A 144,179-nucleotide genomic window follows, 5' to 3' on the forward strand; every position below is an offset into this window, starting at 1 on the left:
TCTACATATATCGTAACAAGTATGGGAATTATCATTGGAAACATAAAAACATTTATTCGATCATATTACGGATATTTAGCCGCTGAATTTATAGAATCCATTATAGCAGGTGGCGCGTTTGCAGCTGGTATGGTTCTAAGTAAGTTTTAAAGGAAATATTATATTATTAATGTTAGTTGATTTTTGGCAATAAATAAGCCAGACTAAAGACCCCAGTTACGTTAGCTACAGTCGAAAGGTCGAAAAAAAACCAAAAACTAATTTAAACTTATTTAATTAAAAGAAATTACAATAAAACTTATTTCCTAATTAGCATGTCTAACCTACTCGATGTAAGTAATTGGAATGAAATAAAATAATAATTAAATTATAAAATCACATTTGCAATGTTACACTTAGTTTGGTTCTCACGATGAAGGAATCGCTGCATCATCAGTCCTCTTGATGTGTGTGTACGTAACTCCCCTTCATATACTCCATTCGAGCATAGACGTCCTTTTCTTATGAGGAGAAGGTTTAGTTCTTAGTCTACAATACCTTTATATTATTGGTAGCCACTAAAGTAGCAAATTTTCATCTGACACATTCAGGTTTTTGACGAAGTATTCCCTCATCGTCGAGTCATAAACACAAATTAAGTTCATAAAGACTCGGAGATACTAATCTGTGTGTTTAGCCCTCAAAATCATCAATCGTTTTTTATATACTCTTATGTATCTAATTCAATATATGTTCTTATAAAAGTATGTTTATTTTCAGTAATCGAAATAAGCGGAATAAAACAAAGAATACTTTCAGGTGTATTATACTCTTATGCAATTTATGTAGGCGAAGCATTAATCTCTGGCATAGCAATGATTGTACCTGCTTGGCATTGGATTATTTACATTGTCTGTACTCCTCCGATATTATTTATATTTTATATCAAACTTTTAGAGGAGAGTCCACGTTGGCTTGTCTTGAATAATAAATTAGACAATGTGAGACGTTTACTGAAATTGATATCGAAATCTAATAACATTAATATAAATCTTAATGATTTGGATGAACTGGAGGAAGCGAAACTTAGACAAATCTGTAACGTACAGAAAGAATCAAAGAAAGAGGGATATCGGGAAGCGTTAGCGTCGATGGATATATTAAAGAGAGTGTTAATCGTGACCGTGGCAAGATTTACAGTGGCATTTATTTACTACGGTCTAGTTGCGAATTCGGTTTGGTTACCGGGAAATAAGTATCTGAATTACGCTCTTACGGCGTTAATGTCGTTTCCCGGTGACATATTAGCATTGTACTTTATGAACAAATTTGGAAGGAGGTGGCCGTTATTTTATGGATATTTTATTTGCGGAATGGCTTGTGTTTCTTCTGTTTTTGTACCAGAATGTATGTATAAAAATCTCTATTAATATTATAAACAAGAAAGTAATTCCGTCTTTCGGTCTGTTGTTTTCTCGGCTGAACCAATAATTTAATTTTGTTGAAAATTTAAGGACCTAAGGACGGAAATAGGAAAAGAGCTGTATACACGTTCTCTAAACATTTCCATCACTTTACAAAATGTTTTATTTGTAGCGTATCTATGGCTGAAAATATTTCTTTTCTTGATCGGAAAACTAATGGTTTCTGCATGTTTCACGGGAATTTGGACTTTTACAATGGAGTTATTTCCAACAAGTGTTCGGGGTTCGATGTTTGGTTTGTGCTCACTTACGGCCAGCGCTGGTTGCATGCTTGCTCCTTTAACACCAGCGATGGTAAGATTGTTTTATATATGTTGAGATTATCCATCGATACTAGGTGTCACTTATCACATCTTCTAGCTTCTATATAAATATGACCACGTATATTAGTTCTGCTTATATATTTTTCTGCAACTATTTGAATTTCTCAATTGCAGGATACAATTTCTCCAATATTCGCTCCAATGATCTTCGCTTGCTCCGCTGTCGCTTCCAGCGTTTGTATATTATTTGCTCCCGAAACGAAAGATCAGCCATTACCTGGAACAATACAGGATATCACGAAAAGTGCTGTAACTGTTAAGCAAGTTAAAAATAATTCAGGCGAAGACAACCTTGGTTACGAATAAAAGATCGTGTATAGTTTTCGTTTATAAATATATGTGAGAGTACGTAATAGAAATGACAAAATGAATCGTAAAACCAGTCTGTAAGTAAAAATAGAGTAAGTAGAAAATTATTGTTACTACTTCTTACTTTTCTAAGCAATTAATTTATTTTGACAAAATCTAATAAATAAAAAATAAAATAGTTATATTTAAGAAATAAATTATTTTATGAAAGCAAATTTGATGTGTTTTTATTTAACTTCATCAATAAGTTCGTCTGGATGAAATCTTACAATTAAATTTTAAGCCAGTCGACCTAATCGTTTGAGCCTTTCTTAATTTATTTATGTAATTATTATAACTTTTATTTTATAGATGTTTTCGAACGTAATATATCATTTTACAAGACAATACTAACTCAATACATTTTCTTTTTACCGTCTTCCTATTTTCAATAAGTAATAACTACTTACAACAAAAATCCTGTCTCCACCATTATGACGCGCAGTTGATACGTATTCGTAAATGACAACTTATATATAATATCTAAAAAGAGAAAATACCTAATAAGTATATATTAAATAATTTTTAAGACGAAAGTTGAGGCTCGGCTTATTAATTTTATGTTATAATATTTTAATGCGTGATTTTTTTTGTAAAAGTTACGTTACAACATAAGTAATATTCGTAGCGCGTTTTAGTCACGTAATGTTTCGTAATATACGCTAAATTTGGCTCAGTTAAAGGTTAATAATATTTTTTTTTAAATGGCATCGTTTTTCAAATTTTTATGGTTATATACGTGTACATTGTTGAAGATAAAAAAAAATATATTACTTAAAGCTTTTTTTTTTCAATGAAATTTGATGAGTAGAGATAACATTATGGTGATGTACTGTAGACCGATTTCACAGACAACAATATTGGTGATATTGTAGCGTATCAGTGTGTGCACTAATTGAAATCTATATATAGGAAAGATATAATATGGGAAAGAAATCCCGAACGACAGGACGTTCAGGAGCAGTGTTTTCCGAGGCATAGGACTGCAAACACTGCCAACCTCCAAACATAGGGCTACTGCTGAGAATTTCGGGACTGAAAATCACAATGACAATATCCCAAAATACTCAGTAAAATCCCGTTGTCGGTAAGTTGGAAGTGAGTAGATTCCCGAGCCTCGAAAAGTACGTAAAGCTGTTGGTCCTGCGCCGGAACTCAATCCGGTGTTAGATTAGCCGTCCTATAGGATTATTAAAGTGAGGGAATAGAGAGTATGCCTGTGTTTGCGCAGACACTCGAGCACTACAATAAGTCCTGCTTAGTTGGCTGGTCTCCCATGAGATTGAGTGCCTCGACTGAAATCGATTAGGACGAGAGCGTAACTTTATTAATTTAGTAAAAAATTCACATAACGGAAGACTTCGTTTCGTGACCCCTCAGTGGAAAATTTTAAGTAAGCTGTATTTTTTGATACTATGTTATATTTTTAGCAACCCTATATCTATCTTTCTTTAATGCGTAGTCGTAAAACGAATGACGATTAAACAATATTATAAAAAGGTATTATGGTCATTTAAATAACAATGGAAGTTTAGATAACTATCAAAATGTTTGGATAAATATCAAAATCATTCTACTACTCTTATAATTAAATTTCAATTGATTAGTATATTTTGCCGACACGGGTCGTCTGGCAGACGTGGATTAAAGGAAGTCAACAAGTAACTAATTATGTTGACAAATAAATTAAAAAAAAACAACCTTACAGTAGGCGTATATGATAATGTGTAATATCTCAGGTCTCACCTTGTTAATAAGCAACAATAACATTATAACGTCTCGTAAAATGGAATGGTAAAATCTGACAGCCAAATCTATCAACGTGCGCGCTCATTAATATCCTTACCGTTACACACTTTCTTCCCTTTTAACAAAATCTCTCCCATTGATTGCAGGAAAGCGAAAGGAAAGATGTGACACCTAAAAAAATAAAGTATAAAAAACATTTTTTTTTCTTATTATAATAATATTCAGCAACATAATCACTGCGTAGTAAACGTACACGAACACAAGGGCGTACTCTTCTTACGGCCGCGGAAGCATGACGCTGTAAGGAATGACGATTTTTCAGTGAGATAAAAGCGCAGCGAACGTACAGCCCGATCTACACCCCACTTCAGCTAAAAATACCAGCGTAGGTGGACAAAAATACCAGAAGATTTGAATATTGATACAATGGACATAGAGCTATTTATAATGGTCAAAATCATTACCTATTTCGGATCAAACAAGGAGACAATTATAGTGAAACTTATTACTGTAAAACTACTTTTACTATTATTGTAAAACTGGGAAAATGTGTTTTTGTTTCGCTAGTGTAATAACAGCCTAAGATACATTAGCCCAATTAACTGATGTTTCACAAAAATCAACACGAATTATCATTATTTTAATCTGGGTTGTAACCTAAACACTTTATTTCAAGAATAATAAGAATCACATGGTTCAATTAAGGCGTTAACCAAGATGATTGTAATATGAATACAATCATATTTTATTACGATCGCAAATTTTAAGCTTTTGTAAATAATTCTAATCAAAGATTTACTACAGACAACAAGATAATTAACTAATTATATAAGATACTGTGAAACGTCGAGAAATACGAGACCATTTTAATTTAGAAGTAAAACAGAACACAGTCGTTTTCCTAAAACGCTTTTTAGTGAATATAAATAAATAAAATTTAAATAAATAGTGTTTGGTGAAGATTAATTAAAAAATAGATATATTTAAAAATGACTAAGGACATTAACACGTGTGAGGATAATTCTGAAACTGTGCGCGTGTCTGATATATTGGAGATCTCCGGTAAATATCAAATTCTTCAATATTTATATCTATGTCTCCCAGCGATTTTCGTTTCGATGATCAACGTTAACTACATATTCGTCGCAGACGAAGTTAATTATAGGTAGGTTTTATATTTTAATAAAATTATGTTTACAGAATATCGACTTACACTTAATAAAATTATTAATATAAACTTACATCTATTCTTTTTGTCCCTTTTACCTGTTTTTACATTGGATCACTTCCCATATTATTTTTAAAGTCATAAATATTTATTCGATATGTTGAAGAAGTGTTACACTTGCTTATTGTTAGTCAAAAAACTACCATCGGAAATCTACCGGAACACAAAAATAGTGGCGGTAAAATATCTGCCCATTGGGTGGTACCTACCAGACGGGCTTACACAAAGCTTACCACCATAAAAATTAATTAAGTCCTGTATTTTTATTTGCAATGAACTTTTATTATCATAAACATAATAGTTCAGATTTTAATAAAAATCGTTAATTCACAAAACTATGCTTAAGAATTGTATGATCAATAATTTTGTCTAATTTTTTTATAGCAAATCGGTGTCTTCCATTAGTCTAGTATATCTGTATATAGATGACTATCTATAAAAATAAAATAAGGTAGATAGACTAACAAATAAGCCATCTGATGGTAAGACGTCACATCCGCTCATTGGCACTGTAAGAAATATTAACCATCCCTTATATCGCCAATGGGCCACCAATCCGAGTCTACAACCACACTGGCAATACATAATATATTAAAAACGCGGACTGCAGTAGCTATTCTAGAGATAATATTAAATGGTCAAATCGACTCGACTTGTTCGACTTATTTTATAAAAAATAATTCATTTTAAACGGTTTTACAATAAATCTGTCTGATGATGTAAGCATTGCAAGTAGTTTTTGTCACAAATAACCACGTGGACGAAGTCATGGATGCAAACTAGTTAATCCATAGAAGTTTGTATAACCACTAAGTTTTAATCCTTGTTTTAGATGTAAAATACCAGAATGTGAGACCAATTTCACATATACAGCGCCATGGTGGCCGAACAGCCATTTCGATGAGTGCACCAAACCGATATCAAATACAACGGATTACGGGTGTACTAATGATAGTTTCACATCCGCAACCGAGGAATGTACCGATTGGATTTACGAAAATCACGACACAGTCATTTCACAGGTTAAATTTTTTTGTTAATTATTAAATAGAATAATCTAAGCAACTATGACGATGTCATCCTGACCTATTCCGCCCGCGGCGCATGATCTCAAAGGCGACCAATTATAGGCTTATATTTCCTCAATCTCAGTATCTGATGAAGGCAAATCCGACAAGACTGGAAAGAGTTCAGCCGCTATACCAACTTTACTTACTTTCTGAGGCATGGGAGTGTACACTTCCAATTTCTAACGGCTGTTAAAGGCTCCTATTGAAGATTTTTTGATTGAACTCAAAAACGGTTTTATCGGACTTGGGGTTCGAAACCAGGGCCCCGTGATCTGTAAACCATTATTATTTAATTAAATATGTTTTAATTATGTAAAATAGAGACGGTTAGACAGTTTCCCACCAGATGTCAAAAGATTCAAGATGGCCTCTAGTGTTTGTCATTATCCTTGAAGCCGACACATGTAACATATTGAGCATCTAAGCGGCCTTATCAGTTCCTACCAGTAATTTGTTGCAATAGCAAGTGCGACACTTGCATATTTATCTTAGATAGTACTAAGCTTGTATTAGATGATACGGACTACCTCAAGTGAGATATTTAATTACGAACACAAACAATATGGATGCAAATGTCTAGAAATTACGTAACGATTAGTTTACCTATGTAATACATTACATACTATAAAAATATACTTACATTACAATAAAAAAATATACTTTATTCAAGTAGGCCTTTACAAGCACTTTTAAATAGTCATTTAACAAACTATATTAAGTGAAGCTACCATATGTAACCATACGAGACAGGCGTATTATGGGTAAAATGTATACGTATTACGTATGTTAATTATATCCTCCTGAGTGATGTGAGTAACAGCGTCCATTCACAATTTAGACTAGTATTTACGCAGAACGTAATATTATAATGCTTAATTGCGTGCGCAAACATATTTGCACACTCTATTGTAATACTCTTATAATCGGGACATGAGCAAATTCGAAACGACTGGAAATAATTCAAGCATAGGACCAATGACTAGCTTTCCGAGATGAATTTCCAAAATACGAGCTATTAAGTAGGTATTTGTGATAGAAAAATTCAAAATCATCTATCCGGTATTTGGAACCAGATCCTCCGAATCTTTAACTAGGCAATCAGTATTTAGTTACTAGACAAAGAAAAAATATATAACATGAGATAAAATGTCAACTTATGCAAGAAACAGAAATCATTCTAAAACTAAATTTTAAAAGTTTTTTTTTTTAAATGATGTGATTACAAAATCTAAGCAGCAGAGTTTTTTTTTCATTTCATAATAACTGACAAGCGTTAAAGGTGTTCTTAGAGAATCGATCTGCTGACACACAGAAACGTATGACCTACTTATGCAATCGATATACTCCCTAAATATTTTAGTAACTTAACGATGACTTCAATAATTGATTAATATCGTTGAGTTATTGTTTCAATTTGAATGTTATTGATCAGCTTGAAAACAGTTTCAGTTTCGGCGTGTAACAAACGTTGTACTTCAGAAGTTTCGTTTAATAAATTAGGCAAAATATTTGAGTGTAACTTATTCGGGCGCGATAACTCGAATCGAACGTAATATTTCCATAGTACGTAAGGATTGCATGAAAATTATTTGACTTAGAAAAGCTTCAATCCAAGTTCTGATATGCTTATTGATAATTATTATCTTATAAATATAAAAATGATCTCATAGACAATTATTACGATTATTAACAAATTGAGCATATGTTTAACGATATTAAAAACGAATTAGTATTTGAATCTGATATTATTAACTCAGACCTGATACGGTCGATCTATTTAGTGATTATTATATACATCATACATTTTACTTTTAAGTCACCATTGTCAGTTTATAAAATTAGAGTCATGTATGTCCTCACGAGGAAACTGGCATGTGAGTTCATTATAAACTCGTACTGTAACATAGCGGCGGTTAAACCCTCTCGTTAAGGAGAAGGTCTTTAGCTATCAGTGCGATATTTAGGGGCATATATCCTATTCAACATCATAATCCACATCATTCGATTAGTCTTTCGGTCGCAATCATAAGTATAAGCATTTATAATATATTAGTAAGATTGCGAGGTTGTTAGGAAATGGAAAATACGATTTGATTTCTTTTTTATTAAAATAATAACCCTTCTTCAACAGCTTGACCTTGCATGTCAACCGTGGAAACGTAGCTCGATTGGAGCAGTTCACAGCATTGGCATGGCTGTTGCGATGCTCGTTTCGGGGTGGATGTCTGATGTGTAAGAAACTATATTTAGAAATATTATTTTAAGGCTGTACATGTCCGGTTCGTGCTTAGTTATCCGGCTATCTATCTATGCAATGCCAATTCAGATAAGTTTGCTAATAATATATTGATGAAAGATTGTGTACTTCAATTACTCATTTTAGTAATTTCCTTCCTTAGCATCGGTCGAAAGCCAGCCCTCATTATCAGCTCCGTGGGATGTTTCATAGGAAACTTGAAGCCTCTTGCAACGTCTTATACGATGTACATATTCCTCGAATTTCTAGAAGCAGCGATTTCTGGAGGAGCGTATGCAGCTGGAGGTGTTTTAAGTTAGTATAATAATATAAAAAAAACTATTATCAAAATATTTTTGACACTTCTAGTCTGAATTTATTTATTTTTTTCAGTGATTGAAATCGGTAACAAAAACAACCGTATGCTAGCAGGAGTATTATTCGCGTATGCTATTTATATGGGTGAAGCGCTATTCGCCATTATTGCAATGTTCGTACCATATTGGAAATCGCTCATTCACATAATTTGCTCTCCCACAATATTGTTTCTCGTATATATAATAATTGTAAGAGAAAGTCCACGGTGGCTTATTTTAAATGGAAAATTGGCTGAAGCGAAGTACACACTTAAGGAAATGATAAAAATGAACAAAATTAAAGTCAACGCTGAAGAATTGGATGCTATGGATGAGGACGAGCTAAAGAGGGCGTATAATATTGGAACTGACAAGAAAAAAGAGGGTTTTAAAGAGGTATATAAGTGTAAAGAAATCCTGAAGAGATTTCTCGTCGCATTTGAATGTAGATTTACAGTTTCTTTCATTTACTATGGTCTCATAGTGAACTCCGTTGGGTTACCAGGCGATAAATATGTCAACTTCCTGCTGGGAGCGATAATGTCGTTTCCAGGAGAATTAATATCTATGTACGTGATGAACAAATTTGGAAGACGATTACCATTGATATATGGCTATTTATTTTGTGGGATAGCTTGTGTGGCGTACGGATATGTGCCTCAATGTAAGCTTAACAACTATTTACATATTACTAATTTAAAATTTAGTCCCTCTTAATAAACGTGGGTTAACATCCGTGATTCATTAATCAAAAATATGTGTAACGGATTACATTTTAAAATAAATTAACAACACATAGACGCTGATTAAATTTCATTTAATTCAACTTCCGTTCATTGAATGATAGATTTAATGATATTTTATGTTTACTTTCTGTTTTCAGCATATACAGGGTTAAAGATTTCATTTTTCCTCCTCGGAAAGCTGTTAGCCTCCGCTTGTTACACGGGTATCGTAACATACACGATGGAACTCTTCCCAACAAGTGTACGGGGTTCGTTGCTCGGTTTGTGTACTCTTGCCTCTTGCTCGGGTAACATGCTTGGCCTTTTGACACCGATGCTGGTAAATGCAATTATATTTTACAATCACATAAAAACCCTATACCTAACATACCAAATTTAGTACATCTACAAAATCTTTACACCATAAGAGCCGAGATATCCCAGTTGCTAGAAAACGTCACAGTTAACTCATGATAGCGTGTTCAAACTCAACTCATCCCTATTGTCTTTTTATGTGTTTATTATTCATCTCGCGTTCAGCTGTGAAGGACAAAACTGCGAATTAGAGCAGCTTGATAAGATAAGCTCCAAATCCAAATTGGATAAATTATAAATTGATTAATTTATATCTTTGTAACGGAATACGTTCACGTAAAAAACTAGTTATGCCTCGCAATTTCACCCTATTTAAATCGACCATCTACTTCTAGAAATGAAAGCGTCGAAAGTATATACTTTATAGTACTTTATAGAATATAATCAAAATTAAAAAACAAACACATTACACCATTTTATCGATAATTGCCGATCAAAAAATTATAGTAGGCCTAACTAATGAATAAATAACATCGAATAAGCTTATATTAAATTATATAAGAAAATATAATCAAATCCACCAAATTGCATTTGAGCAGTGTGGTGAAATACGTTCAAAGCCTTGGAGATGAGGCCTTAGCCCAGCAATGGGACATTTATTTTACTTTCAAAGAAATTATTTGTTGTTTACAGGCTTCAATTTCATCAGTATTAGCAGCTATTTGCTTCGGCTTTACAGCGATAACAGCGAGCGCTCTCTTAATCCTAACTCCTGAAACAAGAGACCTGCCATTAGCAGATACGATAGAACAAATAGCTACAAGCGCAACAAATGTTAGAAATAAAAAAAAGGGTGAAGAAAATCTTGCTTATGACAATCAGAAATAAAAAGTTCATCATCCCATTTTTGAATAAATAATCGACTGCAATGGTTAACTATTATTATAGATATATTAAAACAGTATTTTTAAATGAAATATTACTACAAAATGATTTATTTTATTACTATAAGTTTTTGAAACTCGAAATTTACCATGTTTTTTTGTCGATTTTACGAGTCTTGTTCATTCGTAGATAATGTCGAAATATCGAGCTCAACCAAATAAAAACAAAAAACATTACATACAACGAAATGTACTGACACAAATTATTGCTAAGGACATAAATATTTAATACGTAACAAATAACTAAATGCATTTAAATTAGTTATTTGTAAGTAAATAAGTAGTGATAATGGATAAAAACTCCTATGTAGGTTATTAAATTTGTAGCAATTTAAGTATACAATAATTATAAATAATATATGACAAAAAACTTTAATAAAACTATACAGATAAAGAATAATATAAAATGTACTTCTGTAACAAATGTACTAGTAGTATGTTTCTATTAAATAAATATTTTTTTACCAAAAATGTGTACCCGTCTACTTATTTCATTTTATATAACATTCGACATTACAAGAGTACACTTGTAACACAAACAATATTAAGATTTATTGATATATTTAAATTGAGCATTATTGCAAAATTATTTTTTCCGTACACTTGAATTGCGGAAAATAAACATGTCTTTTATCTAAATATTTTGTCAAACTTAGAATAACATGACTAAACAAGAAACCCAGCTAAATCAAACTATTGATTACATAATACGATTTTAATAAGTACAATAGTAATGTTGGGATTTCCATTTTTTGTTTCACAAATGTTCAAATATAGTTTTCTTACATGAAGCGCTCGTATAGACTCCCATCGATTGGTCAGGGGTGGCGTGGCGCGCCTTGTCCGATCATTAACCCAGTTGTGTGTCGGCGGCGCGGCCGGGCACGCGACCGCCGCCGATCCAGTCCACCGCCATGCAACTGCCCGAGCCGCCGCCACCACCGCTCGCTCCTCTCTGGGACCGCGTGCTCCGAGCTCGTACTTTACCACCCGATCTTGACGTGCAGCTCCTTTACATAGCTATCAAAGACCGCCTTTCTCACCCCGAGTGGGAAGTACGGTTGCACGCTCTTAGAGTTCTCGCCGACTTACTCCCAATATCCGGTAACGCGCTGTCCTTTCCATTTGATCAAGTCATCGACAATCTCGGACATAACTCGCCAAATGTTCGTAAAGCAGCATTGGACGCTCTGAAGGTCTTCTGTACTCACTGCGAGGATCCCGATTGTGCAGCTCGAGCGATTATAGACAAGTTTTCTTACAATAACATTAGAGCACATACGAGTGATGTGGATATTAAAATAAATATTTTAACGGGATTAATACTTTCCATACCGTCTTTGATAAGTATTTTGAAACGTAGAAATTCTAACCTGGATATGTTCCCCGTTTTCCAAATATTAGGTGAGAAACTTTTTGATAATATGCACAAGGATGTCGCACTCAGATCTCTAATGAAATTACGTAGATTGTGTGGTCCAAGACAATATATGATATATTTTTCGCGTTTGGATTCAAGAACTCAAGATAAATTTCGTGTTTTATGCGAAATGTACGATGAAGACTCGCAGGATGTTTTTTACGCTCCGAGGAAATCACGCCCACCTGTAGTGCATATAAACCGCGTTTATAATAACCCTTCGATGAGTCCTATATATTTATCAACAGATTCCTCTTCGGATGACTCTTATAGGGTGCCGTTTCATAATACTAATTACGCTAAAGTTATAATAGAAACTGAAATTAAATTCGATTCTGATACAGCTATAACGATGACTGTGTTGGAACAAAACGACACAGAATCGGACAAAAATACAGCAAGCGATGATGAATGCGATAGTTCGGACCGATTTATGTTAAAGTACAGTGACGTCGAATCAGAAGAAGACACTGATGTTGTTGTAAAGAAAGTTCGGTTCGGTGGTGAAAGTGTAAAAATTCGGACACCAGATAGTGATAATTTAATAACAAGTGAAGAAGACACAAACCAAAATCATCCAGCATTATTAGATAAACCTGAAAATGAAAACAAATTAACAGAAACGCCGTCCATCATGAATAAAGTGCAAGAATTAAAACGAGAGAACCATGAAAGAGAAAGTAATTATATATCGAAGAAAAGCGGTATTCCGCTTCCTATAATATCAAATAAAGGACTGAAAGGGGTTCTCAAACCTAATAAAGTGAAAATGAAATCAAAGTCTCTAAGCGAATTGTATGACTACTTTAACAAAAAAAGTGATGTGATGGAAGGTAAATCGAAAGAAAATTCAGGATTTGCTTTGACCCTTACAGAAATGACATCTCCTGATAAAGTGCCTAGCCCAGTGGAACTACATAGAGAAGTTGAAGTTTTGCATAACCTGCAAAGAAGCCCTACCCTGTCTCCTCGAAGACAGCAAACACGATTAAGTCTAGATAACGACAGGTGTGTATTTTTTGTTTTAAAAATATATCTTAATCTGTATTACGAAATATTTAATTACAGCTTTAATGGGTGTATACTTAGTTTGAATAAGTTATCTTAAGCAAACATCCTCATGATATAAAGTAGTAAAAATAATAGTAAATAGAATATTATCTGTGGTTTTCCCCGTGACAGCGTTACGTTCAATAAACAACCTAAAGTAAATATACATAGTGACTAAAATATATAATTAATTGGACAATAATTTGGGATACTAAAATAATACATATTAAGAGTGAATAAAAGGAAATTACTTCAATCAAAATTTATGTTAACTTTGCAAATGAGATATTTACTAAAAATATCATGAAATTTTAATCCTCAATTTATAGCACGGTAAGACAGGACATTATATCATAAATATTTTATTGCTGTATGTTGATACCACTAATATAATTACCAGTAATATCTTATAACCCTTCTGAATTTAAAACTTATACAAAACCTATACAAAAACGTTTCTTAAAGTAATACAATTATCATTTTAATATACAAATTAATGATATTTACAAATAAAAAGTAATCGAGAAGTAATGAAAAATATTCATTATAACAATATACTGAGAGATCGACCTCCGTGGTCGAGTAGTGTGTACACCGGTTTTCTTGGGTACGCCTACTCCGAGGTCCCGGGTTCGATTCCCGGCCGAGTCGATGTAGAAAAAGTTCATTAGCTTTCTATGTTGTCTTGGGTCTGGATGTTTGTGGTACCGTCGTTACTTCTGATATCCATAACACAAGTGCTTTAGCTACTTACATTGGGATCAGAGTAATGTATGTGATGTTGTCCAATTTTTTTAAAAAAAAGATCAGTACTTAAAACATTTTTGTTAAAATTACTGACAATAAAGAGACCAAATAAACAAAATTTCACATCAATTTGTATTTCACCATACGCATCAGGTGGTCTTAAAAAGCCAAATAATAGATTTTAATGAATCCAAAATACTGGCCCAATAATCAAATTTAAAATAACAAAATATAAGTACCTATACTAGTTGTTGCACGCGGATTCATTGATATGTTAGGGGTCGATTGCACGTGTTGGATATAAAAAAGGAACCTAGGTAATTTCTTTGGAGTTGAAGCTTGCTTCATAACAAATTTAATTTAAATCGGTTGATTGGGTTGGCTGTGAAACAGTAACAGACAGACAGACAGACAAAGTTACTTTTGCATTTATAATATTAGTTTAGATGTTTTTTTTTTTTATAATAGAAGGGCAGACTGGTAAATGGGCCACCTGATGGTGATGCGAATATACCTTACCAGCTACTGTGTACCAATTTTGGGACCTTGATGCTATATCCCTTGCCCCTGTAATTTGACTTGCTCACTCATTCTTCAAATCGGGTATATAAAGACAACACAATTTTTTTGTTTAGATTCATCTTGAATCTGGTGGCGTCATCTCGTCATGACAACAATCTTCTGTCTCCCAGACCGCCCTCGCCGCTGCGAGGTCATTACGATTGGGAGGAACTGAACATCGTACCGCAGCACGTGGCTATACAGTTGCATAACACGGTAATTAGTAATTAGACAAATTACTATGAATAAAGGCTTGCATATATAGAACGAGGGTAAAGAAAATTAAATGGCGCACTGTGTACCTACACATAGTTTAGTAATTATTATAATTATATTGGGTGAACAAATGTTTGACAGGATAATTTAGAACCATTATCTACTAAGTGTTATGTTGATCTTAATGTAAAATAAGTTTCAAGTACTTGATAAATAAAAATAGTAATCCTTAAATTTAGATAGCGATGTTGTCTGGAAATAAAAACAACTTGTGACATTCAAAATAAAAATAAAAAAACATATTTAGTTTTTGAAAACAGAATCATAGGTATTTATTCGCCTTTATATAAAAAAAAAATCTATCAGTTAGTATCTTGTTAAAACAAATGCATAGAATTGTATATTCTGTAATGTAATATACATTTTATTTATTTTATATAGGTACTTCGCATGTACCTATATAAAATATTGTTGAAAAAAAAAACAAAAACGTGGACGCAAATGAAAGGCGAATTTAGGTCGCTAAGAAAGCGTCAAATTAAATTTATTTGACTTCTTTCTTAATTACTGTTTTACCTTGGGCACCTCAATAAAATGAATAACTCTTACACGACGTCTTAATATATGCGTCCTTGGCCGAATGTATTTTTGTTAATATATTTAGTTCACAAGGACAATAGTTGACACTGTCTGGCGTTCTAATTACTAATTAAAAGTTAATCGTTTTTATTCCACTTTATTTCGTGTACAATTGTTTGTGAAGAAGTCGAATGTAATCGTTTATAAAATCCATGCTAGGCAATCATAATTACTTACTTTTTTCAATTAAATATATGGACCATAACAATAATAACGAACTTTATTCACCAACTTCATTCCACCAACCCGCATTGGAGCAGCATGGTGGAATATGCTCCAAACCTCCTACTAAAAGGAAGAGGAGGCCTTAGCCTAGCAGGGAAATTTACAGGCTGTTAATGTTATTTACTAAAAATACACCAAATAAATACAGATAATTAGATAAAATCCAGAAGCTTAACAATTTAGTGAAAAGGTCATAGACTCAGTTTAAGCTGTTTTTCAGTGTACTTGTACGTTTAAAAAAATCAATATATTATTTATTCAAGTAGGCCCATAGTCTTGTTTCAATGTTCAATTAAATTTTAAACTACAACCGATTTGGAAAGTAGATTCTACCGAAAAAAACCGGCAAAACTACTACAATAGTTACTGTTTTCATCAGTTTGATGACAGAATATGTCAATAAACGAAGGAAGGAAGAAAGGAAGGAATACTATTTAATTTCAATAAATATTACTCATAAGGTGTAAATGATATGTAAATTTTGAATCAATCCAAATAAATTAATCAGAAGGGTAAATCCCTTCTGATACTTTAGTCCATACGCAATCAGATTTTGGCAATGTTAGAAGCCATTTTCTGCCCAGGGATTTAAATTATTCAGTATTTTTTACAATAAGGTTTATATTTGTAACGCAGGAAAATTGGATAGCAGCTGTGAAGGCCGCAGACCACCTCCATAGTAAACTTTTAGATCCCGACAATGTGAAGAAACTCGAACCAGCTGTTCTGTCCTTCGTGCAGCACATGTGGGCAATCAGCGATGCGGTACAATACACCATTTTTATATGCATTTATAGTCCGAGTGATTTGGCAGAACCAGAATCATTCACAGAATCAAAATAATATTTATTAACTCGCTTTGAATAAGATCGCCGGTATCACCTCATAATTATCTGCACCAGTTTTAGGTCAATGCAAAGATTAGTAGTTTAATGCTAATACAGTAAACATTCTTAAGGAGGATACATATATACGTTTTAATATTTTCTGTTAACATGTAGGTTATTTCTATTCTGCTATATAAATTGTTTGTATTTTAAATGAAAATTATTAAATTATTGTTTTAAAATAATTTAATAAAATTATACATTAATATACACAGGTATCGGCCGCCAGGGCACCGGCGGAAGGCGCGGTGTGCGCGGTAGTGCGCAGCGGTAGTTCTACCTGTGTGAGACAACTGCTACCCTTATTGATAGCAAGAATAGCAAGAGATCCGCCGCCTGCGGCGTTACCGCACGCCCTGCTACAACGAATGGCTTTACACCATCTCGTTGAACTCATATTTGAACCTGACATGATAAGGGTATGTGCCTTATTATTAAATACATTAATATACTGTGATATATATAACAACTCCTTGGTCCAATATATGCGTATAGATTTCTCTACTTTCTACATCATTTTCGTAACTTCCGTAAATTCGAAGCGGTAAATTTAGTTTCTGACAAAAATGCATCAAGAGCCCTCTACCTCAATATTACCCCTTCAAAGAGCAAAAAAGCCTATATCCATCCTTGGAGTTCAAGCAGAGCCATCTCCAACTATGTTGAGGCCCTTGGGCACACATGTATTTGGGGCCCTTTTGCTAGATATTTACTAAAATTAAATATCTAACAAAATAACAATTTATTTTTAATTTCAAAAATTCGTGTACCATGTAGAAATAATTTTCTTATAGGGCATAATGATTCGGTAATATTCGTAAATTCTTATTAATCTGATTGGTTGTACAATCTTATGACCATAGCATTTATATTTCTATCATGAAGAGCACGTCTATAGCTTTCAACTTTGAATATCGACTATCGCCACTACCCTTGTGATAAATGTTAGTTATTTCTTACAAATATGGCGACTTCGGAAATGTACATAGCATTCAACGAGTGCATAAGCGTGTGAGAGAAATTATTGGGCCCGTGTGCCCTTATGGTAAAGACAATAAAGAGTTCAAGCTTGCTTCGTACCAATGTTCTTCGAAATCGATTCAGCTTCCGCCTAACCGATTGAGTTAAAATATTAATCACACTTTTGGTGCTAGTCATAACACATCTATGTTCTAGTGTGTAAATACTAAATATTCTAATTTGTTAAAAAGGTCCTCAATTAAAATATATATATATATATATATATATATATATAGTTATATATATATATATATATATATATATATATATATAACTTATTTATTAATAATCTTCAATATGGTGTATATTTAATAAAAATGAACAAAGAATTTGCCTAGTAAAATTAACCTTGTAATTTTAACCTTGAGATAGATTAACTTTGGAATACAATGATAACAACAAAACCTTTCATTGTTAAATTATAATGGTACGAAGACTACTAGGAAAAGCCAACCAATTCAATTGAAAGATTATTTTTTTAATATCGACGGTTTTTTTTTTTTAATTGCCTTAATCAAATCGCATTGTTTTGGTATTTTAATGAACCTTTTTATAATGAGATTTTCTATCATCTTGATATTAAAAATAAATATCTAACAATTCTCTACCAAATTTTATAAGATAGAAAGTATTTGATGATAAATTATGTGATAAACACAGACCGATTTTCTAAAATTTATATTTTGGGCTTTTCTTAAAAACTCTATATTCTCATACTGCCACAGGATTCTGAAAACGGCCAACTCCGAGCGGCTCTTTGCTTAGCTCGAGCGGCAGGCCCCGCCGCTGTGCTGTCGGCTGTTCGAAGAAGATTGTCCGGAACCCCACGCGCGGACACTTTTTGTAGCGAGGTTAAACAAATTTTTAAAACTTACGAGAGATTATATCAATATTTAGTTTACACAATTTTTACAAGCCACTTTTATTTAAGCTTTAGTATCTCTTTGTTAATCAATTTTAAGCAAGATTTGAACTGTTTTTTTTTTTTTAAGTTACACTATTAATTTTTTTAACAATATTTATTAAATTAAGAATGTTTGTTTTAGTATTCTATTCTACAGTTTTCTATAATCTCTTTATTCAAGTAGGTAATTCAAGAAATTTTCCTCCGACGTGTATCCACTTATCGCATTAAAGTGGAGAAATGGATTAGGCCTGAGCCCACCAGTGGGACACACAGGCATTTACTTTACTATGAAAATGTAGCAATATAGCAAATCTTAACTAATGCAATATTACAGCTTCGAGAACGTCTTAACCGGCCTGTCGACAACATGAAGCCAAGCCATATCGCCAGGTACTATTGTCTACGAATTTGCATATTTCGTTCATAATTTATTTTAATCAAAAATTACAAATTTAACGAATAATATACTAACTCGCCAAACTGCTTAGTTTTTATTTTGTTGTTAGCCCTCATACGATTTTATATTTAAATGCATGTGCTCTATGATACATAATATATCGTTACTAAATTAAATTACAATAATATACACTATATTTTCCTTATTTTACACATACAAAAAATCCTTCTGTCTAATTAAACGAAAAGAAAATTATTCTTATATCAATTATATTATTTTTCTTAACTAGACCTAGATATATTCCTAACACATATAATTGTTCTTATTTATTTACAGCATTAATACATTCGGTAGAATATCTCAGTTGCCAGTACCTGCACGTCGACGAGCAAGATCCACTCCTCCAGCTGCGCCACCTCCGCGCCCTCGGAGGTTAAGGCCTCTACCGGACTCGGCACCTTTACCCGGTAGGAACTAACGTTTAACGTTTTCTTTAATTAATAAACTTTTCGTAGAATCTACATTGCTTTGCATTTAAATAAATACAATTTCAAATAAAAAATAAAATAGATTTTTATTAAATTTAAATGTAATATTTTTAAACCATTAGCTTCTGCTCGTAACAATATATATAAGTTTTTATTATACTTAATTTTAGTGTCTGTTTATTTTCACAGGTATATCGCCACCCGGCCGACCTGACTTATTCTTAAAACCTATATCATCAGTGATTCTACTTAACGGGTGAGTTGAGTTTTTCTTTATTTTATTAATTTAAATTTAAGGCAACAATTCTTAAGCCGTGATCGCTCAGAACACGTTAATTTTAAGCGAATATCACGTGGTCGCCGAGCACTAATCGACGAATTGATGAATTTTCAAGGACATACTTTGTGTTTGTAATTCATCTCGTGCTCTTTATTGAACAAAATATCGTTAGGAAACCGGTATTTGCTAGACGAAAATGTTTTACATATCTATAAACTAATCCGTATTGGAGCAGAGTTGTGGAATTAGCTCTCCAACCTTCTCCGTAATTGATTAATATGGCTTTATTCATACTAACTAGACACTATTCCACATAACTACTTACAACTACTTTAATTTCACTTCTAAAGTTTCGATAACGACTTCGCTGACATTCAAAGCGTCATTTGGAATACCATAGATTATTCAGGATTCACCAAACGACCAATGATATCATGGCGATTCAATGTCAGCCTTATTTATTTATCTTTACTGTTAAAAACGATATGCCGTACCGTTTTTAACCGTAGTATATGTTGTCTTATCTGTCATTCTATTTATATTTCGTTTTTATATAATTTTCTCCAGTTTTTTCCGTAATATACTCAAATTGTGTGAGAGTAAAATACTAATATATGAAGTAGTAATCTATAATTTATGATAACTAGTTTAGACAATAATTTACATATTGTATTATTAATTAACTTAGTTTTGCTTGCGTGGAACTTCCAATTTCATAGACAAGATCACATAGTTTTAATATAGAACAAGCTGTATATTTTTCTTCTTTGGTCTAGTAAATTATAAATAGAGCTTTTACGAGTAAGACGATAGAGTTTCTCCTCCAGTCTGAGAAAATAAGGGTCAAAAATAAATTGGATAAAAAAGATTTTTTTTTTTTATAACTAAAATTTTGTATGTGTATTTGTACAAAGAATATATGATTGGATTTTTTTATGTCTACAGTAAAGTTTGCGACTGATTTGGAAATACTTCTCCTATAACAAAGGTTATTAGTAATTTAAAAAAGAGTAAAATTTATTAACGTCTAACAACGTAAAAGATAATAATCAATAATAGATATTATTTGCTCATAAGGGTATTTGACATAGCTCATATCATATTTAGGTTTGGTGATAAATGTAGAGCAAACCTTTGAGTTAGCTGATGATCTAACTGGACTAATGTGCAATCTGTGTTAAGGGGAAAGAGTTTGCCTCCCTAGTTTATAAACATAATTATGAATTTTATCTATGCTGCGTGTTTTCTAGATAAATTATCTTGACAATCATATTGCATTCTACAATACCACGAACTATCAATTAAAGATTAACAATCAATCTCTTTAAGCTCTTAAATATAGATATTTAAAAAACTAGTTGAACCGGCGGCTTTGCTAGCTCGAAATTTATAAAACTCTTTAACAGACAGTTTACTTTCGCATTTATAATATTATTATAGATGAATCTCTATTTCCTTTGGTCACGCCATTACTTGAGGAAAACTTTACCAGATCCATTTTTTTTATTTTTTGATACTTTGTAGTTGGTTCTTACGGAAGAAAAATTTAAGAAAAGCAGCAGTGCCTTGTGTATTTTCTATATATAAAGGAAATAAATCTTGAGATAAAATTAAACTTTGAACTCCATGAAATAGTTGAGATTTGATAAATAATATTCAAGGTAATATTTTAAATTGCAAGTAAAAGAAAAAAGTTAAAACTTCAAAACATAGACATTTTTACTTTTTGTAAACTTTTAATAAGTAATTAAGTCAATCAAAATTTTCACGCCAGTGGTAATGAGGTTAAAAGTATTATCGATTTCATAAAAATGCGACAAATCTCACATTACTGGAATAAAACAATTACAAAACAATTATTTATTACAAAGAAATTGCGTAACCAAATTTCGGCCGCTCATTTATCATATAAAATGTTTGTTCTCGACACGTCAGTACTTATTTCAAGGGGATCGTAAAATAAGGCTCCATTTTATAAAGTAAACGTTTATAAAGCCGTTACTAGGCAACGGATAGAACAACGGATGTTAGTCAGCTAGGGAATAATACACGATTAAAGAAAATAATGCCTTAGTACAATAGTGTATTCACATGTTTCATAATTAGGTCAATGGGTCGATTAGAAGGCGTTCACGTTCCTACAACGTCGATAGAAATTGGCCTGATATTCGATCAATTGCCTATTCAAAATACAGTAGACTCGAAATGTTCGTAGCGGCCAACGTGCGTTGCTAGCTGCCCAAATTCATACACATATAGTTGCGTGCCATTTGTAACCTACATTTTAAAACAATTATCCATTCGAAGTCCATTCAAGGCACTAATAGGCGACCCATTTATGCTATCTTAAAATCGCTCCACTTTACTTATTACGTTCTAATTACTTTTGATTGCATATTTTCCATACTCTTCTAGAATATTTGCGTAATGGTGCTGTATAGGTAATTTGATTATACAGCTGCGCTCATTTTTCAGAAACACACTGTATAGTTTCTAATTTACCGCATTATTACAATAAGTAGCGATTTCGTGAGTGTTTTACATAATATGCAGATAGGGGTGAGTTCATCAACACGAACGTGCGTGGGAATTGATTGCTGACGGTAGGTAATAGTCGAGGGTGTCGAGTAGCGAGGCGCCAGTCGCGGTAGCGCGGCGGCGATAGGCGCTGGCATGCGGCGTTTGTGTTGCTGCGGGAGTGTGAGCGCTGTGCGGCCCACGCTCGCGCGAGCCCCAGATCTCGTTGCTGATTTGCCCCCGCATACGCGGTAACTTATTTCTACCGGGTAACTCGGCTTATAAATTCATTGTTTGCATTACGAATTTTTTTATTTTTGTTATTTGCAGAGATTCGAGCGCCGTTACTGCTTCCACAGAAGAAACTGAAGAAAATAAATCGATTAAAAACGAAAAGAATGTCGAGGATTATGTTACTGTCAACGGTTCCACGGACATTGAAAATAACACGGAACAGACCCACCATGTTTCTGTGTCACGCACTCCATCTATCCATGTCGAAGATCTCTCCGAAAAATCATATCCATCCTTAGGCAGTTCTGAAACGGTCGGAGATCATTGTTCAGTTAAAAGTGATAACATTCAAGAAGAAATAACTCAAGTGACAAGAGAGGATGAATTAATACCACCGCCAACGACAGATGATGTCTTGGAAGCGTCAACAACAAACGATGTCAAGGAACCTTCTACGTCTCCGGAAAACATCGAAGTTTCAGAAGATAAACAACCTAGTGAAAAATCTTCCCCTTTGATATGCCGTTCAAAAAGTGCTAGCAAGTCATTCGTTTCTGTGAGAAGTGAAAATACTTCACCTGAACCTACGAGTGAACCTCTCGAGACTCGATGTGAACGTGACGTCCGTACTGCTCTTGCAGAATGTATGGTTCCTTCCCGAAACGAGGACTGGGAGGCTATTGTCAATAGGTTAATAGAAACTGAACGCCTTGCCAAAGATCAAGCAGCTCGAGCACCTGCAGCTAGCTGGCGGGCAGCAACGCGATCTGTCTCTGTCCACGTGCGTTCGCTTCGGTCTCGAGTCGCCAGAACTGCTTGCTCCACACTTGGAACTTTATTTGAGCACAGAGGACGTGCTCTTGATCCTGAATTAGAAGAAGCTATAAGTGCGCTGTTAGAACGATGTGCGGACGTGAACCGTTTTCTACGTGCGGATGCTACTACAGCATTGGGACGTGTAGCTTGTGGTGGCGGCTGTGCACGGGTTGGAGTAGCACTTGCCCGTCGTGGGGCAACACATCGTGCGGGTCCCGTCCGTGCTGCCGCAGCGCAAACGTTGGCACGATTAGTACGTCAGCACGGCGCAGCACGAGTACTCGAACTCCCTAGTGAACCACGCACAGTAATGCTGCGTGCGTCCGGTGAATTATTAGCAGATGCAAGTCCAGAAGCCCGAATGCACGCTCGTCACCTTTTCTTTGCACTGTCCGAAGATTCGCGCTTTAGACAGATGCTTAAAGAAGCTATGCCTCCTAGTCGATATCGTGCTATTGAGAAATACGTAGATAAATTGCGATGCCGATAGAAATACAAAGTTATTTTGTTGACAGTTAAGAATTGCATTGTTAAGGGTGTAGGTTATCGATTTTGTACAAATCCTTGAAGGGTTTTTAAAAATAGCTTGATGACTCAGAAACGGAAATATTACTTATCAATACGACATCAGAAGATTGACTTGACAATTACATTAACAGTATTAGGTGCCTACTCTAATGAATTGTACGTATATTTTCAATTTCGTTTGCAATCGAATTGAATGACATTGTGATGTGACTGATTTGAACAAAGGATATTTTTGTAAGTAGATAAATTGTATGAGAACTGAATTTTGTATAACTATAACCTTGGATAAATCCTTTCTACGAAAAATATATATGTATAGTTCCTTATATGTAAGTTATCTTCGATTTGTTTTTGTCTCTGCAGGCGAGAATCTAATGGAAGTTAAGGAAGGCTTAATTAAGATTATTTTTTTTAATGATATTTCGAAAATCAAAATATTGTTTTACGTTGTTTTGATAAATAAGTATGTATATATTATATATTTAGTAAAATCTCTTTAAAATGAATGTTATGTATGCTCGGTAATTTGACGTTCTTTAAAATAATGTTAATTGTTATCCTCTATATACGGAGTGACTCATTATATTTTGTTATTGTTAAAATTATTGTAGGTATTGTTTGTACTTTATTATTTTACTATAAATAAACGTGTATATAATTATTCTGCTTTTTTTAATAAATGTAATAAATAAAATAAAATAAAATAGGCATGAGCTAGCACTTGTTATCTGGATTAAAACAGTATTATTATTTATATTTAAAGTAAATTCAAAATTAAAAATCAGACATAATCATCTGTGCTTATAATTCATCTAATGGTCGGTGGTGAAGATAAACATCGGAAAAAATCTGCACCTAACGGAAGTTAATATACCACATGTGCATCCACTAACTGCATTGAAGCAGCGTGGTGGAATAATCTCAAAAACATCTAAGGAGATAACCCAGCAGTGGGACATTTCCAGGCTGTTACTTTACTTTGTATAATCATAATAAATTATTGTAATAAAAATATTACATAAAACTACAAAACGTGCAGAGTGAAACCTACTTAATTATTTTGTAAAAAAAAAAACATAAAGTGACATTGCCATTATTTTGACAACACTTTTAACAAATATAACAAAAAATATATACAATGGCACCTAATTTAACAATATGAATAAATACAACCCATATTTTTCTTACAAATAACTGCATGGCGTTACAAAATGAACTCTCAACCCCATCGTTGCTGAAGCTATGTTCTTTCATCTTTTGGGGTTGGACATATATATGGTGCACGGAAAAAGCGCCAGACCACAGCCCAGAATGGCATTCGAGGGTAGTTACGTTGCTGCATGGTAGTGTCGCAACAGTTGCTGGTCTGTGGCAATGTGGAGTGACCAATATCGACCGATGTAGACTCAATGGTAAGCCTTGAATTATTTTTATCAATAAACCTCTCTAATTATTTAATAGTCAGTAATTTACTTACGGTGATATGATAACAACATAATAATGATAGATAATATCGAATCTATTTGTAGTTACAGATCCGGCATTTCATTAAAATTTTCTTTTTAATTTGTAGCAAAAATAACACCGGCGAATTATGCTTTAATGTTATGGTCCTGGGGCTACTTCGCTTTCGATTTAATATGGTGCATTATATATTGGAGTAATAGCTACGTCATACTTTGGCACCATGTAAGTGCGCTGATAGCTGTAGGTATTTACATGAACAAAACCTACTCTGGATGCACCTTCGCTTGTACTCTTGCACTTATGGAAATCACAAACCCTTTTCTTCAAACTAGATGGTATATGTTCGTTTTTTATTTAATAGTTTTTAAGATTATTTTTTTGTGTCGTATGCTAAATGTGGATCTTGACAGATAAATTAAAATAAATATATATTAAAGACGAATAATGTAGGTGAATATGGAGTTGTTATTGAAACATATTTGTCCAATCTTGTCTTTGAGTACTAAGAATACCGGAGACATTGGTTGCGTACCCATGGTATCTCCGGTATTCAGTTACACTTAGTTACATTAAAAAAAAAATGATAAGTGGCACATACTAAGTGTGGACTGCGGAACACCTCACAGCCCCGAAAGTGCACACTTTCGTCTCATACAGACGTATTCAGAACAACGTCTCGTCCTACAATAAATTATTGGGCGACTGAGGGGTAACTAAAAGGATTTGCAATTTGCGCGTATGAATTACGTAATTAATCTTTAATAAATACCTATTAAAAAATATATTCTGCAAATTCAGCCGAATTTACTCTTAGTATTGTGTTACTTATTATTCCAATAACAAATTCATACTTGCATATTATTTCTAAGTTTATTTTTTAATTTTTATGGAGAAGAGGAAACATATACAGAGCCAAACGAATAAATAATTTCAATGTTCAAGTTCTAATGACGTCGACACGCAGGCATCCATAAAAATCGCAAACGCAGATTCACACCCATAAAAGATCACAATTACACCCTATTTATACGGTTTCCACAACTGTTTTTTTTTTATTTATTATTAAGCTGTTAATATGGCAATACTACAAAGTTGCTTCATATGCATATGTATGAAAATTACACTCGGTAAAATATATATTCTATGAATATAATAGAAACTTTTTAGGTAAAGTTAAAAAAAGATCTCGTGCAAATTGTTGATGTATGATGTATATACATGAAACGCATTTAGGGAAAGATACACGATCGCTTATGCACATGTCTAATTTTAAATATATAAAATCAGTGTTCTGTTAATTTCTGAACCATTACCTCTGTCAATTTGATAATATTAAACTTTGCAATTATCCGATAAATTCAAGTATCTAGGTACCTTTGGTAAGAGAGGTAGACTTCATAATGCCGCCTCCGATTCGTTTAATACCTACTAAAATAAAAAAAACCGTTATTGAACCTTTTTTTTTTTTAGAGTAGTTATTATATTAATTTTGTCAGAAAAATAATAAGGTAGAGATTACAGGTTGCTTCGCGATTCCGGCTATGGGCAAACAAAACTTTACTTTCTAGTGGAATTAACATATCTTATTATGTTTTTGTCGCTACGAGGACCCTTATGTACATATTTGATTTACAAAATTCTTCCATCTGATATCCTTGATATGGATGAGAAAATTATATCTCTAGCACTGTATGCGGTATCCATTGTTTTCATATATGAAATACTTGGTTATGTTATATACAAGTATAAGAATAAAATTGTGAGTCCTTTGATTATTTTTATTAAGATCTATGTAGAAAAAAAAAATATATTTATATTAGATATAAAAAAGTATTCATTTTTGCCAATGTAGTTTAGGACGTTTCTAGAATAAGTATTCTATTCGATTTTTGAATAAGAATTGAAATGTAGCTGGTATACTATTTAAAAAAAGTTTATATGGTACCGAATTGTAAACTTAGATTATGAAGATAGGTTTTGTACCATAACAATTTAAAGCGGATGATAACGATAGGTATTATTCTAAAAAATAAATTAAAAAATAGTTTACTGACCGGTTTGTTTGAGCGCCATTTTTAAAAACTACACAAGTGTTTTTAAAAATAAATACAATTATTTACAACGCAGAAATATAGTTACTTCTGGAAAGTTTTTAGTACTTTATAAAATAGAAAAGTTTTACATAGACCTATAGATATTATATTAAGTGTCTTCATCACTAAATTTATAAAAAAAGAAGAAATAAGTATAATTGTATAACTTTATATTGTAATTTGTAATATACTTTAATTTATGTAATTTAAGTTAACAATTATAATAGTCGCCAAAAAATAGAACTTATTTAATATTTATTCCAATGATTACAAAACATGTATCTCATAAAATGTTATTTTATTTTCAGAAAGAGTTCAAAGGATTCGCTAATGAAATTACTGTAGCCCTGGTGGAAAATTAATTTTTTAATAAAATAATTGCCATAATATACAAGTTTTTTTAAAATACCCTAATGTCTATCTATCTTATCTCCTGATTTTTGCTTGCAATGAAAGAATGACTACATGGACAGGGTATGGATAGATGAGTTTGTTAACTTTAATAAATAAAATATGCAACTAACTACCACCTTAAATAATAATATGGTTTCATGGTCTATAGTATTGTGAAACTGCGAAACGTCAAGTTTGTGGAACTTCAGGGCTTTAACTGCCTCATACTGCTATACTTGTAGGTTAGGTCACCCCCATCTGCTCCAATTATTATGACAAAAATGTTTTTGCTACAGAAAACAATGTTAGTTTCTTTAGTGTCTTTATTCTTTTCACTACATGCTTGTAGGTCATCTAAACTAGTCATATTAGCTTATAAGGAAAATGAATGAATTTTCAATAAAGTATTGATGTTAAAAAGTATCTATTTACTTAAGTTTTCCTTACAATATATAACTTTAGACAAATGAAAATGTCATATGAATGTTATTTAATTATAGTCTGGTTCTTAGTAAAACTGTCATCATTCTTATATATTTGATGGTTGGGCTTTGAGCAAGCCCACTATCCACCATCCAATTATGGTAAAGTCATCTTAGTTTCCAATAGGCAGAGCCGTTATCCGAATTTTGTGATGTAGATTGTAAAACAGATTTGGGTTAAGTATCTATGTTGATATCTAATTTCAGATGTTGCCCTGTCTTTGTTTAACAAATGTCATATCGAAAATAGTTTCACATTCGCTTCATCTTTTTCTCTAAGACGGGTTGCTGTAAAGTTAAAGAGAGACAACAAATGTTTCATGCATTTAATGTCATCATACTTTAAATGCATTGACGTACCAGAATGATATGCACAGTTTTTTTAGATATGGTGGAAATGGTTACCCATCAACATCAAATGAATGACATTTGATATTCTAATGACCTTCGATTTTAGATTAGTTTCAATATATAGGACACATGCCTAATTTCCAAAGTTAGTGGCACATTCTGTAAGGAATGTTTAATATTTCCTACAGCTCTAATATCTTTGGACAGTAGTAGCCACCTACCACCTAATCTATATATACATTAAAAAAAAATATACATATAATTAGATATTTTGAAATCAGAAAGAAATAGATAATAAAACTTGAGTTAATATGTATTTAAAAAGTTTTTATGCTAACAATAAATGCCACCACATGTGAATATATAGTAATATTTTCATATATAAATTGTCATCTGGATAAAAGCCTAGTTTTATTGAAGTCTCATTTTCTTCTTCTGGATCGAGTATCTCGTCGAGATCTCCAGTTGTTAGAGTTACTCTGACCTTTATAAATATCATCTCGATGCCTATAATCATCACGATTATGCATCTTATCTTTTGACCTATAAGGGTGGTGTCGGTGAGACCAATTGCCCTGTAAGCTTGCCATAACAAGCTTTTCATTTGTGTTTTGTCTCTGTGTGGGTTGATGAACTGGATTCGGATTTTCCTCTTTAAGTCTATCAGTCATATCGGAAAATTGTTTAACAACATTTCCTTGTCCAATGAGATCCATCGAGGTATCAGGTCCGTAATATCGTATTGGTGGTGGAAGGAGTGTCATTCTACCTCTAACTTGTAATGTCAATGTTCTATGAAAAAGAGCTGTTCCTCTAAATAAGCTTATAGCATAAGGCACTGATACTTCATGACAATACGTAATAAAAGCGAAAGATCTATGGCGTCCGTCTCTATCTCGAGGCATTTTTACTTTTTCTAGCGGACCTGCCTGTAAGAAATAACAAACATTAGAAATTTGAAGATTTCGAAAAAGACAACATCGTATTTGATATACAAACCTGTAAGAAGAGTTCGTAAAGAATCTCCTCAGTGACTTGCTCAGCTAAATTACCACACCAAATTGTTTTATTTTCTTCTTCAATCATTTTAGCAATATTAATAAAAACTTTAGTTCTTTTAGTTAAGCTTAGAAATGAATATAATAATTATTATAATAGTATAATAATTTGGATGTTATGATCACGAATCACGAACAGTTGACACTTTGGCAGCATTTGTCAGAATAAAACAACAGTAATAAAGTTGTTATAATTTATAATCTGTGGTTACAAACTATACGGACAACAGAAAATTAACATTATCAACTGATAATTGGTATTACAGACAGTTCAATCGTTTTTAAAAAAATATTCAATATATTCCTATATATAATAATTATTAAAAAAAAAAGCGTTTTGAAAATTAAATTAAAAAATTATTGCAGATTCAGCACTTTAATATAATTTATACATTGCTGTGTTGTATTACAAGTAACTGAAAAGTTATAAATAAGAAATATATTGAACAATTGAGATTTTTGAACAAAATTAGAGAATGAGGAAATATAATCTTAGCGCTATCAAAATGTTTTTCTTATCTCCCAAAGATGAATTATTTAAAGAATGTAAATTGATTTCTCTGCTGTGAATGAGTCTAGTTTTTTTTATTTATTATTTATTTAAAACTTGTGTATCGAGTACCACTTTATGCAAAATTTCGATAATGGGGTGGCACTAAGATTGAATTCGGCTCTAATTATATCCTTAATATGCCTTTACTTCTCCGATAACTATTTAGCAATATTTTTATTGTTGCTCAAGTTTACCTATGGTATTGCCATGGTCCATGGCCGTGACTACATCTACGACTACGTTAGTGCTACAAATTTTTTTTAAATACTAAGGAATTATTTGGCATTAAAAGAGAATCCAAGTCAAAGTCAAATAAAAGTTAATTTTTTTATTAAATGAAGAAGTGATAATTATTATTTTTTTTGCTTTTTTATCTATTCTTAACTGGTCTTGATTTTTTTTATACTAAATAAAGTATACCCAATAATCAAGTTATCTATACATTTTATAATATTTGTTTAGTATTTTATATTTTCTGTTTAATTTTTCAATGTTTTTTTTGTCCAGCAATACCCTTTTTACTAAATATTAAATGATTTTGTTTTGAAATAGTAGGGAATAACTTACATATTAATAACGTACGACATTTTTTGTCCCCGTGATAATATGAGACAATAGCTGCACATATAAATTCGGTAATGGTCTTATTTTAAAGATCTCCAGCCGTGGATGTGCAGAAAAATAAAGAGGATTCTTGATTGGAAATTACATAATAGTTACAATTTAAAAATAATAATTAGAGAGCGAAAAAAGTTACTGGCCGGTTAGAGTACAAGAAAAAAAAAACGAAAAGCGTAAACAAAATTAAAGTAAATTGTTATCGACAGACTACATTTCTAACTTAACTAATGTCTGTATACTATTTGACATTAAAAATTTAATTAAAATATTTTAGTTTCATCGTTTTGGCGCCAAACTTAGATGAGTGACTTGCAGTTTACAATGAAATGAAATTAAAACAAAACCTATCATAGGTTATGAAATTCTTAAAAATTAAAAAAAAAAAAAATATTACAATTCGACGAGATGATTTATTTTTGTCATTCATACATCTATAGAATTGAGTTTGTTATATTAAATATAAATTGTATGAGCTTAATTATGCGATCGTATTATTAACGATCCAGTTTGTGTAGGATGACACACGAGCGTTAACTCCAGGGTAGAATGGATCAGCACAACGGTATCCCCAGGAAGTGATGCCTACAACAATATCTTTGTCGTGGATAACTGGACCACCAGAGTCTCCTTGGCACGCATCCTTGCCTCCTACATCAAGAATACCAACGCACAACATCTCGGGAGTTACATCGGGCCAGTTCTCGAAACCGGGCTGGGTCTTGAGATGGGCATAACGTACTGTACACAACCGGTGGTTGATGATATTAACGTCAACATGCAGCAATTGTGATGATGATGGGCCTCCGACCTGGAATAATTTTTATTTTATAGAAACAGTATCAGATTCCGTTATCCAGAAAAATCTACTTCTTTTTTTTAAACAAAGTCATTAGAATTTGTTCAGTCGTTCAAGTTTGATTTAAAAACTTCCATTTGTCACTATATAGTATAAAACAAAGTCGCTTCCCGCTGTCTATCTGTCCATATGTATGCTTAGATCTTTAAACGCATGTATAATAAATGCATAATATAGTAGAGAAACAATGTCAATTTTAGAGATATATATCAACAAATTTTTTGCGCTTACATTGCACTGAACCCTAAGAGATAGATCAGAATAATGTACACCTTAAAATTGTGTACAGAAAAGTACGCGTACATCATTAATCCTTATCCAATTAAGTACCTTCAATACATTGTGCATTTATTATAGATCAATATGGTCCTGAACTGACTGAATAAGCACTATAGTATATTTAGTTAATAAAGCTGATAGCGTTGCACCCGTGCGAAGCCGGGCGGGACGCTAGTTAAATTAATAAATTATTTATAATATTTTTTACTCCAACATGAGGAATAAATATCACGGGATTGATAAATACGTCGGGATTGATAAATACCACTTTAGGATTTGGTATATCATAATTAATACATTATCTATATTTTATAAATAAATAATAAATATTAGATAACATCACATACATTACTCTGATCCCAATGTAAGTAGCTAAAGCACTTGTGTTATGGAAAATCATAAGTAACGACGGTACAACAAACACTCAGACCCAAGACAACATAGAAAATTAATGTACTTTTTTTACATCGTGGCGTACCCATGAAAACCCGTGTACACACTACTCGACCACGGTGTTTATAAGATAAATACCACAGAAAAGACATGTTAGTTAAGTAAAAATTAAATAAATACCCTAATGTGGCCCCATCCAGCGGCGTAGACGCGGGTATCATCGGGCAGTTGGTAGGTTGTTCCAGCAAGGCGAGCAAGACCAATTGCTGAGGATAAAGTGGCCGCAACACGGAGTCTGATAAGCGCAACATCATTGACTAATAACCGGTGGATATAGTTCTCATGAAGGATTATGCGAGACACCTCATGTACGGTTCCGCCAGAAGAGGAGTTTGTCGATCCCAAACGTACGACCCATTGAGCAGGACTATCACCACTATGAAAAGAAATATTAGGATAAATAAATTAAACAAGTTTGTAATTGTTTTGTAGTTTGTAGTGTAATTAATATAAAAAATTAACAGATGAACATCGGTTGTGCTTGTGCAAATTTAGGTAAAACAACTGTCTTTGTAAAAATCCATGTGACTAATTTTGCAACCATTACACCATATTGTCTCTCTGTGAGAAAATACAGAAAAAAGGTATGATACATTACCCATGTTAAGATTTTAAATTAACATGTTTATTTTTATTGCTAAGAGTATTTAAAACGGGATATTTACCATGTGTTTTTATTTTTATTTGGTGGAGATCGATATTTCGTTTTAAATACTGTTAGGTTAATATCATATTTGTAGAAGCGACTGATTTAATTTATTAATATCATAAAGAAATAAAATAAATCAATGAAATCAGAATATAAACCGTCATTCGCTTGCTCTAATTACGTTTATTGATGCGAGACAGGGGCCAGCAACCATGACGCCAATCCTCTTTGGTAATGAATAGAACATTTCCCATCACCATACAAGTGCTTAAGGTCTTAATATGAAAGATACCGTAAAATTTCCTCGAAGGAATTTCTGTTAACCGTTTCGCGACTTTACAGTGGCAAAGCTAGGTGTGCAAGGGACCCGGTGCATAGGAAAACAATGAGGCCCTCACCTCCTCATTCCATCCTCTCTTTAACTTGTATTGGCCTTCAAAGTTGTAGATAGGAAAAAAAACTTGTGACCAGGGTCGAAGTTTTCTAGCTTAAGGAGCTGGCGAGTTGGTTCACCCGCTCTTTTCAAAGTTTAGGTCAGAGGGACCCCTTAAGCTCCGGGACCCTGGTGCACTGCACCACCTGGCCCTTCGATAGCTACGCCACTGCTTATATCCCACTGCTGAACGAAACGGTGACGCAGTGTATCTTACTTATATGTTAAACTAGCCTCCGCCTTGGTATCACCCATGTGTGTGGGGCTTACGTGTTAAGTAGAATCCATCCAGACGTTTTTGAGTAACAAACATCAAGACACATAAAGAATTAAACATGCGCATTTATGATATTATCAGGATAAGTAAATTTTTTCCTCAAAGAGATAAAAACATACTAGTAACAGTGAGCTGCTGAAAGCACTGTTGTTGATGTTATTAGTGAACCACCACAAGCTGAAGTATGGAAAACTCCAATCAATCCGAACTGCATATTAGCCATGAACGGGTACTCCTCAATAGTGGTGGGCGAGCCACCCACAATGCGGTTGGCATTCTTTGGTACCGCTAAAAAAATATTTAGAATTATTATTTACATATAATAGGTAATATATAAAGGAAATATATTCTATTGTGTGTCTATTTGGTAGTGCGGGCTACTTGCCCCGTGAACAATTTCAGAGCGTACCAAATTTAGCTTTACAACTAATAAAATAGCCTAACTAAACTAATAGAGAGGAATAAGATCACAAAAAATCTGACTCGATCGTTATTTGTTTTATGTTTTTTTATTTTTAATATCTAATTTTATACAAATTCCGAGAACGGGACTGCCAAAGTAATATCTTTGCCAAGGCTTAGAAATTTTCTTGAAACTGTCCATCCATAGATCCAGTCCATCAAATGGACTATTCATAATTATAAGAATTAAAATTGTCTATGTCTAAACCAAATTGTATCTTGTTAGACTAAGGTCTAAGCCGGGGGACTGTAATAGTGTCAATAGACAGTACCAAGAAATCAAGTCATAATAATAATACACATTATTAATAAAATAAAATTAACATACCCAAAGCGGCACCGATAACAGCCAATAAAATGAGCACTCGCATTTTGTTAACTTACTAACATTAATCTGTTTATTTCATAATAAAACGCTTGGTTTTATATTCCTCTTTATCGTAATCCTTTTGATTAAATGCTAAACCATATCTTTTTATATACTCTTATTCTAGTTAACGTTTCTTTAGAGGCTTTTGATCCAGATTATTTCGATTTTTGGTTATGATTGATTATTTAGGAAGTCAGAAACATTTAAAACATTTAAATTTAATGGAACAACTTTTGACGTAAAATCTATTAGATATACCCATTTGAAATTTGTATGAATTATATTGGAGAATTCTATTTGAACATTTAACTTATTTTTTAAATTATATTTAATGAAAGGCAACGAAAAACAGGAATCTGTGGCTTAAAACAGTAAAATAAAAAATATACATTCATATTTCTTAGCTTTGGTATAAAACGTCTTGTACTATACTAGGACCAAAGTATATTATCACTTTTGAAATTGTTACTATTAAAATTTCCTTAATATTTATTGTAATTTCTTCTGCTAATTTCTGAGTCATCTAAACTTTTTTAAGATTACGTGCGTCAAATCTCTATCAGGAAAATTTGGCCATGGTACACATTCCACATTTTTTAACAAAAGTAGGTACATATTAAGAAATAAAAAATATAACGAGGCGTGTTTTCACATTTGCTCAATATAATATTTAAAGCTTCAGTTTCTAGGCGTATATTATAAAGAATTCTCTATCATTCTTTCTTCAGGTTTTTCTTCAAATTCATGTACATTATATGCATACATTGACATCAAAATCAACGGCCTAATTAATTCTGAAGTATTTGAAGATGACTGAAATAATAGCACAATTATCTATGTACTCCATTTCTAAAAAAATATTAATGATGTTTTTATACGTTCAAAGTACTTTTTGCGAATGAGCCAAGTACCATACAATTGTTTTAGTTTTTACTTTTATTTTCCTTTATAGTACGATAGGTATAATCTTTATATATTTGTAAAATATCCGAAAAATGTTGACATATTATAATGTTAACATTCGTTGTTTATTTATTGATAAAATATATTTCGGAGTTTAAGTTTTCTTCGCACAGTAAGGATCATAAAGGGATTATATCAGTAACAATAATTATACTTGGGATTAGTACCCGTCGAACACAAGAGACAAGACATATCCTGATATTCGCGTGACATATTAGGACCCTCTGAATTGTGCCGGTTATATTGACCTGACAATATATATACCCCCTGGCACAATTCAGATTCACGCGAAAGCACGCGAAAGCGATGGCGCCCGCAATGTTTGCCGAAGAGACGAAAAGAATACCGCTGGTATTTTCAATGGGTATTCCGGTGTACTGGGGCGCACTCATCACCGGCGAGTCCCACATACCGCCACCACCTCACTTCCACGTGGGGTAAACGCGTAACGCGTATTTCCAGCGGGATAAAAAAGGGGTCATAACATATATATCAAACTGTACAACCTTATTATCAATTAAGACCGTTTTAAGGGACTTGGAGCTCTAGATGCTGTTAATTTACAGGTATATTATTTTCATTTTGGTAATAATGGTATTGATTGTATGCATCAGTGAGTTTTTGTTAGTTAAGCTCATTTTATTAGTCGTTTTTATCATCTGTAAATAAAGCAATAAACAGATAAAACTTGATAGATGTGATAAAAAGATAATCCTCCCATTGACCTCCTAAACGTTAAAACTTCCAAAAATAACTATCCTACTAGTACTAACTTCCATAAATAACTATGAAAATAGAGCTATGTTCCAATTATAACTTTAAAATTTTTGCTGCGCGTCGAAGCTATTAGGGCAAGATTTTATCAGTACAAATTGGTTAGGAAAGGTTATAAAAATAACACGATTCTTTGGTATATACTTTAATAAACTGGAATGTCCTAAAATAATCGTATAAAATATAAACATATGTTATATACTACCTTAAATAGATCGAAATATTAGGTGACAATGAAAAAAAAAAGTTCAAATCTATGGCGGTAAACAGTAACGCTTTGGTTGTAAAATTACTAATTCTTAAACAACGTTTTCGATTAATTTCTTTTCTATATCTACGAAAGGTGGGTACAATAGCAATTGATATTAGTACAATAATTGAATTGACATACACGAGTGGCAATTTACACAAATTGAAATCTTAAAACTACGTATAAGGCCATTTTTTTTTCTACTATAATATAATAAATAATTATATGTGTCGACAATCAACGGAAGCATAATGTTAATAAATACTTATAATGAGTCAACGAATACGATTAACAGATAAACGACAGCCTTACAGATCTGTTCACAAACGAAGGCGCGCCCCTCCACTTTGAAATTCGTATTTTAACGTCTCACGCACACCACCATATCTTACAAGCACGAGCTATACTCATCACACTAAATTAAACTCGAATGTGAGTGTGGTTTATCTTACATAGGCCAAACAAAGAGAAGTATCGGTACTAGGGTCAAAGAACATATAGGAGATGTCAAAAATAGGCGTTCTTCAAAGTCTGCAGTCTGTGAACATGCTCTGGATAAACCTAACCATTTTATTCGATTTGATAAACCACAGATCCTCGCTAGAGAACACAGATTCATTCCTAGAATGATACGCGAGGCTATTGAAATTCAAAAACATCCGAACTTCAATAGAGAAGATGGTTGGAGACTTTCTAACACTTGGGATCCACTTATTAAAAATTTAAAATCCCAAATCCACCAGACTGCAAGACCTAAAGATACAGTTAGTGCCTTCTGCGTGCAACCGGAACGCTACTCAAGATACCAATTAAGAAATCGTTGGCGGTAGTTGTAAATAATATTTCTTTTTAATTCAAACAGACAAATGTCACCTTAGTCTGCCCGTGACCACGAACACTGCAAAGTGCTCGAAACGTCGGGATGTTAAAATAATTAATATACGCGATTAAATCCGTTAAAAACTAGTTTTATTTCAATATTTTAAAGTGGAGTGACTTTTGTCACTTAGGGATGACGACCTCGAGTTGTTAATTACAAGTCATAAGATTGTTGATTGCACATCTGAACGATGCTTGTTATATTAAGACATAAATAAAAATGTATAAATATATATACCTGTGCTTTATTTACTTGAGATAGTAAAACAAAACGTGGAATGATTTTTCAAAATTAGAAAATACGATTTTTTTTTGTTGTGACAACCCTAGTTTTCGACATCTAGTCGGCTGTTTGAATTTTGATTGCCACAAATGAGTTCACTCACTATGAGTATTTATAACACTATGCCAATACGGGAAAAAATGTTTTATTATAATACAAAAGTGTAACAATGCAAAAATGTGTTCATTCTTAGTATTGCTAAAAATTAAAAAAAAAATTGAGCATTAAAGATAAAATAATAATAATTTATCAGAATTTAAGACCTAGATTAAAACTGTATTAATTAACAAATGAAAGGTAATAAGTTTCTTATGTTTTATACGGGTTGTTTACAACAATAAAAATTTATTCATAGATTATTAGCTGCACTGCGATTTCACTCGCCTTGAATTTGGATTATGCAAACAATACAAAGTGTAAATACCGGTCGCTGAGACCCGAGACGTTTAACAGTTACATCTGACAACGGATAACATAAGCAATTGACATAAACTTGTAATAGCACAGAACTGTTCAAATAGAATACTTTTTTATTTAAAATTAGCACAAAATTATATAATTTAATTTGACAGTAATATTATTATCGCAACTTCTCGCCACTCCAAAGTTATAAGTTATTCCATCACAAATCTGTCATAAGATTAGAATCACATTCTCTCAGCAGTCGGACATGTAACAATAGTTTAGATATAGTTTGTCGCACTGGGTAACCTTTATTAAAAAACGTACTAATAAATAACAAAAAAAAAAAAAAGTTTTATCAAATCGGATTGATGGTTACTGTTTTTAGAACGTTAAAAATACAAACTGTCTTGTTTTATACAAAATACAAAAAAACATCAAATATAAAACTTGAAGATCGTAAATTTTAATGTTTTTTTTTGTAATAATTATTTAAAAAATATATAAACTAATCCAAACTTTATGCATTATTATTGCGAATATACATATATTGTTTTATAGAAAATCGGATATATTTCGGTTATTTAATAAATTATTTTATAAAATAACATCATTGAATACTTTATTAATCATTTGAGAAATAAATCTGCAGTTCCTAAAACGTTAATCAAAGTCAGTTTAATTTAATTTGATTTTTAATCTTAATTGTCATTCGTCGAAAGCAGCTGAAGACATAATAAGCGACCAACGAGCTTCCAACGTTTCATTTTTGATCAGCGTTTCAGTTACTGAGACATAATTCTTTAAAAGAGGCCTGATACAAATTCCGACAATTCCTTTAATTAATTAAATAAAGAAAAGAACATTTTCTTTTAAATCCTTCTTATTAATAAGCTGTAGTAATCGAGTTCAAGCTGACTTATTATTAAATGCCACGTCAAGCTGTTAGTGTTTTCAACATACATCGAAGGTAACAAAAATAATCATATACGACGTAGAACATTATAGAACAAGTAATTGTGTTATTATTTCGTTGATTGACATATTGTTAAGCTTAAGAAAATATGAATAATTGCTTCACTAAAATTAACGCTACATTTAAAATGACTTATACTAATAAAGCTTCCTTTTTACGTTCATATAATTTAACTAAGAGATTCAATTATATTTACAAAAAAAAATAAAAATTAAATAGTTATTAATAAAATAAAATATTAACATAACGATATTATAAGAGATCGTGCTAGTTAATACGGTTTAAAAATTCCTAAGTAGCAATAATTATTTTATTATGTTTCAATGGGTACTTTTAGTCTATTCCAATGGCAGGAGTAGATAAACAATTTCGACCTTGAATTGATGTGATTTGATGTAAGGGTTCGCACGAGCCATCTTTTGTTGGTACCATCCACTCATCAGATATTCTACCACTAAGCAAACATTCTTAACACATGTGTTCTGGTTGCAAGGGTGAGTAAGCCGATGTAACTGCAGGGACAAGGGATATAACAACTTAGCTCTCGAGGTAGGTGGCGCTTTAAAAAATGTTTGATATTTCTTACAGCACTTATGTATATTTGCTGCGATACTCACTTATTATCAGGTGGTACGTTTTTCTTTTCGCGTACCTATATGTATATGAAAAAAGATATTAATCTAAAATATTCTATGGCAGCAAAGTTATCATCGGAATTTTGGAAGTTAATTTACCACGGATACAAGTTGTTAAAAGCAATAGTGTTGTATTATAATAAAGAAATATAAATTAAGAATTATATCTAATGTATAATAAAGAAGAACTATAAGCAAACGCATCGAATATATAAATCTAAGGTTGGTTTATGTTCACTCCTCCTGCCATTGAAACGGAGTATATGTATTTTAGTGATTTAGCAGTAAAATTAAGTATTTGTGCTAATGTGATGATACATCTTACGGTTATAATATTTGGCAGGGTTCAAGTCTGTTTTAAATATTAATTAAATATTAAAAATTAACGCTACATACTTAATTACTTAATAGTAACAGTTTTATAATAATGTAAGGAAGTATAATCATATAAATTGTTAATGAATTATTTATTTAACATTCTCATATTGTTGTATGATCTACAGATTGTAGTTTAATTTATTTCAGAGATAATTACACGTAACAATTTTTTTTTTGTTGTATAATCGGTTATTTTTAGAATAACAAAGTCGTTGATTTTGCATATTTAATACTTAAAACAGTAATAAATAAATAATCTTACAACATACGGCATATCAGACTATCGGGCGCTTAACATAACAACGCGCCTATAGACACATTATTATCGTCGAAACAGCAACATTATATTATTTGAATATTTAACGTGGAAAAACAGTGGCATGTACTTAATAATTAAGAAAAATTACCGTTACGCCAAAACAATAGCTTCACTAGAAGCTTAAAAGGCACAAAATTCATAAGATACAGCGCTGAGTTAAATATTTATATTTCACACGTAGTTACTCTTTGGAAATTATGTAATTTATTAAATACTATTCAAGTACGCAAGAGTACCTCGCTGAGTCGTTGCACGCGTCTTGTCATTCTGATGTTACCTGAAATTAAGTTTATCATATTATCAGTAGCCAGAAATAAGAAAGCGTTTTAAATATATATCGCTCGCATTTTAGCGGTTGGTCGTCAGGAGTGAGGCATTAAAAATTAGCCTATGTCCTTTCTTGGAGTTAAGGCTCGCCCCATACTGAATTTCATCAAATTTGATTCAGTGGTGTAGCCGTCAAAGAGCAACAGACAGACATACAGAGTTATTTACGCATTTACATTGATATATATTTAAGATTATAAACAGTTAAAATACCTATTATCTTGAATTAAATTACGTTCACAATATTCTCATTGAAAAAGCACTACAAAATTACATTACGATTTTTTATATTAAGGTAATCCAAGCCATATAATTCCAACCAGAGTTGGTAGATACGCATGTGGCAGAATTTTCTCCATGTGTCAGACACAGGCCTATTTTAAGTTTATCTTCACCGCCTGACCGAGATGACTTACACAGTTGTAGCTTCAGAATAGCTTTACAAGTACTTATACGAGCCTTATTCGATAATTTGATACTTTGAACCATATATATTAAATATATTAATTTATCTATACATGGGAATTAATAATAATAGAATTATATTATGTAACTGATAAGTAATCATCAATATATAATTACTTTCTTACTGCTTTCGAACAAGAGTTGGAACTATTCAGCATTGATTTCCGTGACTATTAGTAATTATTATTGCCATTATTTATAATTTTTTTTTTTTATTATTTCACACCAAGGACATATTTATTAAGTAGTTTTTTCGATGACAATGCAAAATAAATGCAGCTATTTCCGATCGAAAGAGGTTACCAATGTTTGTATAGTACCAAAATATAGAAATCATCTGCACACCGCACCTTGTTAGGAGTGTGTGTGGATTACTAATGAGAGATTCGGATAAAAAATATTCAATATAATTGGTCTCAAACGACTACCTGATTATTTTTATTATTAACAACTTACTCATAAAACTCGTGACCTTTTTATAGAATGTTTGGAAAATAATTTAGTTTTCAGTTTTTAACATACATTCAAATATAATTTTGTATTGTGTTTAATCTATATGGGAACGCAATCAATAGATCTATTAATCTTATTATTTCGTTAAATATCAGATAAACCAATCATTTTATCTTTACGATTCTTTATCTTAAGTACATTATCTTTAAAAATGTTATTTGTGGGTCATTTTATAATTAATCTTAATCCATTTACTTTAAACAGATTAGCAGAAACCCGACTAATCTGTTTAATATTGTATATACTTTATATGATTGTTAATTGGACCGTGAATTGCAGATATGTACCAACCTCCTAAAACCAGAAGCATTAATAACATTTGCTAAGATTTCAGAGAGAAAAACCACTGCACGAATAATTAATTGATTTGTATACCCATGTGATATGACCAAATTTTTATTCAAACTATTTTTTTATTATTGTATTAATAATTTGTTTGTATTTAATTCCACATTATTATTAATTTAAATGTTTATTTTCTTCTAAAATGAAATAATATATAGGAATAGATGAATAGTATGTGTGTGTGCGGGTAATGGCATTCAGTCCTTACAGTGGCGAGTGCGCGGGCGTCACTGCTTGTCGACGGTGCGCTTGAGCCAGTGCGTGAAGTGGCGCAGCTGCCACACGGCGCGCGCAGACTCCTCGCGCAGGCGCGCGTTGTGGCGCCGCAGCCGACGCACCTGCACACACACGGGTTTCTTTTAGGGACTGTCGCCATTGACCAGTTTTGAAATTATGCGCTCACGTGAAAATAAATACACAATGATAGCATACATGGAAATTTTCACACCCTGAAAAGTTCGGAAGTCTCCCATTGAGGTAGCCTAGAAAAATTGAGCGTCGAAAAGTCTTAATATGCTTAGAATTTGTTAGCAATAATATAATATTTTGCTAAAAATGGAAGGTCGCCTGACCTCCTCCTCCAGATGGTGTCGGTGTCGCTGCGCCGAGACGGCGTCGGCCTCCAGCGCCGCCACGCGCTGCGCCAGCCCGCACGCGCAGCCGCTCCCCGCGCCGCTCGCCCCGCTGCCCGCCACGCCCGCACTCGCGCCGCCACCCGCGCCCGCTCCTGCGGTCTCGTCTGCGTCGGTACTCTGTGCCAAAACGTTTCGATAAAGTATTAGATTAAAAAAAGGAATTACGAGAAGGAAGGACGAGATTGATTTTTCTTTTATTAACTATTTTGAAGGAATCTTTGTTATTTGTATGTGGTCACTTTCAGTAGTAGTCAATTCATCACCAAATATATTATTCTTTTTTTAAGACCGAGGACAATCAGGTTTTAAATGAGATTTCAGTTCAAAACTTAAAATAAAAATTTTATGAAAAATGTCTAAGTCGACGTTTGACTTACGGCTATCTCTGACCACGTGTCGAGGCCGACCTCGGTTGCAGTTTCAGAATTCGGTTCGGCATTGTCAATGGACGGATATTGATGCTCTTCACAAATCTATGTCGAAATAAATGGAATAATTCATTCAAAAGTTTCTTTGATAACATATGATATTTGTTGTAACTATTAAATCGGTCATATTAACAATATGCTATTAATATTCTCATACTACAGCATATAGTTTTATGTTTTTAAAACGCACCTGTAACATAGCCCGCGTGGCAGTATGTACAAGCGTGGCCCAGTCAAGCGCGGACGCGTCAGGCAGTGGCAGCGGCGCGTTGCCCCCACTACCTCCGCTACCACCGCTACCGGCGCCACCACCGCCGCTACCGCTACGAGTTTCGCCAAGTTCAGCGTCCATTAATCGCATCAGTTCTTCCTGCACGAAATATATTTCGTATTAAAAATGAACACTTCATTTTAAATAAAACGCAAACTGCAGTTTTATAAAATAACTAAATATGTTAATTTTCCTAGATTTCCATATTTAAATAAACTAGAAAATTAACTGAATTCATTGAAAGCGTAAAAATTTAGAAAAATTATCACTCAAACATATATTTCACTCACCGTGAGCGACGAGTGCGCGAGCGAGCGCGGGCGGCGCGAGTGTCGCGGGGACGCGTCCTCGTGCGAGCGGCGCCGCACCTCCGCGTTGCCGCCCGACGTCGTGCTGCGACCAGACCCACCTATGAAAGTCAATACTGTTTAGTAAATCCTCAGGATAATCAAATTTATATTAATTTTACACATTTATAAAAGAAATTTTATACATTTACGAAAGAAATTTTATACATTTACGAAAGTAAGTCTGCCCGTTATCTCTTTACTTCTAAGCTACTGAACTGATTTCGATGAAATTTCGCGTGGAGAAAGTTTGAATCTCGTTTAATGAAGCGGGCTACTTTTTTTAATTCACCCCTTGCGGGATAACAGATAGGCGTTGACAGTTATAGGTAAAATTTTATACATTTCACGCGGATAAACCGCAGGTTCGGCTGTATACAGATATATACAATAAGACAAAAATAACGCAAAAAGTAATTTTATTATAAAATCCATAAAATAATACCTCAGTAATATAAACTACATATCCATGTTACATACGAAGAAGTAGTGAATTACCGGTCCCGTATCCGGAGGTGTCGGAGCGCGGCGGCGACTGGCGGCGGCGCGCGGGCTGCTGCGCCCACGCCTCGCCCGCGCTCTGGCACTCGCAGCGCGCGCCCGCCGCGAACGTCAGCCGCACCTGCCGACGTGTACCCGTCTATGTAATTATGTTCTCTTCACTGATTTCGGCCCCGAGAGACTAGCCGACTACTTTATATAAATATTATAGTTCACAAGTTATATAATCCGAGATGCTACTGAGAACTATACCAATGAAGGTAGAGCTAATATTAACTTCTACCAGTCGAATACAAATATTTTACAAATTCCTTCTAAGTATATAATGTAATATTGCAAATTATCATAAAAAGGTATGAACGCTTATCGCAACATATGTATATAATTTAACGTTTTCGCATCTCGAATTCATAATCAAAATAAATGTTACTGCAGCACACTCACGGTGACGGGGTCGGAGGTCTTGAGCAGGTCGACGAGGTGGTCGTGCGTGAGCGCCACGACGGCGGCGCGGCACACCTCGAGCAGCCGCGCGCCGCGCCGCACGCCCGCGCGCGCCGCCGCGCCGCCGCCCTCCACCGCCGTCACCAGCCCGTCCGCCTGCACGTGGAACCCTGCGCGCGAACCACATTAGCGATCATCGATCATTTTGTTTCCACTGTGTAATGTTACAATAACAATGTCGTCTCAAAGGAGACCAGCCTACTACCAGCCGGTGCAGGTCGTGCACGTCAGAGGTGTAGTCTACTTATCCGACATGACCGGTATGAGGTCATGCTCAGGACCATCTGCCGTACGTGCTTTCCGAGGCACGGAAGAGTACACACTTGCAACTTCCAACCTTCCGACCTATATCAGGCCCCTAGAGCGACTACAACATACGGTTCGCAGCGTCACCTAGTTGCGCGGCGGCCCCGCGGTCCAGCGTGAGCTCGGAGAGCGCGTGCGCGTGCGGCGGCGCCACGGCGGCGAGGCGGCGCAGCAGCGCGTCGGCCGCGCTCACGCGCACGCTCTCCCCGCGGTGGTAGTACACGCGCACCCACAGCCCGCTCACCACCCAGCCTGCGAGCGATGGCGTCGAAATATTTATCTTTTTCTGTATATCGCTTGTGTTATAAATTGAAAAGTTTAATAAAAACGGTAGCAAATAAAATTGTACAAATACTAATATGTTTCAACGAGGCACAGACCAAGTAGAGTATTCGTTGGTAGAACGAGCACGATCTGCCTCGAGCTCTCTTCGACGATTACTATTGTATCTGCAGAGATTCCCATGATACAATCCACCACGGTTCCACCGGCTCCCTCGTCCTGAACTTGCACCTGAAACCGCACCAAATTTAAATACATAAACTCATTCATAACTTAATACCATCAAATTAAAATTATGAATTATATTATTTATGACCTATATATTTGGAATATTTTTATACATATTCATTTAAAATACAAGTTATATAAATTGAACTATATTATACTAGTGTCGTCTCGCTGATTTACCGGCGTTGAACATTACTCTAAAACTTGAAGTTAAACTTTTCACAATACTAAAACTATTTAAGGCAAAAAGATTTATTATCAGTCTGATAAGTTCTAAGATTAGCATAATCAAACAGATTTTGCAGTTTTATATTCTAGACTATATTTAGTTATTATCAATATGTATTTAACATTTTTCATCCGTTTAAAAAACTTTACTCACGTGAAAACACAATGCTCCTCCAACTAAAACGTCATTAGTGCAGTCGTCGACGCGAGGCACGATGGCATTGTTGCTGGAATTATTTCCGCTCTTCATCAACAATGAAGAGAATATAGCTGAAATATATACTAATTAATAGTAAACCAATATGGACAAATTAATATTGTTCTATCAAAATAGGATTAATAACGAGAAAGCACCATATTTTCATGTACTAAGATTGTATTTATAATTATTCTTCTTGGTGTCGTATAGTCTATTCCAACCACGAGAGGAATATAGTTAAATAAACAAAATTTGACATCCAATTGACGCGATATCATTGGTCGAGAGCTTGAATTGTCTATGATATTCACTTTGGATCAAAAATGGCGTTTTAAACGTTGTCGAAGCTGTTAACGGAATTTTGAACTTAGTACAGTAAATGACAATTAATGATAAATCAAGGTTAACTTACAAAATTTCTGTCCAGTCTCCGTAGTTGTAGCAGTAACGTAATTCTTAGCTAAATCTTTAAGGTACTCTTGCCGTGTGCGTGTAGCCATCGTACTAAACTTGGGCGATTGAATGGCAGCATTTTCACCATTAATAACCTAAAATATCAAAAAGTATTTGTTTAATTTTCATTATTTACTACTTGTGCTCTATGGTTAGATTTCGAAAAATCCTGAAAACTGTTTCTTTTAGGTATAAATATGTGTCAAACAATAACATTTTTTTACCCTTTTTGGTGTTGTTTGCTGTTAAACCTCTGAATAGACTGAATCGATTTTGAGAAAATTTATTAATAAGTTATAATAATTAAACATTTCGAGTACTTTAATATAGGCACTAAATTAAACTAAATATTTTCGTTTGTAATTTTTAAATGTATTAAAGTAATTTTCATTTATGTCTGTCTGTTTCAGACTAACAGTCAGTCACACAAATATCAAAATAGTGTCTGGTTTGGTTTTCTTAACTTATTAATAGCCATAACCTTAAGAAAGACACTTATTTTGGAATCTTTTGATTTTCACACTTTAATTTTATTAATTTGTATATACTAAGAATAAAAAATGATTCCTTACCTTACTTAAAAGTAAATCCGTGAAGGCTTCCCCTTTCGGATAAACCGCACCATCCTTAATCGGGGGTCCAAATAAAGGCACTTCTTTAGCACGACTTACAGCGATACTGTAGTGTGTGTTCTCTGTACATGGATCTATGACTCTCACAACCACAAAAACGTGTTGGAACTGGGAGCGTATGTTCCTGGGCGTGAAAGGCGCCGCACCCGGTTCTTGGAAGACAATTGTCACAATATCATTACCGATGTGACGTTTCCTCAACAACTGCTGCCTGTTGTTCGGTGTGTACGGAAGCATTGTTGAAACGTGAAACATTATTTCACAACCTTGATAGGTTGTGTAAACAGAAAATAATCCGGTGGAATCTGTCCGATTGTCGAGACCAGCTTTGTACTTATCGAAGTCTTTTAATCTGACAGTCTGTCCCAACATTTGTAAAAAGTCTACAAAAGCTGGTCCGGCTTCTTGGTTATTGTACATTTCCTCCTCGGTCGACTGACCACTCTTGCAATACATCACCCCAACTTTGTAGTGCCTCGTTACACGTTGCTCGTCAAGCCGCAATAGTTGATTTTCCGCACCTCCATTAGTAATTCCTAGTCTGAAAACATAATTATATTATAAATAAATTCTTTTATGTCACAAATTAATAATATTTTGATTGATAGTGATGATAATGATTATGATGGTGATGAAAATCCGATTACGGCGGATAGAGTAGTTCTAAAGTATGTGTATATTCACTGATCCTCCCCTGACTAGACGATAAATATGACATGGCAGAAGAGTCTAGACTCGAGATGTTTGATTTCTCAAAAAAAAAAAAAAATTAACTTGGTAGTGGCCCGATTCGGGATTGAAGCCTTATGAATTTAACAGATCACAATTTATTATTTACCTTAAACAACCCAGCTGCAACTCCGGCGCGACGTACTCTAGCACTTCTTTGGTGTTATATGTGGCACTGTTGTTACTCGGCTTGACGGTAGGCAAGGCATCTTCGAGTATAGAACCGCGTAAAGGAAGTAGTTCCGAAGTTCGGATGATGAGTCGATACTGCCAAGCTAGCTGCGAAGCTGGCGCGGATGCATCAACACCACCACGCCTTAATTCAACACGTTCCTTCTTAATAGAAATCGCCACGGGTCCTAAATTCTCATCCATACCAAACCAATTTTGGTGAGCTGAAATAATAATATCAGTACAAATATCCAATTTGTGATTAAATGTATGAATTTTACTGTGCTTTTAATATTTATCAATACCGCCAAACAGCAATACTTGGTCAAGCACATGGGAGTTGAGACAAAAAAAAATAAAAATTGTTGGTTCATAAGGATGGTGTAAGGAAATGTTATTTCCTAATATATCATTGTATAATATTTCATACAGTATCAACACATATGGGCGACCAGCTTCTATCAAGTGCCAGTCACCGTACCTATTTTAAATAAAGTATAATTAAAAAAAAAATATTTACGTTGCGTGTAAAAATAATTCCTATAGTACAATGCGCCGAGATCTTGACTTTCGATGGGTAACGGGGAACTTGATCGTATAAAAGGGCACCCGTGCCGCCAATGAGTTTGTCCAGGTGGGAATTCCAGAACTGAAAAACCATAAGCTGTCCTGGGACGGTGCCATCCTCCAAACTGGCCAGGAATGGCGCCCCGAGCTGTACGCGTACAAAGTGATACGCAACGTTCTTCTTCACCTAAAAAACAAACTCATTTGAAATACATATAATGAATCAACATTCTTTTTACATTTAAAGAGTGTTGGCAACTTTTTTGTGCAATGATAACATCCTTGCATCCTAAATGTTTTCAAAAACATCAAAACAGGCTTCATTTGCTAATCCTTAGTACATTCCTATTGCATGAGTCACAAACAAGTTTAAACATGGTTGTGGTCTTAGAGTTTCTTTATTATAAAATTATGCTGAATGAAGAAATAACTTTTAACATACATAATTGTTTTAAAGTTATTACCATGATGTTAATAATTGAAAATAAATTAAAATCATCTCAAATAAAGTAAGTTTCATTGTTACTATTAATATTAATAAATTATTGTTTTATGAAAATGCATTCCTAATGCATGACTGATTCAATGTTATCGACCATACAAATAGGAGAGTTATTGACTCTAAGCATGCATACTTAATGCAAAACTATGTAATGAAAATGAAAGTTTTATAAGAATGTGTCATAAATGATTTCTTTTATTAACTATAATAGTATATCTAAACATTTGTTAACATATTACTTTTATGTATGATAGTGTTTTGTTAATGTGTATGCTGTACTTAATATAAAGTATCTTTGAAAACAATGCCAGCTCTGATCTTGCCGCCGACTGCGATGTACATTGTGTTTACTGTAAGATGATCTTAAAATAGTATGGAAGAGGTATTCTAACTTTGTGTTTGATATGGTGGAAAAGAGTAAATAGTGAGTTTCTTGCCAGTTATTCTTAGACTATACATTGCTGACTGGTGGCCGACTTACATTTAATATAATTCTGTAAAATGACAATTTGATCCTGTAAAAATGATTGTAAAAGCCTACTTGAATAAAGATTTTTTAATCTGACCTGGCAGTGTCCTATTTTCAATCAATACTTGATACATGATACTTTGGTTACCAAATGAATTAATATTCTTTATTAAAATATACTGCCTGTACAATTAATTAACTAAGAACAATGTCATAAAGCTGTTTCAGATTTGATGGCTGATTAAATTAACATACATAAACATAAGCAGCCCGTAAATGTCCCACTGCTGGAATAAAGGCCTCCTCTCCCTTTGAGGAGAAGGTTTGGAGCATATTCCACCACGCTGATCCAATGCGGGTTGGCAGAATACACATGTGGCTGAATTTCGTTGAAATTAGACACATTTACAGGTTTCCTCACGATGTTTTCCTTCACCGCCGAGCACAAGATGAATTATAAACACAAATTAAGCACATGAAATTTCAGTGGTGCCTGCCTGGGTTTGAACCCGAAATCATCGGTTAAGATGCACGCGTTCTAACCACTGGGCCATCTCGGTTAAATTAAATGATACCCTATTTTCTACAAGTATAAGCATGTTTTGTACTATATTCTTTAATGCTCGATTGCAACATACTTACATATGCAGCAAAGTTAAGCAAATCATACTTGGATTACTATTAGTTATCTTATTTATGTCATGAATCTAACACATATGATGACTTATAAATTTCAGACATAATAGCAATTGAGATACGAGTTATCTTGATGTTAACGATACTTATTAAATTAATGTCAATTATCAGAATACATAAAAAGCATAAATTGTATGTATGTACTAATGTTTTATGTGTTACTGTACAATTGTGAATACTGTTAGTTTATAATAAATTTACATGTATAGTAAATGAACAAAGAACTAGTCATGCAAAAAAATGTAATCTATCAGGTATATTAGAATGAAATTGCCTTTTTTGTCAAATATTTAAGTGGACAGGTAAATGGCCACCTGATGGGAAATGGTGACCACAGCCCATAGTAAGTGGTACTTTAACATATATGATATTATTATGATAAGATTTTAGTGCTGTTTGGAGGTGGAATATAAACGGCTTGTTATATTAAAAACAATGTACTTATACATCATTCATAATATTTAATAGTAAATAAAAAAAAAAACGAATTCATTTATTTTAATAGTCGGTAATAAATAAAGTTGTCCACATATTTTTGCTAAACAATAGACCAGAACAATAAACTCACATTGAGACACCTAATTCTCACAGAATACTAATATCATAAGTGTAAAAAGTAATCATAACATTCACACATTTTTATGAAAGAATTGTTTCTTGATTCTAATATTGTTATGGATTTTTATGGTATTAATTTTTTTTTTTTATAATAACTGGCCATTTTGATGAACATTAAACTTCTTTGTCTCTTATGTATGTATGTTTTTTTCTCAGCATAATTGATATCCTCATTAAATCAAACATAATTGTGTAATGACACCATTTGAAGTTTTACACAAATAATAAGACCATAGGAAATATATAGATACAATACTTTTTTTTTCTTACAATACAAATTTTTAAATAAAGCATTTTTTTCTGTTTTAAATATAAGCCTTGTGATTTGTTCACATTGTAATTATTTATAGAAAAACAGTCATAGTATAAGGAAATAATGTGTAAGTCTTGTGTAGTTTCTTGGAAATAGGTTACTATTAAAATGAATTAAATCATGTTATTAAAAAATTGTAAAGTATTCCTTACCGCCTAATTCATTCCTGAAAAATGGACAACTTTCCAGTAATTCATTTGATCGACCGTCACCAGTGTCTGGAATAGCATCATCCCCTGGGGGTAACCCACGTGTAGCAAGTAAGGATGCAGCTGATGCTCCAGTTGTTGTATTACGACGTCTGCTCAACAGGGCACCTCTAATTTCAGCGGCATAACTCAAGTTGGCCATGAGGGATTGACAGTCATAATGTGCAAATTGTTTTCTTTTGTTTACATCAGATACAGATGTTATTATTCCATCACCATCTGATCGAGCTATAACTGGAGTAGTACCACCCCATAATTTATTAAATTTGAGGCGTGGTTTGGGGCTAACACTGGCTCTTGGCGTTGGGCCGTCCGCATGATCGCTAGCTAATACTTCGGAAAATCGATCAGTCAAACGGCTTAGTCCAGATGGCTTTTCAGGTGCGTTTAAGCCGCTGTAATTATGTACCATTGCAGGGAGCCGTTCGCTAGTACCCCCAATCACGTCAATTGACCCGTGACTACCATACTCGCGTCGCAAACCATTCCCTGTGGAGTGGTCAGCATATATCAAGTCAAGACTAGAATTACTACGGTACATAGCATCTCGAACTTCCTTCCTTCTAAGATGATCTGGAGCATACATGGCATTGTTTGACAGTAGCAGTAACGTACGTGTGAATTTACGTTGATAACATCGGTGATCTTAATTCCGATAAAATTGTTTTAATTGTCGATATCAGATAACTGTCACTTGAGTAAAAAATAATTTACACTTGTTTTCCCATAATTACAGTTAGATAGAAAGTAGCACGAAACACTTATATTTATTCAAGTAAAATAATTTTATGTCACTACGATGAGGTTTATATTTTTGTCGAAATCATAATTAAACATTTTTAATTTTTAAATTAAATAATATGCGACTAAAACGTATCGGCAGTTTATTGAGCACACAAAAAATATTGCAAGTGCAGATTGTGCTGCAGTTGGACAAAGTACTGCACAGATAAAATAAAATAAAATCAAACCTTATATGAAGTCATTAAACTTTCTCACACATGGGTACCAAAAGCATTAAGAAATGTATAAATATACAAGATTACTTATTATATTATATATTTATTATATAAATTTAAGACGTTTTTTAAATAGTTTGAAAGATTATTTTCAGTTGATTTCAGAGGTGCTATTCAGTACTTATTGATTTTATACCTCTAGCAACTAATTTGAACGAGGAGAAAATTGCTATTTTTTAATATTATAAGAAATAATGTCATAGACAATTTAATACATATGATTCTTAACATTTATGTATTTTAAATCGATATAATCGAATAGCTTCTGATTTGTTTGAAATATATTGTAATATCAATATTTATAAAACATTATTATTCTAGATTTTTATATAGATAGTCTTTTTATTTTGAAAATAATCTCTATTTTAATGTTTAACCTATATGTGGCCTTCACAATTATAATTCAATGATGTCAATATACTATTTAAGCAGATTGACAATTGTCAAGTACGATATCGATAGATAATAAATTTAATAGTACAGGAAATAATTTGATGAATTCTAATGTTATCGAACCTTTCCAATATATTTTGTATTATAGCTATTTTTGTGATTATTTAAAGATTTTTTTATTGCTTTAATAATAGTCACATTGCTGTGTAAGTAAAGTCGGATGCGGCTTTTATCGATTTTATCAAAAAAACTGTGGTTTCTCAAAGGTAATATTAATGAACTACATAAACAGATTAAGACAATATACCATCTTTGTTTGCACATATTATTATTACATTTGTTTATATTATTGGTTTGTTTTTTTTTTATCTAGGCAGTTGCCCATTCAAAATGTGCTTGCCCAGATATACACTGTTTATTTATATAATTTCCCAAATTAATTTAACAACTGTCACAAGAAAAAGATATGATATATTTTTCTTAATTATTCTTTTAATCGAATAAAACACATAAATATTTTAAGCTTAATTACTATAAGTCTTATATTATAAAAATATAATCATTTAGTCTAAAAATATTTGCACGAATTGAACCACGACTGACAAAAAAATTATACGACAACTTCAGCGGCATAGCTGTATTTGCGGCGCTATATATATACAACCTAAAAGTTATGAGTTGCTTCTCAATGGTGTTTTTACTTGCAATCCAGGTATAGGGCGTTTATCGAGCTTTATTTAGCGATAATATATATTATATGTATATTAATTATATAACTGTATAATTCTATCCCTTGCTTATAATATTTATGTGCTTAATAAAGTAAATTGGTAAATATCTGTGTTGTAAAAATAATTATGTAAGACGTTAAATTTAAATTTATAGGAGTTATCCAACTAATAAGTTTTTGTAAAAAAATATATTTTTTTAGTGAAAACATTTATTTTCTGGTTTATTTAAGCTAAGAATAAATTAATTCCAAGGAACTATCGTCATTCTAAGCTACGAAACACTAAACTAAGTTAAGAACTTCTACATATTAACTTAATAATACTTATTATGTCTTTTTCTTGTCGTCGGAAGAGTCGCGGTCTGTTGCTAGAGATTCCTAAAAAAAATAATTAAACATTACAATTTATTTTCAACTTAGTAAGCTGTTTGAATGAGACAGTGCCGTTCACCACTGACCAAAGACCAAAAACATTAACGCCTAAAAACAATTTAACCATTCCTTATATTGCTAATGCACCATAAAACCATGGAAACTACGATGTGCCTTGTGCCTGTGTATTACGCTGTCTCACTCACAGTTCATACCGAAACACAAGAATTCTAACAATATGTATGTATCTAGATGAGTGGGTGGTACCTTTTCAGATGGACTTGCACAAAGCCCTGCGCCGCAAATTAAATAAATGAAAGTGGTACCAAAATGCTAGTGGTCGCGAAATGTGGTCACACTAGATAAATATATTGTGTTACTAGCTGTTGCCCGCGGCTTTGCTCGCTTTGAAGTTTAATATGTTTCCAGATTAACTTAAAATATTACGTTAATTTAAGACCTCTTTGTATACCACTTTGGTGTAAATTTCACCCCTTAGGGTATAATATCCAAACGCTTAAATAGGCATCTACTTATTTTTAATCACTATTCCAAAAATAAAGTATCATGGTTCTAACTTAAAAAAATGTCGGACTTCCATATAAGCTTTCCAACCCTATTTCACTCCCTTAGGGTGTAAATTTCCAAAATTTCTTAATTAGTGTTTGTCTACTTAATAAAACGTATCTGTGTTGTAAAACTAATTAACTAAAGTTATATCTATATAACCGTATCGACATGGAGAGCGTCTTCTATTTCTTTGTCCAACTCTCGCTTTTCTTCAGGGGTGATCAGTTGAGCGCGAAGACAATCTATTGCCAACTTTACAACGTTCTTTAGTTCTTCCTCTGATGCTTTTACTCCGCAATCTATAATTTATTTTTAAAATACTATAGGTACTCAATTTTGATAATATTATTTATATTTATAAATTGTTATGTGGTTTCTAAACAAAGTAAAAAATTAGCAAATACGAGTAGTAACCTAACCTTTTATATCTTCAACGACGTTGAAAATTTCAATGCGATCGATTGATTCTGGTGTCAGAGGATGTGCTTCATCGACAAGAGACTGCACTAGCGACGTCATAGTTATAGCCATGGCATCTTCGCTTTCTAAATAAAAAATATCGAAAAATAAAATCAATCTAAATACAACACTAGGTCTATTATGCAGTACAGAATAATTTAGTATTCATAGTTAGTCTGTGTCATCGGCAAACATCTTAGAGTAACTAAAATCGCTCTAAAGGGCTTTATTATTAATAATCTTTGCACAGAGTATAATATAATGAAATACAATCACAATTATAATAATTTGACAGAATAGTTATTATAAATGTGATAACACATGTACTGCTGCATAAGACGTCATTCATCATGATTTCTCATATACTTAGCAAGACATCTATCAGTACTATATTTTATGTAAAATATGAAATGTGGTCAGTACCGTACCTTTTTGTCCGAGTGTTATAGTTCGGCACAAAGAAACACCATTATAATCTACGAGTTTATTTTTCAAAACCTCAAAGTTTTGGCTAATTTAGAAATTCTTAATATAATTTGCTTATTACCGAGTAAATAAATTATTTACTTTACTAACCTGATTCGGCGGTATGCAGTAATGTGGCAAGCGCTGGTCCGAGACGATCCTGAAGGGATTGTTTCTCTCCGGCTACATCTTTAAGGGCTACTTCAAGAGACTGCATTATTTCGTGGGTTTTCGGGTCTATGCCTTCCATCGCTTCTACCTATTACGTTACATGTTTAATTTAATTAATAGTAATAATAAAATTATATTTTATAATACACAAAGTATTAATATATAATACGATAGCGTAAATTGATATAGACTCAGTAAAATATTTTAAAAATATTCAATCGAACGCTGCGATGCAACTCATTTCATTGGTTGTCTCGTACTGTCTATGAGAGGATATACAACAGAGCAGACTAAAGTTAAAGGATTCTTCTGCTTAAAAAGACATGCCTTTGTCCAGCAATGTAATCCATATTGCTTAGATCCCGTCGAGTAGCCCACATACTTCACTGACAGTTCAAAAAATTACGCTATCGAATAATTCTTAAGCACATTCTCGTGATCGGCGACCAAGGAAAACATTATTAGGAAACCTACAAATATCGAATGTTAATCTGCCTCATGTGTACAAATCCGCATTAGTACAGCGTGATGCAATAAGCTCTAAACCTTCCAGAAGTGAGTTATCTACAGACTGTTACTTTTTTTATTTAATACAATACGTCGCTGTGAAAATATCGAATTACGATCTAATTTAAATTATAATTTTCACTGGGCACATCGATGACATTTTACACAGATTAAACATGTATAAATTCAATCATGTACTAACTACCAATTTATTAACTACTAGGCAGAATATATAAAAAAATCATTGTTCTTTACAGATATACTCGGTAATTAAAATGGTGAAAAATAGAAACTACTGAGCTTCTTGCCGGTTCTTCTCTAGAATCTACTTTCCGAACCGATGGTAGCTTTACATTTAAAACAATATAACATGACGAAAAGTGCTTTCATGGTACTTAAATAAAACATATTTTGATTTTGTCCATTTAATTATATTCTGACTTACATGTTGTTTAATTAGTCGATCAGCCAAAGTGGCGAGAGCATCGAAGGCGCGCGTCTGTTTCTTGTAAAGACTTGGGTCTCCGCCATATTTGAGTAACCACTTTCGGACTAACGCGTCTACGACTTCGAAACGAGTTTTGGCACTGGAATCACATTCAATTATATTTCCTCGCATAATTATATTAAATTAAAATTGAAATTATATTTATAAGAGTTTAATGGTCACACAATTTAATTAAAGACAGGGTTTAGGTATATCATTAAATTTTATGATTATCAAACTGTTTCCCGCTGAGGTTGCTGTGCGAGAGATCGCTAATTGTGATAAGGTTAGCTAAGAAGGTAATGTCCATTTTACCTGTAATTACACTGGCTCACTTAAGCCGGTACACAAAAATACTGAGTTTAGTGGTAGTCGAGTGTAATAAATTATATTTAATTAATCTTATTTGTTAAAGTTACACTTAGATAGTTATTGCATACCCTGAAACAACTTTTGTCAGCTCAGCCGTCAGCTCTTGCAAAAGTTCCTCAGCGTCATCTCGGGTCACTCGCATCAGATCCAAGCAATCATATAACAGTTTCATCAAATTCACCTCGTACACTATCTTAACTTGTGAGCCCAGAGGAGTTCTGCGTGTGTTCAGAAAAAGTTTAGTAAAGCCGCATTAAGCGTTTGTAAATACTTACAGAGAGAAATTGTCTAATTGGCTATTAAAACTATAGTATTTTTTCATCTTAACACAATGAATTGTAGTCACTACGTTTGTAGAAAGCTATTTATATGTCTCGTAGACAATTCTGCCATCCAGAATAAGTATATTAACGGAGCTTTCATAAAAAAATGAAAACAAAGTATTGAACACGACACACTAAACTAGTTTGAAGTATTTTTCTACCTATCTAAGTACTTAATGAAAATTATTATGCTGCCGAAAAATAAAAACCAGGCACATAAAAATTAACGTAAACTAAAAGAAAGAGATACACTAAAGACACGAAAAACACGTCGTCCTTCACACATCACAATAAAATTACGAACAACGTAATTTAAAAAAGAGCCGAGATGACCCAGTAGTTAGAACGCGTGTACCTTAACCGATGATTTCGGGTTCAAATCCAGGCAAGCGCCACTGAATTTTCATTGCAATTTGTGTTTATAATTCATCTCGTGCTCGTTGAAGAAAAACATCGCGAGGAAACCTGCATGTATCTAATTTCAACGAAATTCTGCCACATGTGTATTCCACCAACCCGCATTGGAGCAGCGGTGTGGAATATGCTCCAAGCCTTCTCCTCAAAGAGACATAGCCTAGCAGTGGGAAATTTACAGGTTGCTAATGTTATGTTTGTATATTATGTAATTCAAAATCAATGAATATTTCAACTTAAATTCAGTATCTTACATAGGAAAATATTTCTGTCGCAACGGTCTCGCAGTCGCGTGTACAATCTTGAGGTTAATTTCCGAGCGATCTGACACAGGTGGCGATAATACAGACATTGTTGAGATCTGCGACAAAGGTTTCAAGCGTAACTGGTGAATTTCTTCTTCTAAGGCCTGCGTAATCAAAATTATTTGCTTTTTTATAAAATAGTATGAAATTCATCACGTCAATACTCTCAATTTAAGGCAGAGGAAATTGCGAATCGCAGCTAAATGCATCTTATGGTCTAAGTTTTACGTTTGTTGAGTAAATTATTCCGTAAGGCATTACAAAAAAAAAACAACATGATTTCTTGTTTATTTGTATCGATATGTATATGCTTTCTTTGTTATCAAACCTGAATTTGTTGCCATTGTTGAGATCGAATAATACGCAGGCGGATGACGTCACGCTGGTACTGTTCAGGTTCGTAACCTCCAGCCATAATAGTCCAATCTTTTGCTTGCTGAATCAATAAATACACATCCTTTTAAAATAATACTCATGGAAAATGTTTTTATTTTTGCCTGTGGTAATTTGATATTACCTTTTGTGGATATACTTCAGCCTGTAGAGCCGCAGCGAGTCGAAGTCGATCAGAATATCGATTCAGGATGGTTAGATATTTCTGTTCCAGTCCACTGTGACGTTCCTGTTATAGTTTTTATATATTATCATACAAGTATTATATCGGGCTTATTTTAATCAAACTTCTTCTAAAAAAGTAGAGCATGAATAGCGACAGGTTTGGATGGGATACTGACCTAGCAATGGGAATGTTACAGTTTTCATCGTCAACCTTTTAACTATACTCATCCCCATTCTTAGAATTAAGGGAGATAATAGGAATATAAGTGATATCAAGAAAATAGTTACTGCTTGTATTATTATTTAAACTAGATTATGAGGACTTATATTTAATGCTGAAGCGAGACTCACTCGCCAGCTCGTGAGCTGCGCCAGCATGTGCGGCAGCACGTCGAGCGCGACGGAGAACTTGTGTCGGCGCGCGAGGCGGCGCAGCAAGTCGTCGAGCGCGCGGTCCACGCGGCGCGGGCGGCCCAGCTTGCGCGTCAGCACATCGCGCATGGCGGCGCCCAGCTCGGCCGCGCGCGCCTCCATCGCGCGCAGGTCCACGTTCATGCGGAACAGGTGGGTGCGGTTCACTCTGAACGATACAGGGTCTCATTCGAATATTATACAATATCTTACTAATTTTAAGTAATATACTAGAGAATGCTGCCCGTCTGAACAGGAAATATAGTGCAAAATAATGTAATTTGTGTGCAAATACCTTACCTACCTATTCCTTTACTTACATAGTCCATTAGTACTCTATCTTATCGGATGATGAAAATATCAGTTTTTTTTTTTTTTACTTAGGTTTACCTACTGTAGGTAGGAATTACTTTTGTCGTTGTTTCTGTTGTTGAATCTCGTCTTGCAATTCCAGTACTCTCCGCCGCAGCTTGCTAAGCATCTTCTCTGGAAATACGACCGTTTGCGACAGTCCCCCGGGTCCAGTGCATCCGCGTATAGCCGAAGCTCGTATCTGATCGTAACGTAGTATCACAACTTGGTCAACTTCGTTCATGCAGCTCTGTTTTTCCATCTATAAGAACATACATATTCATTTGATTTTTTTGAACGTTTATCATTAACTTAACTACTATATAAGTACATATAATGGACTGTTGTAATGCGTAATTTACATGAAGTATTCCAGACTTTATTTGACACATACACACACTCAGTTGGAATGGTTTTGCTATTAGAATTAGTAGTCCTGCCACTGTGCCAATGATACTTTCATTTGAATAATGTTTAATTATTTTCGTTGCAAATCAAGAAAATAAACAACAGGTATCTTAAAAAAAAGCAATCGACGTACCATAAATTCTCTCAATTCTTGTTTCCTTTTCTCTAATTGCGTTGAAAACTTTCTCTTGATTTTGTTATGTGCATCGATGTCTTTCCGCAGGAGGTCTACCAAGCGATCCTGCTCCAGCATTTCTTGTTCATGTTTATGTCTAAATATTAGGAAAATAAATCGTATTATTACAACTAAAATGGAAACTGTTAAAGAGTAAAAATACATTTCGGTTTAAGAAATATGAATAAATGTTTTATTATTTCTAAAAAAGTCGTTAACATTATCCAAATTGTATGTACGTTTAATTGGTTTACCTTGTATTTCTAAGCTCATAAGTCTTATTGTAAATATCAGGATCACAACCCTCTGGACAGATGTTCGGATCTAGTCTTATCGGTCCAATATCTCGGCTGTCTAAACTGCCTTCGTCTTCTTCTTCACTTGAAGACGAACTGGATTCGGATTCAGACGATTCTGTTCAAACCAAATAAAATATGAATTATTTCATAACACAAAGTGTATTAAGTTTTTTTTTTTTTAAATAGATAGGTATTATTATTAAATATTTATATATCTGTATTATGTTCATTACCATCTTCATTTCTATCGCGTGGGGGTCGATATTTCTTCTTAAATATTCTTCGGAGGAAATCAGCGAATTTATTATCTTGCACTAATTTTTTGAATTGTCTCTGTAATTCCTGACACGCCAGATCGAGCCGTTCCTTTTCCGCTTTGTGTTCTTCAATTCGACGCTCACAATCGATTATCTGGTCATTTACATTTCGCACCTACATGTATTTTAAGGAATATAACAATTAATATCTTGAATTTCATATCGCTATATAAAGTCGTTTGTATTCAGAGAATCGGGTTATATATTACTAACTTTTATTAATCCTTACTTACAAAACCGAAGAACCTCAAGTAATTTGATACGATAAAAAGTATTGAATACAATTACAAAATTAATATTTCTATATCAATATAAGGCGACTTTATTATTAAAGGCGATTGCTTATAAGCAAATGAGAGAATCATACTTAAAAAAGGTGCAAACAAAAATAATTGTATAGTACGATTATAGCGATTTGTCTGTACATAAATAAGTTTAATACCTGCATCAATTTAGCGTAGACCCTCTCTGCTAAACGATCTTCGTGAGCCTCAAAACGGTTTAACACAGTCATTTCCCTGTGTAACTGGTATAGATGCAGTTCCAGTAATTGATTTTTCTCCTGTAATATTTCTAGTTATTATGTTTTTTATTGCACTCCCAAAACTAAAACTAAAATGTCCGGATATCTTTAAAGGTTGCATGAGGTGAAAATATGTGGGAAATATTCCAATATTTTAGGATTTAAATTACAATTATGATCTTAATCAAAACATCATCTTAGCAACAATATCGACAATTTTTAGCTCTTGAAAATTACCTGCACACGTATACGTTCTCGTTGAAGTTGTCGAAGCCTGGAGTCGAACTCCTGAACCAAGATGTCAGCATCCACTATCAGTACGTCTTGCTCATATAAATGCCTAAATAATGAGATATTGTTCTAGATGTAGTCTTTTTGTTTATTAACATCAAATATATTTAAGAAATATATATACGACAAGACTGCTCTGCACCCATCGCGTTAAAAAAATCAGACTATTTGCTGATGTTGACATAGCTCGCCTGTATTTTAGTTATTTCCACAGTATAATGTCATATGGCATTTTACTCTGGGGTAATGCAGCCGATATTAATACCATTATTGTATTGCAGGAGAGGACGATGCGTGCAATTCGTTTTAGATAAAGTTATGTACGTAAAAACAAACTGTTAAGAAAAAATCAGTTAGTTATGTTATGTAGGTAAACTTCAAATAATGGTGTTATTGACTGGTTTATTATTCAGCTAATTGTTAACGATCCTAGTGATAATCGTTTACCTTTCAATTCGCCTTTCTCGAATTTCAATTTCAATTGGAGATGATTCTTGGTCTTGTTTCGGTTTCAAAAGCTCCCAAGATGCAGTGAGTGGCCGGGATTCTATACGGAAAATGTAACTTTTAGCATTTATTTCATTTTTATAGTAACCACCTCGTAGTCAAAATAAGTAATATTTAATGATGTCGATGATTTGAATTTAATTTCTTTATTTTGAATCATGTATGCATACATGAACCCTGGAAACAGGTTTTGTTTGTAAATTCGTTTGATTCGTGTCTCACTTAAGAGGATCAAGAGCTTCGGGGCTCGAACTGTTTACACAAATTCTCTATGCAGATTACTAATATTCTCTCTTTACAATATAGGTACACCGTGGCCAAACTCCCCATGCTTAAAAATCTCAACGAAATTTTCGTATCTCGACGGGGAACCGAGTTATGATAAAAAAAAACTGAATTTAACCATTTTTTCTAGATGGCGGAAAACCCACAAGGTTATTTTGGTCGACAATATGAACTTAAGCTTTTCTAGCCCCTCCCCAAGTAATATCCAAAATTTGGCTTACTTGGTTCATTTGCATTTCTAGCCCGATTTTTCTGACGTAATGAATGGACTAACAGTATAATTCTATTTTAAAAATAATGTATTTAAATTGCTTATTTAATATTTACCGGTTATAGGAACGAAGCGAGCAACTCTCGGCTGACGAACTCGCTGTTGTGGATACATCATAGATCGTCTTCGTTCTTGCGGTTTTCGTGCTGTAGTCGCACGATGTCCAGCCTGAACTGTGATTTCAGGTTTTATCTAAAATTTTATAATCTCATTTTATGATCAAGTATAAGTTTTTATTTATGTAATTAATTATTATGAATTAGATAAATGTTAATCTAAAATATAATATAATGCTGGGCAAACTCGTCCTCTCCTTTTAAGAAGGTTTGTGACTTATTCAAGCACGTTGCTACGATGTGGGTTGGTAGATGTGCACGTGACGTGAATTCACATCAACATACGAAAGATATCTTGGTTTATCTTGGGAATTTAACGATCGCCTCCTGGTTATTTCTATTCATATTCAATATATGTAAATAATAAAATTGTCAATAATGACCCGCTGAGATTCTTTCGCCGGTTCTTCTCAGGTCATGGTATTTTCTCTTCCGAACCGGTGGTAGTGTTTAATTGGACTATCAATAAGTAAGTGCTTCTATATTGAATAAAGGAATTTGAGTTTTATTATTATTTACATAAAGTAATGCTCGATCGAGCCAGAATTCTTGTAATTTTAAGTAAATTTTATATTATTATGTTCTACCACAAAGCCGTCTCAGTTCTCATCAAATGTTGAAGTATGCCAACTAAATTACCTCAAGATTTTTTTCCGGAAACTCTAGGTTGTCATCAATGATTGGCACGGGGGGCGGTTGATTGGCAAGTTTGTGAGGAATTTCGACCCGTATTTCTGCCAAACGCTTCCCAATTGCTTGCATTTTTTCAACTAGTCTAACTTTTTGCTCTCGTAGCTTCAATACCTTCTCGTTAAATTCTCGCTTATTATCGTATATCTAAAAGTAACGTCATCATAATTATAAATAATAAATATATTGTGTCAAGTTATTACATACAACTTGAAAAATTTTGGTACACTGGTTCGTTTGTCTTTTGACGTTTAATTTTGGATTGTTGGTCTAATTGCTGGTTTATAAGGCTTCAAACAATGAGGTTCTGTTATAGGGCCTTTGGTTGGGCCAATTAAAAGTTATTAAGTTTTTTTCGAGCATTTATTCAATTGATCATTGTTACAGGCGACTCTAAATATTCCTGTTTTATAATGCTTTTTATTAGTTTAGGGACTAGCTAAAATGTCTTGACTATTTGTTGCTTTGGATTGACTTTTAAAAGCAGATAAGGTTGAACTCGTAGTTAAACTCACTTCTTTACGTGTAAGACAGATACGAAGCTGTGTATTGTGACCTTGTGGCGCTACGTAGTCAGGTTGTGTTTTCAAAACGCGATTACCAATGGTTTCTTCGGCTTCTTTTAAAGCATCTGCAGCGCCTGGAGGTAACGCATGAGAATCTGGTTTTCGCGACAAATGTTCTTGCCACTAAACGAAACAAACCAATATATCTTTAGATACAATTGATACGACGTGACATTATTGATAAATTACATACCATCAAATCAAATTTATTAAAGTTTTAAACTTATAAATATTATTTTTTGAGTAATACTCAACATACCTCAATGAATTGAATATGATGACGGTTGAGTCTCTGGTAATAGTTCCGTAGTGCTTTCTTCAGAGGATGAGGTGGATTCGGCGGTAGGCCCAGCAAAAATGACGCGACGCGAGGAGGTCCTAATGATAACTTCTTAGCTACCGCTTTCTGAGTAGAGGATTCTGCTCTCCTAAATAGATAGTTTTATTCTTTGAATAACAATTGCTAAATAAATATGTACGCGTTATTAATAATTATAGTATTCTGTTTTACCTTTTCTCTCTCTCGATTAATGCAAATAGGTCTAAATTCCTAATGTTTGCGTGTAAAAAAGAGTTAAGCACAATGATTAAAAATAATGAAATAATAGTAACGGGTAAAGGAGTAATGAAATATTTTTTCACAGTACCGTCCGCGAAGTGATGCTTCATACATTTTCTGATGAACTTCTTGAAGTTGGGCAGTGAACGCCTTGGATAGATTTTTCTGTCGTAATGGTCTTATCATAATTTCGGGATCCCTTTTGCATATAAACATATTTTAATTATAGTTCGTTTGCGTGTTACAATATAAGCATTGGAAACGCAAGAGAGTTTGAGCTATTGATTGAACTTACCCCGAACTACAAGAATATTATCAAAATTTAGAGTTTCAAATCTGTCGAAGGGAATAAAGCCGTTTAAAGTTATTTAAAAAAGTATCGATTAATTTATAATGACTTCACGTGATTCACTTCCAGCCAAACTATGTATCAGTGTATTTGTAAACATAGAAAATTGTTATACATATAATGTGATATATGTATAACAATATACTTGAATATTGAAGAAGATTGAATGAAACTTATGTCGTGTGAATGTTATAAGTTTTATACATTAATACTGTGTCATCAATTCATCATAGATGGCCACATAAAACGCAAAACTAATTCAAATCATCTAATGAAAATTTATATTTAAATCAGATATCTTTAATATTACCACAAAACAATAAACAAATTAAAAGTACTTGATTGACCAATCAGATACCGGGATATGACTGACCTGATAGCCTTTAAAGTGAACGGGAACACATCAAGTTGTATGATATTTCTTGAGTACATCTTGTGCAGAGCTAAGTCTGAGGCTTCTAGCTGATGTGCCAGCTTACGACGAGTGAGCGCTTTTGCTTCTTCCAATTCCTGCTCTTGTACCACAAGCGGACGAGGGTCCAGAGTTACATCCATTTGTTGTGAATATGGTAGAGATCGGTTCCTGTTAATATCATCAACTTATAAGCAACCCCTCTTTAGGACGATATAACGTAATATTACTAACGTAAACTTTTTAGGACGATATAATAATAGCGTCTATGAATGAGATAAGTCATTCAATTCTTAAATCGAAAGTGGATAAGGCTTACAATCGAATTTAGACAACAAATTTCTATTCAATAACGTGATGAATGATGTGATGATGTGTTTAATTTAAGATGTGTTATTATAAAATAAAAAAGCGAAACTATTTAATAGATTGATATAAACGTAACGTTTGAAAAAAAATCTACTGAAAAACCATTTACGTTGAAAATCATCAGTCGAAATGTATGTAAAATACCTACGCTTTAATAAGTTTAGTGTATTCAGCGGTCAACTCCGCGAGTTGGTCGCGAACACGTTTTTTGTGAGCGTTGGCTATCGATATCATCTTGTCGTACTCTTCCTTTTGTTTGAGTTGCTCATGCGACATTAGTTCTCCGTCAACAGTACTGGGTTCTTTAATCTTTTCTACTTTCTATAACAGCAAAACTAGTATTATAAAAACTATATAAACATCTATTACATCTATGTCTTTATTTACGAAGAAAATACTTACGGTAGTTTCTTTTTCTGGCTCAAAAGAAGGGAAAGTAATTAAAGGTTCCGAAAAGTTAATAATGAACGAGAAAATATTACCATCTCGCCCACTTGTGTATAAATATCTGAAAATATTCAGTGACTATTTTATGATCTGGATTAATATATATATTTTATAATTATATTATTTATTTTATAACTTACTTGTTATCAAAACTAAATTCCAGACAAGTTATAGCTCCCGTGTAGCGATCATGAATTGGAAGATAGTAATAATCAATAAAATCTATTCTTGGGGTCGGTTGATTCTGAAACACAACAATAAGAATAATAGTCATTTCTTAAATAGTATTGCCACAGTCTTTACAAACGCCTCGTTGTCTTTTTAGAGAAGGTTTAACACTGTTGCGAATTGGCCAATTCACATGTGGCAGATAATTACTCTACATATTCATTGTTAATAAAATTGAATCTGATAATTTAATAGTTCTCGTCTGGATATCAACCTACATCTTGGATTTTTACGTGTGTTTTAATTCTTACAAAACTCACCTCTTCCTTCGCTAATCGTCTTCCTTTGAGCTTTTTAAGTAGTTTCTGCTGTGCCATTTTCCACGTCAAGTAATGGTATTCTGGCGTATCTTCTTCTTCAAAAGGCATGCGCACTACGCGAATGTATCCTGAGTTCGTTCCCAACACGAGATAGCGATCCTCACAACTTGGCATTAAAAAAACGGTATTTATGGTCATAAATCAATTAATCATAAAGTATATTTGAATATTAATTTATTTATACACATGCATTAAGTTAGAAAGGAATTAAGGAGTTAAATACTGATTTCTTACTGTCTATCATTATTGATTTGATATTGTCGATCATTTAAAAAACATTTACAAGTAAATCTACTACAGGTAACTACCCGCTATTCATTTAGTGTTTTTGCTATACATTTCCCCAAGTAAGATCTTGAAGTAAAACGGTATTTTAGGTATTCCCGTCGAAAATTATTGAGCTTTAGATTACCATCACACTTCGGCATTATATTTGGTAAAAAAAATCTGAACACATACATGAACTTTAAAGTTGTAATATCATCACACCAAGCGCCAGGGATAGGTCCATATTTTATTATCTTATTATTTCCAGGTCTGACGAGCAACAGCGCTCCAGTATGTTGTTGCACTATCCATATACCTTCATCGCAATACTGAGCCCATGTTATGGTAGTACCCGACTCATTTTCACTCTCCACTAAAACAAGTCTTATGTTATTTAATTTATACTTTATAATGAATTATTTTTTTATCATTATATAAAACTACTTTACAATAAATATTATATTTAGAAAATGTTTTTAAATGCTTAAAATTATTTTCTGAAATGAATTCCTTTTTTTGGAATAGTCTAATGTAATTTTCTTAAATTGAAATATAACAGACTGGCAAATAATGGGCCACTGCATGGTAATGGTAAACACTGTTAGCTATTTAAGTTACCTTCCTTTTGCGTCAAGGGAAGATAGACAACATTCACTAGGAGTGCTTTGTGAGATATTTTAGAGCGTAAAGTTACCTAATTGTATTTCACCAATATATTCTTCTTCTTCTTCATCTTTATCTTTTTCACTTTCCTCTTGAGCTTTAAGAGCTTCTTCATCAATACTTGCTAAATCTTCTTCGGTCGGGAATGGTCTATTACGCATGCTGAAATATTTTTTTATAGATAAAACTTTTTTATTTTATTTGAAATTCCTTCTAAATTTCATCATTAAGCATCTAGAATATAATTAAAAAAAAAGATTCCTCTCGATACTTACTAATATTTTTTTACAACTATTTCTTCAGTTGAAACAAATTCTTGTTTAAAAGTAGTGATTTCATTGTATTTTTTTATAGGGATATCTGGCAGCGTAGCTTCGATAATAAGTCCAAGTTCACCACACAGAAGAAGAACACGTTCCTTCAATTGACGCATTACATTTACATTTTTATTTCGTCTAAATTTAGTACAACTTAAAAAAGGAAAATAATTAACTCCAACTTCAAAATTTATAAATCTGAAGTAGTATTTCTTATAAACACTCTACGTATTATAAATAAAATAAAAATACTGCTCTATTTAATTTCTGTTAAATCTTCCTACTCACTTCATTTGGCTTCCAAGTCATATAAGCTACATTGTTAGGAGTTTGTATAAAACCCAATCTATGAAGCTTAAAAGGCGTTCCTAATTCCAAATGGTATAAAAATATCGTGCTGTCATCTCCACAGGTCACAAGTAACGTTCGCTGCTCATTTATTGTTATTTGCGTTAAGGACTTAGAGTGTGGTTTTAACAACTGAAAATTAATATTCCATAATTTGATTTATTGCCTCAATTTTTGGAAATTGGTATCTGTCAGAATTTCAAGTATGTAAGTTTAGAAATTATATGTTTTGATACAAATTTGAGAGGCAAATTGGTCAATAAAACCAAATTGTTCATCTTTGGATTTTAAGACATTATATACAAGACCTTAATAGGACTACAATGTGGTGGAAATGAAAAAAAAAATAAAGAATTAATTCAAAAAATTCAAAAAGATAGAAACAGACGCTTGATAAAAACATACGAGTTTGGAAAGAGTTAAGAGTTATTTAATTAACTTAATATTTTCAAAACTAACCGATATCAGATCTATGACGTCAGCATGAATAGAGTCTTCACTGTGAACAGTGAGATCAGAATGTACACGAACTTCTATTAACGTTGATTGCGCCTGAAGACGCTCCGGATGAATAAGCAGTGTTCGCATGATCCCATCAGCAAATCCGACCAATATTATTCGTGAAGTTGCATCGACCTGATAAATAAAACATGCTAATTCTTATCTAGTCTCGTCGAGATATTATAAGATATATAGACATCAGATACTAGATATATCAACATTTTTAAATGTTTTTTGGTGATACTGTAGTGTATTGATATATCATGATATAATGTTAAATAATGAATACAATATATATTGCCAAAGTTAGATTCTATGCCTAAAATAACTAAGTAATAACACGGTCTTCTTGTATTTTATTGATATTTAAATGTAGATAGAGAATAATAATAACTTACGTCTGATGGAGGATAGAGCATACAAGTAATGGCTGCCTGGAACTGGTACTTTGCAAGCAGAGCGTGAGTCTCAGTGTTATATGCATGCAACGCTCCGTCACATCCAGCGCTAACTAGTATTGGACATGTGCGTAATGCAGCCATCGCTACTATACCACTGGCATGACATGTCATAATCTTTGTATGATTACATTGTAATTTGTCTATTTCTATATCAACAGTCCAGATTCCACCATTGGCATCCTAAAAGTTTTACTCAGATTATTTTTCTATTTGATCACCTTTAGTTTTGCTCATAAGATGTAGGTAGTTGATGTAGGTAGTTAATGTAGCAATTTTATGGCCTTGTTGATTCCAAAGCCCTGAATAAAAATACCGTGTCGGGCCTAAAAAAAGTTACTAGGTTTTTCCAACAAAAAATCTTAAAACCAACCCGAAGCTTAGAAGTTGGTAGTGTTTATACCGATGTGCATCAAAAAACACGTACAGATAGTGTGCCTGAGTTTGCACAAACTTTTAAATTACAATATACTAGCTACCAGACCTAATCAGTCAATTTGTACGGGTAGAATAAGGGTCTAGATAAAATGTCCATATATAATAATATCTCTATTAGTCGGCGTAATTTTTTTCCGCCAATATCGACAATCATCATTATATTTCGACCTATTCATAAAAAATTGTAATTAGTTATACACCTAAACCTTCTTCATGAATAACTCCATCCATTGGTGAAAACCATATAAAATCTATTCTAGTATTAGTAGTAGGTAGATTTTGGGTTTATCGGGTACAGACAAGGCAGGAGGACTTTTTTTTATAATATCTAGTGTTCCTGCAGAGTTGGCTATTATCCGTCAGGAATGACTGCCATGGTAAGATGGGAGTTATATTTGCTATGGTAACCTGGCTGGGTAAGTTATTAAAAAACACAATTTCAAGAATTTTCAAAGACTATTTAAATTAAAAACCTTTACATTTGCAAGATACTAAATAATGGGTATTTTACTTTTTTTTTTACTTACTTGAGCGTACCAGTACATATCATGTTGGTGCTTCAAGCACATTATTTGACATCCTGGTACCTGCAAATAAGTAGACTTTGTATAACGAGGTTAGGTTCAAATATATACCATTTAAATATAAATATGCAATATATTATAAGCCTAGATGGTTAAGTGGCCGAACACTTAATCTTGACAATGGATTTCAAGTTGGAGCCCGTGCAAGCATCATTGAATTTTTATGTGCTTATAACAATTTAAAATAATTTATATTGAGGTTTTGCTGCATTGCATATCAAGCAAAACGTATCTGAGCAGCAAATTGGAATAAGCTCCATTCGGAGTACGTTAAGAGATAAAGAGACCTTTTCTCAGCATTGGGACATTTACAGTCTATATATCGAAAAAGTCAAAAAATTAAAAAGTATATTACATAAGTTTCAGCAACCGGATTCAATTCTACGTATGGATCGTCTTCAGGTGGATCAGCTTGGTCTACTGTGTCCCAATACCAAGCACGAATATATCCGTCACGAGCGATTGTGGTGACTTCATCACCAGCCGGGCTTAACATAAATTGTACCTGAAATATTATAAATAATAAACATATTACACAAATAATAAAAAGAAAAGAATACCCTGCCAAAAAATGACGTACAAAAAGTACAAAAAAATATAACTATCATCACTCGTGATACAAGGTTTCTAAGAATATATATTACAACTCAACCATACATCCAAATTTGTTCGAAAATTAAAAATTATGGGGTAATAAAAAAATACTCACAGATACATGAACCCTGAAAACATTGCACTCTTTTTTTAGACACACGTATAAAAATAATATCATCATCGACATCATAACCAATTTGTTCACAACATGTAATTAATTTATGAAGTTCAGATAATAAAAAAAAAATAATTTCGTTAGTAAAGTTTTTTTTTTAATATTGTATTTTAATTAAATATAAATAACATTTTTGTTCGTAACATTTAAAATTTAGATTTTCATTAAAATTGCGTTACAAAAATCCTTAAATTCTATGAATTTTAAAAGAGAGTACAAACGATTGGTGCTTTATGGCAGGTTTTTCTTCCACGTTGAGTAACTTCCAATTTAACTAGTCCAGCCTCCCATACGAGAATATTACCCCACTCGCAACCAGATAGTATCTGGAATCCATTTCAAAAATCAAAGCTTCATCTTCTACGCAATTTTTGTTCCATTATCTTGTTACTATTATATATATTTTAGTATTTTATAATATTTCTTACGTATCAAATATTTCACGGAAAAACACCAATACTTAGTATTTTCGCGTTCCGGTTTGAAGGGTGCGAATGACTACAGACGCAAAGGGATATAATATCTCAGTTCTCAAAGTTTTTTTAGTTTAGTTTAGTTTTTAGGTTTGACAATAAAATACTTGATTAATATTTCTAGAAGTGGTAAACACTTATAATCAGGTGGATCATTTAAAGCTTATAAATAAATTATATGTTTACACACTTTCTCATCGGGCATTGGATATACACCGAGCACATCGCAGATTTCTGTTTTACCGAATCGGCCAAGTTCTCCTTTTAATTTAAGTCCCGTAAAAGTATGCGCCATTTTCCAACATTTAATATGCGCCGCTCCTGTAAGAGATATTATTAAAATAGAATTATCATGTGCTGATTGGAATGATACATTCAAGAGCATTATAATGTCATAATTGTATTGTATAATTAATTATACATACATCATATACCTACTTATGATTTGCATTTAGTATTTATTTATGTATTTTTAAGAGGTTTTAAATTCTGTCTAGGATAGCTGCGATGATTCTACTTTTTTAATAAAATGATATAGTGTAATGAGCTGAATAATCAAGTGGGTGAGTGGGTGGATCAATGGTGATGTTTTAACCTAAGATAGCGGATTAATTTCAGGAGAGTACTACAGAGTTTTCATATGTTAAAGTGTTTAGTATTCATCACAGAATCTGCCTACTCATACTGTCGAATTTTGGTGTAATAATCTGCAATTCATAGCTCCTAAGTAATTAGTAAAAAGGCAATGTCGTTAGATAGGGTCGTAGCGAGATATTATAGTATATGAATATTATAGCCCAATGGGACTGATAGACCGTAAAATAAGAGCGATCAAGCAAATCATCTCTTCAGGTTTATAATATTAGACTAGATATAAAGCATAAGTAACAGGCAAAGTACCTCGTCGAAGTGAGCCTCACCTGCTGTTGTAAGTTGGCCTGGGCAGTACGGCGAAAACATAACAGTATTAACATCGAACGAAAAAGCACTCGTGCGCAGAAGAATTTTATGTCGTTTCCAGTTCCATATCGTCAAGTTATAATCCGGTTCCTTCCCTACAGACGCTAGGAGCTCGCCGTCAGGACTATTTAGGAAAAAAAACCATGTAGTGTAGTTATAGTTTAATATTGTTAGCAATTATTAATAAAAGCTACCTGAAATAGATGGTAAATTTTTAATCAATTGAATGAGAGATTATTAAAATCAAATGTCTAATTTATGCACTTCAACTATTATTATAATGTATTTAAAGTTTATTTTTACCATTAAAGATCTATTTGTTAATTTCTGTTATTATTATTTATAATGTATGGAATAAATAAAGCTATATTATTACCTGAAATCCAAGACCGAAAAAGCATTAGCTGTGCCGTCGCGTAGAACTGCATCTATTTCCATTTGGGGCCAGGTGTAAAGTAGTATTATTGGATCTCGCTCACCTTCTCTCCCTTCCGCGATCACTATGCGATAATTTGGGTCTTTTCTGTAAGACTAAACAGAACGAAACTGTCAACTTTTTATTAATCGTTAATATTATTTATTTTCACATATAATATTTTGTAACTTATAACTACACCTTTAACTCGATTCAATATGTTTAATATAAAATAAAATTGGCCACTAATTCGACGTGGGCGTTTTATATTGGCTGTATAAAATCTGGTTGATATTACCTAGTGGCCAGAACACTTTAATTTCAAACTCATGGATAAAAAAATCGTCATGTCTCAAATGAAATTCTTCTACATGAGAATACACCATCCCGCTTTAGGGTAACCTCCTAATTTTCTCGTTGAAAGTAGAAAGCTTTGTCCAGAAGCCCATTTGCCCATTTATAGGCAGTTACTTTATTTTTTATTTCAGTTACGTTGTTCGAGTTCTATTTGTTATTATATAAATTAGTCATAACTAATATACGGTATGTACTTGCACTTAATAACCTACCGTCAATGCCCCCACGGAACCTCCTGTGGAACTTCTTCGGAACCACACCTGTTTTGTATTAACATCCAAGAATGCAATGATGCTGCCCGCAGCCCAACAAACCACCGAATCATCACATGCGCATATATTGAAGTACTTTTGGCAGTTGTACCCATATGAATGTCTTAATATTAATAGGAACACATTATTATTAGTTTATTAGAGCAGTAGTTAGTATTATTAGAGTATTAAGCATAATCATTCGAATTAAATACGATAATTTTGATAATGAAATTATTATTATTTACTTCGATGCTTTTGTTACTAAAACAACATATAATATCGTACCAACTAATATTTCAATATTTCATTTTGTAGATCATATAATTCTATAATGTTAAATAATAGAATAAAAAAACATTTATTTAAAAATTAGCATTAGCATTTTTTTTTTAGCATTAGCAGCCCGTAAATGTCCCACTGCTGGGATAAAGGCCTCCTCTCCCTTTGAGGAGAAGGTTTTGGAGCATATTCCACCACGCTGCTCCAATGCGGGTTGGCGGAATACACATGTGGCAGAATTTCGTTGAAATTAGACACATGCAGGTTTCCTCACGATGTTTTCCTTCACCGCGGAGCACGAGATGAATTATAAACACAAATTAAGCACATGAAATTTCAGTGGTGCCTGCCTGGGCTTGAACTTGAAATCATCGGTTAAGATGCACGCGTTCTAACCACTGGGCCATCTCGGCTCAGATTATTATATATTTAAAAATGCTCTTGCATATTTCTACATGTGTTGTGACAACGATAAAATGATTGTTTCAGAGTCCCAGTAGCCGAAATTCAATTTTTAATATTATTCAATTCTATACGTTGTAATTACATTTTTTTTAACATTAGTATGGAACTGGCAAAGGATACTCAAAATCAAATAAATTAAGGGGTATTGTCGAATCCAAACTATTTACGGCACCAGATAGAAAATCATCAGGATCGTATTCAGTGAGAATTGATTCGTCTTCCACTGACTCTTGTTCTACTTCTTCGGGAGCAGCTTCTTCTATAATTTCTTCTTCTTAATAATTAAATGAAAATTACATTAATAACATTCAATAGTATGTTTTACACATTATTTAATTCAGTGAAATAGAACATTTATTTTTGTTTACTTATCTTTTATTATTATTTATGAAAAAAAAATAGTTACCATTTCCAAATTCTCCTATTATTTCTTCTTCAGCCATTTTAAATATTATCTCAGGAGATTAATATAATATTATTGAATAACTATATTATGTTGCTAAGTAACACCAAAATACGTATGTTTACATTTATTTTTTGGTAGGGTAATCTTATGAAATATATGTTTATGGCAACATTATATTTATTACAAAATAAAGTATATTAGTACATTTAATAAGATAATATTAATATAATTTTTAAATCCGATATAATTCAAATTAGCTTGATTTATGAGTAAATAATTAATTATTTATTAGTAAACCTTCAAAAAACATATTATTATTTAACTATTATTTCACTTTTTGACGAAATAATCGTCCAAAAGTAGAAATAACATTTGTTTATATCTTACTGGTAATGATAATGGGGTGAATGGCGATGTGATTAAGTTATTCAACGTATTGTATATTGAATTGGTTTTAACAATAAATCTGAACATTTTCAGATCTCTAAAATTAAACACGATACCTTATTTTGTATGTACAGTCGGGGTAAGAAATGGTTCGTCACCTTAAGCTCTATTTTCGTGTGCTCATTATGAGCGATAATCTGCTTTACCGATTGAGTATGGCATATTGCGTCGGAATGTCATAATAAGTCGCATCTAGCAAAGAGTAAAATAGCGTTTAAAAGCTATAATAATAAGAGATAGAGTAAAATAATATATACTCGCATCCAGTAAGCCTCAAATTGTTCCAGTCGGCTGTCGGTCGTCGTCAATCGGGATGATAATTACCAACTTTTCACGAAACCTCATATCCCTTCGTGAATGCTCGTGTAACATTGGAGATTAGGACATTGTCTCTTATAAAAGAGAGTGCATAGTAGTAATGCTACTTCTTACTAATATTATAAACGCGAAAGTTTGTGTGTATGGATCTGGCTGATTTCTCTAAGGTATGGATGGATGTTTGTTACTCTTTCACGTAAAAATGACTAAACAGATTTGGATAACATTTTGCACACAGATAGAATATGTTCTGGAATATAGGACACTTTATATTCCGGGAAAACATACGGGACGGAAGCAGTAAATAAAAAAGTACAAATAAATAGTACAATTTATTCATTTAAACAAATTTTATACATTTAATTAAAAATGAGTATATCCGCCATTCGTAACAATCACAGCTTGTAGTCGCTGTCGCATTGATCCAACAAGAGAGAGCGAGAGTATATGTCGATTCCTCTGAAGCCCTCCCAGACACTTCGGTAATGTTCTACGACAGCTGCTTTGGTTCTATCGCTATTATTTATCCACCGCTGCTTAATACCCATAGATTTTCGATATATCCGCCGCTTTTGCAGGCCAACGAATCACCACCACTTCCCGGTGCCAATGGAACCACTCATCACACATTACATTAACCGTCGCTTAAAATAACGGCCGAATAATATTACAATCGTTTTTATTCTAAGATTGCAAGATATGCCAATTAAGATATATCTACAAAATAATTTAAATATTGTATTGACTGATTAGGCCATAAAAGAGTTTTTATATTGATATGACACTAGACGTAGTCCAAAAATATTACACTATTTTGAACCAAGATATCATACTATGTTAGTATAATTTTATATGCAGTTATCTGTTTAGTGCTTTAGTTTCAAAAGGTACTAAGAGTTTACGACTTGATAAAGGAATGAATTTGAAAACTGAGGGCGTGCACCCATGTATACGGTGGGGCGCCGTTTGCCGTTGCACGGCAAACGGCGCCGCACCATAGACATGGGTCCACGCCATTATTGTGTTGTCAGTTGCATAGTGCTTCATATTTCCTTTTAAAATTATCTCTATCATGGTTCATTATATAAAGGTATGGATTTACCTAATATTTTCAATCTTTTCAATCAAGAAGTCAGACATGCATGCATTTTCAGGAAAAAAAAAATACAAGAAAATACGAAATAAATTAGTTTCTAACTATAAATAATTATTAAATATAAACAAAGTGCGCATGTATATAATAATGCCTTTTTTTGACTCACTAAGTAACAGATGTACGAATTTATTAAGAATACAAATAAATTGATGCTTTCAACAACAATAGCATTCGATTAACTGAGTTGTGGTCAATCAACCGTAACTTAGTGCGCCAAATCGCAGTACCGGACCGGACTGCGTGTCTAGTAGTATTCATAATATTATATTAGTCAATGAAGTCTAAACGAGGCTTAAATTAGTTAATATTTTGTATAAAATATGCTCGAATAATTTAAAATAAATCATTTTTATGAAGTAAAAAACACATGATTTGTCCTGACATCAATGGTTTAAAGGATAAAGATAAAGAGTATATAAAGACGAGTGGTCGAGTGCCGCAGCCGCCTGAACAGATACATAAAATGTTTGTGTGCTACCATACTAAATTAATTTACCGATAATTTTGGTATAGTTAAGTATTTATGTTTTATGATTGATATCTTATTAGATATAATATTTGGTACATCGTATTAGTGTGGAATATATTTATTCCACACTAATAAGATGTATCTAATATTTCATAAATTGCTAGTATAAATAAAACTTATAAATGCATAAATAAGTTCAAAATATTTACTTCTATTTTATAGATTTGTCATCTTAATGATCATACCTACTGTATGATCATTAAGATGACAAATTGAAAAATGATATTAAAGTAAATCAGATATTTATAAAATAATTTCGTGAGAATTTCTTCATTAATTATATTTATTTAATCCTTGATTTTTCTCTATTAACCCCATGGTTTCTTATAAATCCTAGTTGATGATAAATCTTCTGATATCTGTCTTGTATAAGTTATTTTACACTTGATGATGCGCGATGACATACGTCAGTGTCATGCGACAAACTGACATTAATTGCTCATAACGACGACAATTTTAGCAAGTGAATTTGTCATTACATTATGATAACAGTCTTCATGTCTGTATGACAAAAATATAGGTTAACAGAAATACTGTCAAATATTCTTAAGAGATGAGAATCATCTTTGATGTAATTGCCTGCTAGTACTGGTAGTCGTATCCACAGATTACATTTTATATACACTGGTTTGCTAGTTTGGACTTTAAACTTTGATCAGAGTTTTCCTCTGATATATATAAATCTTATTAGAATAAAATCAAAAATGTCACAGCCACAGAGAAGGGCGGTTTTGAACCTTTACAAAACGGTGGGTTAAAATGATAACGGTGTTTATAAAATGTAAATGTTTGTTTACTATAATTTATCTTCTAATATACTTTTTTATTATTATAGCTGTTATTTTTAGGAAGAGATTGGCCACAGGGTTATGAATTATTTAGAAAACGTTTACATAATGTTTTTCTTAGAAATAGTGAGGAAACTGATTCAAAGAAAATTGATATGATGTTGAAACATGGTCAATTCGTCGTTAAGGAAATAGAAGCTCTTTATAAGTTAAAAAAGTACAGAGCAATGAAACGAAGATATTATGATGACAATTAACAATAATATATTATGTTTCACGGTATGTACATCTTGTTTCTTAAATATGATTTGAAATTCATTCATTCTAAATGCTGCATATTTAAATTTATACAAAAATAAAATTAATAATAAGGTAATAAAAGGGATTAGTTTTAAGGTGTCAATTATATCAATAAAAATATATGCAAAATAATTCTTAGAAGTGAAAAAAATATATAATTTTAGATTTAAAAAATGTGATAGTAAATAAATGCATGTATTAAATAATTTATCTATTATAATTGTTTTATTAAATATATAAGGGAAAGAAATAGACTTTTAGTTTGTTAATTTTTATACATTAAATGTGATATATGTTGGCTACAGATCATGAGCATATGTTCAACGTTCTATATTCAAAAATTTTAGAATGTTATGAATTAAATAAATAAAACTAAAAACATCTATGTATTTTTGTATTATAGATTTTTTTATAATTCACAGTACATTATCATTTTAAACTAGATTAAATAATAACAGTTTACTAAAAGATGTCTAACTTTAAATAAATCATAACAATATTATAAGACATTTGTTTTATTTAACTGGCGAGTGATATGATATTTTTGTTGATGAGTTTCATGATTTTATCATTATGTACATATGATTCCTGACATTATGAATTCAGTTATATGAGAAATCATCACTTTTTTTGGTTGATAATCACTTTATATTTAATTTTGTTAAGATAAAAATACTGATTATCACAAATACAACATTTTTGTCAAAATACTTTAATAACTGTTTTTTTTAATGTCCTCAAAGGCGAAGAAAATGTCACATGCAATTTTTTTTATTGAGATAGAAGAATATATCTTCATTTGTATTTTTTATTAAATATAATTTTGTATGGTTTTGTCACTTGTCACAAAATTTCATAATAGAATATAAATTTATTTCAGTTAGAATACAAATAATTTTTCTCATCAGAGAAACTTAATATTCATCCAGAATTTTTCTAGTAAAATAATTATATTAATATAACTATCGCCTCAATTTATTTTCTATATTGTCAATATTTTACTGCTTGTTCGAACAGTTATGTCGAGCAACATTTGAGTAATTTTTACGATTAAAGGCTTCAACAGATGCAAAGCAGCATATTATTTCATCCGATTAATTAAGCTTTTCTGATAAAATAACAGGCAAATAAGTTATAGGAGTGGCTTGCAATGAATCTGTTGCATAGTGCTATAATAAGTACAATCTATAAGTACATTAACATTACTATATTTATTGATAAATACAGTATTTAAATCACAAGTCTACATGTTTTGTGTTGGTGCAGTTTTATATACTTGAAGCCCCACTTCATATATCCTACTCCTAGATGTGATCGTGAAATTTAACATGTGATTACATTATATACATCATAACATACACGTTTGAGATCAACAACAGTCAAGCTTTAGCTAAGTAGGTATAGAAGTATATATTTCACACCGAAATGAGAGGATCCATTATTTTCTAGTTATATAAATTTAGTTTTATATTAAAATAATAGTATTGAGAATAACCGTTAAGTATATAGCAGAAAGCTTATACACAATGACAGGTTATGTATGTATCCAGGTTTAATAAGATTTTTTTTATATTTAAGAAAAAATATAATTATTATTTATAATTAATTTCTTATTCAGGATACTAGGTTCTAGTTTCATAAGTTGAATCATAGATTTTTTTGTTTGAAAAACGTTGGAGTAATCGTATGCAACAAGATATACAAACTCTACGAATATCGTGTTATATAGCTCATTATTACTATTGTGTATATTACAATAATTACTTAGGTATTATTTTTCATAAATATTTTTCTACACTAAGTTAAACATTTAAACAGAGAAAACTAGTCTCGAGATATACCTAATTGGTATGGGGAAGTCACATTAAATTAAAGTATTCAGTGCATCCATGATTGCACTTCAAATTTATAATTGGAAGGATAAGCTATGGCAGACGACAATTTATTTCTACAACGTTACAGGTAAGAAAAGACATATTCTTTACATTTAGATTGTCATGGAATAAAGTAATACGAGGGATAAGACATCTAAATAGGCCAATTGTTCCTCCAAAGAAGGGAAGAATAAAACGTCTACGTTGAAAATAAATAAGCAATAAGGTGTGTCTATATTATGACAATAAAATGTCTGTCCTTCTTCAGAGGAACCTAATACTTAAAATGTATCGACTCAATAACACTTACTTGGTAGTAAAATAGAATGTAATAAATTTAACAGGATTCAACTTATTTACATAGCTTCGATACAATTATAATAGATAAGTGTTTGAAATATGTAGTTAATTTTTATTATTTAACAATTAAAATATGAAATTATTTCTTTACAAAATCAATCGTTACAGTGATATAATATTAAATAAATAATTCGTTAAAATAAAAATATGTACACAGCCGATTGAATTATCTCAATAAAATATAAATATTCGATATAAATAAAATTTAATTTAATAGTTCTAATAAAAGGGACGTTAACGGCGGTGTACAATAAATAAATATAGATTAGAATGAATATTACACCGTTTTCATTTATCTTAGGAGAACACTAATATTGAGAGACGAATTATTATGAATTCCAATAAGATATTGAATAAGGCGTTTGTTCTTCGTCCTCGCTCCTCTATTTCTCGTTTCGATGATCTTCTGAAATAATAACATCTTACTTCTAAGATCGCTGAACAAAATCAAGAACTACTTATATGCTTATACGCCAACTATACCTTTTTTCAATGAGAATCGATTCTTCTGTACAAATATTTGTATCGATATTTGTTGATGTTTAGTTTGATTAGGGTGTAGTTAGGTCACCCAAAGATAATTTTGAGAACATGTGGGATTTGATAAGAAATTAAAGTAAAGAATATTGCTTTATTTATTGTCTATTAAAGATGTCTATATTCAGTACACCAAGAACTTATTTTTAGGATAGGTTGCGCGGTCAGGTACACCAGTTAAATATTGTGTACCTATTAAAACTATCTAAAATTTTACAAGAAATATTGTTTAATACCTTAATCCTCTTTAATCCTTCTTCTCACCATCTTCGGGATCTTTGAGAGTGTGCCATTGAGCGATGGGGCGCCTCGGGCTAGCGAGCATATCCGACCAATGACGCAGTTCAGTACCCGACGCGTTGTATCCAAGCACCACCTTGCCAATTGGCTCCGACGTTCCGATGCGGTCATAGTCCACAACGGTTACCACTAGATTCACCTTCTGTATATGCGATTAGTAACCAATAGCATTAAAATTTTATAATTTATGTTAATGTTCATGTTTACGTTATGTTTATGAAACAAATAATCTACAGGTTGGTGGTGAGTATGTATTCATGGGTACCACGATGACTTTAGTAAACTAAGCATTCTAAGCTATAAGTGCGAGGTAACGGTAGCGCTATTATTTTTAGATATTGAATTAAATTTTATTTCAAATTTGTAATGAATTCTATACATATTTGTAAAATATAAGTATTAATTATTTAGGTATGGTGTTTCAGAAGAATATATGTGTGTATGTAGGTAGTGTTGATTTAAATAGGATTTTCTAACTTTGACAGAATACATTAAATTTAATACTACAAGCTTTGCATTCCATGACATTAACTAACTACGAATGAATGGTCAAACTTACCTGCCGACCAGTAAAAATGATCTTAAGGGTGAGGTTACGAAAAAGTTTAACTTTAGGGATAGGGGTGAATTGATAGTATATGAAAAATTGAAAAAAAAATCCACAAGAAGAAAAAGAAACTGGATTCCTGAAAACCATATGCTTAGGTAATTACAATTTGAAGTCACCAAATTGTAATGCAGTTACGAGGGGAGATTTTCAGACACCACTATTTTTCGGGACTTTGAGGAATAGTTATATTATCAGAGCGACATAACTAGATATATCTTGTAAATAAAAACCTTCAATCAGAACGTCTTATTCTAACTGAAGGTCAAAGTTTACACCAGATTATATCTAAAAAAATCAGCTTTGGTAAATATAACAAAAGGATAAAAGGGAACATCAAAGAGAATTTGAAAATAAGAGAGGTTAGATACAAACTATTAGAAGAATATGTACGTCCTTTGAAATATAATAAATGTTATAAGGAATACTACTAAGGTATATTAGGGTCAAGTGGTGTGTATCCAACTTCACAACAATTAGGGCACAACATCGATTGCACATTGCTAGGTCGTATTTGAACGTGGAAAACAAACAGTCACACAAGCCAAACATTGAAACAACAATAAGAATAAATTGAATTTTGATGTTTGTTTTTCTCCATTCGCTAACGTCCCCACACAGTGTGCCACAACATTGAATTTTGACGCAATCTCGGCTCGCACCTGTATTTGTTCGAATGGTACTTCAAAAGTAAATGACTCGTTGTAATATGGATTCAGTGTACATTTCTTGATGCTCGTCTTCTTCTTCTTGAGACGTTTGCCATTTTGCATGAGTGCAATCTTTACGTACGGATCTGTTGTCACGCAGCGACGTATCAGGATATGAAAAAATGAAAAGTACTATATTAGTTCATTCTAAATTGGAAGATTTAATGTGCCATTAAATATCATTAACGATAATTGTATAAATTGTATACTTGATGCGTATGAGAATAAATGTAATAAGTTCTTAAAATGTAATGAAAAATAGTCTTCATAGCGATGCCATTCATATATGTAAAATATATTGCACGCTGCTCTTAGCAATGACAGTAGTGTGTAAAAAAAGTACGAGCATGGTACTACTTAAATGTTATTTGCAAGCAAATTACTCACAGACCATTCTAAAGGTATACAGAGTAGCTTAACATTTTTGTATATCGGCTTTGTGTGCATTTATTTATGTGAACGTAAAAAAATGGTTTGTAATTTATAAATGTATACCTACGAAGTTATCTACAAAAAAATATCTACTTAGTGTATTGCTGTTATAGTATGTACACATGAAGTTCAAAATCTATGATAGAGACCGAGACTAAGTCCATCATGCAAATATAATTGTCACATGACAAGCATAGCACGAACAATAACGTCATGTTAGAATATAATTTCATTTGTTTACCCTAAAACCCCTGTAAGTAGAATATAATGTTAGAGTTAGATACAAAGCTTCAATAAATGTCTTTGTCTAGATATCAAACCGTCCTTATAGTTACCTGACAGGCCACCGACGTCCATTTTCTTTAAGTTCTTTGCCTCCAAAATTACCACCGTAAGTTTTCCAGCAGTTGGGACATAACGCAAAGAGAAACATATGTCACCCAGCTTGTTGTCCTGTAAATTTCCATGAAGATATATTAAAATCGTGAAGATATGTTGGTGTTCCGACGTAAAATAAAATATATTTTCATTCTGCGCTTCTCAAACTCTTATGTAACTTTGTTTGTTTTTGTTTTTTTTTTTAATGCAAAAGTATAACAATGTTTAGTATTTTATTGTTTAAAATGTTTATCTGTGTTCATCCAAAGGATTGGGTGAATAGTATGGAAGACAATATAGGAAGAGTTGTGTGGGGAATATAGTATCTGATAGAGGTTTGGTAAGCTGTCTTATAAAATATACAAATAATATACGGGTTTAGTAATAACGCGGCTTAGGGCGGACAAGGGTAGTAACTTTTCAAGGGAAAATAAATAGAACAAAACAATAGCTCCGTGTAGTCACCTAGAAGCATTTATGGTTGTCGGTTTCTCGGCAAACCTGATCAGCAAGAACGTATCATTCACTTCAGACAGCCTTCATATTTAATAATGAAAACTTTCTTTTATACAACAAAATTAATATATGTTAGAGTTAGTTATCTTAAATACTGATCAGGATTATCGACATGTGCTTAGGATGCCATAGCACATACAGACGTAAGATATAAATTAGCCTCAAACAGAATAGAGTTTGCAACTAGTCAGGTTATTGTCGACCATTTCCATTGCGTTACATATAACGTTTTAGCACATAGATGACACTTCATCTAAACATTTAACACAGTACAAACACTTTAAGATAAATCTATAGGACAGGGAAACATAAAAACACACATCAAACCTACATTTATAAAGCAATTATCCGTCGAAATATATAGGTAGTATTAGAATCGGGTTAGTTATTACGATCTGTTGCCGAAATGATGCCAATTTATTGTTTTGTAACACCCAGCTCAGATCATCAAAGCGTATTTGTTCTGCTCACCTTACATAGGAACCTAGAAAATGACGTCCCTGATGTCAGAGTTGTATTCGCCTAGTATCGCCTAAGAGCGACTAACCATTTTAGAAACAGATCGCAATTATCTAAAGTAAGAACATTTAGATAATTCACACACACACACGCACACTATTAACATATAGATTCTCTACAAAAAAATCCAAAAAGAAATGCTTGATATCTGTAATGATATGCTTCGTGTTAAACGATCATAAATACTTCATAAGGTTTATTGAAACAATTAATGCATTTCTTTATTGGATTAGGATATAAATGCATAAAAATACATACATACATTCCGAGGAGTACACTTCATGTAAAACATTTGACATCACACTATGACACATTAGGACATACTACAAGTGAGTTTTCACTGCATGAAGTGCTAAGCTTGCATTAAACAACTGTGACAAAAGACAAACTATGCTCTTAATTTAGGTATGTTACTGGTGTAAGTCAAGTTTAAATTGAATTTAAGCGCAGTTTTTTCTAAGTGGTATAGAAAATGTTTCTAATTTCGAATCGGTCCTGTTTTATCGCACACCTCAAACACGTGTGCGTGGCTCTTGGCGTTTCTAAGCAAATTATTTTGATAATCACCATTTAAGTTGCGAAAAGTTAAAATTTATAAAAATTGAAAAGTGACTACGAAAAGCGTAACTGTTGCTTATACCAATTTTTCTGCTATTATTATTTTTTTTTCTTTTGGCTTATTACAATGTATGTATATAATATTATATTGTATAAGCTGTTCAGGTGTGTAAATTTTAGATAAATAAAATAATATTTTTTAAGAGAACATAGTTCATCTTTAAGTGAGCGTAAACAATGAAAAACACTTGTTTTTTGTTTGAAGCTATTCATTTAGTAATGTGTTTTTGATTATTTAATCTCTGTTTTCTTATTGAAGCAGAGTTATATTATATAATTGGAACAGAAGTTTGCTTAGACTCAGACAGTCACAAGTCTTCTTTCGTCGGTCACAAGATGATCTGTAACATACTTCAGTAATTTTATGTTATTATTATATATCTTGTTACAGTTTTAATAAATAACATTTATATAAAAATAAATGTAATCTTTTCTTTTATTGTATCAATGAAATGGTCATGATATTATGACCTGTGGTGTAAAAATATTTTAAATATTTGGAAGCGTTTTAAAATTAATGAGAAATTGCTAAGCCACATACACAAAATGATTATGTATTGTCACTATCTACGTTGTAGCGAGTACGTTTAATACGACGTAGTGGGTATTGTGGCTGTGGATAGTTTTGAAGATTGAAACATTTTTTAGCTACAACCAAATAAAATAGGTTTCATATAGGTGTGTTAGTGTAAGGTTATGCAAAATTTAGGGTTTCGCAGTCATGTTAAATTACAAATTCAATTATTTGGGCTCCCAATTTACGTATCAAAATAAAAAAAAAGTATTTTAGAAACTCGTAGGAGATATATTTTGGTTTGTATTCAAAATTTTATTTTTTTTAGTTTTCATATTAGGCCGGTCTTGATACTGGATAAAGTGAAAAAAATAATTTAGAAAACATAATATCATTGTTTCATCATATCGGTATGAATCAATATTTTTTTTAAATTTAGGCTTTTTTTTTTAATTTAGGAGAATTTGGCAAACGTTTTCCTTGGACAGCTTTGGATATATAACCTATAATAGTTTATAATAGTTTTTTACAATTTTAATCTACTCATCATCGTATTAAGTTCAATTTAAAATTTAACAGAGTATGACCACCGATAATTTTGATTGTATTGTTTTGATTATATTCTTGACCGCGAAATCCTAAAAACGGTAATACGGGAATAATTCAAGCGTAAATATAAAGTGCATGCAACATTCCCCAGCCGCTATATAAATTAATTTTAAGTGTCGGATGGATGAAAATAATTTATAAGAAATAAAAATAATACATGGTTTGATGGATGATTTGAGGTAACGGGTGATAATCATATTTTATTGATAGATTTTCTTTTTTCTTCTCAAAATGCGTCCTACCTATACGATAAAAAACATTGACGACCCACTTTTCATTTTATTTTCTTCAATACTAGGCCGAATTATACATTTACTTTTGTTGAAGATTATGGTGTATTTATAACTGTAATGGAACGTGTTTTTATAACATTATTTAATTTACATTTTGATGTGTCTCAAAATAATACTTACGTGAATGATCATTTCGTTTTTGAAGCGGCATGCAAGATTGTTCAGGACACAATCAAACACAGCCAAGCAGAGTAGAGAAAATATGTAGAAAAAGAGAAAAAACCAAGTAAATACATTTTTGCTCTTCAAATTAACTTATCGGAAAAATAAATGACGATTCAATCCATTTCAAGGTACCTTGACTTAACTTCCATATTTAAAAATGTATTTATAATAAAAAAAAATCAGTAGATACGAAATCTTCAACTTTTTTATGTATATTGTCAAGGATCCTCTGATTAAAAAGTGCAATAAATTTGAAATTAAATCCGTCCTCTCAATAAAATTATTCACGAAATGACAATTAATAATTTGCAATAAAAATAGCATTCCATATTAATAAAACCAATATAAAAATTATCTATAATTTTATTAAAAGGACTTAAAATTAAATAATGCTGTGCTAGCAAACCACACCCATTTATATGTTACGTAATTGCTTATGAAATAAATCTGGGTGTATTTTGCCAGAGTAGCCTAAGCTAAGAAAAAAAGAAATAAGGTCTTCTCATTTGATTTGCGTTACCTACATATGTATACCTTTCTTTGCCTTTAAGTTTATGCTTTTTATTTGTGCATTCATGACAGTAATGTTAGAATACCATACATGTCTTAGATGGTAGATGTGTGTTTACCAAAATGGATTGTTGATGTGACCTGGGTGTAACTGTATACTTCCATGTACTTCGTAACTTCACCAATTAAGATTTTTGCAACATACCTAAATATATTCTAAAGCCTTTTGACGCCATTAAATACTAAATATGAACAGAAATCTTTTTTATATTAAATATAAACATTGAAATTATATCAGCAAAAATAAATCAAGCAGTTGTAACCGCATCAAGGAGAACCTATTATTGTGTTGAAAGCTGAAAAGTAAACTTACTTGATTATTAAAATAAACAAGGGATATACTTGTCGGTCAGGTAGTTATTGGTTACTCTTAAACGGTCCTGTGATATTAACAAAGGCGTCAGTACTTTAAGTTTATATACAATAAACCGACTTTATACTTTACAACATCTAACAAAACTTTATATTAAAATAAAGAAGAATAAGAAGATACTGGAAATTTTGTTTCGAAATTCGCACCTGGCCACCTTCGCCCTCGACGCTCTGTAGTTCACGCCATTCTTCAATAGTTTGCGCAAGATCGACCTGACACAGGGGTACCTTCACTTCACCAATCTGGTCGTGCTTGGAGAACCGATCGAAGTCGAAGATCGCGAATACTAGGGTTTTGTTCATTGCATCAGCGTATGGCACGTTCTGCACAAAAATATCGATGAAGTATTTTCGTTTAACACGATTAGAAAAACATTAAATATAATTGCTTTTAAGAAAATCGCTTACCTTAAAAACAAAGGTTTCGTTGAAAACAGGGTTGAGGGTTTTTCGATGAACTTTGGTTTCAAATTTCTTCTTCTTATCCGGTAAAAGATATACTTTTACGTATGGGTCTGAAGTCCCACCCATGTCTAAAGCCGGTAGCTCCTCCGCTTGGATAACAGTAACCGATAGACTGTTGCTATTAAAGTCATATTCCAGCTGTAAAGCGACAATGTTAATCAACTCCAACAACAACAACAAATAAATCAGCCGATACAAAAACGAGATTGATTTGATTTTGACATGAGAAAAAATATTTACTGATGGTTAATAAATCCATCTACAACATATAATAATCTACGACTACAATGTTACAATTTTCTAATGGAGTTACAAAATTAAAAAGTGTAATGATTTAATGAACAAATGAATTTTCTGTCTCCAAGGGGTACAATACGTTTGGGCGTAGCTTGGTCCTGCACCTTCACTTAAGGACAGTGAGTCACGTAACCTACCTTGTACTGAAGTTTTCCTAGCTTCTGTTCCTCTTTCTTAGAATCGCCGTCGTCTGGTTCCTCAGCGTTATCCGTCAGCTCCTCCATATCCGGCTGAACCTAAATGCATGTCCCGCGGCAAATTTCACATGAATATCGGATTTCTTATCAATAACAAGCAAAATTACTTGATCACTCCTTTTTACGCTAAATTATTGAATACGTCTTGTATCTCACCAGACATTTTCATTCTTGCGTCGCTAATAGACGTTATTTTTATTAATGCATTATATTATAATCAGTCAGTCTCAAAATACTCAGTTGATATTAAAAAAATAAAATAAAAAAAAAACTTTTTTTTTCTTGTTTTACAATACATTAAACATTACCTTCTCTTTGTATGCTGAACCTAAGAGTTGGACGGACTTGAAGTCGACTCCTTTCATCCCTTTCTTGCCATCCTTGGAGCGTCGCTTACGGAAACACCGGCGGATACAGCAGAAGCAAACTCCGAGTACCACCACACCCACTCCTAAATATTCAATTAGGTCAGCTATTCAAAGTCAAACTCAAGTCAACGTCTAAACCTTTATTCCATTAAGAATTAATTTAAGATGCGTTAAACTTGCTTATTGACTGTCAAAAAACTATCACCGGTTCGGAAATAAACACCTCGGACCTGAGAAAGACTGCCGAAAACTCATCGGGTATTTTAATTGTAAATTAACCCCGATGAAATAGAATGGTCTAAAAAATCATTTGTTTTATAATATTCCTTAGCACGCGTTGCCTAATGATATTTTTAAATTTTAAAATTGACTTTTTTTCGAACGTTTTCTGAGATTCTGTTGTAAAAACGTATACATTGTACCTCAAAAGAGTCCTAGAGTATTTAGTCCTGTGTAATCGGATAATTTCCATTTCCATTACTAACATGAAAAAATACAATAGAAAAGTACAATTTTGCTATTAAATGATTAATTTAAATACGATAAATATTGTATGGGTCCTTACAGAGCCAAGATAAATGTTGAAATCTGTACCATTGAGTTTACTTGAGCTTTTTTTGTTTTGATGTCGAGCCCATGGTCGTTAGGGACAAAATGTCTTTTTTCCCGCACGTGCCCTTACACGTGATAATATTCTGCCACATGTACACCAACCCACGCTACAGCGTATAGTTGACCTCTAACCTTTTCCGTAAAAAGAGTAGGAGGAGGCTTGTTTCCAACAGAACGATGTTATACTTTTATGGAATATACTGGAACTTGTTTATATTCTTGTAATAATTTACGTACCAACAAGAATGGCGACTAGTTGCCATGTTTCCATGTTCATCTTTCGGGCTATTTCGGCTGTCTTTTCCCCAATCGATTCTTGAGTGGTGGTTACAGTCGCTGTTGCCTCTGAAGTTATAGCAGGATTGATTGAAGATGCAACTGCAAGAAGTAAAAGAGTTACGTTACAGTCATGTATCGGTTGAAAATGTTATCTTGTATAATGACGGTATAAAAGGTATAAAATTTTTTTTTGTAGGTCGAATTTAAGTGCACTCTTTATATAGGTATGTAACGCAGGACTAAAAAAATGTTTTAAACCTTTTTTTCCGTATTTATGTCACGTTAGATGACAAATTCTTATCATTTAATAATAATTAATGATATAATTGTTACAAAAATGTACTATAATATTATTATGATAAATATAACATAAAAATTATAACTTTTGACTATCGAATATAAATATCGATTATATACTAACTGCAGATTAGGTTACGGTCTAAATTTTCTTTTTTTATATTTACCTGGAGTCCCCGTGGTCATGTTGCCAGCAGTGAGGTTGCCGACCACGGTGATTTTCTCGGTCGTGGTTTCCACCTCGCGGCGCCATCGCAAATGTGCTGATAATGGCGGCGACATATTGTCTGTTAACAAATATAATGTTATCTAATGTATGTTACAAACATAATGGATGAAACGTAGATTTTAGTCGAAAATTAAAATCCTGTTAAGCAGGACTGAGTTTTGTAATATTATACAACCGCCGTGATGTCCCATTAGAAGACGTAAATTTCAACCAATAATTTATAGTTCAAACACGTGTAAGCACCACATAATTTTCATGTGTTTAATTAATGAGGAAACTTAATGAGGAAATTTGCATAGGGTGGTTGAAAATCTGCCACAGGTACCTTACTGGTAATAGAGTTTTGAGCAAGTTCGTCTGGGTAGGTACCATCCACTTATATCCTAACGCTAAGCAGAAATGCTTAGTATTGTTGTGTTCCGGCTTGAGAGATTGAGCCGGCATGGCGATGTAAGGAATAGGTAATAGGTAATATTTCTTTCTATAACAGTGATGTCTGTGAGCGGTGGTGACAACTTACCACCAGGCGGCCTTTTTGATGGTCCCCGCCAATCTCAAAAGAGGAGGCCTAAGCCTTAAACCTTAATTGAAAGTTTTAGAAGGCAGCTTCGCAAAAACCCTTTTGTTTGAGAAGATTTTTGGAGCTAATTCAAAAGACACAAAGTCGTAATTATTATGTTTTATACATTATTAACTTATTTTACAACAGCACTTAAATAATAGGTAAATTGAACGATACATCAAAATCGTATACGACATGACTGTATCGCCATTGTTTGTGTCAGATGGTGAACTTTTTTTCTGATGACAAATAATAAATCAAATTATTATTTTATTTATGTAATAAATGTCATCTAGATATTTTATTCACACGTGACCCGTTTGAATTGCAATTAGAAATTGATAAATATTTTGACCTAGATATATTGACGAGACTAGCTGTGCCCGCGACTTTGTGAATTGATTTTAACAAAAAGTTAAAGTTCAGTTAGCAGATTTTTATAACTTATTAATTCTGTGTTAGGCAGCTTTTGTGATAGTAAGTCGTTGGTGGGAGGCACCCGACGGGACGACGGAGTGGTCGCATGCGCGAGGGCTGCGCGCGGTGCTGGATAGTATTTAGACATTGCAGCGTGACTTTATTATTATTTTATGTTATAATTCTAAAATATGCTATTAGCCGAAGTTACTCCTTATTACAACAGCTATTTGCCAGTGAAAGTCCCGTCAAAACCGACCCAGCCGTTCCAGAGATAAGCCGTAACAAAATTACAGACAGGACCACAAAAATTAAAATTGGTATGTGTACCGATTATATATACAACTGCATTTAGTAAAAAGCGTTTATTTTAATATTACAAACAGACACCCTAATTTTATTATATGTATAGATATTATTATAATTTGACTTTTAACATCAAAAACAGTGAAAACTATTTTTTTATAAACGTCGCCCACGTTCACATTTGATATACATATTGAAATCAATAAGTATTTCAAATACCTGTTTCAGGATTATAACGGTTATATGTTACGTTTATTTTTAAAATATATAATGTATACACAATCTACAGTCGCCTTATTTTCGATTAGGTAGAATATCGTAACTCAATACCTCGTCAGAACTGACTTAGGATTTTTTTCTGTTAAACTCAATCAAATAAACAAAAAAAACAAATAAATCAATACTATATTAAGCAATTATGGATTTAACAATGGATCTGGTGGTAACTGTCCCATTAGCAAAAGTATTTCCAATAAGTGTTGTTGTTAGGGAAGGGAATGCCAGTAAAAAATCTAGAAAATCCTTTTGTCTCTGCACGCACTGCGAGGACCAAGACTATATAAGACTAGTTGACATCATTAAGGTTACTTTCTGCACCCGTGAATCGTATTATGTAGTCTATAACCTTGTCCAATAAATATAGACAGCCTATTTATTATAAAAAGATTCAAGGCAAGCGCGTATGTCTGTCTGATGTTCTTTTACTGCTAAACCACTGAACCGAATTTGATTAAGTATTTTATGAAGCAAGATTGAACTCCAATGAAATACTTAGGTTATTTTTCATGCCTAGCATCTCACGACACCTAAAACACGAGCGAAGACTCGAACAACAACTAGTCATTAATAATTATGTCATGTATGCAAACCTTACCAATACGAAACGTTGAATATATTATTTATTATTAATCTGTGAGGAATTTAAAGTTTGCTCAATGTGTTTGCTCAATATGTTTGCTCAATTTCTGACTTTATATGCAATATGGCAGAATATGTGAGATGTGTATCTCTTTTAATGGACTACACAGAGAGTATAAGAGAATAAGAGTTGTGACGTCATTATTGAGATGCTGTAATGTGGAAAATACCTATTTGAGTCTGTTGCGCAAAGTTGCGGTGGTCATGTAATAATGAGTTAGCTGCTTTTTTAGTAAAGACTACCCCCTAACTGGTGCTGTATTTGTATCTATATAATCTATGTCGCTGGAATAGCATATGTGTTTGTCACTGGAGATCCCAGGGTCTCGGGTTCGAATTCTAAATCGGCCCGAAAAAAGTTATTAGGTTAACTTTCAAGAAATTCTCTTACGAAAATAAACATTTATTTTTATGAATAATTAATACTGTGGTTATTTCAATGTGAGAGGGTCGAGTTACTCTATGGTAATGTTAAATATAAATAGAAGCTAATAATTTTATTTTTCTGAGAATTTAAATAATGTATAATTTTCAAAACATTATAAAATTGTTTTCGTTATAAAGTAAAACAAAATAATTGGTAAAAAATATTTTTCAGTAAAAAATAATAATAATTAAAAGGCGTGTCATATCTGCTAATAATTGTTTTAATCTTTGTGTTAATATAATTTCAATTTAAATATTCAATTATAAAATAATATCGTATTTAACATATTGTTTATGTAGCTACTCCTGTTGCTATTTTATGTAATAGCATCGAATTAAATTTAAAATTTGTATCCGATTTTCCTCCTAAGTTTTGTATTATTATCATTGGCATAACGTTACATTGGCATACATAGAGAATACGTGCAATGATGAAAAAAGAGAAAAAGTATTAATAATTTGATTTTAAAGAATATTGGCAGTATGTGGGCCGTAAACGAAAACTGTTTATGAAAGGCCTTTTAAAAAGATCTCTTATTTAATGTAGGTTCAAATCCTACATTAAATATAGAACTGCTTGTGAGAACTTCTTTTCCACTTTGTTATTATAAAAAACAACATTTATCAACAACAAAATCAAAAGGGCATAAAAGACACGCCCTATATTTCATGGCTTAAAAATAAGATCATATATTATTGAGCTTAAAATAATACCCTTTATTACGGCCTGTTTTTGGAACAATTACGAGTAGGTACGCTACATCTAGTAATTATCACATCAGGTCACATTTCTATGAAGTTTATGTTATATTATCTACTTTATTTTGGTTATTTTGTTTAATAAAATTTAAAGTAAGTCATATAGATTATTCCCAACTAGTCGATTTATACAAAACGGTACACCTTAATCGATACATTTTGAAAGAGGAATTAATGTCATGAAGTATGTATGCGTCGTGATTATATCATATCTGTAAAATTTTGACCCACTTGCGTATAAAGATGAAAATCTATTATTTGTCTTAGATTCAATTTGAAAAAGGATTATGTGAAAATTTGTGTGAAAGAGAACACTGTCATGTTAATTATTAATTATTTTAGACTAAGAAAATTCCACCTCCCACACAACAATCCAGTTCTCCATTATAAATTGTATGACAAAATTCGATTATATATTATTAAATTGCAATCCTCGCTTAAGCACAGTCAATGTCTTCCACTTTTCCAAGAGACTACTTAAGTACGTACTTACCTACATACGGCCCAGTTCCCCTTGTATCGAGCTCACATAAGAAAATGAACGAATATAAAACCATAACGGTAGTTCGTTAACAAAAATTAAAACCATATTCCTAACCACTGACCTTATTTACTCCCTAGAGAATTGCTCCCAAGTTGCTAATATCAATTCCTAAATCGGCAGTCACTTAGCACGAGTTTGCTTCATTTCTGTCGAATTTAATGTTCGAATGAGCTTCGGCTCAGTATTGAAGCTAGGATGGCGGAGATGCGCGCGCAAGCGATCGATTGCCGCTGCGCGCTGCGATGCTTCGTCGCTTCAGTTTCTGGGCAAGTCATGACGTTTACGTCACACATTGCGTACATTGACGAGCTTGCAACGCATGCCACAGCATTGAATGAGTAAATGGAGGAAGTCGACATCGCCCATACCAAAATAAACAAAAGACACGCAATGTATTATATATACTACTGAAATTTCAAAGATACGCAATGAAGTACAGTTTTTCTAAGGTTTCGACCTTTTTTGCCCTATTTTACATTTTACAGACTTGACCAAAGTTATTTGTTCGGTCGGTTAGGTTTTTGGTCTTACATAATTACTTTCAAAGTTATCAAATAAAAAAAAATGTATTCGTTCATATTTTAAGTAATCACCGTGTTGATTTAAGAATTTAATATGAGTTAATAAAAATTTAAATCTCACCTCCATTCAAATAATTAAATTCCGAAAACGAGATATATTGATTATAACATATTTATTATAATTTTTAATATTTATTGATCCTTAATAATTTAGTTGAGTTAGTATTTATTTCTACAATAAAATCCCCGACTTAATTTTAAATTCGATAAATAATAATATTAATGTATCCAAATTCCAAATTATATTCTAAATTTAGGCAATATTGAAATCACAAAATTATATTTGATTATTATTTGTATTTATAATTAATCTCGTGCACAGCGATGACATATAAATATCGTTGTGTAGTAGAATAGTAATAGATGTCGCCAGCGGCTTTGCTCGCGTGGAAGTTAAATATATTTACAGATTAACTTAAAATATTACGTTAATTTAAGTATCTTCGTATACCAAATTCAGGTGTATGTCACCCCTTAGGGCAGAATATCCAGAAAAATTTAAATACGTATCTACTCATTTTTAATCAGTAGCCTAAAAATAAAGTTTCATGCTTCTAACTTTAAAAATGACGGACTTCCAGACTAGCCTATATACGAAATGTCAACCTCTATTTTACCCCTTAGATGTAGAATATACACACTTAAATATGTATTTAGGTACTCATTTTTAATCACTATTCCAAAAAAACTATATTTTTTTAACTTAAAAAATGTCGAATTTCCAAACAAATTTTCATCCCTTATTTCACTCCCTTATGGTTAGAATATCCAGAAACGGAAAATATATATAATATAAAAAGTATATTATAATATATCATATCTAATTGGAATATTTTGTACACAGTTTTAATAATAATGATCTTGAAATCTTAGGACAAAACGCAAAAAAAAAAGAAATAATACTCAAAATAAAAATAAAAGCATAAACAAATATTTGATGTGTCCAATTTATAAAAGGGGCAGAGATGGGACAATCACCAGAACATTATAACCGAATACCGCAAGTAGAATACGAAATCTGGACCAGTACTACTAAGTTTCCACAACGAGATACATGTATGATATTTATATAGTAAAAACATATAACGCAACGTAAATATTCTAAGCATCGAGGGTGTATTTACAATACTCTAAAATAATAAAGACATCTATTACGAATTATTAACAATCATGTAAGATTGAACATAATTAGGTACGGTTGGCAAACAACAAAGATTAAGGTAACGAGGCAAATAACGCATTATCACTAATACTAAATTTGTTTACAAGAAATTAGTTTGTGTTACATATCATAACATAACCTAACAAATCTTTGTTTACCTTACCTAATATTGGAATATTCAACAATAATAATAATAATTACTAACCGATACTTCGTTACTGTTAGGGAAATTTTGGTTAAATCATATTTTTTTACAGATCAAAATGTCCCAGCTCCGCGGCATATGCGAGTAGATAAGATGGACACTCATATATTGATACTGCTGCTGATTTCCATAGTATATGTTACTAGTAGTAATATATACTACCCACAAATTATATATTTCACTGCAAATTTATAGCGATATTTAATAGGTATTGTTGTTGAAGGACGTGTAAGCTGCTGCAACTGCAGGCACAAGGGACATATTTTTTCCCAAAGTTGGTGACCCATTGGTAATGGGTGTCCCTTACATTACTAATGGGTCACCAACTTTGCATATGTATATATATACCAAAATAACATTTTTTGAATTTTTGTCTGTTTGTTGGACTTTCACTGGCAGAAAGCTAATCTAATAACGAGTAACTTAGGCTAAAACAAGAACTTTTTTGTCAAATTCGAACGCGCACGAAGTGGCACAGCTAGTAATAAATGAAAATGTATTTACAAAAATGTTATGTATTATGTAAAATAATACAACAAATAAATTGAATAGAAAATACAGTCCACAAAAAATATTAAAGTGTTAAACCAAAACTAAATTAACGGCCAAAATGTTAATGAAATAGTAATAATATGTTCTTGGCGAAACGTATGACTAAATATATTTTAATTTAAACTTATTTAAATCTATGTAGGTAAGCCTTGTATTCAGAGAATATTACATTAAATGCTATTTTAAAAGGCATAAAAGGAATTCACAATTACTTTTAATATATATTACATTAAAAACTAAAAGATAATAATTCAATTAAAATTAGTAATTAAAAATGAAAGTAATATTAATATTTTCATGTGTGCATGCGTGCGTTCATGTGTGTGAATTGAGAGTGTGTAAGTGTAAAATTTTGTAGGTAAAGTAATTATGTTTTGTCTTTAAAATAATCATGAATACTAATTTTAATATTCGTAGCATTAAGAACGACGAACTTCTGTACAAATATTTATCCGTAAAGCCCTCAAGGGATCGTATTTGAAAACGCTGTAATGACTGTTTTTTACATCAACAAATTCCGAAACTCCGATTGATTTATCTTTTACTTTGGAATTAAGATCTACAATACAAACTTTTATCCCCAATTTCACCCTCATAACCTAAATCCAATAACAGTAAGACCATTTGGGACCAAAACCAATGAATGAATCTATGAGGATACGTTGTCCTTGGTTTATGAAACAGGTATCGCCCAGATTTAGGCTAGGAGGAGCTCTGAGTCTCTGATTTATATAAGATTTTGAAAAATTCAAACATTATAGTGCCGACTTAATTGTATTTATTTTTATTAAACATTCGTAGACACTAATTACTCTTTTACTGTTTGTGTTAATTCTTTAGCTTCTAAAAGCCTAACATCTCTTATTGTCTGAGCCTGATTGCGTATCCTATAAATATCGGTATTATTAACTTAACGCTGATATTAAAATAGTTTCGATCACGTTTATTAGTCTTGTCTATATGTCAAGTCCCATTACAGTTTAATCGATTTACGAATAATGCCGCCGACTTCATTTGTCTTTCATTTCCGCATTGAACTCCCGAGAGCTGTTTTTTCAATTTCCTTGAGGATTGAAAACTATGAACCTATATCTAACCTAAAATGCAAGCTGAGGACGAAAATAATTTCTCGGTTAAGTGTGCAACTTGTGTATGTTTTGTTAAGTCTGATATAATTCATAACTAGTTAAATGTTTTTTTCCACTGTTTTTTTTTCACAATAGGTATATGTGGTCGCTTTATTAATCAATGAGTTCATTTTTTTTCTTTATGTGAGTCAAATTGTACTATATTATGTATAGTATATCAAATAAAAATAAATTAAATATTATATTATATTACATCACAGTAACATCCTATCAGGGTACCATTGAAAATCAGCGTTGGGTTCTTGGAACCCAACTTGGAAGCTGAATGGTAACCCTTAGGACACGTTAAGTATCATTGTGTTGTTTTGTATTGTTTTTGTTTTTTTTGTAATTAAGTTAGTAGTTATAATTAGTTAATATCTTTTTTTTTATTATTTTTTGTTTTAAATTTTTATACTTATTTATTCTTTTTACTGTGTACCGTGTCCAAATAAACATTTCTCATTTCTCATTTCTCATATTAAGTAGGTTAATAAAATATGGCCAAAACGATGCACACACGAACCATATCTATGGAGGCAGGGAAGCCATCTGCGAAAACATTGCCAAGACGACTGTAAAAATCTGCCAAATCATTTATAGCAGACTCCAAAAAGAAACAGGTTATCGATTCGGCTGATTTTTTCGTGCAGTTTCAGCACTGGGCCTACTTCAAATACTCCAATGGAAAATGACAACTGAATGGAATATAATAAACTGTTCGTTATTTTTTTCTATCTTTATCTATATATTTTTATGGATGTCCATGATATCTAACTTATTATATTCTTAATTTTACATTTACAATAGTAATTATGTTCTAAAACGCTTATAACATAAACTTTATAATTCATATGAATTTAAAAAAAAAAACTCCAAAAAACAAATAAACGGTTACTAGACTAATCAGAGTATTGATTTATACAATAAATTTGTTTCTTTTGAGTCTGGGAATCTAAATTGCATCCCACACAATTCCATTGTGCCAGTAATTGTGATTCAATAATTTTTCATAAGGAATCAATAGTATAAACTTAGTTGTTTTGTATTATTATGAATATTTGAGGTGTAGCTCATTCCAAAGGTAGTGAAGTCGAGATAATCCAAGTTTTTTAGATTTGTAAACATATTCCATGAGATTTGTTAATTAATGGCTCTGGTATATTAGGCACAACGAACAGTTATTGATTGAAACATATTTATTTATTAACTACTTACATACATTTAATTTTACTTCCAAAATTTCTATAACAATTTTGCCGAAATTCAAAATGCCATTGTCACAAATCTATAAGGCATACCACATTATATTAAAGATCTCGACTAATTACGTCAAGTCCTTGTGTTACTTGGTGGTTGGGCTTAGTGCATGTCTGTGTCCCAATATCCATCAACCACCCACTCATCATATACTCTACCGTCTATCAGTATTTTGGTGTTCCAGTTTAAAGGGTGAGTGACAGTGTAACTATAGGCACAAGGGACAAAACTATTTTGTTCCCAAGGTCGTTGACACATTAGCGATATAAGGGATTGTGAGTATTTTTTAGAACGTCAACGTCAAAAGGCATTGTTGTCCACTTCATATCAAATAGACTATTAGCCTACCGATTTTAAATTAAAAAAAATATATATTTCCATGTCTCGGAAATCATTGGACATAGCAGCTTAGATTCCAAGGTTAGGTATGCTTAATATTTCTTAGAGGGTCAATGTCTATGACCACTTACCATCAGGTGACCTATTCGTCCGTCCGCCTACCTAGACCATAAAAAAAGTAAATTCAAGGTCTACATTGTTCATTTATGTTTACTCCTCCGTCAATTGTAATAAACTAAACATATACCTACTACGTGTAAAACACGGCTACCTAAAACATCTTATCTTGATTACACGCGTCACATGGGTATCTATTTGTTGACTATCTGCTCTATTATTTGATTTAGCTGCATTGGTAAACATTTACGTTAAGTTTGGAGGTTAATTTACTGTATTTGATGTTATCATTGTTTTCATTATATAATCCTTAAACATTTTGAAAGTTTATGCTATTTGTTTCGTTTTAATTTTACTTTTTTAGTTGTTAAACTATTATAATAATTTTGTTCTTACTTTAATTTATCTTTAGTAAATTATCTCAAATTTCCCAAGGGTCCCTGGTAGTAATCTCTCGTAAGATATAAGTTATCTTTCATGCAGTTTTTTCCATTGTATGTTCAAGAATAATATAAAAACACAAATATTTTGTATCCCAATTCAGATACAGTTAGTTTTATGGCTACTTAGGATTCTAAATAATTATATGAAATGATAAATAACAAATATGCTTTCCTTAAAAAATATACAAACATATATATAATAATGGTGCACAGGTGCCCTCTCTATTCCCGTAATCCAATGAGATGGAAAATTTCTTACGATTACGTTACGAAAATATTTCAGGCACAGGACCGACGACTTTACGACATTCACTTATAATTTCTATACTCCAAGCTACTTTTGAGAATTTGTTGCTTGCTCGCCTATCTCGGGGTTAAGTCAGAACTTGAGGCAGTAAAATTATATATTTATCTTCATTTTTGAAGAACCTCTTTGCGGCCTAAAGAATAAATCCTTTTATTGACACAGCAAGGATCAAAATTGTATTGATATTATATCGAAGTATAATTTATGCACTATGATAAATTAGTTTAAGAAACCAGAGCTTCAGTATTTATTTCTTCTGCTTGTGTTATTTTCAATTAATTCCGATGTAATGAAACATTTCTCATTCTATTATTATAAAAGCAAATATTATATTTAATGTAATTTAACGTTTGGCTGAATCAATTGAATAACGAATTAAATTCCTATTAATCAATTACAATACGTCTTTAAATTAAATAGAAAATTGAATGCTACTTTTACTTCAAAGAAAGATAAATCTAAGAGTTTCATAATTGGTTCGGAGATGGCTGTAATTTATAAGATTTACCAAAGATTATATGAGACAATGAGGCAACGCACAATCATACATACGTAACGTATTTATCTTATTAATTACAAGTATGCTAGTGCTTACTATAAACTATTTTGATATACATTTTTAATTGGGGATAGGGCTTTGTGTAAGCCCGTCTGGTATGGACAACTAAATCATAATTTATTCTACCGCCAAGCAGTCATACTTGGTATATATATTCCGGCTTAAAGGTTGAATAAGTCAGTTTAACTACAGGCACAAGGGATAACATCTCAAGGTTGGTGGCGCGTTGATGATGTATGGAGTATTTAAAATCTCTTATTGCGTTTGTCTATGGACAGTGGTGTCCATTTATCAGGTGGTCCTTTTCCCCATTAGTCTAAAAATATTATAAAAATAATATAGTAGAGAAACACTGATCATTTTAGAAGTTTCTAATGGGAAATATTTTAATTTTCTAATGTGTCGTAAATAAACCCATTTTTTCGCTTAATTTGCAAACACTGGCTGCCTTACGAGATAAATCAAAGTAATGTACTACAGTATTGTACACCTTTAAAAGATCTACAAAAAGAATCGGCGATATGTCTATCTCTTAAGGATAACCCTCAATAATCCTTTTTTATCCTTTACTTTTTACGAGAAATAATGGCTTATTTATGAATCGATTTTAAGCAATACAGCAATAATCCTTATTCAAATAAGTACTTTTGATACATTGCTTTTAACATACATCTATATGGTCCCGAGCTGACTGTAAACATTGTATACAAGGCAATCTGTAGTATATTTAGCATTAGCATTGCACCGTTGTGCGAAGCAGGGGCGGGTCGCTAGTGAAATAATTAAGAAACTGAAAATATCAAAGACCACATCTCCGAAATTCTATAATTTAAAATTATATTATTATTTAGAGATAGTTGACTGATGATTCAGAGTTTAAGCCCCCGGGGCAAACACTGCTAAAATCATGTGCTTAATTTGTATTTATAAATAATTCATCTCGTGTTCGGTGAGTGTGACATAGTGAGGAAACTTGCACGTGGTGAATGAAAATCTACCACGTGTAATCAACCCGCATTGGAGCAGCATGGTGGAGTAAGCTCCAAAACCTTGTCCTAAAAAGGGAGAGGAGGTCTTTGCGTGGAACGTTAACAGGCCGTCAATTTACTTTTTTTTATTCATCCTAAGCTTGCCAACTTACTAGTTTATTTCCTCTCCTATCGTTGCTTATGTTTTGCATCAAAACAATTTTAAATAATGGAATATTTGCAATTTATTTAATATATAAATTAATTAAAAATACTATAAATATTTTTATTTAAAATATATAGACAATACGATAACTGTTTAAACGTAAATTCGAAAGTAATTGATGTTAACTTTAGATGTAAAATTAAAATATTTAATAATTATGTTCTCAGTAGCGTATTTTCTATACCAGGACATTTTTAATATACTATACAATTTCGTAACTAATTTATGTAATTTCATTGCGTGCAACATAAAACATTGTTGAATTTCTATGGCGAGTAGCCGCACTAAACATTCTGATTTCGTGCCTGAGCAATCAAATTTAGAGGGTTGGCGTAACGGAAAAATAATCCTGGGCTTCCATTAATTTGCAGGTCTCTTCGGGAGCAATTCATGGCCCTTTTCTCATTTATTACTATATATATAAATGATTTGCTTGTCTTTCGTTTGTTTAGTTTTGTTAGTTTTATTGAACAAGTTATATAAAAGTTTATTTATATGTGTCAAAAAAATAATTATGAATCGTAATTTTACAGAACTATATCAAGTAAAGCTACTAGTTCGAACTGTAGATTCTACTGAGAAGAACATTTAAAATATAAGGTTATGATAGTAAAATACAATTATACGTATGCATGTCTCAAAATTAGTATTAATTTTACGCTTTTTTATAATCTTCATAATATTGTGTTTTTTTTTTAACAAATTATTTGTATTCATGAATCGGAAAAGTTAAAAAGATTTGCAGTATAATTTATTGTGTCATAAATGTGAAATATAAATAGTAAAATAATAGATTTGAGCCGTAATTTGGAAACGGTTATCTTATAAAGTATTTATTTGTATACTATAGTGTACAAGACAATTTTAATCTATATCAAATGCTCGAGATAACTCAGATATTTATGTGAATAAATATTAATAATATCATTTAGAAAAAGGCTTCTTAAATAACGTATATGTTTTCACTAATTCGCAAGAGATAAAAATAGTTTTTATGAGTGTACCTAAGAAGGTTTGCACATGTATTTGCGAACTTTTCCGTGTGTATTTTTTGTGACTTATTGTTAGTAAATTGTTTTTATGTATCTCCTAAGGCTTAGCTGGCGTTAGCCATGAAAGCGTATAAAAATAGCTTTTTTGGATAAAACACCGTCATAGTTCAGCTGTCAATGTACGATTGAGTACAGACAGGAACAAATAGTGACTTTGTTTCAAACTCTTTATAGAAGATAAAGATATACTTTGACTTTAATTTAAACAGTTAAGAGTAAGTTAAATATAATTAATCATCCATTCGTTGAATTATGATTTTATAGCAAATGATAAAATATACAAATCAGTGGTACTTATATGATTTTATCTTTTATGTATTTAAGTTATAATAAAATTGTTTATTAATTATGAAATATGCGAAATTAATAATAAATACACAACTAGGACGAAATATATCCAAGAGTCCAAGTAGGCATGAATATAAAAATATTAAACATTTCTATACTTCTGATTCTGTTGTTGAAATCTGTTTGATATTCTCGTTAATGACATAAAGGAAAATTAATCTTCGTAGTTTTAATGTGATGAATGGTTAAACATTTAGAAAATATCAGACGGTTAAAATATCTAAAAAACAACAAAACGTTTTAAATGAGTTATCTAGAAATACGTTGGTACATCTGTACATAAATGTAATCCCATATATGTATAGATATACCAACGTATTCAATTCTATATACTAGTAAATATTAAGATTTTTTTTTCTACAATGGACATGCTTTCGTAGTGAGGCCTCTGCGCAATTTCGATGCGCAAAAATTCTGATTGAAAGTTGATGATGAATGTAAAATTATTGACTTGATAATATTATTTAGAATCGCTATGTAAATATTACAGAATTATAGGATTTTGGAGATACGAACAATATTTAATGTAGATTTATGTTTATGTTCGTAATGTTGACTGATAAACCATATAATTTGACGGAAATGTTATTGATAACGCGATCCGATGTTTTTGTTTAAATTTTTCAAAGTGATAAGTCGATGCATAAGTAAACATTTTACATTGATTTGGTAAGTTTTGATACCTACTAGGGTCTAGTCAGAGATGTAGCTAATCAATACTCAAATAATGGCTTCCGCGGAAAATGTTCACGATTACTTATAGACTTAAATTATAGTTTTTATACAATGCTCTAATTCAATTTGATTCAATCTACATTTATTATAAATATCTTTCCATATTTTTTTGTTTTTCCTCGATGAAATATTTATGTTTTATAAAATATAAATTATGAAATTATACTTATTAAAATATATCTATTTAAAATGGAAAATTCTTACCTTTTTTTTTATTAATCGGCTAAAGTAAGTATGTGTTGTTTTTTAAATATCCCATCATGCAAAATTCACCTTAACAGTGATCGAGGCTCTATTGTATACAGCCGTTTTAGCGCGGGATACGCCTTGAACTAAACAGTGGCGCTGCAGAATGGAAACGGATTCAAAAAGAACTGTTCAAATAATACGATACACGCAGACATTAATAATCTAACATTATAAAATAAAAATACTTTACACTAGAGAAATTTTATTATAACACAACATTAATTATAAATATAATATCTAAATTTTATATAAAATACAATATTGTCAAAAAATTATAATTAAACATAACAATCTTTTTATATTATAATAAGGTCTATTTTGTTATTATATCATATTCACATAAAATATATAGTAATAATAATATTATTATTGTTTTTTTAATTAAGAAAGGGATTAATAATTAACATAAACATGAATCAGTCTCAGCACTAAGTAATAATGTATGTATATATAATGAATGGATTTGTAATCTTGACTGGTCAATGATAATATAAAAACCTACAATAATGCATAAAATTAAAACTTTGCATACTATAAAATAGCGCTGAAGGCGCTTTATGTTGACTTGTGACACTGGGTGTTGCCAAATCTCATTGATTTTTGTACAGCTTTGTTCTTCAAGTCTTCGGCTTGATGTTATAGATTCTCTTAAGTAAAATCGTTGGCAACCTGCCATTTAAAAATAGTATGGCCTAAAAAGGGTTTTACATTTGTATATATGTATATAAAATATATTGGTATTTCTTTAATGCAAGTCTATTATATTATTATGAAATTATCTTATAGGAATTTCTAATGTTTTACTTCAATTAAAATATTATTTTTGTCATAATTTTAATGAGCCTATACCATGTGTGTGTATTGTCTAATTTCTTTTAAAAGCGTCACCTATGGAATTGTTAGTTGGTACTGGGGTTCTTATCAAGACTCTTCGGCTGCTGACCTCTATTATAAACTTGGAAAACTTTATTATTCGGTGGTTTTCCTCGTCACCCGTTTAGTTCTCTATTTAAGTTACTCTGGTTTTTCGATAGATGGCGCTGTATAAATATTTTATACAAATAATTTTAAATATAATACAAAGTATGTGCGTTTGTCACCTTATATGTTCGAACATAATAAATATTTAGATACTTAAATAAATTTATTTTTAATTCCTCTATTAAGTACAAGACAACAGATTTATATAAGTTTTTATGTATCTCGCTTGATATCTCCTCATGGGGAATCCTGGGGTTGTATTAAGATAAATTATCTTTTTTCGAATGAAACCTTTTATACGGCAAGGCATAGATTCGTATATAATATATATATATATTTAGAAACATTTGAATATGATAATTATATTATATAGGTACATATACGAATAACATATAATATATGATAAAAATATTGCTTTATGTATTACTTAGCGAGTTCGTTTAATTTACCTGCAACTACGACCTGCAGCTCTGCAGGCCTTTAAGGAATTAGATAATGAGATATGACAGACGTACATTGTTGTTATATTATTGTTATAGTTTTGTCCTCTATAAATCAAATCAAATAACTTAATTCAACTGAAAATAACTTATTGATTGTTAATTTAAATATTACCATTGGGTCGAAAAAGAAAATACTTGAGAAGAACTGGTGACAGAAAATCGGCGGGTTATTTTTTTAAATAACGTTTCATGATTAATTTGATTTCAAAATACGTCATAATATATACATAACAGTAACATGCATTCACATTGAATGTAATTACAAATAACAACATTTTTTTTTATTTAAGGTAACACTAGAATTTTGAGACAAATATAGGTTTTTTTTATGTTTGGCTGTATACATTAAGACCAATGCCAAAAAAAATTTCAAAAGAGATAAAATAAAGTGTGAGAATCAGATATTTTCCGTCCCGATACGCTATATGAGTAGTTATATTATTGACAGAATCTGATCTCCACGAGCGAAATAAACATCAGAGCGATCAATCCTCGACGATTGTGACACGCGTCTTGTGATGCCTTTGTTACGAGTGCCCATTCAAGGGGTATAGCGAAACTGTATTCTATATATTGCTTTCGTGATTGTTTCTTGAATTATAGCGACGAAATTGTTACCGAAAACGAATACAGAGTAGAGAAATCTTGTGTTAGTTTTCCACCTAATTTTCATATTTTATCAAACAAAACGGAAAAAGTTAACTATCATATTTTCCGTTCGGTAATTATTTCTTAGTGCCATTTTATTTTATAGTTGAACGTCTAATGGTGAAACCTGCCTAATTTTTTTTTAAATATTTGTTTGTAACTCTCTGTGCAAGCCCGTCTGGATAGGTACTCTCACTCATCATACTTATAATTTACCACCAAGCAACAATAATTATTGTTAGAATTTTTGTGTTCCTGTATGAAGGGAGAGTGGGGCAGTGTAACAAGAGGCCTAAGGGATGCCCCTTTGGGATTGGCGATGTAAGGATTAGTTGAAACATCTTACGGCGCCAATGTCTATGAGTGGACATTACCATCAGGTGGTCTATTTTCTCGTCCGCCTACTTATATCTTAAAAACCTGGTATACCTTGACCTTATATCATCATAGCGATCAGTTTTATTATAAAGAAGTTTATGTGCTGCAGTCACACCTGGTTGCAAATTACATATACCCATAAATGTAGTATGAAAACATTATCCATGAAAAAATACACCTAAGTGATGCTCAAGTGGTATCGATGGAACTATTCTTGTGTCTGTTGATCACAAAAATACATACTATCATGCAATTTTACATAATATATAGATATAACGTCAACATGAGTGTTTTTTTAACATTAACAGCCTGTAAATTTCGCACTGCTGGGCTAAGGCCTCCTCTCCCTTTGAGGAGAAGGTTTGGACCATATTCCACTACGCTGCTCCTATGCGGGTTGGTGGAATACAAATGTGGCAGAATTTCGTTGAAATTAGGAACATGCAGGTTTTCTCACGATTTTTTCCTTCACCACCGAGCATGAGATTAATTATAAACATAAATTAAGCACATGAAAATTCAGTGGTGCTTGTCTGGGCTTGAACCCGAAATCATCGGTTAAGATGCACGCGTTCTAACCACTGGGCCATCTCGGCACATGAGTGTTATGATACTATTATTAAATATTACAACATTATGTATATTTTGTCCTCGTATATATTTTCTTCGAGAAAACTCTCACCCGAGTATAATAAATACAAAATAAATTTATTTTAAGCATTTAATATAAATACGAAACCATACTTTTAAGATTAAGAGCCAAGATTAATTGTGATCCCGGCTTTTACCAGAACTCAATTTGGTTTCTTAAACTTGCTCCCGGTTAAACATTGGATTAAAACACTCTAGAATCTTACGTTAACAAAGTTTGCACTGTTTACAATATCTCGTTACAAAATGGCTACGGTGAACTAAATAATATAAGTAACATTTAATTACTTTGTATTCAAGCGAAATGCCTTTAAATCTATACTAACATTATTATAAATATGAAGTTTGTTTGTTTTTTTGGTTAAACGGGCTAATTTCAACTGGTCTATTCGGAAAGTCGGAAAGTCTATAGGTTATATACCATCACTATTAGGAGCAGAGTATCGAAGAAAAATATTCCTTTTTCCGTTGCATGCCATGTTTTAATGGTTAAAGTTTCGCGAAAATCATGTATGACAGAATCTCTTATTAAGCCGAGTGAAGTCTGAACGAGCAGCTAGTTATGTTATATTTAAGTTGAAGAAACCGTTTACTACCAAGTATTTATATGAACATTTTATTCGAGCAACGGCAAGGTTTTAGGATTCAATCCTGGTGGTAAATAGGTATTTATTTTTATTCACCTTTAATACATCCGAACGATACAGATTAAATTCTTGCCAGGTTTTTCTAATTTTATTTTCCCTAAAATATAGGTAAACGAAATAATATTTTTTTAAAGTTTGGCCAAAAGCCAGCGATTATTAGTCTTATCTCGGTAACGAGATAACGAAAACTTATTTAAATCTGTAATATATAATAGCGTAAAGGCAAAGTTCTCATCTACTTGTTAACGCTAATGGCGTTAATAAGTGATGTTATCTAAGTGATAAATATCAATTATTATGATGAAAATTCCTTCAGCACGACACGCTCCGATTTACCGATATCTTAAATATTTAAAATGGCTTTTAGCTTAACGCTTCAACTTGTTTCGAATATTGTATTGATTATTTTCCACGATGAAGTTATGGGTCAACGATTTTATGAAATTAATTAAAATCCCTTAAGGCAGATAACGAATTGTCTTATCGTTTTTAAATACTTGTAATTTAAGTACGCGTTAGTTTGACTTGTTTTAGATAAATAATAGATAAAGTTAGTGTAGTGTTACTTATGTCACTCTGCTGGGCAAAAGCCTGCTATTAAGAAGAGGGGTTATAGAGAAGCCTACTCTACCACACTGCTCCGCTTTGGATGGGGATTCTCATGTGGTAATCTTTCAACGGATATATGCAGGCTTCCTCACAATGTTTTCCTATACTGACCACGGGATGAATTATAAATACGAACACATTCTGTATGGTTAGCGTTACCCTATATTAGATCACTAGATCAGTGTTATTATTATAATAGCTGGTCCTGCGGCTTTACCCGTGCGAAATTTATAAAACACAATTTTCCAAACCCCGTTTTACTCCCTTAGAGTTTCGTAAAATCCGTTCTTAACGGATGTCTACGCCCTATTAGGGAACTACCTGTTAAATTTCAAGTTTGTCGGTATTATATTATTTCTGAGATTTCGTGATTAATCAGTTAGTGGTATTTCGCTTTTATATATGTATATAGATTAAACTAGAGTTTTATTATTGGAAGAGGTAACAGTTTCTATTTACTTCTAAAGTAAACTAATGCGATAAAACGAGAATGGTTTTATTTTGTGTATTTGTACTTCTAGTCTACGTAACGTAGTGATGTAAAAATATCTGCTTTAAAAAACGGAGAAAACATTTAATTTAAAAATATGCACTTTCGTATAAATTGTAACATTACCATGTGAAATATGTAATCAAGCTCGCTTCAAACAAGTGAATAGAGGCCCGTAACGAGCGGAACTTCGCCCTATAATAAACGTTATCTAGGTGAAATTTAGATGATGGTGTCATCAACGTTTGAATCCATTTGCTAATAATAGAAAGGTGCATTTGACGCAATGCGTTATAGTGGATACAGCGCGAATACGCTATCCTACATATGCAAATATTTTTCATAAATTATGATGCATTAAATATTAGAGACAGCCAGCCACAAAATTGCGTATAGCTTTTGTATTAAATTATTTTATTCATAGCTAAATATAATAGTAGAGCTTCGTGCAGACCAGTTTGAAAGGTGACTGTGTGGTGAAGAGATAAGTATGATTTACTTAGCGGTAGAGCTTTGTGCAAGCCCGTCGGGGCAGGTACCACCTACTCATCAGGTATTCTGCCGTCAAACAGCAATACTTAGTGAATGAGTCCGTGTATGTACGTAATATATACATAAGTAATTGTATTTAACTAACATGACTTTATATTTTGAAATGTTAAAAAAAAGAGTAACGGTTCTTCTCGGTAGAATCTGTATTGAGAACCGGTGGTAGCTTCACTTATTAAATGACGATTCAAAAGTGCTTGTAAAAGCCTACTTGAATAAAGTATATTTTGATATATATATATATGCATAAGACACATAACATCTTAGTTCCCAAGGTTGGTGGTGTATGGGCGATGTAAGGACTGGTTAATATTTCTTACAGCGTCAACGTCTATTGGCAGTGGTGACTACTTAATCACTTGACCCAATTTTCCCAATTTTATATATAAATAAAAAAAATAGTAGCAGAGTTTCCATACGGCACATGTAGATTCCATCACGATATTTTTACCGAGCCCGAGAGGAAATGAGGGTGAAAATGCCATTTGCTTTGATTTACACTCGGTCTATTCATTTCAGATGCGTGTTCTGCTCACAGACTTATTTTGTTTCGAAATAAGTACCTTCACTATCGTGCTATGCGACCTCACTGGCCAGTACTTAGTGCTAAAACATCGTAACGCAAGCTCTACGTGTTTTTATTCGTACGTTGTTTAAAACATCTAATAATATCTCAATCAGTATCGTTCCAAATGTTAAAACATAAACAGAAACTTATTTACTTAAGAAATTTATAATTTCGAACGAGAATAAATACTAAAACTAAATCGAGCAAACGAGAACATAACCGCTCATTTGTTGTATTCGTATCGAATTTTAATCCTATATTATATAATTCTTCCAATAAAGTTCAGTTTACTGAAATAGTTTTGCCTGTATCTGTACCATAATATTATATATTGTCGGACCTTTTTGTTTGGTCTGTAACAGTCAGATTGGCAGTTTTTACGCGGACTCAGAAAAGCGAAAAATTGAGTGAACTAACAAAACTTACGTCCTTTTAATACCAATTTGTTATAACGATGAGTCTTATGATATACTAATAATTTCAACGGAGGACCAACTTACTACTCAGGATATATTATCGTTAAGTTATGGTGAAAGTAAACTCAAGAGCATTTTATTTTATTTTATACTCACTACCACTAAGAAGGTTATCAAATATGACCAAAGATCAGACGCAAGCTTTACGTGTTCCATGAGACACGGCAGCAAAACATTTCCAAAATCCTAATTAATATATTTTTATACAAATACATTAATAATGTTAATTAGGTTGTTATTCAGAAAAGAAAGCCAAATAGACTACCCAAAAGACCGTCAAGGTTACACATACATTTATATATGTGTATACGTTTCTTATACAACGTTTGAGTGAAGGGAAATCCCCGATGAGTTGTATCTTCATATCGAAGTACATCCGATGTTTATAACCTACATCCAGCCTTCTGAAGTTGATTATATAACTAACTGAGTTATAAAGTTGCCACTTGCCGGCAGCGAGCGATGAACAAAATCTAAGTGAATTTGTCAAACGTGACAGTATAATAAGCTTTCAGCGAATTTACTTAACTTTTGATGCGAGCAATGTACTTCGTTGGTTATATAGTGCAGATAAATGCGCTGCTGAATTGTTTACGGATTATTGTTGGCAACGGCAAAGTTACTGTTATTCTATCAAATAATATATATTGTCTATGTATTGTTAGACCGGTTTGTGAGATGAGTGAGCCAGTGTAATGAATGGTATACGGCGTTTACTATCTCGCAGTGTCAGTGACCGTCAAATATTTATCATATATTAGGATTAAACTGATTTTCTCAATTGCTTCATTACAACGATATAAAAAAAAGATATCTATAGCTTATTAAAAAAAAAAAAAAACAACATTTAACATCGAATCGACGCGGTATAATAAAATATAATATTAATAAATATGTTTATACCTTTTTCGATTAGCCTATATAATTTTAACAAAATATCAGAGTATGCGTGTGTGTTTTGACGCGTATATTTTAATCGAACATTAATGTGTGCGTGTTTGACACGTACATACATTTTAATTGTATTCAATTAAGTCAGTAACAACTTAGCATTATCATAATGAATATGTAATTATAAACAATTAATTAATTCGTTTGTGTTGTGATTTCGTTTGTAAACGTGTGATTGACTTGTAGTAAATATAAACCGAATAATTGCTCGGACGTTGTCAAAAGTGTGATATCATTTTATAACGGGAGTGTGAAATTTTCGTTGAAAGCTGCTATCCGATTACCAACTGTATTCCGAGAGCCTTAGGGTTTGGTGCAAGTTACTTATATGATGCGATTACCTATTATAACGTTCATTTTATATGACATTTAATGTATGCAACGAATGAATATCTATCGCTTTTTCACACGATTGTACGTTATTACTTAATGACGTATTTATATAATTACGCTATATCGTTGTCTATAAAAATATTTTATAACGCAATCCAATATTTTATACTCTTAATTATTACAATTTATAAATTTGATAAGTTAAACAAACAGAAACTCTCGGTGGAATTGTTGTTTTGGTTATAAACTTATGTTGGCTGTATAATAGCGCGTAGTTGAGTACTGGCAACACAGTGATCGCTATCTTTTGTCATTTGCAAATGGCGTCGTAGTAGAACCGTTCCGGACTCAGAACAATGAATATTGGAGAAATGGCGCTAAAATATTTAAAAAGTTACCACTTACCAATATACACGTAGTTGTACAATAGATATAAAATCAATATTTTCTTACATAAATGCAAATACTAAACTGAAATATATACATATTTTTAAAAATAGCTGTGTTAACTTTATAATTGTAATAATTATCTTTTTAATTTCATTATGTATTTTATACGACTCGTGCTCGCATATATGCATCGTAACTTTTCATGTTATTTACAAATTAATCCCCTGTCGGCAAAGAGTCTAGATTCCTCTAAAAATGTAAAAACAAACATAGGACCTTTTTGTTAAGCAAATAAACAAGGGCGTTATCACTTTTAGGGACAATTTCCGCCTTCGCCTTGAGTTCTGAAGTATCTTGACCAAATAAATGTAGATTTTTATGTATTAAATCTGTTTGCTATAAGCTAATAGTTCTCATACACTTTTCACGAACCCTCTTTACAAACCATACACATTTAATTTATAAGACTTTTTATATTTATATATTGTTATGTATTTAGTTTAAATATATGATACAAACAAATATATGTTTAAAAGGGAAATCATTTCAAACAACATAATTAAAACTATTTAATTAAGAATTGTATGTAATTATATTTATTTTGTTTGTATTTATTATTTTTTTTTGACGACACGACGCTTTTGTCTCTCTAGTCACACTGACGCGCATGATAGTTACCTAGCTATTTGCGTTTGCCACTAAGGATTTCTTAAAAAGTACTCAGTAACGTAAGTGTCAACGATTCTACCAAAATATATTGCAAAAAATCTAATATTTATTGAAATATTATATATTCATATTTATTGAAAATCTTACACGTCATATTTTAACATAATTAAAGGAGAAAAAAATTTAACAAACTTTTTTTACAAATATTCCATGCGTATTGTTGATAGTTTTTTTTTTAATGGTAAGTGATCACCACTGCCCATAGGCCGTAAGAAATTTCAACCATTCCTTACATCGGCTAATGTGCCATAAATCAAAGGGACTCCGTATGCATGGTGCCACTGACACACTGGCTCACTTACCCTTCAAACCGGAACACAATAATACTAACTATTGCTGTTTGGCGGAAGAATGACTGATGAGTGGGTTGCTTGCACAAAACCCAACCACGATGTTTCAATTCTTCTTTATAATTTACAAAAATCAATTCTTGAGTTATATTTCTTTACATCAAAAGTTCAATTACGTTGATAAATCTAATTTAATTTAAATCGAAAAGTCTCGGAAAGAACTTCGTCATTATATAACTTGATATTTTTCCGAACTGACACTCGACGAAGTTTTCAAAATGTATGACGAACAACTGAATCTAAATAATAAAAAAAAATATAAATATTTGTACCCAAGCGCTGACACATTCGTCGCTGATCTTGCGTATATATTATGAACGGGTGATTTTTCCGTGTCAAAGAAATGGGATATAAATTTCCTACGGAAAATTCGTTATTGGACAATTTGTTTATATAAGTTCGACAATTCAGTTCTACAAAACCTCACAAGTTAAACCCTCTGTCATGTAAATTAAAGGTCAATGTTGTTTATTTATGTTTTATCCTCCAAAAATTAAAAAAGTCTAATAGCCAAAAGTTTAATCCAACTACAAAAGCAGTAAAGAGAAAAAAAATTAAAATCTTATACAGTAAAGAGAAATTAAAAAAAAACTCTTAATTGTTGATATTGGAACTTTTTTGAAAGAATTATATTCTTCTTCTATAAATTCTATTCTTTATTATTCTCTAGATATTTAAAGTTAAAGCTTGTGTAAGAAGTGGCAACGAAAATAGCCCAAGGGTTTAAGATCGAGCCTGTGACTTTTTACATCGCTAGGCGACACTTAAACCACGTATTTCTATGGTATATGCCAAAATCATAAAAAATAATATACATAATATTGTATTTTATGATTTTGGCATTTATCATTTCTATAATACCTCATTCTGAGTTAAAAACGTTTCCCCCGTGATAATCGACAGGCGACAGCGATCCAACGCGCAGCGTAGATTTATGACGTAATATCTGAGACGCGACGTAGGGTTGACAATATAATGTGACAAGTTTTTCAAGATCCGACTATTGCTGAATTCTGATTTCTTAGATTCGAAATGATTCTGTGAACACTTTTTCGGTAACATTATATTTGTTTACAGCATTTGCATTGAAAGATGATTTATCGAATCAATCAAAATTTTAATAATAAACCTGAAAAGGCAAAAACAAAATACACACATACATAGTATTTAATATACCTCTATGTATAATACGAATTTTATTTTAGGAAGGATAGAAAGAAGTTCAGTCAATAATAATATAACACGGGTAGCTTAATAACGGATATATTTTTTAATATCAAATATTTAATGCTTGATTTAATGCTTTCGTTTCAATTTTCTTTTCGCAACCCTTTACTATTGAGTGAGCAATTTTGTACAGCACAGTAGTTGCGTCATAGCTTCCTTCCTGTTTATCTATGGGTTATTCTCTGCATTACGCCGCTATTCTGATAATGTTTTATAGATAAATACTTTTATAACGTTCATTTTGAATTATATATGGAATTATGTTGTGATATTACTTAAAACTCTAGTGATTCGATTTTCTATCGAAATGGCATATTTTTTTATGGTAAAATTGAATCCGTTATCTTTGTAATAGTAAATAATAATTTAGTTTATTCAAAATTGTTTTGATAAGAGTGAATGATAATAAATCATTACGTTGTTTTTTTTTACTAATATTATAAAAGCAAAAGTAAATCTCTCTGTTAACTCTTTAAGTTTAAACTTTTGAACCGATTTAGATGATATTTGGTATGGATATAGTTTTAGTCCCGGGGAAGAACCTTTTTAGTTTACCCCTCGGGGGGTAGCGGCTTTTGTGCTATAGGTAAAGTCATATAAATATCGTGCAGGTAAAGCCGCTGGTTTAGCTAGTATAGGTATATGAAAAATATCAATTATGGAATTTGTTAAATTTGATTTGAGTTTTGAGGCTTAAAGGTCAAAAGAGGGTTCAAATCCAAAATGTAATAAAGAGCACAATGTTTTTTAAACGCTCACAACATTTAATTACTAAGATGGTCTGTTGTACCCACTATTAAAATATCATTAATTAACAACGTTACTCAAATCGAATTATTATTGAAAATTCAGTAACTTCATTGCACCAAAACTGCTATACAAATTCGAATGAAACATAAAATAATTGACTTAAATTTAATTCTTCCTACCAAAACGGCGAGCCAGTTGAAAAATAATTAGCTGTAAAGATAAAGATCTAAAGCATAGTAAATTAAAAAAAAAAAAAAAACTTTAATAGGTTAGAGTAATTATAGTAAATTCAACCATTGCCTTAATTTCACGTCGGCAGCAACGAAAATTAGAGAATGTTATCTGAGTGACGAGGAGTTTTTCCTACCACACGCACGGAGTTTTATCGTACCGCTTTTAATTTGTCATTTGGACAGTAGGAAAGTTCATTTTTTGTCGCTGCTTTTTATGCTAAAATAATATGACATTTGTGACCCTCGTCTCCCCTTTTTATGATGATGTCACTTATTAAAGAATTAGGTAACGCGTGAGCCACATATATAATTACATAGTTATGTTTGGCTGATTTATTGTTTATATGTCTGATATTAATTTTATTATTAATAATATAGGCTTTCATATACGTTCTGAGGCTAGTAAATGATATGAGTAAGTAGTGTTAAGACTACATTTTGTGCTATTTCACAAAAATACATTTTAAACTTACCATATAAAAGAATCTTATCATATTTATAAAGGATCAAAGGCCGTTGGATCAAATGGGTCTCAGAGTGAAAACCACGGAATCGAAAATGTAGGACCCCAGCCAGATGGAACGATGACCTGAAGAAGGTGCTCAGACCCGACTGAATGCGGAAGGCGGAGAACCGGGAGCTTTGACGCACTTTGGGAGAGGCCTATGAAGAGGCCGACAGAAGATTGTTATTGGTCAATGATGATGATCATTTATAATAAATTTTGCGCTGTGACTGAGCTCGAGAGAAGAAAGATCACACGGCTGTTACTGGTCAATTTTATTATGTCATGAAACTTAGTAAGTACGTATTTAGTACTATTAACTTGTGAGTATAATATACTAGCTCAACCTGCGGTTTACCAGCGCGAAATTTAAAAAACACAAATTTCGGACTCCCATTTAACCCCTTTAGGGGTGGAGTTTTGTAAAATTCTTAGCAGATGTCTATAAGGAACCTACCTGCAAAATTTCAATTTTGTAGGTGTTATAGCTTCGGTACTTCCCTTTTATATATGTATATAGATTTAATGAATACATAAATCATTCAAAAATGTATTATATATAATATGAGTGGAATGATTTAATTTAATTTCGCATGCAGATCGTGTCCCGGGTCGACGTAAAGGATAGTTTGAGCTACCGAAGTGAGTAGAATGGTGCCAGATACATTTCAGTAATCTGGTATTGATTGTTGTTTTCCTTCCTCGATTAAATTTCCACTCGATATTGCTCTCAATGTACATAGATATAAAGTTTAATATTAACAAAATCGAAATTCTAAATCAATTTTACATTTACTTTTATTTCAATAAAATATATATATTGTTATTGCTATTAGAATCCAACAATATTACTATCGAAATGAAAGTAAATAATAATACAGAGGTCCCTCGCAATAATGTCGAGATTTTAGAAGTGTGCCTCGACAACGCTCAGTCATTCACGGATCGCGTGCAAACACACGCATATACTACATAAATACATATACTATGTACATAAATATTGAATCGGAATATTCGTGGGAGGAAAATTTCCTCCCAAAAGCCTTTATTTGCATTGGAGCGAAAATATTTAATCAGGCGTATAATCTTAGCATTTTCCTACGCCTTTGTGGTATGAATGTATACGTTTCGTCAAGGCTCTCCGAATTTTATGTCGGGTTTGTGTGTGAAAAATGTACGTGCTTATGATATAGTCATGTGATAAATGTAGTTTTAAGAATATATTTCTAAAGCCCCAAACTTAGAGGGAAACCTTTGAATGTAAGAAATGTAAGCCTAGAAATATTAACCTTTATATAGACCTTATGTTATTATGGATGCTAATGATCGGATAGCTAGAACAGAGCATGGGACTGAGGGAATATGCACTATTTACATGTGCAATAAACCTATTATAATTGGCTAGTAGACGTGATTGGTTACCGTACATTATGTCTAAACAGATACTAACTATAATTACACTTACTTTAAACCAACATATCACATTGAATATAAAAGAGCCGAGATGACCCAGAGGTTAGAACGCGAACATCTTAACCGATGATTGCGGGTTCAAGCCCAGGCAGGCACTACTGAAATTTCATGTTCTTAACTTGTATTTATAATTCATCTTATGCTCGGCTGTGAAGAAAAATATCGTTAGGAAACCTTCATGTGTGTAATTTCAACGAAATTCTGCCACATATGTATCCACCAACCCGTATTGGAGCAGCATGATGGAAAATGCCGATAACCTTCTCCTCAAAGGGAGAGGAGGCTGTACATGTGTATAACAGTGAAAGTCTTACTATTCGAATGTTGAATGGATGAATTAGATCAATAAAACATTTAATTAGTAGGTAAATAATGCTTTAGGTTAGGTGGTACAAGGTCGTGTTCCTAGCTTACAAGCACAAGGTTCATAGCATCTTATTTCCCAATGTTGGTGGCACATTGGAATGGTTAATATTTCTAGCGGGGCTGATATTTATGGGTGATGTGACTTAAGTAGTGATCATCACCATCAGGTAGACTCCTTGCCCGTTCACCTACCTAATGTATAAAAAAAACTAATATTATTGACCTTTCTTGATTTGAAAAAATCTATGGTGTAGAAGTATAATTTTATACAACATATTTTAATTTCACTAGGAAACTAACTCGGGATTTTAATGAAAGTCGGTATGGTTAATATGCTATATATTTTTTATGATGGATCCCAAGGGTTATTTTTTTTTTTAATAAACCTTATCTTTGTAACAAGATATGCAAATTAACACAATTCTGGAATATTTATTATTTAAGGTTTTCATTCTTCACAAGCATTAAGGCCGTAAACTTATACAATCATAAGATAAGCTATATATAAGTCTTATCGCTAATTTTAGCTAATTAAATACATATAAGTTTTTTTTTATATATTAAAAGACTTAATGAGACGTTAAGATTTTTATATCCTTCCATCATCCCGCTTATTTTTTTTTGTTCCCCCTGATTTTTCGAGAGTTCAAAGATGCGTTATACGATTCGTTTTCATTCTTTAGTTGCAAAGCAAGAGTTTTCCGATTTTCCGCACCATTAGTGATGTGACAAACGCCGGTTTATGCTCGAAATGTCATTTTCATCCTTTACGAGATTTGAAAGATCATACAATCTTACACACCATCTAAACTCCGGTCTTTAAACATTCTTTTAGTAAAACATTTATACGGGATTTCAGGACGGCAGTTATTTATATAGTTTTGAGCATAGTTAATGTAACATAGGTTTTAATTATATAATAACTAAATTTGCTTACGTCGATGGTCTAATGATTAGATTATCCATATTATCTGAGGTCGCGGGTTTCATCTATCAGTTCTGTCTATCAATCGGGTTCGTAAGAAAATATTTAATTTTGCTGCCAGTGTTATCAGTCACATCGGAGGGCTAGAATAGAGTAGACTGACGGAATATGCACTATTTACAGGTATACTCAACCTCCTTTTTATAATTGGCTAGTCCATATGATTGATTTGAACGTATCATAAATTCGATCAGAACAATATTATTACAATAGAGATAAAAATAATAATAAGACTTTTTTTTTTTAAATTCGTATTTAAAACAAGATGCAATAGATTTCGAAGGAGGTTTTAGTTTACAATACAATTATATAAGCAGCCTTTTGCAATAAGCTAAATAAGCCTACTTTTAAATAGGCTGTTTACTTTTAATAGTTATTAAAATTAAATGTTCTTTTTGAGTTATGATCGTCGTTCATTCGATCTATGTACCGTGATATTTTGTTCATTAATTTATACGTAATTATAATATTGAATTAATATGATATAAATAGCATCGAACCGAAGTTTAAACCCGATAAACCTCTGAATTTGTATGTGCTTCACAATATTCTATAATACATCTCTTGCTTAGCGATTGAGGAAAACATTGTAAAAACACCTGCATGTATTGATTGAAAATCTGTGTATACCAAACATGTATCCACCAACCCGCAATGGAACAGCGTTATGGAATAATATCCAAAGCTTTTCCTCAAAATCAAAGGACGCCATAGTCCAGCGATAGGTATCCTGTTACTTTTTCTTTTACTTTACTTTTCTTTACTTTAATAGCACAGCTAGTTTTCATTTACCTCGCTCTTGAAATAAAGCGTCGAAATCTATGTATTTGGTGATAACCACTTTACTTAAAACGTAGCAAGAAACTGAGCCATTTTAAAATAAAAAATATAAGATTGTATCTGTAGCTTTCCATTTTGTAGGTAAGCGTATCGCGCAAGCAAGAGCTTTATTTAAGTGGAGCTTTTAAAGTTTTAACTTGTAATAAAGCTTCTTTTATGGTTAAAAGTGGATAATGCTGAGCTCGACATTAAGCACAGGAAGCACACACAGGATTTTATAAGATTACTTTAATACAATGTCACAGATGAAAAACTATAGGTCAAATGCGATATTATTTGATTAAAAACGTATAAAAACTTCAACGGGCTATTAAGTACGAGGATTATGTGTTATTAAATGTTCCGTGTGTCTTAAGCTTTATTAAACGTCAACCATACGTGTATGGATTAAAGTTGAACGGTATTTTTACATAATACTTTGTATCACGAATTATAATACACATTTGAGTTCAATATTGTGAATGTGATATTATCAGCTTGAACAATTAGTTCTTGCTCTAGCTTTAGCTAATAATACAATTAGATACCACATTCAACCATACTTGTTATGTATCTTTCCATTATGCTATATAAAACAATTAGCGAATCTTGCCATCGCGATGTAGAAATGTCAACGATTTGACATAACGCCATCTTGTATTCGGAAGTTAATGTGTACACAGCGTGTTTTTAAAATGATACGAAAAATATATACTTTTATTTTATAATCGAGTCTTGTTTACGATATTTTATTTAATTCAAGCTAAAATGGACTTGGGTCAAATTATGCAACTGAACTTAGTACAGTCATCACCAAATCGAGTGAGCTGAAAATTTGCACACGCTCAATTATTCTATTTATTAAATGAACTGAATAAAAGCTTGTTATTAATGTGTCTTTTGTTAATTAAATTATATTGAATGATGCTGTATCTTTACTAACATGTGATACGTAAGTAAAATAGGAACTAGATGTCGTTTATAAGATATTATTTGTGAATACACGAGTATTGTAAGTTGAAGGTGTATTTGTAAGAGGCAAAAAGAATATTGATATTATTATTTTTGATTTCTAAGACAAAGTTCTCAGATATTATTTCATTTAATTTCATTTCAAAGATAAATAAATAAAATATTTTTTATTTATGTAATACGGATATCAGTGCTCTGTGGTTATAGCCCCCGTAGCCCAACGGTATATAGACGGTTGTATGATATTGTTTATACGTCCATATTCATTGTGCCTGAAAATACAGGAGTATTAGAAAAAATTAAGGATTAATTTTGGTGTTTGGGAATAAATATGCAATGAGTACCCAATCGTAAAGCCTTACCATCAAGTAAATTCAGTGATTCTTCGTGATTTGTAGATGTTCGAACCTAGATATAGGTATTTTTTTAAATAATTTTAGCAAATTAATTACTTTGTTTTTGGTAAAGCGACGAGTGTTTTTATTTTAATCATTAAAATTATACAATTCAAATTAATATAATATTGATCAAGAGATATTTGATAGTTATTATGTGTGTAATTTAGGTGTGTTCGTTGTTATACATCTACGGGTCATGCGTGCTGTGGCTCGAAATTGTCCGTATTTCAATTTGCAGACAAATTGGTATTGCTACGAGCATTAAACTGTGCCTCCACAGTGGGAAAGTTGGATAACTCCGAAAATTGCGTTATTATCATGCGTTGATGAAAATAGTTTCTGTAAAATACTAACAGAAATCGATAAACTCGTTGTGCAATGGTAGGTGACCGTCTGAGCAATTGCAAACAGTTACACACAATGAAATCGCAAGCTATTCCAGTGGAATCGGACTATTACTTTTTATCGTATGCTACATACTACTAAATCTTTTAGTCGCCTTTGAAGTGAATTTTCAATAGTTTTCACTATGTCTAGATAACTATCTCGATAATATTCGAAAAGTATCAAAAATCAATAGATTAATATATGTATTCGTTTAGACTAAGATTGCGCACTTATACATATAGAGCAGAAAACAAGACACTGTTATTAAGATGTCTGAAACAGAGACTCAAATTTGCATTTGACAGGTTGTACTGTATAGATGATACGAAAGCGACCTCCAGGGACAAGTGGAAGGTTGAACGAACGCGCTTCTGTTATATTTTCTCAGCATATATTGTACAGATATAAAATATTTTTGCTCGTCGAAATACAGCAATCATATTAGGACTTTTGATGCAGCTCTATGTAAGATATTTAATGGGCGTCGCGAACTCTTGCCTGTAAATAACAAGATACTTCCAAATGGACTTTTTGATACACCGATACATTTGTAATATCGTAATGAATTCTCCAAATTCTGTTTTCGAAAAATATAGTAGTCGTGTGTACGTGTAGAATTTTGAATACATTTTTCTTAATCAAGTACATTTATAAACTGCAAATCACTATATAATCAAGTATATTTCTTGTTTCCAATAATCCATATTTAATATTATAATTGCGAAAGTAACTCTGTCTGTCTGTTTGTCTCGCTTTCACGCCAAAACTACTGGACCTATTTTAATGAAATTTGGTACATAAATAGTCTAGAGCCTGATAAAGGACATAGGCTAGTAAATGATAAAGGCGTTAAAAAGTAATATTTAAAAATAAATAAAACATTAACATCAATATAATTGATCTTACAATTGAAGTCAATATTATTAAGACTCACTGTGGTACAAAAATAATTGTAATAATAATACCATACTATAAACCGATAGTATGCTAGACTAATAGTTAATAATATGAATTTCGAAGATATGTGTTTTGGGTAAAATGTTTTTAAACACATTCATGTTTATTTACTTAACAAATTATAACGGTAATACATTGGTTTGCACTACAAACAAATTTTAGTTTAGTTATATAGTGACCATATTTCATGTGCCTGAGAAAAACTATCACGTACATCCAACACGACATTTTGCTAAACGGCTGCCTACAGTAGTAGGCGTGCAATAAATAAAATAGGCGATTTAGAAAATCCCGACATGATTCCACCGGATTTATACAGAGTGTTCAGACGCAAACTTTCCGTCCAGGTCATCAAAATTCTCCCCTCGTGCGGACGATTGAATGTTATGGGCCGCGAGATGCTCTTCTTTTGAGTTATAGCTTGTTAGTCCCACACTCGCTTGCTGATCGCTAACATTAATATTTCGACCACTTCTCGTAAGTACTTTCAATATTATTAATAAAACGAAACTAGCGAAATTTATCGTTTTCACAATAATTGTTTTACTTAGAATTTATTTGTACAGCTATGCATTTCTTATTTCTAAAACTGTGTCGGTTTATGAAAATATATAAAGAAGTATATTTCCATATTCGTATTAAAGTTTTGTGAATTGCCACAGTCTGCAGGGTTTACCGAAACGTGTCGAAATAACGTGACCGAACATTTCAGTTTCGAAATTCTAGTTGAGAATATTACGAATCGAACGTATTTAGAATTCGTCCAAAGATAATTTAATGAGTGTAGTCGTTTATACACGCAACGCATACCATGTGATTAGGTTTGTCACGATGTAGCATGAGTCCTGTCAGCTCATACTACATGTGTGAACATCATTATACGGTTCCGCGATTAGGCCAATTTATAATCGGTTTCCATGACGAGATATAATGACACCACTGATATTGGATTTGCTTTAATTTTTTTATGAGCTGATAGGACATCTTGTAATGGGTTCTCTACACCTCTAATTATTAAGGTGCTTAATTTCTGTCTTTAATTCATCTCAATAAGCTATGTCGATTGAAAATGACCATTCTATAATGGTCTATAGTAATCAACTCCAAACTTTGTCCTCGGAAAGAGGAGGAGGCCTTAGCCCAGCGCTGGGACATTTAAGGGCTATCACTTTTTAATTTTACTCTTCAAATAAAAATCACCGGGGTAAGAGAGTTGGGATCTCATATTATTTAACTCTTTGCTAATGAAGTACTACGAGTCAGTTTTTTTATATTATAGGTAGGCGGGCGAGCTGTGGCCCACCAAATACCCGACCCGATGGTAATTGGTCACCACCATCCATGGACATCAGCGCTGTACAAAATATTAAGCATTCCTTACACCAATTTACATTACTGTTTGGCGATAGTATACCTAATGGGTGGTACCTGCTCACACACACACACAAAGCCCTATCACCAAGTAATTATAGTGCAGTATCTATAAATAATTACAAGGAAAGTAATTTGAAGAGTTTTACAACTGACTTACTTGATTTACGCCGATTCTATTAAGCAATGGTTTTGCTAGTGGGTGAATTCCATGGTGAGGTAACCATGGAGAAATTAAAGTGCTAGCGCTGGATAAGCCTTACACAAAATTGGCCCTTAGTCGTATTTTACGACACCCACGAGTTGAGATAGGATGGTTTAATTCTATTCTGGGGAGCACTGGACTGCAGTACATGTAAATTATATTTGTAATTTGAAATATTAGATTTAACTTAAAAAAATAAAAACTTCCACGCATCGAATTAATTATTTATTATCTATGGGCTATCAGGTAAGTGGTCACCACTACCCGTAGACATTGATAAGTATTTCATAAATTATTTATGTTTTTAGTGATAAAGTACTAAGATATTTGATCACATTTATTACGAGACTGTTTTTTTTTTTTAGTAAAGGTAGACCGACGTTAAAATCGGCCAACTGATGGTAATTGGACTTGTACAAAGCCCTGCCACTAAGTACCAAGTAATTTTGATCTGTTAGAGTGAAACTCGGTGTAACGGTCGGATATTTATGACATATTTATATATTTGATAGATAATATTGAAAAGCCGGAGAAGTTGCAAGTTGGGTAAATGAGGTTATGGATCAATTTATTAAAAAGGTTTTAAGGGTCCTTTAATATATAATATATTGATACATAAGCTTAATGGGTTTTACATGTTTTCTTTGAAGTAATTGTTTGAACTGATTCGCTGGAACTGTTACAACATCATTTTAAAATTTAACCCGTAGCCTTTCATGTAAATAAGTAAATTATTCCAGAGTACATTGTCTTAAGTCCAAATTGAAAATTATATTCATATAAATATTTGAAAAATAAATGAATAATAATGATTGAATGAATTTAAAACGTTGGACCGATGACCGACTAAGTTCCTAAATATTGCTATGAAATAATAAATGAAAAAAATATTAGTAGGTAAGGAAGTCTCTACGATTAAAATTACCCAAACTGAATTAATCAATTGGAATTTTCGTCTACTACTATTACTACTTCTAGAACCAGTAGGATACGCAGCAGCTAATCGTAGCTAACATTTTCCACCAATTGATTCACGCACGTATCTTCAAAATCCTTTTACTAATCGATAAAGTATTCTTAGACACATCAAAAGATCTCGCTGCCGGCAACGGATGCCATTTCCTCTCAATATATTTGACCGTTTAGGAAAAAAATATAAAAACGAAGGAAATAAGGAAAACATATAAAAGTGACCCTGCATTCTATTAACTATTGGTTCTGATTTTTCCTCGATTAACCTTTTGACGGAGGGGGAATAATTATTTATAGTGCACCAAATTTCCTACCCTCCAATTATTTGTCAAGGATTGACAAGTGTCGGGTAGATGGATAAGCTACGTCAGAGCTCACTTATGTGCGGGCTGTTGCGAGCAGCGGTCGCTAGATTAGTGCTTTTATAATTTTATAATTGTAATTAATTAGACAGTTGTGTTCGTTAGATGTGTCCATGTTGGTTTTAGTAAGTGTAAGATTAGGAATAACGTTCATTTAGGATTGATTGGGATATTGTTTTTGATTATTAATTATAAAAGCGTTAATGTTGAAATAATGATTTTATTATTTTAAATTATAAGAAATAGAGAAGTTAAGTGTTGTTGTTGTTTTTTTTTTAAATTATTCTACTGTTTGTTTTTACGTCTAATTTATAAAATTTTATGACTGATGTTCAGTAAAAAATACAGTTAAATAAATGCGAAAGTGTAAATATTCTATCAGTAATTTCTCTCTTTAACATCGACTAAAGGGATAAAACCTTAGATAATTATAATAGGGTTACATCACTAGTTTTCATATCAGTTCACACGCACAAATGCCAGGCGGCCTCTTGTAAAGAAAGCGATACCCTGAATCAGCCCCTCTGAAGTCGTATTAAGCTATAATATGTAATGAAACTGACTTAATATTAAATCGTAGTTATATTGCTGAGAACGCGTTCTTACAAATTTTAATATGTTAAATATCGTGTACGTATCACGAGTTCGATATTGAAATAAATGTTCTTATTAAAACTACAATATTGTAATCAAAATATGTGTTTTCGTTTAAAACCCATGCTGTGTTATATAACTCAATTGTTTTGTTGTATTATTTAAACGTTCACAACTTTGTCTACACTATCGATACTAATATTAAAAATGCGAAAGTAATTCTGTCTATTTGTTACTCTTTCACTGCCAAACCGCTGATTCTATTTTGATGATATTCCGTATGGAGGATGCTTCAACTCTCCTTCAAATCTCATATGCTAATTTAAGCCTAACACCTGACGAAAAAGCCCTAAAACGCGAGTGAAGCAGCGGGCGACTATTAGTTTTTTAATAAATGTCACAGTCGAGTCTCTGTCACAAAGGTTGCCTGAAAAGATCGCTGTAGCGATAAGCCCGCCTTTGCACGCTTTTAACCTACTGTATATCCTGTGCTATAATGATATGCTATTGTGTTTATGCGCAGTAAAGTGTATAAATATATAAATAAGTTCTTTTTCTGTTTACTGAGTACGATCTTATCATTTTAGAAGATTAAATAAAAGTTCATTACAGCATCAGCATTTGTTCGTCAACCTTCTGACATAAAATAAAGAAAGAATAATTAAATATAAATAATAATACATTTTGTTACATACCAATACATTAATAGTATATAGTATAGTATATGATGTTACAAAATACGGACTTATCGCCGAACAGCGATCTCTTACAGTAAACTTTTGGGCAGGCTTTATAATTAATCAAATTCTACACATAACCGTTTGATCGCCTGAATCTCCTTTAAATGTGTACATAATTCCCGTAGTGGTAGGGTTTCGTGCAAATTCGTTTAGGCATCATCCACACATCACTGATTCAACTTCTAAGATTCATTTCTTCGTATTGTCACGCTCTGGTTTGAAGGTTCTGGTTCCCAAGATCGAAGGATACAAGTTCTTCCATTTGCAAGTTCGTTGCCCGTCTACTTATTACAAACAACCAAAAAACAATTGAATATTTCAATACTTCAGTTACAGATGATTCATTCACGAACTTAATATGAGGTTATTAATTAACCGGTTCGAGGTTATAATAAATTCAGTTGCAATCATTTATATTAGTTAAACACTTAATAGACTTCCGTCCGATCGGTAAGCGAGCAAAATGATTACCGACTATACGTTTGTAATTACCATAAATAATGAAAGGTCTAAATTAATAAGCGTCTGGCCAATAATTCAAAGTTAATTTAACGTCACGCTGTACAATTGGTGCAATTACATCGTAATCTAGATTGCTCTCGTATTATATCGTTTTCATTTCAATAGTCTGATTACCGAATATGATAAACGCCATCACACCATTTACAACCTAATTAGGATGAATAATAAAATGTTATGCGTTTAGGACTTATTGGGTATGCTATTTATTTACACGTGTGTTTTTTGTAATTCTCTTATTATAGAAAAAAATAATGGGCTCGCCGAACAGGTAACGATATCAGATATTGTATAGTATAGGCACAAGGGACGTGTCATCGTAGTTCTCAAGGTTACAGCGTTACTGTCTATGGGTGGTGTTGACCATATACCATCAGCTGCCCCATCTGCCCGTCCGCCTACCTATAATATATAAATATATATATGTCGAAGCATCAAGAAGTTTAGGATTAATTTTTACACGGCTGGCTAAGTGTTAGTATTACGTAAAAAAACATGTGACAACTGGTCATAGTTTCTGTGGGAGCACCGACCGGGAGTGCCGGCACAGTTGATCGGACGACCTCGTTGCGTTACCAACTGAATCGTGTTCCATGACAAAGTTATTGTGATTTAATATCGAATATATATTATTAACATGAACGAATAGACTTTCATTTCGAAGATCTTCATGTCTGATAATGAGTTGACCCTCATTATATGAGCCGAGATGGCCCAGCGGTTAGAACGCGTGCATCTTAACCGATGATTTCGGGTTTTTTCATGTGCTTAATTTGTGTTTATAATTCATCTCGTGCTCGACGATGAAGGAAAACATCGTGAGGAGATCTGCATGTGTCTAATTTCAACGAAATTCTGCCACATGTGTATTCCGCCAACCCGCATTGGAGCAGCGTGGTGGAATACGCTCCAAACCTTCTCCTCAAAGGGAGAGGAGGCCTTTATCCCAGCAGTGGGACATTTACGGGCTGCTAGTGCTAGTGCCTCATTATATATTTAGATTTAGACTAGAAAACTTTAAAGCCTCAATGTCTCAAAGGTATACGGTTATAGCGATCGCATGTTTTATTCTGACTCCTGGGTCTATTTTCGTGCTCACTCCAAACACAAGTCTGACTCTTATTTGAGAACAATATTAGTATTTATTTAAAGGTACATTGTCTCTGTTCTTTTTTCTTACAAAAAATATATAGTAGAGGTATTACTTCTAGGAGATTCTTAAAGATATAATCATCCTCATCATCATATTAACGCATGCTTCCTTAAAACAATGACCAAAGAAAAAATTAGGGTTTCAGAAGAAAGTACGTATATTCTTCTATTTCTGAATCATTACGTCACCATAGACAAATTTAGAGGTTTTTTTTTTATATTTAGTAGTTTTTTTCTTTTCTACCCCTTTAGGTGTTTATTTTCAAAATATTTAGAATTATTTTAGTTAGAAATAAAAAGACCATGGTTAGTACGAAACATAATTTCGCTATTTAATAAAGACATTATAAATTAGATAAATAAATGACTCATTTCGGTTTGAAGCAATACATACATACATACAAAAATAAATCGAATTAAATGAAAATCCAAGCGTCGAATAGGTATAATTTAAAACTTTCTATTTTTTTTTTAAATGCATATTTGTTTGCTGCCAATAATTATCTTTTGAATGAGAAATCATAAATTGAGTTTTAAATATAATTCATATTTATAAGATTAGTCGACCTCCGTGGTCGAGTAGTGTGTACACCGGTTTTCATGGGTACGCCTACTCCGAGGTCCCGGGTTCGATTCCCGGCCGAGTCGATGGAGAAAAAGTTCATTAGCTTTCTATGTTGTCTTGGGTCTGGATGTTTGTGGCACCGTCGTTACTTGTGATATCCATAACACAAGTGCTTTAGCTACTTACATTGGGATCAGAGTAATGTATGTGATGTTGTCCAATATATTTATATTTAAAAAAAAATAAGTAATACTTAATAAAACTTATGTCGTCATTATTATATCAATGATATCCAACATAAACATTAATTCATTGATTATAAGAAATTGTAACAATTACAAATAACGATAAATAGCAATTAAAAACAATTTCTTCTGGATATATTCAACCTATTATTACCTTGCTTTTCATTTGAGTAGGTATTGTTATATAAATTGGTTGTTTTTGGAGCTAAAAGAAGCCACAATTGCTTCCTTAATAGTGCTAATCCATCAGCAAAAGTTTATAACAATCTCGTCCATATTGAAGGTAGGATCTTAGAAAAATTGTGGTTTATATTTTCATACAAATAACCTTCAGAGCTTAATAAAAGAAACGATATCACCCCGAGGGATATCGTAATGTCTATATAAATAATAAATTATTAAGCATACACACGCTGTATTTTTTAAATATTATATTATGATTTAGATAGATTTCTTTAGGTAGTAGGGTAGGTAGGTTATCTCCATGCTGCTGCAATACAGATTAGTTGATAAGCATTTGGTAAGTTTTCGCGTGACACATGCAGGTTCTCTTTCTAGCACGACATGAATTGTTGACACAAATTAAACACATTAATTCAGTGATGCTAGATAGAGTTTGAACCCGCAATCTTCAGTTAAGATTCAAATATTTAAGCCACCGAACTATCTTGACTCACATTCTTGTAAGAGCTTATTCGAATTAAGTTCATTTTTGATTTAGAGTGCAAAACCAAAAATACACATATTATTTAGAATGTTTTTAGAAGTTTGTGAAAATTCTGAATAATTTTGCTCGAAAATGTTACTGTCTAATATTTTATCAGCTACGATGGAGCTACTTGAAAATTTCTGGCTGGCAGCGCAGTAATAGTTAATTAGAGAAAGTTAAAAGATTATTAACTAAGATACTTTTTATAGGTACTTAAAGCAAGGGAAGTTAATTATTCAAACAACTGACCCATGCTTAATTTAATATTGTTTTGGACTCGGACCTTTTACATTGTTAACTTGTAATTAACAATAATTAATTAAATTTATATAATAGAAGCATACAATTTGAAAAATATTTTAACGACCTCCGTGGTCGAGTAGTGTGTACACCGTTTGTTTTGGATTGTATTGTTTGGGAGGAGATTGTTTTATAACTATATAAATTTATGGCTGCATTCATGCGTGAAAATTTAGTAAATTATTTGTTAAAACAAAAAAAACCGGAAGATCACGAGGTCATGATTTGCGTAGAAAGGAACCAGTACCTCATATTAGATATACATATAGATAAATTTTAATGCAAGGTGTGGTCTGAGGCCTCCGCTTCATTTGGAGAAAAGGTTTAGTGCTAATTCGACCACGCTGCTAAAATGTGGGTTGGTGAATACACATTTGGCAGAATTTCATTTAAATTATACACGTGGAGGTTTCCTCACAATGTTGAGCACGAGATGAATTATAATCACAAATTAAGCACATGGAAATTCAGTGGTGCTTGTATGGGTTTGAACCCGCAATTATTCGCTAAGATACACGCGTTCTAACCACTCGGCTACCTCGCCTCAATGAATGCAAGTGAATAGATAAAATAATAATAATTACAACAGTCTGATGACGTCACAGCCAAAACAACTGCTGCATGACGACCTTGTATAGATATACTGAACCGTTGTTAACGCAATCTATTCTCGTAGTCAATTTTAATACAAATTTGACGATATTTATGAACACAAGAAAGTTTGACTATCAATGTACTCAAAGAGCGAATAAGCATTACTCGTAGGTGCTATATTTTTTTAATAACATTTTAGATATACGTAGGTAGGTGGACGTGCAAATGAGCCACCTGATGGTAAGTGGTCACCACCGCCCATAGACAATGGCGATGTAAGAAATAGTAACCTTTCCTTACATCACCAATGCGCCACTAACATTGGGAAATAAGATGTTATGCCCCTTGTGCCTGTAGTTACACTCGCTCACTCACCTTTCAAACCGGAACACAACAATAATGAGTACTGCTGTTTGGCGGTAGAATATCTGATGCGGTACCAAATAAAACCTACCCGGACGGGCTTGCACAAAGCCCTACCATCAAGTAAAATCTAGACGAATCTTTATCTAGATTCTACTAAAGAGACAAAATATTTCAAAACGTAGTCTTATCGAGCCGTTCTTCCCCATTTAATTGGAAACGGTCGTTGCTACTGGCTACTATGAATATACATTCCGTACATACAATATATTTATTGGGCGAAGTTATTTCGAAGTAATGCAGGAAAAACAAAGAACGCCAGGAATGGTCCTTAATGATGATCGAACGTGTTTTTTTCATTATAATTTTGTTAGTTCTTTTAATTATTTTCTTTGGCCATTATAATAAAACCAAGTAACAAATATTCTCAACGCTCCAGTAATAGATTTTATTCTTAGTTTTTCAATCACGTAGAAAATTTATACTGAGCGCGTTGGCTGTGATTAGCTTGTCAAAAATTATAAATTAAAATACTATGCTTGTCTGCCTTATGAGTATATTTGATGAGGGATCTTTACATGTATTATAAATCAGAACAGATTATTGAGAAAAATATTTTTGTGTTATATAGAATCAAAGAGAGAGAATCAGAGAGCGGTCATGAGTTATAAAGTCACCAGTTACAATATTGTTTTGGCTAAAAGATAAGAAATTGAAAGTAAATTATATATGATATAGATAGATATAGATATAATGTTTACTTATTAAGCGTGAAAGGGTGAAAGAAATACCTTTTAATGCCTAACAATTTTGTGTAATCGAGAAAAGTGGAAAACTTCGGATGAAAACGGAAATGAAAAAGGTCTGGGGTTATATCATTCGTTAATAAAGACTTATCGATTATGGCTGAAGCGGAAATAAGGCTATTTAACTTAATATATAAATAAATGTATATAAAATCATTGATTGTTTACATAACATTTTACAGACTAGTCTTTGTCAAGAATGTATTAATTGTTGGAAACATTTATATAAAATTTTCCTGAACGATATTTGCATCTTTCGAACATTTGTTTTTCTTGTCTTAAATTTCCATTTTTTATAAGTGGTAACACTAAACGTGAGAAAATACGGTGAGAAAAGGTTTTTGAACTGTTTTGTTTTAGTCTATTTATATATACATAGATTAATTACCATATACTATTTTACTGTAAAACAATTTGTACTTATTAGATTGTTTGAATAAGTACAATTGTTTGATCTATTTCGATTCAATAAGAAAAAAATACACGATTAAATATATACATAGATAGATATCAAAATATAAAAAGACATAAAATGACCATTCATACATAAAAATATTAATCTCGGCTGTAGACTTTTGTAGTACACTAAAACCTTAAAAACAAGGTCAAATTCCGCATCAAAACCTATTCAGAGCTTGACTAATAGGTGCACGTCATGGTACAGGAGACTTGAAAGTGGAAAAAAATATGCGGCAGCTGTTTCAATGAAAAATAACGCGTCATTAATCATACCGACGAAAGAAAGGAGCGACAAGGTTGCACGACAAATACCTTCCTGTAGAGAACGTCCCTATGTTTGCATTTGCTCGCCGTTACGGCCATTCTGCGCTCGAATCTCGCTTTTCGTATCGTATCAGATAGCTCTGACATTTTGCGTAATGAATACGAAAAAAATATAATATCAGTTCGTTCATTCTGTGTTCTGGTTATGAATTAAAGTAGAACTTTTGTATACATATTCGGGAAATTCAAAACTAAGTTGAGGAGAGTTTTTGTCGTAATTATTTTTAGGGATGAATAGAGCATCATCGCATAGTCTGATATAAGAAAAATCTAACATTATAGAATATCTATTGGACTAAATATAATGTATCTACTGCCATCCCACATAAGCAGTAGTAATAAATTTACCCTCAGATATGGTAAGGCGGATTAGACATTTGACTTCTCGTTGGGTATAAGAGAAATTAATTATTTGTGATGCATTGTTGTAGAACGTCTTCGCCAACAGTGCTAATTGCAATCGCAGTATAAAATTTCGATCGCGTCATTTTCAGTATTTTTATACGACAAAAGATTTTACACCAAATAAATAACAAACCATTTCTTATGAAATATAACTACATGACGTACCAATGAAAGCAAAGGAAAAAATTACTATGACATTTTAAAAAAAATGTTATATTATACTTGCAATAGAAATAGACATTTATAATTATCTTTAAAATTTCAGCAGTTCCTTATTGAGATTGGTACGAATCTAATTTGTTACAAATAAATTCTAGATGATCATTAGATTTATTTTTTAATTAAATAATCAATTATAATTATTTTAAGGTTAAATTAAACTTTATCCAAGCACGATCTTACAAGCACTTTTATGTTGCAATTATACAAGTCTCCAAAGTCAATTAAACGTGAAGGCTCCACCGGTAAGTTATGTGAATTCCGTTCAAAGAACCGTCTAGAAACTATTCTCTTAAACTAACATTTTACATACATATATTATTATAATCAAGATTTATTTATATAAGTTCGTTATATTTTATAACTTATTTACATTAACAACAATTGATTTTATTGACAATTGACAATTTAACATAGAAATTAATTTAGATTAAATTACTGCTAAATTTAAAGTACAATTTTGCATAAAATGTTTAAAAAAAAGTAACACGGATCTTGGGCCTTTTTAAAAATATATTCAAAGGGAACGGCTATCCAGGTACTTTTTTCTTTTTAATAAAGCGATGTAAGGAGTTCTTAACTTTTTTTCCCTAAATAAAACCCATATATACGTATATCTACTACGTGAATGAAGAAATTACATTAAGTTGATTCATTTCCTTATTTTGCTCGGTTGCACTTTTACATTGGAACTATTAGGGAAATGTGTTTTTGGTAACATTTTTCGCGTTCAATCGATTTTCAATTTTAAGAAAGAGACATTCGGTCTGTTATCGCTTGACTGGTCCTGGATTACCTACGGGTCTGACGTTTATATGTGTATTTAAGGTAGCAGGGACAATAATTACCCACATTACAGCGTCGACCTGACCGTGGAAATGGAAATAGGTCTGTCAGCGGGTCACGGTGCCGGAACAGGCCCTATGTGCCTTAATGTTATACCACTTTGATCATTCCACCTGAGAGACTAATTTATACATTTAAATATTTTCAAAACACGTAGAGTTAAAGTAACTAAAACGAATATAAATAAAATTAAATATAACAACGAATGGCTTTAAAAATAAATAACAATCAATGAATATATTTAAAGTATATAAATCGACACTGTTATAACGTTCATTTAAATATAACGATAGCAAATTACAGACAATATTTAAGTATTCATGTTTATAGCCTATAAAGCTAAATGTATTCTACCTTTAGGCTAAATGTAACATTAAATGGCCTCCCACAATAATATATAACGCACGTGTAAATTCGTACATAACAATGTAAGACATAAACAAGGGTAAGACGTTTAAAATGAACACAAAAACTATAGTAATGGAAGTACAAACGATATTAAATACAGAGTAACAAATTTAAAATACAATATCGTCTTCAATTTAGAGGATTTGTTACAAGTATAAAAAAATCTAACACCACTTTTGACTTTGGCTACAATTACTGGCAAACTAATTATTGGCTATATATGTACAGCTGATTGTAACTGTTTTCCATAATTTTATTGGTTTTTGTTCATACAAAAATTTATTGTTTTGAATTATTATTATTATTGAAAATATTTTTTTCAATAGTCCCAGTAAAAAGTACCTATCTGTTAGTTAATTTACCGTCTAGCAGAACTAAATATGTAAGATCACATGGTTGTACGTGTACAAATATACACCTGTATATATGTAAATAACCTAAAGATCAGTAATCACATATTCATATTTCTAATACTGACCATAATCGGTAATATACATTGCATCACGATGGGGACTTTAGTTGACCTACATCTTGACCTGTCACACTAAGTTAAACTTTAATTAAAAAAATATATAATACCTTTAAAATAGTGTCTTGTTTTAATACGTTTTCGTAAAAGATATTAGCGCGCGTCGTGTATTTATGTTTCACTCGAGGGCAGAGGTTTTCATTAATACAAGGGTTTCGTTAGAAGCTAGAAGTTTTAAGCGTTACGTTTTATACGGAAATATTAATTGGACTTTAAATTCTTTACGATACCTCCTTCTAGCATACTAATTACTCTAGATTCGTTATGGGACAGAGTATTTTTTATAAATGTATTTATTATACTTCTTTAAGTATTTTTTTTTTTTCATTAAAATATATTTTGGGTCACGGTTGGGTAGAGATTCTTCCTATTTTAAACATTCTTGTCCAGTGACGGTGGGCGCTGACTATTTGTAGAATTTCACCGAACGTCATCGCAACCTACCTGTAATTACTGCCAAAAACCTCCCTCACCCTTTAAAACAAAATACAGCAATGCTAGGTATATCTTAGTGGCGGTAGAATTTATGATGAGTGGGTGGTACTTACCCAGGCAAACTTGTATAAGTTTCAAGTAAATTATGTTTAATTAAATTATTAATTTTAATTATTTGGAAATATTAAGCTAATTTAAGTTAATGCGTTTTGCGATTTATAATGAATTCATTTGAAACAAATTTATATTTTTATGAAGTTGTACAAAATTAAACAATATTAGTAGCGAAAATGATATATCTCGTTTTAAAGTGCAAATGAAACGTATTAATATTCGTTTCTGTCGTGTAAAGTTATGAGAAATGTTCAAGGGGAGACAAACTCGTAACGACACACGAAACTCAGGCTATAATTTGAGCTACGCTGTTGCAGGTGACGGTGCTTCCTGACTTACTGAAATTCAAGTTAGTGGCTGAATTTTAGTGAATTTCATGAATAAATAAATTGAATTGACGAATTGTATTTGATTTGTATTTAGTGATTAAATAAAAAAATAAAAATACTAATGTTAATAATAATCATTATTGAATTTTAAAGTATGAATGTCAACATGTATGTAAACGTCTGTTTCTCTCTCCGTTATATATGTGGCAAGATTTAATTTTACATACATTATGTTTCCTTTAAATTCTACACAATTACTTAAAATTTCAGTACGTTTATCTAGGTTAGAAACCAAGGTTAACGATTAAAATTTGCGTGTTATATCCATTGGGCATCCCGACTAATATATATAGTAATAAAATATAAAACTTCAATAAGTTTTTACAGAGCGTTGGTGAAAAATTGATCAATCGGTAGTCTTACTAAGCGGCTCCGAGCTCTGGATGTATTCCGTTAAGCTTACAAGATGCGAAATATCTCACTCAGACCGATGTTTAACATATAAATTGCTATCAATTTTTTAGATTTATATTTGCAAGGCTGTTCGGCAGAGATAAGGCGGGTCGGCTCGGCGCCCTGCTTTTATTGTATAAAGTTCATATCCGTTCGAATGATATCAGAAGTGATTATAGAGATTTTGCTTTTAATTCCAACAAATTGAGCATTGCGCTACAGAATCTATTACTTTTATGAACGTAAGGAAGTCGTTTTAAATTTTTAACGGTAATACTTAATATTTTATTATGTAATATAGCGAGAGGAGCACACAGCCTAACCTACTTTTGGAATCCTGCAAAGATGTACAAAAAAAGGGACTTTGATGTTTTGATGATCAACCTCATGAATATGTAATTTTTTTACTTTGACAAGGATGATAAGTATTTTATTTCGAAGTATTAATAGACTAAAGTGAAAAAGTATCGGCCCGTAAATGCCTGAGTACTGAGTAGTGGCACTTCTAGATAAGGTAGTATTTGACAAAATTGATGCTGTCGACTTAAGTGATTTCGTCACGGTGGACAGTCAAAGGAGACGAGCTAACTATGAATAAAATAAAATTATAACGCACAAGGATATACAAAGACAGGTGTAATCTTTTTTTCTTTATTCTTATAATCTGATGAGACAATAAATTCGATTCTGATGAGACGATGAAAGAGTTCAGCCGCTGGACAAAAGGCTGTACGTGCTTTCCGTGAGGCATGGGAATGTACCTAATTCCAACTTGCAAACTCCTAGCTCTTACTAAGATAATTCGACATACAAACCGAATAAATCTTTATCGCCCCGAATTAAGGTTTGAATGCACGACACTAGGAGCTGAGGCCTTATATCTAGGTACTAGACCAACCAAGGCAGGATAATTTGTACGTTCGTAAATTAACGAGTTATAGTTTACTTAGAGTATAGACTTTTTTAAAAAGAATATACATATCACAAATTAATATATATATTAAAAACGTATATCTATGTAATTCGTAAATCGTCGACTTCGGTTATTCGGCACGTTCGAAGTATCGTTCCTTCCACACTACCACATATAAATATAAGGATATTGAACGTTGTTGGGATTGGACAAAAGTAAGGAGAACATCACTTCAACCCTTTTGATGGCAACGGAAATCGATAAAGAGAAAAGATTTTACGCCAGTCTTCATAAACTAAATGCTCTAAAAACACGAAGCGTACAAGAGCGACCTGAAATTGCTTTTTTGTAAGCCCTTTAAAATTGCAAATTTGGTCTCAAAACTATAGTGTCGCCCATAATGTGGGCTGCGTTTAGTTGTTTTGTGCCTTACGGACATACTACGACACCGCTTACATCAACTAATAGACAGCAACTAACTCTCACAACGTTCAGTAGCATTCTGTTGATTAGTTGCATGTTCGAAATCGAGGGTTCAATCTCGGACAAGTAACTGATTTTGTATTTACCTGCTACGGTGAAGAATTATAAACACTAATGAACCAACACATCATCAAAAAACCTGTGTGTTCGACACAAGCTGCCTTAAATCTGCAAACAGTTAATATCTTTTTGACAACAGTATACCTACATTACGTATAAAAATTAACATTGTATTCTATACACATTTTGTGCGAAAATGTTATGCAACTTTTCTAGTTGTGACGTATCTAAGCCATCGCGTGTCAAGATTCAATTTCCAAACGTTTTTACCTACCGTACTTGCAGAGAAAATAAATCAACCTTAACACTATGAAGGAGATCTGGCTTTCACGCCTTTTTATAATTGTAAAATTTTAATACCGTGGGAAATAGTCTATTATTTGGTTATTTTTTACGTTTTTTTTATATTTTGATGATAACCAGTGGTGCCGAGCTACCGAGGCTAATTACCACCACTGTGTGCTGTGTGTGTGGTGGTACTAATACTATATACTAATATTATAAATGCTAAAGTAAGTCTGTCTGTCTGTCTGTCTGCCTGTCGCCCTTTTACGGTCTAAACACTGAACCGAATTAGATGAAACTCCAAGGAAGGCAATAGGCAATATTTTAGGCCTAACACCTGACGACCAACTCCTAAAACGCGAGCAGAGCCACGGGAGATAACTATTTACTTATAAAAGGGTATATTTTTTTTGTGAAAATTGCATTGTTTCAGAAAAAAATAGTTAAACTCAAAATGCAAAATCTTATCTCACTAATATTTTTTTACGAAATTGTTCGAGTCCTTTCGTGATAGACGGAATAAATTTATATACAAGAATTGCTCATTTAATATTGCGAGATATTGTATATAAACATTTTTTTTATATAATTAATGTGTCACCGACATTGGAATCCACGTTAATTATAATGACATAGTCACAAAGAACGCTAGCAAATTGGTGTCACTCTAGAAAATTATCAGGCGAATATAAAATGTTCACTCGTATCCAAAGAAAACTTATTCAAAGTACAAATCGATATTTTGTTAACTTGAGAAATTAATTAATTATAGTTATAAAATGGTGTAATTAGTTCGATTTAATTGTAGCGCAATAATAATCCCAGTTGCGTGCATTCCATAGACGCCTATATACGAGTACATACGCATCATATACTCTATTATAATGTATATATATCGTATTGCACCAGTCACTGCTGGGCGAAGCTTTAATGCCCTATTAAGGGCTTAATCTCGTTTGCGGATTGCAATCTATACATGTTTTAGAATTCCATCAGATACAGAATGCGTGTCAATAACATCCTATGACGGTTAGGAGATATCTCTCAAAGTGACTTCATAAAATATTTTATAAAATTGTTCGTTTTCATTCAAAACTATCGTAAAATATATTGTATAAATTTAAGTATAAAGGTCATCTAAAGGCATTGCAGACATAACATGTGACGTATCAAAGCCATCGCACGTTTTTACTTATTATAGTGTACTCGTAGAGAAAAACCTTAACACTATGAAGTCGATTTGGCTTTCATGGACTCTTTGACCGCACCTTTTTAGAATTGTAAGATTTATATACCGCGGGGAATAGAGGTGGCTATTATTTCGTTACTTTTTATGTTATTTTTTTATTTTGTTAATGACAAGCGGTGGTAGAAAATGGACCAACAAGGGTGAATTAACCCTACTTCTAAAATATACATACTTTAAACGCATACTGTTGTATAAATTAATGGAAATATAAAGGTCATTTAAGGCTTTACAGACATTTCAATTTCGCCCTTGAGTTGTAGTTGCTCCAGAGCCGAGATGGCCCAGTGGTTAGAACGCGTGCCTCTTAACCGATGATTTCAGGTTCCAACCCAGGCAAGCACCACTGAATTTTCATATGCTTAATGTGTTTATAATTCATCTCGTGCTCGACGGTGAAGAAAACACCGTGAAGAAACCTGCATGTGTCTAATTTCAACGAAATTCTGCCACATGTGTATTCAACCAACCCCCATTGGAGCAGCGTGGTGGAATATGCTCCAAAACCTTCTCCTCAAAGGGAGAGGATGCCTTAGCCCAGCAGTGGGAAATTTACAGGCTGTTAATGTTGTAGTTGGTGACTAGTGTTTGACGATCTTAGATGTTTGGCTTATATGGGTAAGTTACTGAGTATTTTAAGTAATTAAAAAATGTGTTCTATTTTAACATTCCATTGAAGCCACGGCGTGACCTACAGTGATAGTCTATATATATATTTATTTTATATAAAATTCAAATATAATAACGAATGAATTTAATTTATCATATTTCATATCAATATATACTTATTTATATATAATATATAATATACTTATTATATTGTTTGTGATCGTTTATACTTTTAATTCTAAATTAAAAATTAATTTTGTATTAATTAAAACGTTCCATGTCACAAAAGGTTTACAAAGGCCTCTTAAGGATAAGGTGAAAGTATGGAGCTTATTATATCAGGGTCCTCGAGTCCGCGGTGGTTACAAGTATGGTAAAATATAACCCGACATAAGCAGGTTGTCTGTATATATGTATTTCTTGATTCCGCTTATACAAAACTCAGTAGTTTTTGCTAGAATTTAAACTCGCAATCTTTGGTTAAGATTGAAGTGTTCCATAAATTGAGATATCACCGTGTTTATCGGGAATTAATAAGACGAAAAATACTTAGATATTCAGTCTTATTTTTTTAACACTAAGATGGCAAACCTATCTTGAAAAATGTCACTTTATTAATAAAATATCGACTTAAATACCCTTTAAAGGGAAGTTACAGAAATATAAAGAGAAAAAAGAAACCGATTTTCTGTAGTGAAGTATCTAGATTCTTTTTATAACCCCGTATCGGTGCATTTATGTAAATTATCTGCAGCAATGCCCGCCCTGGGAATATTCTAGTTTCATGGTTCGCGAGGTCCGTTTAGTAACGCTAAAAATGAATAACGATAATATTATTTATGACTCATAGTAAATGGTTTTTATATGTTCTTTTTATAACATCGGGTGACGGGCAAATACGCCACCTGATGGTAAATGAGCACTACTATAGTATATAGGCAGTGTTAGAAATTTTACCAACCGCCAATACACCACCAAGCTTGGCAATAAGATGTTATGTTCCTTATGCCTGCAGCAACAGTAACATTAGCTCACTCATCCTTCAAACCGTTACACAACAGTACATTTAATGTTGTTTTGCGCTAGTGAGTGATACACAGCCAGATAGGCTTGTTAAAATACCTACCACCAAGTATATGAATATGTTTTTATTAAACATACGACTTAGGTATATAGTAGTATATACTTGTTAGTTTTTTTATACATATTTTTAAAACAAGGTAGTCTCGTACATTGCCAACTAAGGGTAAGTGGTCAACGTTATCCATTATCGATGTAAGAAACACTAACCATTTCATAAATCGTCAAAGCGCAACCAAATTTGGATGAGATTGTATGCTAATATGTCCCTTGTGCCTGCTGTTACACTGGGTCAGTCCCTTCGAATCGGAACACGAGTATACTAAATATTGCTATTTGCTGGTACGATAACAAGAACACATCATTATGTATAAGTGGTACCTTAGGGCTTACGGAGCAGACAAGCTTGTACAAAGCCAAGCATAAGCAGATTCTTGCAGAAATAGTACTGCCGTAAGGACTAATAACAAAACATCAAAATTAATGTATTGAGTATTCGCGTTATAACTAATTGTACGTTACGGTACTAAAATAACGCTAATAAATAAGATGAATGGGTCGCTATGGCCTTATATTCATCACGATAAGCACGCCATCAATCTTTTCCTTATTTACTGTAGCTGCGCTTGGCGCTACCTCGCGACCTGATATTTGATATCTTTCCGATATTCTATTAGCTCTGATAACATTTCTTATTTTTTTAATGTTTTGTTTTTATTATGATATATTACCAAACTTCTGACAGCCCGAAGTAAACCACTGTAAGGAAACTACAAAGGCTTTTTTATTTCAAGGAGTAGTTGTAGGGTTCCCACATATGTAGCAGAATATCATCCGACAAATGCAGTTACGTGAGAATGTCTTATGTCACATGTGATTATGACAGGAATACTATAAACACAAATTAAGCAAAATAAAACTCAGTAGTGTTTACGGGATTTCAACTCACTAGTTGAACTTGACATATTCTTTCAACTGGGCCATCGCAGTTTATCAGGGAATGCATTACTAGGAAAACGATAAATATTTAAGCTCTTCGTGTGTTCGTATTGTACATTATTGTAGGAGTAAAACGATATTAAGGTTTTAAAATAAATATCATTTAACAATGGAAATCGCTCGATACTAAAATAATTATTACAATATTATCAAATTTCTAATTTTATTTAATTATTAAAAATATATAAGTTTTTTAAATTTAAAATACAATAAGAAAAACTCATACATATTTGTTTACTAAAAATAATTTTCAATGAATTCTATACATAGAATTTATAGTATTTGCCAAAAATGCAATTTACATTTTAATTTTTTTACTCCGAATTTTAGCAGTAGGTTAATATCGCCGTACTAAAAGCTGTTTGAAATAACGCATAAAAAGTCGTGGGTCGTGCGGTTAGAAGTAATAGCCGGGTAGTCTATCTATGTAAACGTGGGGATCGCATTGGGCAATATTCATTTGAATAAATTGACCAAATTAAAATCATTTCGTTAAAAACCTAATAGTTACCTCGGGAAATCACGAAAGTGACTAAAGAAACATAATTTATTTTATAAAAAATGTATATATAATTCTATTATATAATATGTAAATATACCATATGTTCCCAATCAAATAAACTCAGAGTCTTATAATTCTTGTGCAAAAGTGTGTGCGAAAACTCAGGTGCACGTTCTATCCTCCCTCTGATAATCCGAGGGGACGACAATCTGATACGACGAGCACTGGAAGGCAAGCTTTACGTTTTTTCCGAAGCACGGATTTTATATATTTTTTATTTAAAATACTAGGTAATTATTAACTGCAGTTACAATAGATGGTAGCAAACAGACAATGTCATGATGAATGGTCACAACCGTCCATAAACATTGGTGATGTAAGACATATTAATCATTCCTTACATCGCCAATGCGCCACCAACCTTGAGAACTATATTTTTCGTATGTCTGTAACTTGGCACTGGATTTGTAAATTTGGTTTGGAATGGAAATTCTTGGACAAACTCAAGAACATTTATGAGCCCGATGCGATCCTTATGACTTATATAACAGCGAATTTACTTTTAGGGACAGTATTCTAGATATTTATGTATATGCGTTAATTGGTCCAGAAAGTGTAAAGTTGAAAAAAAAACATATTATTAAATTAAATTGAGGTTTTTTAAATCTCCTGTGTAACGGCCGTCGCTCGCCGTCGGGTTAATATCCTGTACAAGGTACAGATAATATCTATCGAGTGTATTTTCGTTTTTATTAAAACTGATTAATAATAATAATATATCTGTTGGATATTATCTTTGGAGTAAAAAAGTAAATTTAATAATAAAAATTACTCTATCGTTGATGTATAATCAACTGATTAGCACCTAACTTTATACCACATTAAACTATATCTATGAAACCAATTACTCAATCATTGCTAATGTATTGGAATTATAAAACGTGAAATTCGGCAGACATGTTGAAACGTCTACTCTGATGCCTACTCAATAATGAACTGATTAAATTGATTTTCAAAACGTATTTGATGTTATATATACATAATGGAATGATGTAAATTGGTGAGTGAAATTTGGTGGCAGGGCTTTGCGCAATCCCGCCTGGGTAGGTACCACCTACTCATCAGATATTCTACCGCCAAACAGCACTATTCTCTATATTCAGTATTGTTGTCTGAAGGGTCAGTGAGCCAGTGTAACTACAGGCACAAGGGATATATCATCGACGTAGTTAACAAGATTGGTGGCGCATTGGCGATGTAAGGAATGGTCAATATTTCTTACAGCGACATAGTCTATGGTCGATGGTGATCACTTAGCATCGGGCCCATTTGCTAGCCCGCATACCTATATCATAAACAAAAGAGTGTCGTCACGATTTCAATGAGATTCTAAATTTAACCTTTATAATATATTGTTTAATGTTTCTCCTATGAGACGAATATATATTTACTTTTCCTATAAGTAAAAAAACACCAGATTTTATCATTGATAAATTAATTACATCTTTTATGTACAGTTAATATAGTTAGTAACTGATGACACTTAGGCTGGGATTTCTTGCAAT

At 32.3% G+C, this 144,179-nt stretch overlaps 9 protein-coding genes across 15 annotated transcripts; 4 read left to right on the plus strand and 5 right to left on the minus strand.

The window, feature by feature from the left end:
- Window positions 1-4,755: 4,755 nt before the first annotated feature.
- LOC125066623 (organic cation transporter protein-like) lies at window positions 4,756-10,766 on the plus strand. Of its 2 annotated transcripts, XM_047674767.1 has the most exons (7): window positions 4,756-5,048; window positions 5,944-6,133; window positions 8,313-8,413; window positions 8,581-8,732; window positions 8,811-9,437; window positions 9,657-9,838; window positions 10,507-10,766. In XM_047674767.1, the coding sequence occupies exons 1-7, from the start codon at window positions 4,873-4,875 to the stop codon at window positions 10,699-10,701; spliced, it is 1,623 nt and encodes a 540-aa protein (XP_047530723.1). In that variant the 5' UTR covers window positions 4,756-4,872; the 3' UTR covers window positions 10,702-10,766. The 2 variants fall into 2 exon arrangements, with proteins under 2 accessions (XP_047530723.1, XP_047530724.1); XM_047674768.1 differs by lacking the exons at window positions 9,657-9,838; window positions 10,507-10,766 and having other exon boundaries at window positions 8,811-9,169; window positions 9,279-9,431.
- A 905-nt stretch (window positions 10,767-11,671) lies between these two features.
- On the plus strand, window positions 11,672-23,791 carry LOC125066394. The gene is made up of 9 exons (XM_047674457.1): window positions 11,672-13,185; window positions 14,610-14,751; window positions 16,252-16,380; window positions 16,718-16,921; window positions 18,248-18,373; window positions 18,764-18,819; window positions 19,181-19,293; window positions 19,504-19,570; window positions 22,442-23,791. Exons 1-9 carry the CDS (start codon window positions 11,672-11,674, stop codon window positions 23,649-23,651), a joined length of 3,561 nt encoding a protein of 1,186 aa, XP_047530413.1. The 3' UTR covers window positions 23,652-23,791.
- Window positions 23,792-24,831: 1,040 nt separating this feature from the next.
- On the plus strand, window positions 24,832-27,638 carry LOC125066625 (TLC domain-containing protein 5-like). Its single transcript, XM_047674771.1, has 4 exons — window positions 24,832-25,101; window positions 25,263-25,491; window positions 26,678-26,915; window positions 27,558-27,638. The coding sequence occupies exons 1-4, from the start codon at window positions 24,888-24,890 to the stop codon at window positions 27,609-27,611; spliced, it is 735 nt and encodes a 244-aa protein (XP_047530727.1). The 5' UTR covers window positions 24,832-24,887; the 3' UTR covers window positions 27,612-27,638.
- A 798-nt stretch (window positions 27,639-28,436) lies between these two features.
- Window positions 28,437-29,683, minus strand: LOC125066626 (RNA-binding protein 7). Its single transcript, XM_047674772.1, has 2 exons — window positions 29,475-29,683; window positions 28,437-29,404 (listed from the first exon to the last, which is right to left on the minus strand). The coding sequence occupies exons 1-2, from the start codon at window positions 29,559-29,561 to the stop codon at window positions 28,898-28,900; spliced, it is 594 nt and encodes a 197-aa protein (XP_047530728.1). The 5' UTR covers window positions 29,562-29,683; the 3' UTR covers window positions 28,437-28,897.
- Window positions 29,684-31,185: 1,502 nt separating this feature from the next.
- LOC125066624 (trypsin, alkaline C-like) lies at window positions 31,186-34,544 on the minus strand. Its single transcript, XM_047674769.1, has 4 exons — window positions 34,445-34,544; window positions 33,774-33,942; window positions 32,416-32,671; window positions 31,186-31,515 (listed from the first exon to the last, which is right to left on the minus strand). Exons 1-4 carry the CDS (start codon window positions 34,485-34,487, stop codon window positions 31,186-31,188), a joined length of 798 nt encoding a protein of 265 aa, XP_047530725.1. The 5' UTR covers window positions 34,488-34,544.
- Window positions 34,545-38,623: 4,079 nt separating this feature from the next.
- On the minus strand, window positions 38,624-52,195 carry LOC125066621 (signal-induced proliferation-associated 1-like protein 2). Its single transcript, XM_047674765.1, has 16 exons — window positions 51,227-52,195; window positions 48,430-48,663; window positions 47,848-48,133; window positions 46,950-47,550; window positions 46,337-46,472; window positions 45,880-45,995; window positions 45,368-45,500; window positions 45,075-45,239; window positions 44,622-44,791; window positions 44,175-44,298; window positions 43,620-43,738; window positions 43,249-43,428; window positions 43,008-43,103; window positions 42,568-42,747; window positions 42,204-42,333; window positions 38,624-40,622 (listed from the first exon to the last, which is right to left on the minus strand). Exons 1-15 carry the CDS (start codon window positions 51,867-51,869, stop codon window positions 42,223-42,225), a joined length of 3,294 nt encoding a protein of 1,097 aa, XP_047530721.1. The 5' UTR covers window positions 51,870-52,195; the 3' UTR covers window positions 38,624-40,622; window positions 42,204-42,222.
- A 1,557-nt stretch (window positions 52,196-53,752) lies between these two features.
- Window positions 53,753-74,313, minus strand: LOC125066395 (cilia- and flagella-associated protein 44). The gene is given in 42 exon segments (XM_047674458.1): window positions 53,753-53,803; window positions 54,527-54,666; window positions 54,787-54,912; window positions 55,394-55,550; window positions 56,415-56,556; window positions 56,897-57,046; window positions 57,820-57,974; window positions 58,199-58,306; window positions 58,388-58,492; window positions 58,780-59,008; window positions 59,250-59,452; window positions 59,732-59,870; window positions 60,028-60,187; window positions 60,306-60,504; window positions 60,832-60,951; window positions 61,150-61,252; window positions 61,651-61,750; window positions 62,323-62,458; window positions 63,022-63,219; window positions 63,588-63,761; window positions 63,898-64,066; window positions 64,286-64,396; window positions 64,920-65,129; window positions 65,476-65,662; window positions 65,726-65,835; window positions 65,915-66,018; window positions 66,263-66,428; window positions 66,782-66,962; window positions 67,284-67,414; window positions 67,528-67,670; window positions 67,858-68,049; window positions 68,377-68,553; window positions 68,817-69,059; window positions 69,842-69,901; window positions 70,254-70,403; window positions 70,889-70,993; window positions 71,331-71,461; window positions 72,061-72,224; window positions 72,477-72,631; window positions 73,085-73,247; window positions 73,991-74,144; window positions 74,277-74,313. Coding segments are annotated over 42 exon segments (6,138 nt in total).
- A 2,883-nt stretch (window positions 74,314-77,196) lies between these two features.
- On the plus strand, window positions 77,197-78,189 carry LOC125066374 (electron transfer flavoprotein regulatory factor 1). The gene is made up of 2 exons (XM_047674434.1): window positions 77,197-77,475; window positions 77,562-78,189. Exons 1-2 carry the CDS (start codon window positions 77,431-77,433, stop codon window positions 77,769-77,771), a joined length of 255 nt encoding a protein of 84 aa, XP_047530390.1. The 5' UTR covers window positions 77,197-77,430; the 3' UTR covers window positions 77,772-78,189.
- A 2,023-nt stretch (window positions 78,190-80,212) lies between these two features.
- On the minus strand, window positions 80,213-104,167 carry LOC125066121 (synaptotagmin 1). 6 transcript variants are annotated; one of them, XM_047674046.1, is made up of 11 exons: window positions 93,926-94,069; window positions 89,871-89,990; window positions 89,365-89,505; window positions 88,456-88,598; window positions 88,088-88,180; window positions 87,597-87,791; window positions 87,336-87,512; window positions 82,970-83,078; window positions 82,155-82,288; window positions 80,822-81,027; window positions 80,213-80,454 (listed from the first exon to the last, which is right to left on the minus strand). In XM_047674046.1, exons 2-10 carry the CDS (start codon window positions 89,983-89,985, stop codon window positions 80,833-80,835), a joined length of 1,302 nt encoding a protein of 433 aa, XP_047530002.1. In that variant the 5' UTR covers window positions 89,986-89,990; window positions 93,926-94,069; the 3' UTR covers window positions 80,213-80,454; window positions 80,822-80,832. The 6 variants fall into 6 exon arrangements, with proteins under 6 accessions (XP_047530002.1, XP_047530000.1, XP_047529998.1 ...); XM_047674044.1 differs by having other exon boundaries at window positions 82,970-83,087; XM_047674042.1 differs by lacking the exon at window positions 93,926-94,069 and adding an exon at window positions 104,050-104,167 and having other exon boundaries at window positions 80,214-80,454; window positions 82,970-83,087; window positions 88,088-88,186.
- Between the last annotated feature and the right edge of the window lie 40,012 nt (window positions 104,168-144,179).

Source organism: Vanessa atalanta, chromosome 9 (genome assembly GCF_905147765.1).
Source record: "Vanessa atalanta chromosome 9, ilVanAtal1.2, whole genome shotgun sequence".
Lineage (NCBI taxonomy): Eukaryota > Metazoa > Arthropoda > Insecta > Lepidoptera > Nymphalidae > Vanessa > Vanessa atalanta.

Excerpts from the sequence above, each read along its gene's own strand:
- LOC125066623 (XM_047674767.1), top strand. The coding sequence starts at position 4,873 with ATGACTAAGGACATTAACACGTGTGAGGATAATTCTGAAACTGTGCGC. Across the intron at positions 6,134-8,312 it reads ACGACACAGTCATTTCACAG|CTTGACCTTGCATGTCAACC; the intron begins GTTAAATTTTTT and ends CTTCTTCAACAG. Across the intron at positions 9,839-10,506 it reads GCCTTTTGACACCGATGCTG|GCTTCAATTTCATCAGTATT; the intron begins GTAAATGCAATT and ends TGTTGTTTACAG.
- LOC125066394 (XM_047674457.1), top strand. The coding sequence starts at position 11,672 with ATGCAACTGCCCGAGCCGCCGCCACCACCGCTCGCTCCTCTCTGGGAC. Across the intron at positions 18,374-18,763 it reads CGGACACTTTTTGTAGCGAG|CTTCGAGAACGTCTTAACCG; the intron begins GTTAAACAAATT and ends GCAATATTACAG. Across the intron at positions 19,294-19,503 it reads GGACTCGGCACCTTTACCCG|GTATATCGCCACCCGGCCGA; the intron begins GTAGGAACTAAC and ends TTATTTTCACAG.
- LOC125066625 (XM_047674771.1), top strand. The coding sequence starts at position 24,888 with ATGGCGTTACAAAATGAACTCTCAACCCCATCGTTGCTGAAGCTATGT. Across the intron at positions 25,102-25,262 it reads CGACCGATGTAGACTCAATG|CAAAAATAACACCGGCGAAT; the intron begins GTAAGCCTTGAA and ends TTTAATTTGTAG. Across the intron at positions 25,492-26,677 it reads CCTTTTCTTCAAACTAGATG|GTTGCTTCGCGATTCCGGCT; the intron begins GTATATGTTCGT and ends TAGAGATTACAG.
- LOC125066626 (XM_047674772.1), bottom strand. The coding sequence starts at position 29,561 with ATGATTGAAGAAGAAAATAAAACAATTTGGTGTGGTAATTTAGCTGAG. Across the intron at positions 29,405-29,474 it reads TTTACGAACTCTTCTTACAG|GCAGGTCCGCTAGAAAAAGT; the intron begins GTTTGTATATCA and ends TATTTCTTACAG.
- LOC125066624 (XM_047674769.1), bottom strand. The coding sequence starts at position 34,487 with ATGCGAGTGCTCATTTTATTGGCTGTTATCGGTGCCGCTTTGG. Across the intron at positions 33,943-34,444 it reads TGTTATCGGTGCCGCTTTGG|CGGTACCAAAGAATGCCAAC; the intron begins GTATGTTAATTT and ends ATATTTTTTTAG. Across the intron at positions 32,672-33,773 it reads TCAGCAGCTCACTGTTACTA|TGGTGATAGTCCTGCTCAAT; the intron begins GTATGTTTTTAT and ends TTCTTTTCATAG.
- LOC125066621 (XM_047674765.1), bottom strand. The coding sequence starts at position 51,869 with ATGTATGCTCCAGATCATCTTAGAAGGAAGGAAGTTCGAGATGCTATG. Across the intron at positions 43,739-44,174 it reads CACCTCCGGATACGGGACCG|GTGGGTCTGGTCGCAGCACG; the intron begins GTAATTCACTAC and ends TGACTTTCATAG. Across the intron at positions 43,104-43,248 it reads CCACGCGGGCTATGTTACAG|ATTTGTGAAGAGCATCAATA; the intron begins GTGCGTTTTAAA and ends ATTTCGACATAG.
- LOC125066374 (XM_047674434.1), top strand. The coding sequence starts at position 77,431 with ATGTCACAGCCACAGAGAAGGGCGGTTTTGAACCTTTACAAAACG. Across the intron at positions 77,476-77,561 it reads TTTTGAACCTTTACAAAACG|CTGTTATTTTTAGGAAGAGA; the intron begins GTGGGTTAAAAT and ends TTATTATTATAG.
- LOC125066121 (XM_047674042.1), bottom strand. The coding sequence starts at position 89,985 with ATGTCGCCGCCATTATCAGCACATTTGCGATGGCGCCGCGAGGTGGAA. Across the intron at positions 87,513-87,596 it reads ACGAAACCTTTGTTTTTAAG|AACGTGCCATACGCTGATGC; the intron begins GTAAGCGATTTT and ends ATTTTTGTGCAG. Across the intron at positions 83,088-87,335 it reads TCGAGGGCGAAGGTGGCCAG|GACAACAAGCTGGGTGACAT; the intron begins GTGCGAATTTCG and ends GGAAATTTACAG.